The sequence below is a fragment of the Chlamydotis macqueenii genome, chromosome 3 (assembly GCF_036417535.1).
Source record: "Chlamydotis macqueenii isolate bChlMac1 chromosome 3, bChlMac1.mat, whole genome shotgun sequence".
In the NCBI taxonomy this organism is placed as follows: domain Eukaryota; kingdom Metazoa; phylum Chordata; class Aves; order Otidiformes; family Otididae; genus Chlamydotis; species Chlamydotis macqueenii.
Window position 1 is genome coordinate 6645585 of NC_141558.1, and position 144179 is coordinate 6789763.

The 144179-nt window shown below is 40.3% G+C and overlaps 2 protein-coding genes across 2 annotated transcripts; both read left to right on the forward strand.

Moving 5' to 3' along the window:
* Nucleotides 1-11897: 11897 nt before the first annotated feature.
* CD2AP (CD2 associated protein) lies at nt 11898-93706 on the forward strand. Its single transcript, XM_086745984.1, has 18 exons — nt 11898-12095; nt 34796-34956; nt 53223-53376; nt 57087-57187; nt 61492-61612; nt 64240-64424; nt 66978-67086; nt 71029-71120; nt 72853-72957; nt 75111-75147; nt 75530-75592; nt 78927-79086; nt 81039-81181; nt 87394-87509; nt 88243-88329; nt 88929-89113; nt 90276-90339; nt 91505-93706. Exons 1-18 carry the CDS (start codon nt 12092-12094, stop codon nt 91544-91546), a joined length of 1929 nt encoding a protein of 642 aa, XP_086602110.1. The 5' UTR covers nt 11898-12091; the 3' UTR covers nt 91547-93706.
* A 5509-nt stretch (nt 93707-99215) lies between these two features.
* On the forward strand, nt 99216-106985 carry ADGRF4 (adhesion G protein-coupled receptor F4). The gene is given in 8 exon segments (XM_086743473.1): nt 99216-99293; nt 100026-100062; nt 100205-100365; nt 101583-101873; nt 102626-103990; nt 104707-104748; nt 104850-104909; nt 106902-106985. Coding segments are annotated over 8 exon segments (2118 nt in total).
* Nucleotides 106986-144179: the final 37194 nt, after the last annotated feature.

Genomic DNA, 144179 nt, shown 5'->3' on the forward strand with positions numbered 1-144179 from the left:
GATGCTGGATTAGCGGCCCCAGAGAAAGAGATACTCCAGGCCAGCAGCTTGCACAAGTGGTGATAGTCCAAGCGTCTGGCTTCTGTATGGCACCTATCGCTCTGCTGCGGGAACACACGGGTGAATCGGCAGCTGTCAAATAGCGCTGCTGGAGCACTGCGGGGCCGGGCTGGTAACTCACCTGGATAATGTCATGGGAGCACAGCCAAAGCTGATACAAGTTCTTTATTTCAGTCTTTTTTTTTTTTTTTTTCCTTTTAGGAAAGGAGACATAGGTGCACTCCTTACTTCAGGTCTGCACCTCTGCCTGTCCCTTTAGGGATACCCTTCTGACAGTCTGAAGGGCTGGAGCACCTCTCCTGTGAGGACAGGCTGAGAGAATTGGGGCTGTTCAGCCTGGAGAAGAGGAGGCTCTGGGGAGACCGTATAGCGGTCTTCCAGTACCCCGAGGGGGCTACAGGAAAGGCGGGGACAGGCTTTTAGCAGAGCCTGTAGCGACAGGACAAGGGGTAATGGTTTTAAACTAAAAGAGGGTACATTTAGATTAGATATAAGCAAGAAATATTTTACAATGAAGGTGGTCAAATACTGGAATAGGTTGTCTGAGGAGGTGGTGGATGCCCCATCCCTGCAAACATTCAAATGGAGAGAAACGGGGTGAAAGAGGGGCCACGATAACCCACTGGAGACAGCAGAACTACCTATCTCCTTGTGATCTTTATGTTGGCTACTGTCACCAGTACTCAGAGTTGGTAATGCTGAGCTTGCTCTGAATCACTCCTGAATATTTGGATGTCAAAGGCAAAATGGTAACAGTGAAGTCCATGCCATTCAAAGCATTGCATCAGCCTATCAAGGTACACAGGTGCCTGTGCCCTCTGCTTCTCGTGGAACGGTAAGAACTTGATCCTTGTGCATAGAACTTCTCAAAAACAAACATATCTGCATATACATATAGCACATGCAGGCATGCACACAAACATACATTATATATATGTGTGTGTATATACATGAACTTAGGAAATAATGTAATCAAGTCATTTTTCCTGCTAGTAAAGCAAATCACATAATAATAATCCATTACATAAAATCAGCTAGCTTCATCCTGAGAACTGTTATGTCACTTTTCTTCAAACACCTGTGAGAATGCTGTTCCAGAACATCACGGTTGTCCTCGCCAGTAACATTTTCTTTCTAATTTCCAGTCTAAGCACATCTACCACCATATTGTGTCCACTGATTCTGAGCAGTGCTGCTTGTAAGCTTTAGTCATTTCCTCTCCCTCGCCCATGGATGTATTTACAGAGAGTGAATCCCTCCCTTCTCAGTCTTTGTTTTGTGAGACTAAACAACATCTTTTAGGCTGTTCACACACCAGTGTGGTTCAAATGGCCCTTTTCCGTACCTATTCCAAGCTCAATTTACTCTTCTCGAATATGGTCTTGCATTCATTTTTCATGAGTCGGTCTTCCTAGTTAAATGGTGGCATCAACATTTCCCTATATAATGGAAACACCTGTCATGTTAAATTGGAGAACCGTATGGTAGAACACTGGCACAGGTTGCCCAGAGAGGTGGTGGATGCCCCATCCCTGGAAACATTCCAGGCCAGGTTGGATGGGGCTCTGAGGAACCTGATCTGGTTGGAGATGTCCCTGCTCCTTGCAGGGAGGTTGGACCAGATGGCCTTTAAAGGTCCCTTCCAACCTTAACCATTCTATGGTTCTATGATATTGGCCATTTTTGTGGCTGCATCATGTTAGTGGGTACAGCCAACTACTATTCTGATTTTTCTTCTAAACATCTATTCTTTCAAACATTAGCTTCAAACCATTCTCACCATTAGCTTAAACACAGGACCAGCGCAGGACCCTGCACTTTGACCTACTGTCTTTCACACAAAGAGGCCTAAAAATAGAGGGAGCACAGTTGGATTAGGCCAGTATTTTATCACTTGCCTTCCACTTCAGGACTTCCTCTTTAAGCAGCTGTGTCTAGGTCTTGTCTCACTTTTGAGTACATGAAGCAATTTCCAGAAACATGAACTAAATCTAACCCTAGATTGTCCAAAATGCACTGCTGATTTTGTTTGCAAGGGAAACATTTTAACAGCAAAACGTAAAAGCAAAAAGAATACAGAGATGCTGCAAGAGGAGTATGTGTCCATCTATTGATGGCATTCGCTGTATCAAACTTTAGTCATTGACGTCTAAGCTAGTTGTGTGGTTTCCCTCTACAGCCACCAGAAAGATGCTGGCAGCTCTCCAGGTTTTGCATCACTCATATCGTAGGCACTTATTTTAGGATCTGACGAACTGTTTCCAATCAGTGCCTGCTTCTTCCTTTCCACAGATTGTCAAATGAATCCGCACCAGCAGAGCAGCTGAAGCGTGCAGTTAAAATCAGGTGAAATGAGCTTCTCTTCACTGTTTATCTTAAAAGCCAAAAGAATATTCCAGTCAGTGACTGAAATGGCTGGGTACATGAAGAACGCCATGCTGCACTCTTCTAAAAATTACAGGTGAACATTAGCACTTTTCTGAACATTATAACGAGGGTAGATTTCATGCATGAGCGTTCCTGTGTCCCTTTTGGCCACCAGCTCTAAAATAACAAAATGTTCCGGTACAACACAGGAGTAGAGCTAGTCAGCAAGAATGGAAAACTCTGAGGCTTTGGCACTTGGATTTTTCATGCGTTGAGAAGAAAACAGATCATGGAGCAGCCACCTGGGATGTCAGAGGATTGTTTAAAAGAATAAACTCTGTAAATCTGGTCATTGCTGACATGCCATGAGACAAATATGAAGACTGAAAGAAAAACATAGGAGGTTTAAAACGCGTTTTTCCAGCGGCAAGTGTTTTCTAGAATGTTCTTGCAAGAATTGCTGTAATTTCAAACTGGAACAAGAATAAGTTTGGGAATTCTGATTTCCCATGAGAGAGCTCTGATTAATAGGTGTAGAAAATGGCTGAGATGGGAAGTTGCCTATGACCAATCCTAGGTTACCATCGGTCCTTATATCAAACCAATCCTGTTTTCTAAGAGTTCACACTGAAAAAAAAATATGGTCTTTCAGGAGAGCGGTGTGTCTAAACAAATCTATTGTGTTCGCTCTTGTTTGTGACAAAAGGTCATGAAGAGAGACTGGGGAGTTCCCGAGTACAGCAGGAGCTCTGGAACAATTATGAAGTGGAATATCTAAAAAGGAAGGAATTTGATGCGAAGGGCCAAGTCATAAGGATTAATTAGATTCAAGATGGGATGCTGACTTTCAAGTAGTCTGGGCTGGAAATAACACAGATGGAGAAGTGAAAAAGAATAGAAATCATCGTGTCTGCAAACTGTTTTCTGAGTGGGTGTTTTTAGGAGAGTGCCAGCGAAAGAATTCAATTTGTGGTAGGAAAAGTATGAATTTTCCATGCCCGTATCTATGATTAATCAGCTCAAAAATCTGCTGATTAGTCGGTTCAATGTTGCTGCTTTAGAAAAACACTGAGGTTTGTGCGTATATTGGGTGATACACTTTTGACGACTCAGATACTGTGGCTGGAGTGCCTTTCCCTTTTCTGTCACACATCCCCCTGTGCTTTCCGGTGGGCAAATGAAGTCCGAACAAGGCAACAAACTATTCCGAATAATTAATTTCTTTGTGGTGTTTTTCTCTACCTGCACACAAAGAGGCGACAATTCTTTGCACCTTAATCAGGAAAAGCAGAAATAACCTCAGTTCACTGTACCACCTAAAACGGGAACTGAAAAACACTTTACTTGTCAAGACATAAACGCAGCCTTCTATTTGCCTCTCTAACTTCATTGTCTCTGAAAGCAGAATAGGAGCTGCTTTTCCTGCTGCAGGATGAGATGTTGATAACTGTTAAAGTGGAAATACAGAGGCAAAATTTCCACTTGTAGCCAGTGAGTGAAACGGAAAATGCATCTCCTGCTGTTTTTGTGGGAATATGGTCTGGTAAAACGAATAATCCCCAATACTTCCACTTCTTAGGAGGGAAAATATAAAGCAATCGGGTGCTTCTGAAGTGCTCAGCCTGTTGTTAGGCAGAGCTTGCTGTCTCTCCAGGAAACCTGAGGCTGGCAGCAGGCATCGATGCCCGGAGGGAGAGGATATACAAGCCTGCAGGAATGTAGATAAATATCTAAGTTCTTACTCTGCATGACAACAACAACAACAAAAAAATCAGTGAAAGCCTCCAAAGCTCTGCCAAGGGACCCTTCTTCACAGTCACAAGTACCTGGCTAAGACAAGAGCTAACCCTCCTAAAATGAAAATATTTTGTATTTATTAGATCCAACCACAATTCCGACTTTTTCCACAAACAAAATGGGCAGGGTTTGGTTTCTCTGGGGATGGAGAGGGAGAAATGTGTGTCTGTTCTTGACCTGGGCAATGTTTTCTCTGCAGTAATGCCTAATGGTTTCATCAGTTGTAGTTTACTTGGTAACTATCACAACCAAAAATGCAGGAAACCGTCTTTTTTTTTTTTTTTTGTAAAATTTAGTAGCTGGCTGGAAATAGTTATACACCTTACAGAAGCATCTACTGATTGTAGCAACACATCCTAGAGTTCGGTTAGTATAACTGAAGGTAAGGGTGTGTAATTGTCAGAGGAAGTAATGTTTTATTATAGAATTTTCTAAACAGTGGGTATCTGGTCCACTCTGGCTATTCCATAGATGTGCAGACCGCCCCTTGGGAATGCTATTTATAAACTCACAAGTGGCTGAACAGCACTCACAAAAAGGCTGCCACTTTCCAGAGGATTAATGACAATCTTACATTGTTTGAGAGCGAAGAGAGAAGAGGCATTGTGTTAGGCTTAAAGCATGACGGGACAGACAAGTATGTTTGCCCTCCTTTGTCTTGACCTCTCTATCGAAGGCTGGGATATTGATGAAAATATAACTGCTCATTGCATTGTCAGCTTAGAAAAGTCAATACAGGAAAATGTAAACACACACATAACTATACATAATTTTCTCCAAAAGGGTCCCAAGAGTCTCCTATAGCAGATCACTATAGAGAATATTGTGTCTTCATGTCCTCTAGCTTGCAGGGTGTGGCTTTGCAATACTTCCATTAAAAAAAAAAAAAAAAACCACAAGAAAACCACAAAAAAAACCAAAACCTCAAGGCAATCATACTCAAAAGAATTCCCTGAGTACATTTAATGTGCAGAGTTTCTGCACCTGATCAGTCTTTTTGGTGATAGACTGGTTTTATTTGGCATTTTAAAAATTACAGTCGAACATAGTTTAACTCCAACTCCAAACTGCTCTGAACGCTTAACAATTCCCTGCTTTGAAAGTTGGGTTTGGAACCTGAACTGACCGAGCAAAAACATCAGATGAGTGAGAGAGACAGAAGCAGAAGTTCAGGGTCAAAGAGTGGCACTTTCCAATCGCAGTGGCAGTGACTCAGCTGCTTTGGGCACCCCACTTAGAGCGCAGAAGGGCTGTACAGGAGCAGTGGCTGTCATTTGAAAGACCAGAGCACTTTCAGCTGACACCACGGCCTCACCTGTGGCACAGAAATGCACCCCAACATATCATGTGCACATATCACCACGGTACGGGTATTCATGATGCTGTGACAACTGCTTTAATAAAACTTACTACCTTGTGAGCAAAATTTATCTCTAGAACATTGCAATTAGGACTACATTGCTGTTACTGATGCAGCGAGGGAAAAATTGCTAAAACTGTACATTTTGTGTGAAATTGTCTCTGCAGAGAAAAGGCTATTTACCCCACTCTCCGAGCACGTGTGAGAACGGTTACAACAACAAGCAGCAGTTTTTCCGTTACTTTTATTCTGGTAAGACAAAATGGCTGAAGGCCACAGCTGTTGATTTACTCAGATGCTGAAGGAAACCATTAGCCCATTGGACCCTGAAGATGAGATTTCTTTGTGCTAGATGTTAATACGAGGAAATCCCAAGTGGTGGCTGCCAAAGGGACTTAATACAAATGCAAAATGCCCAATGTACCTAAAGGGGAAGGAAGAAGGTGGTTGCTTATTAGAGAAAAAAAAAAAAGGCCAGTGAAAAGCACAGTTTGCTTTTTTCCTACTTCTTCTTGTTTTAGGGTGATGCACTACAACAAAACTGCAGCAGTGAAAACTCTCCTGTATTTAAACCACATAGAATTTATTTGAAACTACAGGTATGGTTACATGTACGGTTATGCCATTAATGACTGCATCACCACGTGGAATGGTTTCTATCAGCATGACGGAGACGGAGCTTCTCCACAAACTCCCTGCTCTTTGCAGCTTTGTATAAATTAGTTGTAATAACCCAGTATAAAGGAATTGAATCCTCAGAAGCGATTTAAAAGAAAAAACATAATAGCTGCCATCAGGGTAACTACTCTTTCAGGCTACTGTTATAATGGCCTCATGGCAGAAACATGATTAATTGTTCCCTATACTCAGCCTGAGTTTCACATACACCCTCCTCTACCTCAAATCTTTTATTTCGAGATTCAGCAGTTACAAGTATTTTACTTCATACCTGTGTAGCAGAATTGATATTTCTAATACTTCATTCAGGACTTTAAAAGTATTTAGCACTGGACAAGCTAAATACTCAAGCACCCAACATAAGAAGGACATGGACCAGTTGGAAAGGGTCCCGAGGAGGCCATGAAGATGATCAGAGGGCTGGAGCATGTCTCCTGTGAGGACAGGCTGAGAGAGTCGGGGCTGTTCAGCCTGGAGAAGAGGAGGCCCCAGGGAGACCTTATAGTGGCCTTCCTGTACCTAAAGGGTGCTGATAGGAAAGATGGGGAAAGACTGTTCAGTAGAGCCTGTTGTGACAGGAAAAGGGGTAATGGTTTCAAAATAAAGGGAGGTAAATTCAGACTAGATCTTAGGAAAAAAAAATTTCCAATGAGGGTGGTAGAACACTGGCACAGATTGGCAGAGAGGTGGTGGATGCCCCATCCCTGGAAACGGCCAGGTTGGACGGGGTTCTGAGCAACCTGATCTGGTTGGAGATGTCCCTGCTTCTTGCTGGGGGGTTGGACTGGATGGCTTTTGAAGGTTCCTTCCAACCCAAACCATTCTGTGATTCTATGATTCTAAGCTGTCATTTCCAATAATATTTTAATCAACATTGGGTCCTATCTGAAGGAAGTTTTTTTATACAAGAAAATGAGGCCACAGAACTGAAACTTTTCCTGGCCCCCCATCTTGTGCTCAGCCCAGCAAAATGGAGTAAGGCATAGTTTTTGCCATGAAGCAAAGGAATGAGAGGAAAAATCAGGACTTCCTAGTCAAGACAAGGACTGATTATGGAGAAGAGACTGCGATTGACTGAAGAAGTTGATAATAATGGAGGAAATAGGTCAAAAGTGATTAAACTTGAAACAAAAGACAGAGGAATTTGTTTCCGCTGGCTGATGTTCCCCAACCTTTTCAACCAAGAACTTAACCAATAAACAACAAACCATTTTTGCTGGGTTGCCACAACAACTTCCAGTTAAAGATAAATAAAATTAAGATAAACTTCCAGTGTCCATACGATTTCCCTCATTTTGGTGGCTTGCTTGTTTGATGTGCAAGTGTAGATGGTTTACAAAGCCATTTTCAATTATTTTGCAGACCAGCTTCTGGGTTCTTATAGATCACCAGTGATCCACAGTCCATGGTTTGAAAAACATGGCACGAGTTCATGATTCTTTTGATAGCCTGAAAACTGGCACCCCAAATTCCTTAATATCACCAGCTGTAGTGATGCAGCAATAATCCGCAAGAAAGACTACGACTAGTTGCTCTTTACCTGGACGGAGGGAGTTGTGCTGTACTTGCAAAGGGTCCAGCCTTTCCAAGAGCCCTGCATAGTGGGTAAGATGCTGCATAACGGAGTGTCTGTAGAGGGGCAGGCAGAAAAAAAAGACAAAGTTGGTTTTGCTTCTTAAAATAATGCACAACCCCCCCCAACAGTTAAAAGAAGTAATAGGATTAAATGCCAGTGTACAAGCTTTATTTGCCCCCTCCTTGAAAATCTACATTTTGATATAGTTTTTATTTACACAACAACTGCTCTGTGTTTTTATATTTTCTCTCTCTCTTTTTTTTTTTAAGGAGTTCTGCCTCATTCTGTGGAATAAACAGATTCACTCTCTCTGGGTATGCAGTGAAGGGAAAAATACTCTGCGTGCTGAATGGATATTTTCCCACAGTTTGTATTTTTTTTTAAACAAAATATCTCTGCTGCATCTTCAAACCAGCAGAGGGAGTTTTCTCATCTAAATAATTTTTTAACTTTTGAAACACAAACCTGTCCTTTTTCTAGTAATGTTATGTTACCCAGTAGGAACTGCAACTGAAAACAAAAGGTGAAATTTTACAATCAAGACTCTTTCGCTCCTTAGTGCTAGACGCTGTATGCTTCCAGTCAATTTTTAAGGCTATTACTGTGCAAGGAGCTGCTGCTGTGAAAAATGCAATAGAGTATTAAAAGCATGAAAAATTGACTCGACTGGAATGTTTGGGAGCAAACTATTTGGTTAAAAAATGTACAATTATTGCAGTACATGTGCTACTCAAATGTGCATGAAACCATAACTTGGTAACAGCTGACAAATGATTTTTGTTTGAAAAAAAAGTCAGTTCCTTTATTTTTTTTTGCACTCTACCGAGAAGTTTTGCAAGTTCTGGGTTTCAGTTTCTTTATTTGGAAGTAATGGAGTAATTTTAAGATTATGACAGTGGCAAAAAAGTTCAAGTGAAATGTTCACTGTTGTACTACTAGGAAAAGAGTCTGTCACAGAATCGTTTGGGTTGGAAGAGACCTTTAAAGGTCATCTAGTCATTACTCCTAGCTTTTTTTTGGGAGAGACAAAAAAAACCCATCTCCAGTAGTGACAAATTGTATCATTCTTATTTTATGTTATAAATCTACATACCAGGCTCTACACAATGATCTCTCTTGTAAAATAAAATGACAGCAGTTACTGATGTTAACAGTGAATATTTTCTTGAACTGTGAACATGTCACAACTCTTCCTCTCTCAGTAGCAATAAATAAATTCAGATATTCTATTAAGCTCAATCATAAAGCATTTAAATTGCTAATCTTTCTTTTTTAAAAAGTTGAACAAATTCCAGCTCAGGAAAAAAATAATCACATCTCTTTTGGGGAACCTAACTGGATTTGAAAATACCCTGAAACAAATACGCACTTTAATCATTCCACAGAGTTGGAATATGGGTGCTCTACATTCTGTTTGAACTGAAAGAAATGATGATTGAATGAAAAGCAAGAGACAGTGTTCGCTGTCTATCTATCGGTATAACAGCAAGACTGTATTTCCAAAGGACTGCATAAATATCAATCATCGCGTAACATCCAAGTGAAAATGGCTAATTAAATGTTTTCAGCTTTTATTGAAACTGGAAAGTGAGGAAGGTGCTCACTGCAGGTGATTTAGAAGGTAATTATTAGTAAATAAGCGTATAGTACATGACAAGAAACAAAGTAGCCACATGGCTCAAGGGTTGAGCTGTACTAGCTAATCGTTAACAGCCTAGCACAGATGTATTTTCCTTAGATGTATTATAATTGCCAACTCATATTAGAACGCTAAATATGGATCCCTGTGCTGCTTTGGGTTACACATGAGGGGGTTTTTGCAAAACTCAGTGCAGCGAAGTCTCGTCAAGCTCAGCGAAGCATGAGGCAGACACAACTGTTCAGCGCCACGTAACTCACAGACCAAAGGCCCAAAAAAGGACCAGTTTCAGACAAGGGCAAACCAGCAAATTGTACAGGGCTGCAGATGATGGATTCAGCAGCATCACAGTGAGTTGTCCAGAGAGAAGAAGACTTTTGGGCTCAGCAGCCACAGGGGCTCACTCAGGCACCATCCCATTTCTGCCTCACTGGTACTGAAAAGGAGATGGAGGCCAAAGCACAGGACTGGCTGGACACTGGTGCACTGTCATCAGAGCAGATGGCCCCTGAATAAAATTCAGATTTTGTACTCAAACTGCTAAGAAGCTTTGAGCCAGTCCTGGCCACAGTTATCGAGACATCTAAAAATAAAATAGAGAGAATTTCAGAAAGCCGGCATCTTGCTAGTCCATAGTGTAAAACCTGAGAACTGGCATGTTCCAGATTGAAGATGAAGGCAAAAGTGGTTTCATGTCAGCATGAGTGTTCACTCAGGGCTGACACAAAGATAGGAACGATGCTTAAACAAAGCAGGATGAGCTTTTGCCGTAGTTCAGACCAGCTTCCTGAAAGTAGGCTATGTGGAGCTCCTTCAACTCTCTGTAAAGGCGAACACTATGAGTATTTTATTTCTCACCTCTCGTACGTGCATACTTAACCTTGTGGCAGGGCTTAAAAAGGTAAAAATGGCTACATCAGATCAAGTTTATAATTCCTCTCATCCTTTATCCTTTTTTTTTTTTTGAATGTAGCTCTTCAGAGGAAGTGGAAAAAAACTACAGAGAAGACAGATGAGGATAATTCATCCTCATGGAAGTTATTTTCAGAATTTTTGCTGGGAATGACTTTGAACTCTATGGATGATGTCTCCTTTCTGTCCCAAATCTCCTCTATTCTCCTCCAAATTTTTAAACTATTGTAAATCTGGGGTGGGGAGAGGTTGTATTTTTATAAAAACTAGATTTTCCTCTTAAGGGGAGTATCATAAGACTATGTATCAGTTAACTGCTATACCTGCTTCAAGGAAATTCTATCACTTGTACATTTCCAGGTCTGCTGTCAGAAGAAATGGAAGCATAGTTTGCCTCAAAGTACTGTGAAAGAGATAAAATATCACACTACACCATGGCATACGCTTATTTACACCCTTGACTTTACATTTTCCCTTCAGCACTCATTATCTGACTCATTTTCTGTTTATAGCCCATGAGAAAGATGCCAAGCAAAAGCTGACTCCTGGAAATACTTGACATTCTTTCTAGGCTAATTTTGTCCGAAGCTTGGCTGAAATGGCTTATTTTGAACCACTCATAAAAAGATGTCTGCAGCAGAGTATTTTAATTTCAGAGAGTCCCACTGCGCTGTATTCCCTGATTTTCATCAAAACCAGACCATGTTTGCCTGTCCTTTTGGCCTCAGGGTCACCGTTTTTTCTTTAAGCTGGTTCAGTTCTAAGCAGTTGTCTTCCCTCATTCCTGAGTTTCCCACAAAAACCTAAACAGGGCCAGCCTGATATAGCTTGGAGAACTTCCCTCCTTTATAAAGTACATCTTAAAAAAAAGAGAAAGCGCCCTACAAACTCTCCAAAAGCAACGTATGAGCCCACAAACACCCACACGAGGTGAGCAGCCCCGAAGGCCCGGGGGATGAGGGGACTCACCCGCTGTCCTCCCCCCACCCACCCCGGCCGCCTTCCTTCAGCCAGGAGGAACCCAGAACCCACCCCAAACCTCAAGTTCTCTGCCCAAAAGGGGCTCCCCGAAACCATCCCAGAGTGGGTGGTTTGGGGTCAGGGCTACAGCCAGGGGGAGGCGGGGGAAGCCCTCGGGTGCTCGGGGCAGCCCAAGGGCCGGGTTTTTGCGGCGGGGGCCGAGGAGCCGTGAGGCAGCTCCTTCCCGAGGCGGGGGGCGGGCTGCGGGCAGGGCCCACTCCGCGCGTGGGAAAGGGGCATCGCCTCCTCAGCGGAGAAACGACCGCAGGGCGGGCGGAAAACTCGGCAGAAAACCGAACCGGCGCAGGCGAAACCGTGACGCCGCGGCACCGGGCGGGAAAGGAGGCGGCCCCGGGGGGCGGTGTCAACGGCTGTGACGTCACTGCGCCTGGCAACGGCGTGGGGGCGGTGGCGCTCGGCTCTCGCGGGATTTGGCGACCCCCGCCGCGGGCGGGGCGGGGCGGGGGCGGTGCCGGCGGTGCCGGAGCTCGCCCGAGGCGAGAGGCGCGCCGGTGGGTGAGCGACGGGACGGCTCGGCGGTCGCCTTCGCACCGGGCCGCCGGCGGCTCGGTGCAGCTCCCTTTCACCTCCGTAGCGGCGCGGATGGAGCCACCGTGTCCGGCTTGAGCGAGTCGGCGGGACCCGGAGCCGCTCCGCCGAGCCCCGGGCGGGCGGGCGCAGCATGGGTGAGCGCGGCGGGGAAGGGCTGCCGCGGCGGGTGGGCGGTGGGACCGGCCCCCGCCCCCCCCTCCTCCTCCCGGGGCAGCCTCCGCCGCCCTTTGTCTGTGGGGAAGGCGCGGCCCTGGGGTCCCGGGAGGCAGCTCCCGGGGAAGGAGCGTTGCTGCTACCGGTGCCTTCGGAGAGAGCGGGGGCCGGAGGAGCTGCCTGGGCTCCGCGGGCGGGAGCCGGCGGCGGCAGGTGCCCACAGGTGCTCGGCGGGGCTGGGAGAGGCCCGGGACCGCTCCCCTCCTGCCCGGACGGTCCCGGGGGGCTGCGGCGGGGGCCCGGGGCGGGAGAAGGCGGGGGGCAGCGCTGGGGGTTCCATGATTTTCGGAGGCTTGCAGCCGTGTACCGAGCACCGTGCTGGCCGGAGGCAGCTCGGCTGGAGCGGCTGGGTGAAGAGTAAAAGTTGTCCTGATTAAATCCAGCCCTTTCGCCGTGGTTTTTTGTTTTTTGTTTTTTTTTGTTTTTTTTTTTTTTTCCACCTAGCTTCAGTTTGAGTTGCGCCTTCACCTATTTCTCCACCAAGGTGCTGGCTTCAAAAAGCAAGCGTACACTGTTCCTGTTTTCATGATCTGCCAGTTCAGGCACACACTCGATCAGTTGCACTGGGTCTGATTTTTAATTTAAGAGCATCTGTGTGGGGAAGTATGAAAGAGTGACGTGAACACCACTCATCAAATCCCTCTTTCCTTATCTAGAGTTCCTTCACTGGGTTCCAGAGTGGTCCACTGACCATTTTGGCTGTTACCTCCACTGTTTTTGCATCCCTTGCTCTGCTGTCCTGTGTCCCATCAGGACACGTACTTCTGGAGGGGTGGACTCAAGAGTGCGTGTGGCGATGACTTTCGTGTGTCGCATGAAGAGGCGGGTGTGTGCTTACGCTGCTGTGCACAAACCTGCCGCGTTGGATCGGCGCGGTTTCGGCTTTTCACGTGGAAGCATACCTGGGTTTTGTACTGCTTTGCTTCCTCCCCTTCGTGAATAAAAAGAAGGGAAGAAGCGCATGGTGTGCTGGTCAGATGTGCAGTTAGGGAAGCGATATGCGTTCCCCCTGGTTATGAAGATGTGATTTCAGTGTTTTCATCTTAAGGAAAGTTGTCTTATGTGGTCAAAGCACACTTAGAAGTGCTTTAAGTTCTGATACAAACTGAACTCTGAAGGACTCACTTCTTGATGTTTCTTCTAAGTATTCAGAATAGGTAGGAATTACTGTTTCTTTCTTTTTGGGCTGCATTGTTTTACTTGCAAGTGAGAAGTGTCTACCCAGGTTGTTGTGGTGGCCTGTGATGGTAGTTCCTAAAGCATGAAGGTTCAATATGCTGTTTAAGTGTTTTGAACTCAGACTGTGTAATACTGAGGTGTGAACTATCTGAGGATTTACATGCGGTAGGTCTGGGTTATTAGAATTATTAGTGTGCAGTTAGGAATACTGTAGAAGACTTCTAATAAAGGACTGAGTCCAGTTTACGACTCATGATTACTATATGACATTGGTTTATGTTTTTTTTTTTTTTTCCCTTACCTTTCTTTTTCTTAAGTGTGGCTTCTTTCTCTGCCTCCTCTGATTCCAGTAGTGAGCGTGTTATTACTGCTCCAGAGGTGACTGAATGGAGTGGGTGCATACACTCTCCATCGAGTATTGTTATTGCATGGGTTGTTACAACCATAACAATTTGTGTGCATGTGCAATTATAGAACTCTTTCTGCCAGAATGCTGGCAAACCTCTCTAGATGATTACAGAATGATCCCAGAGCCTTTTAAATAGATTTTTCTATGAAGGTGTTGTCCTTTATTTGGATTTTCAAGAGTTACTGTCTTGTGATCAAAAATGGGCAGGAATGTACAGTAAAACACCTCTACAAATAAGAGTGGAAAAAGAACTACCTGTAGTTTGCACTACGCTTTGCTATATTTAGTGATGACCTCACGTTTACCTTGAGAAGTCGTTATTTGATTATTTCATTAGTGATGTCACATTGGAGCTGGCTCTCGATAAGAGATTGTTAAGAGAACAGGGCAGTGTGACTCTGGAGGAACCGAAAGCAGAAGGGCAGAAATACAAAATGCCTTGGAACAGGTTAATAGGTCAATATATAGTTCTACAAAGAGCTGGAGAAATATATTAATTAAAGGGGAAAAATGAAGTATTCAGATGTTCTGGGGAGAAAAAATCCCCAACTTTTTATTTGATTCAGTTATCTGTCTGCCACCACCTTCGTTCCACTTAGAGGGAAGTAGAGTTGTGTGTGTTGTAACATCTGTCCAGTTTACCTCTATGGCTCAATAACAGATAATTTTCTTAATTATACATGGGAAATAGTTTGATTATATAACTTGCATATTAATAGGAAGGTAGAGCTGAATTTGCAGTGTCTAAAAAAGTTTTTGTATGCCTTCACAACTAAGAATGTAATATTCCAGCAACAGTTGATACATTGCCATAGTGGTACACTGAAATCTGCTGGACTTCTGCCAGTATCTTCTTAGCTGTATGCCTTTTTTTTTTTCTCCTTCCATTTCCAAAAAATTGTGCAAGCTCTGATTTGTGGTTCCCATGAGTTAGTACATTTGAATTTGCTACATTCCTTCTTTAAAATTGTTTATAACTGTGGAGTACCTGAAGAACCTTAGACATGCTGCTTCATTGCTAACAGAATCAGTACAAGTATACATAAATATATTTAGTCTACAGTAACTATTTAGTTAATTAATCAGACATTAAACTTCTGTGAACCCTTTTGCTTTCTTCACCTTCATGTTGGCAACAAGAATAATGCAGAAAGTGTTTGTGAGCAGACTGAATGCTTTTAATGTATTGTCACAGGGATAGTCACAGATTGTTTCAGTATTCACTAATTCCCAGTATTACAAGGTCTAATTAAAACAATGCTTCAAGGTTTCTTCTCTGATTTAACAAAAAAAACCAAAACAAAACAAAAAACCAACAACCTGCCTCCACCCTCCCCCGCCAGCGATCTGCTCCCAAAACCACCAAACAAACGAGTAGAATAGAAGAAGAGTCCTTTAGCTAGTAGTTTTACCAAGAAATACACAAGATGCATGTGCAGTTGAACTTTATTGACATTAAGGTACTGAAGAATAAAATGACTTAATCAGACGTGTAAGTTATTGCAACCCCTGTGTACTAGGGTACTTGATGAGCCTAATGTTGGCAGACCAACTGTACTGGTACTGGCAATGTTGAGCAAAGTGCTTTCTTATTTTCTCTATTCTAGACAATACTATAAGGGAAGAAGATGGAAAGCTGACCTCTGCAAGAGAGGTGCCTAAGCTACTGGGAAACCAAATTGCAGTAACTGGGAAGAGTTGGTGGATACTGGGTTTGGGTCGAGGTAGAGGAGAAGTCCCATTGAAAGGTGCTAGAGAGTCTGTTGGCTCAGCTCTTGCCTTTTTGTTTTTCCAAGAATGTAAGAGCTGCTGCGCTGAGAGTGTGTGGGGCAGGCAGGGAGAAAAAGGATATGGAAAGCAGGTTCTTTTTTTTTTTTTTTAATAAAACCCATGGTCTGGCAATTAGTAATTTAAGGACTTGCTCAAAGGTCTTTGCAGTTTCCCCAGACCTTTTTATAGAGAGGGATGGACCATCAGGGAATTGTACAAAGCGGGTCAGAGAGGAGTGCGGCTCTTGCCCTCTGCAACTACCTGTGACAGTGAGAGTCCCTGTTTAGCCTGAATGGGGGTGTGTGTGGGAAATACATCCTTTCAGAATGAGGTTTTTTTCCACAAAGCTGCTACGTGCTCCACCTGACTCCTTTGTATTACTGAGAAATGGTAAATGATTGTTTGGTGGCTTGAGCCGGAGAAGTCTCTCTACATCTACTTTCTTCATGTAGCAGTCGTTTCAGGCACTGGTCATCTTCACTGGCTGATTATTTTAATTTTGATAGCACTTTCATTTTGTTGTGAAGAGTTGTTCAGAACTCTGTATGTCCTGACTTAACTCCACAGAGGGGTGTAATTATATTTGGTTTCTTTTTTTTTCCTAACAGTTCTTGGTTTGTTTTTTTTTTTTTTGTTTCAGCTAGGTAGGATCTTCCCTTTGAATTCTCTTCACCTTCACTGGCCGCCTTCACTCTGTTGTCTGCCTAAGTTAGGTTTTTTCCGTCCCTTAGTGGTTTTTTGTTGCATAAACACAGGAAATGCATGGTCGGGCACGCTGTGCTGTCCGTGGCTAAGCGAGGCAGCTGCCCAATCTGTCCCGCTTTGGCTGTCATAGCTCTGCTCTTCTCTTCCATTTTGCTTCCTTGGAGATGCTGTCGCATATGACTGCTGGTCCAGTATTTCGCTAACTCAGTTTCGTAAAAATGATTTGTTAGGAAAGAGAAGCAATGAGAGTGCCTAGAGTGACTTGGCAGAAGTGGGATCGGGTGAAATTTGCTGCTCGTGTGTCTGGGGTGCAGTGATTCCTAGCAAGCAGTCCAGCCTGTCATTGCCACCTGGGCACTTAAAAAGTGTCTCTGGTCCATGAGAGGGGTTTAGCCCTTTTTCTGTTCCTTTTAAAGTGTGGATTTCTTTTTTTTTTCTTTTATTTTTTATTTTTTTTTCCTAATGGGCTTCCTTTATTTTGTAATGTAGTTAAACTGTGTTCAACTTTTTCTTCCTGGCACCCTTCCTTTCCATTATCGTTCCTTTTCTCTTCCACTCTGAATTGTGAATTTGCTAATGATCTAAAATGTGCCCCACTCCCTGCGAAGATGATGCCGGTGCCTTTGCTGTCCCTTACCTTCTCAGATGTGCAGTGATGAGAAATAGTTTTACGTAACTTTGTTGCTGTGATGGTGTGAGTGTAACCTGGCTTGTGCATCGCCCTCGACTGTCCTGTCGTACTGGTTATGAGCAGGGCTGAAGTACTGAAACTGCCTGTCCGGTCACCTCTTTCCTAGAGTGATCCCTTGCTATGTTAAATAAAAGCGTACCAAAGATTTAATTTTTACACTAGCCTTGCTTCGCGTGGGATGTTCGCCTGGATGGCCTCAGTGTGTTCCTCTCACCCTAAATTATTTGTGTTTCTTAGCGTAAACTTCAAATCATTTGAGTGATGCTGTGGCACCTGCACAGATATTTACTTTCTCTGACTAATGCCAACAAATATTTTTGGGTGGGATTATTGTAGAATTGACTTTCTTTATATAAAATCAATATGAAACGTTACTTTTTCAGAAATCTTGAAGAAAACAAAGCATTATAGATACTTTTGAACAGTGTATGTGCATTTCCTGAAAGATTTAAGACTTACCATTGCTAGAATCCGAAATCAGACTGAAGGTGAAGTCACAGTATGTGTCTGTCTGTCAAATGAGTTAAATCTTTCCAATTTTGGGGTGATGTACACTGGAGGGAATATAATATGAGGTTATTTAGAGTATTAAGTTAACTTCTCTGAAGGGAATGTATATTACCTATAACATGCTCGATGTATTAGGCAGGATTGCTTTCAGTGGAATAAATTTGAGTCTAATATTTTGAATTACTAAAAAATGAACCATTTTCCTTTAATTCCAGTAATTTGGACAGTGTTGACTTAAGATGTTACAGGAGAGGGCTGCAGTGGAGCTCTCCACTGAACTTTGGAGAAGGAAGCAGGGATTCATCTGCTTGTGTTCCTTAGTGCCTTGTGATTATAAGCTTTGAGGTTAAATTTGACGTTATTGTTTAAGAAACTCTAAATGAATTTTATAACATTTATTGCTTTAGTTAGATAAAGTATTATTTTAAATTATTTAAATGGCTTAAGCTTATGCTGTTTTCTTGTTGCCATGAACATGATACTTGACAGAAGTGGACTATGTAAATGGTTTTGGAATTAAGCAATACTAGGTGATCTTTTTTTTTTCTTTGCTTCTGCAGCAGCCCAGTCTCAGCTGCTGTGAATAGATTTTTGCGGACTGGAATTATTAATGATTTTTATTTTATTTTTAAATTAAGAAGGGAGTTTTCCTCAAGTTCCTGGAAACTTGCCTGACTTACCATTTAAAGAAGAGTCTAAGTCATCAGTTTCTACCTCTTGGATAAAATTACTAAGTGGTCAGTCTTAGTCAAATGTTTTTGACTGTATATGTAGCTTGATCTTTTTTAAGCTGGTGCTGAAATAAGGTCTCACACTTCACTCACTTCTGGCTAGTCATTTTTGTCCTCTTCCTTTGCTTGTACGAGCTGAATCTTCCGACATTTCCCTGTCTTGCTGGATTAGCTTGCAGGCAGGCAGGCAGGCTCTTAAGAAACTGAGACTATGCTCACGTTTGCAAAGAGAGTGAATGGCAGCAGGAGGAGGGTGAGGATGCTGCTTACAGTGGTGTCAGCTGCAGTGCATTTACAGCAGTCATCGAAGTTGTACCTGATAGAAATTATTGTATTCCAATATTAGCTCTTTAGTTCAATTGTGGATTTGTTGGAAACATACCAGTTTACCTTAATTCCACATAGGGTTTTTTGTGGTTTTTTTTTTTTTCTTTTTCCCCAAGCGGTGTTGTTTCTCCATTTTTCAGGAAAAATAGAAAAGCAGAACAATAAGCAAACTTCTCAGAATGATTCAAGTAATTTCCCCTCAATGCATCTTTGGGACTTGGGGGAGAAAAGTCTCCATCTTTGCTGCTTGAAGAAGTGAAACCGCTAGTTTCATGAAGTTTTCACTCTCTAGTAGACGAGAATCACATCACTTAACTCTGAACTTGTATCTTTAGTTATGAAAGGATTTGTTTTAAGGCTACTTTGCATGTAATCTCTCTTCTCCTGAAGTTATCCTGTGGGCGCAGTTTCCTGCGGTGCTTCAGCAGAGAGAACTTTAGGCTGCTGCCGAAAAGGGCCAGGGATTTGTGATGCCTCTTCCTGGCTTGCCATGGCTCTGGTGGTTGTGAGTCTGTGGTGTGAGCTGACAAGCTGGCTGGCGTGGGAGAAAGGTCGGGTTTACCATCATGTCAGCAAGCTGAATGGCCTTGCTCCGGCTGCGCAGTCACTAGCTCCTGTGCAGGAGAGTGGATGGGACTGTATTTCAGGAGCCAGGGGAGGGAGAGTATTTCTTCTTTTCCATTTTAGCCTGCAGTTTACTCTGCACTAGATCCAAGCTGAAATTTCCGAAGTTTCTTCTGAGTGTCTATGTTAATTGCTCTCCTTAAGTGTTCATGATCCAGCAAACTGATTATTTCACAGCTTTCTTGTTCCCGATCTTTAAAGGGCTTTTCTAAACTCTTTGTCATCCTCCCCCATCTATTTTAAGCCAGCCAAGTGCCCCTTTTAAACTGTGCCTCTAACTTATATTCTTTTTTTAAAATTGATTTAATAATATCTTTAAAGAGAAAATAGTTCCTAAACATCTAGAACTTGTTATTGAGGTGCTTTTTGTATTTCTGTGGATTTTGGTTGTCCTCAGTAATGTATGTATTTTGAGAAGATGACCAAGCACAGTATGTATTAAAAAAAAAAAAAAAAAATTGCCTCTATCCTTCTATATCCTGACTTTTCCGTAGTCGAGCTGGACTTTAATGTTCCCATCACTTAAATGGAGTTTGGCTTATTTAGTACTATCATAAATCAGTAAATGCAAGATAACTAGAATAACTGTCTTAAATTTAAGGTAAATTATATTGGTGTTTGCACTCACTGTAACATCTCAATGTTTCTATTGGGGAAGTTATTAACTTCTAGAACAAATTGCCAAGGGAAGTGGTAGATCTGTCATTTCGTGATATGGTCAGTCCCCTGGATGATGCCCGTATCAGTGCATTCTTTAATCTTCCCTTTTAGTAGATGTAGCGATCATGTGTCCATGGGATGATCTTTGTCAAGACACTGACCAGAGCTGAATCCAACTGGAAGCGAACCAGCTTGCTGATTTGGCAGCAGACTAAACCGGCACACCCTAGAGCAGCATAACTGTAAAACCAGCACGAGGGAAGAGGCAGCGGTATGGGAATGAGTGCGGAGAGAGCATGCAGGGTCAATCCTTTATCCTCAAGTGGTTGGATTAGGTGTAAGAAATTATATTCTCTGTGAATGACTAAAGAAACTGTTCCTGAAAAGCAGAGCCCGTGTGTCTGATTTCGTAAGTGATTAAGTGAAGAATATTCTTTTGTTCTGAGTTTGTAGTACAAGACTTCACAAATTTAGCTAGATTTGCAAGCTGCCTGGGAGTGTTGGCAGTTTCAGATGACTATGGGCTGTTTGAAACCTCAGTATCCCAGACAACACTTCTTTTTGTGTTTATCTGAGTTAGTGCTGTTCTGAAGCCAGGTAAAATGAGATGCTGTTCTGCAGTCAGGGCAGGGGAAGTGCTGAGGGGAGCAAGTCATCTGTAGACATGAGGACAAAAGCAAATATATTAATCGCATACTATCGTGGGTATGGTAGATAAGGAGACAGCAGATCTTTCAGAAAAGTACAAACAGCAGAATATAGTCCTTTTATTACGCATAAACTATTGTAAACTGTGCTGTTTTGCTCTTGAAAAATAAAATCTGGTCCTTCGTTTAGCTGATTCAGACTATGTATGGTACTGAAAATACACCTCATCCTTCAACACAGTAGAGGAGAGTTTGTCTGTGAAGCGGAATACTGTAGTTAATGTGAAAATGTTAATGCATTATTTTTTAAGGTGTAAGTATAACAAGATCTGCTTTTACTGCACGCCAGTATCCGTGTAAGGATGTGGCGCAGGGAAGCGAGGAGACTGGAAACCATCTCTGATGAAACCCTTTGCAGCTTGAGGAGAGCCTGGAGGCATTTCTTGCAGCTGTATGCGCTATAGGGCTGTATGTGAATTAACAGTGTGGTTGTTCTCAAGTAAACGCACAATTGAGAGTGCATAAAATTGTTTCCTCTAATTTTCATGTGCTTGTCGTCTTACTAGATGCTTATTTTGTGGGAAGAGAGTTTGCTCTTTCAGTCTTAATGCTGCATCATTACTGAAAGAGAATAATGAAATATTTCTATAGATTATAATGTAAATGGCTTCTGATGTGTAGGTAGTAGAAGAGAACCTGCCCTGGTAGATAACTACTAACAGGAAGCCTCTGGCTTGATGAATAGCAGATTAAAAAAGCCGTTCATGAAACGTGAGATGTGTTGGCAGTAGAATAAGACTCAGCCTGCCATCTCCATGCGGCAAGACAACCGTGCTGGTTTTCTATCAAGACAGAGTCGCTGGACCTTGCTGTACGCTGCTGTATCGTACTTTGGCAGTTCTGAGCAGTGATTGAAGTGGTAAATCCTGACCTGTGTTTTTTAAAAAGCTGATATTTTAGTCTTGATTTCTCCCTCCTCTTGATTTTTATGGTTTGGGTTTTTTTTTTTTTTTTGAGTGTAGCTGAGTCACCAGAGTTGTGCCTGGTAGTTGTGAAATATGTGAGGACAGTCAAAAGTATTTCCTTTTTAATTTCTGGAATCCAGACTACTTCAAGAGAATGTGCTGAGAACGGTGGGGGTGAGGGTTAGCTTTCTATGAACTTGCGTTCGGATGCGCTGTCTCCTGACCGTAGCGACCGGTATCCTTTGCCCCAGACAGCTTTTCATAACCTCCCGTAATGCCTCTGCTCCCTCCCCAGATTCTTCAAATACCGATCGTTCTGTGTTACTATCAATTAGCTCTGCAAGACACAGCACATGCTGTAGCTGCTTCCAAGCTGCACTTTTGGTGATTAGCCAACCATCAGGTTAAAAGAGCGGGAGTATTGGGTCAGTCCTGAAGTCTTTTCCTCAGGGAGGACTGTGATTTGGGTGCTTCAGTGCTGACTCTGCAAAAAAAAAAAACCCAAAACAAGACAAAAAAAAACCCCACCCAAAAAATATAAGTACAGCTCTTATTTTTGAGATGCTACTCTTTTGGCATTTTTCAACAAAATGGGTGTACAGAGAAAGAATTAGTGGCAGCAAAGCAGGAGAATAGGCTGATAGGGAAGCTCACGCACGCCTGGTTTCTTCAGCTGCTCAAGATTATGTTCAGGTACCTAGACAACCCTGCAGTGAAGGAGGGAGGATGGTTAACGTGCTGCAGTAGTATTGGGGGAATGGGCTAGCAGGAACCTCCTGCGGTTCCAAAACGACAATCCGTCATCTCGGAGGGAACAACCTCGCTGTCTACTGGGTGGCATGAGCAGGATGGTAGCTAGCAGGTCATGGGGAGTGGTTGTTCCCCACTACCTGGAAGGAAGCAGTCTCTCAAATACCGTGTCCAGTTTTGCACCTCTTTCCCTCCAAATGTGAGGGAGATGCCAACAAACCAGAGAGTAGAGTGTGGTTAGAAGGCTAGTGCGTATAGTGCGGAAGAAGTTGGTCCAGAGCAGCCATGCTCTCCTTGAAGGCACAGTGAAAAAATGTAAATTAATGTCTACAAGTTAGGAACACGGTAATTCCTATTGAATCCCATGGGGAAAATTACTATGAGAACTGAGTACCAGAAGAGGTGTCCAGGGTGGCTGTTCTGTCTCCATCCTTTGAAGACTTTCAGAATTTAGCTGGACAGTGCTTTAAGTGACCTGATTTGACACTGAGTTTAGCCTTGCTCTGCCCAGTTTGGGGTAAGTGACCTCAGGAGGTCCTTTCAAAGCTTGTTTTTCTGTGACTGGAAGCATTGCAAGCCATGCAAGTTTAAATCATGGTCTTAATAGGATATACTTAAATCCTTCTAAATTCAAATTACAAATGGATGTTTAAAGGACTCTGTCTCCTAACTTTTAGAACATAATTGAGCTAATGAAGCCATTTTTATCTCCTTTAAAACGATCTGATTGAGATTGTAGGGTGCCCTTGAGCTGTTGCGGTTTTGACTGGCTTTGGTAAAAATCTATTGCATAAGAATTCCTCTCTGTCCTTTGCAATCAACAGTTCATTTTTTTATATTGACTAAAATGTCCACACTAAAAAGTAAATTAACTTTACTAATGCCATAATTAGTATGGACTGTCCTGACGGCATGAAGTCCGATAGGAACACTTGCCCCTGTTTTAATGCTGAGCATATTTTGTGGTTTTCGCAAGATCCCAATCTGGGACCATTCAGACTGTTGCATCATGCCTGTTTTTAAAGATGAAGGGAACGCTTTGTGCATGCTCCGAATGATGCTTTTAAGCTTCCATAAATTTATTTCAAAGCCAGATCGTTGCCATGTTTGCAGAAATACTAATTGTCATTCTGAATTAGGTATGTGCCAAATTGTAGGCCATCACAGCATTTTTGCATTTTTTTTAGAGCTTGAGAGGAGTTTCCTTTTGGTTTAAACCCAAAAGGCTTTCAGAGACATTCTTGTTTTTGTAACTCATGAATTTGTAACCTGGAGCTATGATCACGCTATCCTTTTTGGCTAGAAGAGTCCTGAAAAAAAAAAAAAATCTACAAGAGGAGCTGCAGCTTTTGTAGCAACATGAGGTCCTGATATTGAGGAAAGGAAACTTGTATAGAATGAAAATCTGGGGTTTTTTTTTGGTTTTTCTTTTTTTTTTTTTTTTTTTTTGGGGCAGGGAGGAAGGAGGAAGATGACTTTGTAAAAAGACTTCTAGCTAAGATAAGTAACAATTTTCAGCCTTAAATGTATTTTTGTGAGCTAATTATCTAGTGGAAGTTTTAAGAGAAAAACCTATAAATACAGTGTTGACCCTGTGGTACTTTTACTACTTTAGTGCTTTGGATTTGAACTAAATCTAAATGAGGTGTGATCTTTTTGTTCTTCAGAGCTTTTTGGCATGGCTTTGTTCTAGCAGCTTTTGTAATTTGGTGTTTTCTGACTCACCTTGAATGTTTTGCCAAATAGATGTTATAAAATTAACTTAAGGAATGGAGGAAGAGATGTAAATCTATATATGGAACAGTGTCTGAGTCACGACTTAAGAAAATATGATGCGCTTTTTAAAAGTACGTTCCCCTGTGCCCTTAAAGATCCCTGGTTTTCTCTGCATGTTAAATTAATAGCAGTTTTTCACCTTTGCTTTCTGAAGACATTTGCTACCTTTCCTGCAGGTGTCACCTCTCATTTCCAGGCTGGTTTCGTGTGAGCTCTGCTCGTACTGAAGGTAACGGCAAGTAGAACAAAACATCACTTTCTGCTTAACGTAACTTTCCAGGTGAAAAGTTTTGGCCTCTTCTGTCCTTACAAGGTAGTGTCACATACCTGTAGGCGGTACAGATTTTACTCTGATACTTCCTATTTCACGTCTTCTCTTGCTATGGAGGGAGGAATCTGGCAGTTCCTGTTCATTGAAGCGAAGGGGTAAATTAAATCCACATTTTTAGTATTTTAAGTTTACAAGCGAGTTGAAGGTAAGTATTTCTGGTAATAATGGAGAAGACGTGATCAGATGCTGCTTCTGGAGTCAGTTCAATGTTCCTGCAGTGAGCAACATGTCACTAAAATGCTTTTTTTTCCCAGTGAGCTCGTAATGACAGCTTATACAATTGTAGAATTATAAGGATATATTGTGGGAGTGATTTGCTTTAGGGAAGTGAAAATTGACTAACTTAGTATTTTAAGTGTGTTTTGTTGCACACAGTGGTAAGCACTAGAATGCAGTCTAGAAAATTACGGGACCTGGAGTAGGAAGATGAGGTGTGCGTGGTTTGCATCTTTAATGCTTCAGGGCAGGCTGCTGGGCAGGATTTCTGCTATACTGTTTGATTTCCTTCACAAAGGATCTTGCTAGTTGTACCGGAGTCAGCTCGAGAAGCTGGTGTTTGAGATGGTTGCTGTTAGAATGCAATGATTTTCTCATTACTTGAAATAGTTTGGGAGGAAAAGCGTACAGTTTTTACAGTTTTCAGTTGTTCATTTTCCTTATTACTTCAGCCATTCTTACTGTGCTGTAAAATTAGACATAATATTTTATTGAAAGTGTGTGGCAAGTCATTTCTTGGAGAATGCACTATTGACTTGCCCAATATAAAATTTCCAGGTGGATCCAGGGCAGCTTCCAGATGGATCAGTTCTGTGCTGCCAGAACCAAGGCTCCTGGCTTTTGACTGTCTCCTGGGTAGACTGCTATTTTTGTTTTTATTTTCCTTTTTTATAGGCAAACTATTAATGTAGAAGGATTATTGCTATAAACAGAAAATGTGCTAGAGCAGGGTAATGCAGCGTAGAGCAAATTATAAAAGGAGTAAGGAAAAACAGCAGACACTGCAGGGTGGAAAGAAAAAAAAAAAAAAGCAGAACTACTCAAATTGCCTTATCGCTGTCTCTGGCGGTGGCGGAAGCTGGCTGGGAATTGTGCTGTCCGAGAGTTCGTGTTTGGGATGTCAGTGGCATAGCAGCGGGAAGGTATTCTTGGGAGAAGTGTTCAGTGGCTGAAATTAATTTCAATTTGGCAAACTTCTGCAGAGTTGCCTGTCAACTGTAGATGTAAAATCGGAACTGTGAGAAGCGTTAATGAAGGATCTGACAGATCGTGTATCACAAGAAGTCTGTGAAAGTCACAGGATGTCTCTGAAAGAGAATACACTGATGCCACTTACTGATACGTTCTTTTATTTGTATGGTATATCTAAACACCTAGGTAAAATCTTGTTAAAGATTTTTGTGTCTGAATCACAGAATGATTTGGATTAGAAGGAGCCTTTAAACATCATCTAGTCCAGCCTTCCTACCATGGGCAGGGACGTCTTTCACTAGACCAGATCGCTCAAAGCCCCATCCAACCTGGCCTTGAACACTTTCAGTGATGGGGCATCCACAACTTCTCTGGGCAATCAGTGGCTCACCATCCTCACTGTAAGAAATGTCTAAACTTACCCTTTTTCAGTTTAAAACCATTGCTCCTTGTCCTGTCACTACAGACATTGGTAAAAATCTCCCTGTCTTCCTTATAAGCCCCCTTTATATCCTGAAAGGATGCAATAAGGCCTCCATTATCATTAGAAAGTAAAATGCAGTGGGACCCCATACTTTAGGAAAATAACAGAACTACCTTTTATTCCAGCTTGTTCCTTCTCCTCTTCTAATTGTAATTTTTTTTTTTCCCTTGAAGCTCATAGTGTTTAATCAAAACAGGAAGCCGACGGTAGCTAGACTACTGATGCTGAAGTTTGGTCAGGTAAAGGCAGAAGAATGACATTTTCTTGATAACCAGTGCTATGGTCTTTGATTAGAAAGACTTTGATTTTTAAATTGCCTCTAAAAAATTTCTTTTACTCTGATAGAGGAAAGGGGGCTGGGGCTGGAAGACTGAGCTGCCCTGGCACAGCGCTACATGAGTGCAAGCTCACACGGGAATGGTGCTCTGTCTAACCAGCTCTTCCACTGAGGAAGTGGAAAGAGGGCTTGCTGAGATTTTGATGTGACTGCAGCGTGGTGCCTGCTTGCCACGGCTCATCTAATGCTGCATCCAACCTAATGAGCTTTCTGAGGTGTGGGGTGTGTTGGAGCCAGTATGAAGGCTGTTGCTTCAAATGGAGCAAATCCTGTTGGGATCCAAACTGAGCCCCTGCTGGGTGGCAGCGGGGTGTTCATGGTGCTCCCAGAGTTTGAGTGGACACAGCTGGGCTGGATTTCTGTAGAATCAGCTTGGGTCCAACAGGGTGTATTGGTTTGTACTGAAAGTGTCTTAATTGCTTACAGCAATGTTTGCTTGCCCAGCACCCGAGCTAATAAATTCTATGGATTTACGTTCTCTGTCTTTCAAAGAATCCACTACTGGAATAATCAGATTGCAGCAAATTGGGAGTTAATTGTGTGTACTTAAAAGAAAGTGTATGTAGAATGGCATGAAAGTCTTTGAATTCCATTGGCATTATGTTGGTTTATTATAAAGTAATGAAAGAATCCTGATGGCTCGGGACACTTTGCCGAAAACAAGACTTTAAGTCAATATTTGAATGTATGATGTCAGCGTTGTCTCAAACTACAATGTGCCTCTGCCCATCCCTTCCTTGTGGCAGCAGAAGTTTGCTTGGCAGGCACATGGGGATCAAAGCTTCAGGAGCAGGAAGCTGTACGACTGTAGAGGGGTGTTTACTTGGGACTGGAGCTGGCACGACTGGTATGGCTCACCTGGGAGTAGGCACAGGTAGAAATGGCTCTGCTATGTGTCACTGCTAGTTCTGAGGTGCCTAACCTCATTTTGAGCTACTATGAAGGTAGAACATCTTACCTGTGATGCTTCGATGCTTTCGGGAGTCCTTGTGATGCAACTGTTTTGCGTTTCCTCCACGTGGAGCATGAACGTGATGGCTCCGCGTGGCTCAGCTCGGGCCAACCTGTCTGCTGCTGTGTATAGTGTGACCTAGACTTATTGACTTGCTGAAGGCTGTGGTGAACTGTACTGTAAAATATGTGTAGGCTGCATGGCCTCCCTTAGTAAGTATACTCTTTCCTTGTTTAGTTTCTTTAACAGCTTGGAACTGTACCTCTACCGTCAGAATTAACAGGAATCTGGTAGCCGTGCATCGTTAATGCATTATGTTAGGATGTGGTTTTATGGCAGATTTCGGCTGTGTGCAAAGCAGCAAGTGGTGAGGGGCAAGATGAGTGGATCTGTAGGGGGAAACTGCTGGTGTTGGGGACCTGACGTTCGTATTGCATGTTTTGGGCGTCTTTATCATCCCAGTTCTAGTCGCATGCCATGGACTTAATGCCTGTTAAAGATTAGCATGCATTAAGAGTGTTCCGTGGGCTGCATATCTTTGACGTAGTTTCAGTGAAACTACTCCACATTGTGAACTCAAGCACACTAAATGAGGATGGTTTGGAGCTTCACCCAGAAGCGTACTCCTGATCTGAACTGTAACAATGATGTAGATGTTGATCTGAGTTGGATTTGGTGCAGCCCTGCTCCTCTGACCCTACAGTGAGCCGTCTTAGGGAGAGAAACTTGCAGAAAGCTGGCACTAAATAGTTTTCTCTCAGGCTGTTTTCTCTTTGTTTGAGAAATAAGCAGTATAAAAAAGTACTAATGTAAGTGCAGAGCAGGGGGAAGGGACCATGTGAATGCACGCAGAAGAGAGGATGGGATCACAGCATCCCTGTGTCTTGGAAGTACGTCTCTCCAGGTTTCCTACTTTCCATCACTGATTTGCTTGGCAGGCACATAGGGGATCTTGTACTGTCTTGGGCACCATGAGAAGGAAAGAATGAAATACTGTGGGTTTCTGTCTGTTCAAGGTTCAGTCCTTCGGCTGCTTCTCATGCTATTGGAGTGCGAAAGGAAGGGAAGTACCTTCTCACAAAAGACCAACAATCAGAGTGGTTTCCCTGGTAGTGGGAAATGTGAGGCACTTCCCTACTCAGTATGAGAAGACCAAACCCACATCTGCACTCCAAAATGATATTTTGATCTTTGGGGAACTGGTTATTATGGTCATTATGGGTCGCTGTGAAGGCAGGAGAGTGAACGACAGGAGTGGATGCGGAGCGCAGGAGCCTGGCTGATGCGGAGCACAGAAGGAGGACCCTGCCTGCGGAGCAGTGGAAGCTCTTGGCTGGGAGGAATTTGTCTTTGGTGGCCAAACCCTGGTGCTCACCTGATGCATGTGCCTTACCTGGAGAGCTTTGTAGGACAAAACTCATGCAGTTTCGGAAGCAGGGTTAGAATTCTAAGGGCAATGGAGAGTCCATCAGGTCTCTTTATTTGAGCATATGGTTGTCATCAGTAGTTCAGGTCAGGGTAACAGGGAATTGCGTGGTGTTGAAGTGGAAAAAACCCTTTCTTATAACCACTACTTCTGTTTAACGCTTACAGAGGTGTTTTCATTGTTCAGCATTTAAACACTTTAACTACTTTTTCAGTGTTAAGATTTGTCTTCAGTGGCCAAACGTATGCTATGGTATTACTGTTTAAACAGCTGTAACTCTTATATCTTGCAAACTGTAGCAATGTTTCTAGGGGAAAGCAATTGCAAGGAGCTTTCTCCTCCAGTCCAACACCTGATTTTGAGACAGTTATGAAGAAAAATATAATAGTTAAAAGGATAAGATTGTGTCTTCTGTCATCTCTTGTCTCTAGTGTAAGCTTGCTGTCTGCTATAAAACTAAATACCTTTGTAACTCTGTGTACATGTATTCATACATAATGACAAAAATATTAGGTTGTTTTTAAAGGAGACTAAACTTTGGGGTTTTTGTGATAGACGTACAAGTGGAAATAACAGTACTAAAGTTTGTTTCGACCGTGTAGCAACTGTCTGTTATGATAAATTGGAAAAGCAAAATCTCGGTTTCTAGCGTAACTGCAGTTCTGCTGGCAAGATGCTTCTGGAGGCCACACAACTTTCCAGGGTTCACGTTCCAATAAATGACTCTTAATCTGAACTGACCTAAAACCTGCCTGAAGGGGCCTTTATGGAGCATGGCACGCAACTCAAGCTTCTCCTGCTGCTTCATTCTGGACTCTGTCCCTCCAGCTCTGCTGCGAGTTTCTGCAAGGCTTCCTGAATAGCTTGAGAGTTAAATGCAAGGATTTCAGTTATCCCACAAATGTTTGGGGTTTTTTTTTTTTTTTCATTTTATAAGCTATTAAATGTGTTTTTCATGGGATTTCTTTTATATCTGGTTTGTGTCTTTTTCTGGCTACTACAGAAAGGTCACTGCATTCTGACAGTGTTCTAATATCCCAAACAAAGTACCAAGAATGTGAAATTGTGCTCTTTGTTGGATGACTGTCTGACACTTGGTTATTTCCATTGAAGAGACAGGCACGCTAGAGTTTCAGTATGTTTTCCACTCTTTTCCTTGATTTATTTATGTGGTGGGGTGTTTGTAGGGCTCCCAGAGGGCCTTAGTTACCTATAGTAGCTAACCTCAGAAGGAGCCTGAGTAGCCAAAAACTTCCTTTGTTTAAAGTCAGCGAAGATGCGTGTTATGCTTATTGAGAGGCTTGCCTTCTGCTTTGGCACTGGGATGTGGTTGGCAGAAGAGCCGGTTGTGTAAATTCCGGTGAAGTGGAGAGTCCACCTGTGCCAGCAGTGACTGAATGCCTTGTGCATTGCTGCGTTGGCTAACAGCTTGAGCTATTTTGTCACAGAGGCAGTGGCGTTAGATAGGACACTTTTCATCTTTGCCACGGGGATCAACATAGTTTGTAGTTGTTGATAAGGCTGACTGGCTTTGACGTGTTTGGTCTGCTTTATTGCTTCATTAGTCAGGTTGTCTTACTCGAAACCAAGAGCTGAACAGACCACTCCCGTAAAGCCTGCAGTAAGCACCTTTCTCCCAAAGGTGTCCGGTCAATATTTTTTTACTTGGCACTGTTACTGTTGGTCAGTAACTGGGTCACATCCCTCAAAAAGCACTATCTGGGAAGTTCTCTAATTATACTGGAAAGCTGTCATGGCTGCATGACAGAAAGCTGCCACCTAAGGTATATCTTTGGCTTGAATCAGTCACAGAATCATTTGAGGCTGGAAGACGCTTCTGGAAATCGAGTCCCAACTCTCCTGCTCAGATCAGGGTCAGCTACAGCAGGCTTCGTCAGCCTGTTGAGGTCCCTCTGAATAGCAGCACACCCATCTGGTCTGTCAGCCACTCCTCACAGTTTTGTAACATCTGCAGGCTTGCTAAGAGTGTATTCAGTCCCATCTTCTGGGTCATTAATGAAGACATTGAACGACTCAGCATTGAGTCCTGGGACACACCACTGGTGACTCTCCGCCAGCTGGACAGTGTGCGTCAGTGATCACAACCCTCTGAGCCTGATGTTTTGGACGGTTTTCAGTCCATTTCACTGTACACTCCTCTGGCCCCTGCTCCATCAGTTTGTGTATGAGGATGTTATGGGAGACAGTGTCCACTGCTTTCCCATCATCCAGTGAACTAGTTATTTCATTGTAGAACATGTATTTGTTTCCTTCTCTGTTTGCTTGGTTAGAAGCATGTGCCAGGTGATGTCTTATGTTTATATGACATGAGTCCGCCATGTACACTTGCAGCCCAGAAAGCCAACCACATCCTGGGCTGCATCAAAAGGAGCATGGCCAGCAGGTCAAGGGAGGTGATTCTGCTCCTCTGCTCTTCTCTGGTGAGACCCCACCTGCAGTACTGTGTCCAGCTCTGGAGCCCCCCAAAATAAGAAGGACATGGACCAGTTGGAGAGGGTCCAGAGGAGGCCACAAAGATGATCAGAGGGCTGGAGCACCTCCCCTATGAGGATGGGCTGTTCAGCCTGGAGAAGAGAAGGCTCTAGGGAGACCTTATAGCGGCCTTCCAGTGCCTAAAGGGGGCCTACAGAAAAGATGGGGGGGAAAACTCTTCAGCAGGGCCTGTTGTGATAGGACAAGGGTTATAAAATAGAGGGAGGTAGATTTACACTAGAAATAAGGAAGAAATTTTTTATGGTGAGGGTGGTAGAACCCTGGTACAGGTTGCTCAGAAAGGTGGTGGATGCCCCATCCCTGGAAACATTCAAGGGCAGGTTGGACGGGGGCTCTGAGCAACCTGATCTGGTTGGAGATGTCCCTGCTCCTTGCAGGGGAGTTGGACTAGATGGCCTTTAGAAGTCCCTTCCAATCCAAACCATTTTATGATTCTATGATTCTATATTTGAATTCATGCCAAAACAAGATTGCCAGTTATTTGTTAGAGATCTAGGAGAAAGAAGTCTCCTTTGCGCACAGTGTGGGAATTGGTTTTTGATGGCCTGTGCTGCTTGTGAAAACTCAGGAGAATAAATATTCTCTCTCTCTCTCTCTCTCTCTCTCTCTCGAGAGCTTTGGTCCTGCTGGATGATGTTCATGCTCAAGCTTGAGAAGACTATTTTTCATCCAAGGCTTGGTCATTATGGACTCTTAAGCTACAGATAATTGATTTGAGTTGGGTTTGAAATTGAGACAGCTGTGTAAAAAGCAGAGGGGAGGTAAGACTGGTATTTTTGGTAGTTTGTGTTGCTGAGGTGTTCTGCTGCACCTTCTGTCAGTCAAGACTTTCCGGTTTTTGAAGGTGTTGACCAGGTTTTATTACTGGAGTCCCACTTATTGCAGGCCGATTTTAGTATCGCATCTGTCCATGACTAAAGCTTTTAAGTGAGATCTTGAATAATTCAGAAGCATTCAGAACTACTTCAAGCATTCATAAGTATATCCATGAATTCATATGATTCCTAATTATTGTTGTAATAAGGAGTTATGATTCCTTAAAAATATTATCTGTCACCACTGAACACTGTTTTGCTTGGGTAAATATTATACTTGAAGACCTTTCAGAAGCTCCTTTAATCTGAGCTATTTTGGCAGTGGAATGGTTTCTTGTCCATCATACTGCAGTCCTCATTACCTGCACGGTTCGTCTAGTGCTACTTTCTAATGCTGAAAAGCAAAACTGCTAAGTGTTCCTCTTAAGGACCAAGTAGTAGAGAGATGTGTAGTTTCTTACATTGTTTTCATGTGGTGACATCGAAACAGCACGGGATGAAACTTTGGACATTCCCCATGACCTCTCTCACTCTTCAGGTGAGAGAACAGGGTTTAGATCTGTTTTGTGTATCCATGAGAATGAGGGTGCTATTGAGTATCGCGGACAAATACAAGAGGAAATTTAGCACCTATAAATAAAAAGGTGATATTAGTTTGCTGCTATTTACCTTTGGAAGACGGACTCATGGATGAGGACTTGGAAGTTCTCGATCCTCCTTCGGTTGTTGGCATGACTGAGTCTGTTTTACAGTCTGGAAAGGTGACCAAAATGAACATGTTGTGCATTTCAAGCACTAATATAGAAATGTTCCCCCAAGGAAATAAATAAACTTTCAAAATAATTAGTTCATGTTGACATAGTGTGGCTATGATTACCTACTGCCTCTGTGGAAACAGGAGCAGATGTTTGGCAGTCAAAGCTGTAGTCTGCAATGCTGTAAGCATTTACCATGACTGACACTGTGTTCTGATCCATTTTCCGTGTTTAACTTCATAAAACTGTCTTGCAGTGTGTATATTGAAATGTAATACCTGCTGATGTGCTTAAAACCAGAGCTGATCATGAGAGAAATATGTAACGTGGATATTTCTTACATTTTAATACCTTTGTAGGTTTGCAAAATGGTTCAGTTGAGTTGGTGGGAAGATGACATTTTTATTTCCAGGCTATAGGTGATGAATGGCAGTTGTTTTTATGATCTGTGGCTGCCAGAATTTCCTATCTCTTGGGCAATATTTCACGTCAGCCGCTCAAGAAACAACTTGGTGCAGATGGAAGACAAAACTCCTATGGTTGCTGCAGGCAGTAATGGGGAAATACGATGCTTTGAAGCAAGCTTAGAGAATACGTTTGGCAAAAATACATGTATACAGTGCAAAACGTGTGTTAGGAGTTCCAGAGTGTGTATCATGAGCAGATAGCTCTGGTGATGACTCATGTTCATAATGGAGAAAATAAATTTTGCTTTTTTTCCTTTAAGAAATAAACCCAAGTATTCATGTTTGTATTTGACCGGCTCCTTTGTTAATGGGTGTATTCAGAAAATAGTTTGCCAGACAGCTCATTCTAGCATCTCTTCTATTCATGGCACCATCGTGTAGTTCTGTTTTTTACCAAGGGTTTTCTGACTTCATCTGTAGGCAGCAGAGGAATAAAGGCTACTCTGCAACATGTGTGCAGCAGCGCTTTTGATCAAACTGATCCGCAGATCAGAATCATACATTGATTTCATGGAGCTGTGAGTTCAGTACCAGGAAATAATACTTCCTCCCATTTGAGTCTTTAATTTTTGAATTTGTCATTGGATGTTATTATACACTGATAGAATAAAGAGTAACCTGTGAAAAAACCCTTACAGCCATTTAGGATTTCTGCCTTTTAACCCTGTTGTGCTCTCATCTTTGTGAGTGTTTGTGATCTGCAGAGGAGAGGCAGGCTTTGGTGAGAACAGTTTGGTAGTGCCTGGGTACCCTGATAGATTTGAGTGAGAGGGAAGATTATTTGATTGCTGCAGGTTTGTGGAAATTTCTGGCATAAACAGAATTTCTTGATGAACAATTGAGCCTTTATTGCCAAACAAGCCTTAAGCTGTCAAGAAGCAGCTCTCATGGATCCTGTGCAACAGATGGACAAGTATCTAAATACATTGCTATGCTTCTCTGAGTAAACTTAATAATATCAAAATTAAAGTTTACTTGCTTATTCTTTTTCATACAAAACCAGATGAATCAGAAGGAGGGTGCCTCTTACATGTCTGCAATTTAAGTTGTGTGATATTGTCAATCATACACCTTCTGACTGTGTTGCATTCCTTGGATCAAACCTGCAAAATGCTGTGTGTGTGCAGTGATCACTATTTTCAGATAAAATAGCAGATGCGAGTATGTGAATTAACAAAGCGTTGTATTTACATACCATGCATGCACAACTGAACCTTTCTCCCTCCTTTGCCCCAAATAACAAACGCATGCCCTGTGCGCAGTGATTCATAACTGGTAAATCTTGGTGGAGCGTAGGGGAAAAAACCCAAACCACTGCCAGCAATCACTTCTACCACATATGCACAAAAACCTACCCACCACCACCAAAATATGACCTGGTGTCATATTCCTAAATTTATTTTAATAGGTGACTGTCCAGTTTTTTCTTCCCCCTCTCCAAAATTGTTGGGAACACTGCAATTCAGATGAGTGGTGCTGTAAGGGAAACACTTCTTAGCATTTGTCATTAGGTCTGTCTTTTTGTACATGCATGGCTTTCAAGTTGCATGCCTAAGTTGCATTCACTGTTTGTTTTTTTTTTTCTTTTTTTTTTTTTTTTTTTTTTAGTGGACTATATCGTGGAATATGACTATGATGCAGTGCATGATGATGAGTTAACGATCAGAGTTGGGGAAATCATCAGGAATGTGAAAAAACTGGAAGAAGAAGGATGGTTAGAAGGGGAGCTAAATGGCAAAAGGGGCATGTTCCCTGACAATTTTGTGAAGGTGAGTTTTCTGCATTGACTTGGTTTTACTGTGATCGTACGGATGGCTACTAGATATTATTGAAATGGTTAGAATTACACATTATTTGTATTTGTAAGAGATGATTTTTTTTTTTTAACTGGAAGACCTTTTAGACAATTTCATTTTTTTTTTTTTAGTATACTTTTGAAGGCCTCTTTGTTCTTATTCACTTTAGCATTTCATTTGGTCTGTACCCTTGCACTGTATATTCTGTCTTCTTCCTACTGCTGCAGTGCATTAACAGTTGCCTGTAGCCGTAGTGACCAGCTTTAGTGAGAAGAACCAATTAAAACCCCAAAAATGCAAGAAAAATCCCAAACCTACCCCTATAGAAGACATTAAGTCAAGAGAGAGTTGGGAAAGTGGGGTCACAGCTCAGTCAACTCGGCTGTAATGAAAAACTACGTCCTCAGGCTGTGGTTGTGTGGCTGCTTCAGCCTGGATTAAGCTGCTTTGTTTAAAGGAGTAATTCTGCCCTTCCTTGGACTCCCTGCTGCTGGGACTGCATTTCTTGTGACTGTGCAAAGAGACAGGGCATGGACCGTAACCAGCTACAAGGTAACTGTATAATCAGGCTGGCTTTCAGCTTGTTTGGTCTCCTGTCCAGGCTCTGCATTTGTCAGCAGCAAATACCTGAAGTGGGAAGGGTGTGAGGTGAGTGTTCCACTGGTCTGCAGCATTGTTGTGTCTTTGGATTAGTCATCATCTTCCTAAACGTGATCCTCTTCTGTAGGATCTCCTCGCTCAGTGCGGTGTGACTGACTTGCAGTCGATGTCCTCTTCTGTGAGATACTGCTTCTCAAACCTTTTATTTAACCTTTTGCATTTGTTCCATGTCTGTATCCTAAATTTAATAGAAGTTCTTGTTTGCACCTTCCACATTTTTCATGGCTTCTCTGCAGGCTTTCTAAATGTAATACTAAGTATGCCTCTATTTATTAGTTACTCACAATGAAGACGTCTGCAGAGAAGCTGGGTGTGCTGTTCCACGTGTAACTTCTAAAATTCAGAGCCTGCTGAGCTGCAGATATTTTCTCATCTGAACTACACAAGTGTTACGGAGATGTTATGCTTTGCTTCTTTATGCTTTCTAACATTGTTAGTAACTTCCAAGGATTCCTTAGTGTAAGTTCTGTAAAGTATAATGAGAGAGAACTTAGGTATTCGTCTCTCTTTTGAAGTGAAATTAATTCTTTGCAAAACAGAATTGTATAATGTATCCTACTGTGATATTTTCATATAATTAAACCTAGGGAGAGGTTTGTCCAAGTGCTATAAATACTTTTCTTTACACTTGCTTACGTTAAATTTGACAAAGTTTCTTTTCATCTTACTGAAAAAGCAAAATTACTGATTTTTTTATTTACTGCGAAGGGATCTAAATATCTATGTTTTAAAAATGATGGGAAAAATCCAGTTGTTCTTAGAGAGGGCCTTTTACCAAGGAGAAGTTTGTACAAATGCCTTTCGCTTGTCTAGTATTTTTGAGCTGTTTGTGGTTTAGTTCAAAATCTGTTTTGAGTTTTGAGTCCTCTATAAATAGTGATTTTTACCTTATGCGGTGTTTTGATGATTAGTGTGTTGATGATGTACTTAATTAGCACTCAAGTGCTGCATGGGAAGAAAGCATCAAAGACTGCTCTTTCTGGTTCTTGTCTCATCAAGACAGTCTTTCTACTGAACCACAAAGAAGGGTCGGATGTGGCCTGTTTCCATGTTAAATACTGAACTTGTTGGGTGTTTTCTTACCATTCTGCAGCTGTCTCTCTTATAAACTTTGTTTTAAGTTATTTCTATCCTGAAAAATCTTTATAGATGTTGACTCCAGGTATTTTTAACTGTACAACTATTCAGTATGTGTAAGGCATGGTCAGATATCCTCAATTACAGGGGAGAGTGTTTTGTAGAAGACAGAGGAATTTGGAGAAGTGGAAAGGAAGTTGTGTAGAAGAAAATGATCTCTTGGCTGTCGTGACAGCAGAGGATAACTTGCCTTCTTGGTGCAGGAGTTGACTGCAGTTATGAGGCTGATCTTGGGAACTTTTTCTTTTGAGATGGTATACATAGGCTGGAAGACTGCCGTGCAGTGATGAGATGATGGGAAAGCATTAATTGTTAGGGAAGTGAAAGTCATGATTTCTTCGTGACCGTTTTGATTGTAGTTTCTTTAAGTTAATTAACAGGTAGTGGTAGTTTGAGAGACTATTTCTGGGAAAGCTGTTGCAGAAAAATGGTTTCTTTCTGCATACCCCCGAATGTTCTCATTTGCTGCTGCAGTAGGTTGTAGCGTTTCATAGATCCTGCACTGTTGACTATGACCGGACTGCTGCAAATACCAAGGCTCAACGACTAAACTCAGCTGCTCCAGTTTGGCCTGGTGCAATGTTAACACCCATAAGGTGTGGGTGAACTGCAGGAAGGAGGTGGAAACAAGCTGAAGCCAGGTTGTACTTTGGCCATGTGAAAAAGGAAGGTCCCTTGAGAAATGGATTTATTCATTTTCTGCCTTGCCCAGTAGCTGCCATCACCAGATGGTAGTGGCTGCTGTGTCCTCTGAGCTTTCGATGGGAAGGGGTGTCTTACTGCTGCTCCAAGGAGGAACATCGCTGTGGCTTCTACAAGGGGATGTAGGGTTGAGAGTGGAGAAGTATAGCAAGTTAATTGGAAGGGGTAATTACAAGAAGGATGCTGAAGAGGGACAAATATTGCTAGCTTCTCATGACCCTCACAAAAGGGAAAGGAAGCTGAAGGTCTGAGAGATGCAGTGAGGAGGAAACAGCTGGAAGGACACTAGGCTGGGAGGACCCTCGGGTGCATGAAAATGGATCTCCCAGGTCAGGTCAGTAGAAATGTGACCAGAGAGAGCAAATCGATGTGGACAGGACCAAGAGTTGCACCAAGTTTTACAGATCTGATGCAAAATTCTGGGACTGTACTTGGCGACTTGTTCCTTCCTGAAAGGATTGTCTTATTCTCCTGTTATGAGTGTAATTTCATGCACTGAATGAGGATCTGGCCTGAGCTCGTTATATGGATAAGTTTGGTGGGTTTTTGTGATATATGTATGCCGGTTTGTTAAGAACTGAACTGAGGTCAAAATGTAACCTTTTCGTGCAGTATTTGGATGGTAAATTATAATCTGTGGTAATCTGAAAAAGATAAGCATTTGAAGCTGAATGCGCGCGTTTTATCCACTAGACTTGCCTACCCTCTCGATGTATAAAATATTTAAAAACATAATAAATATGATAGAGTAAACTTGGTGAAGATGGAAATTTTTTTTTTTCAAATGTTAGATGTTTTTACAGAAGATAAATGAGCTATTTAAAAAAAGCCTTTGATTTTCATCAGACAACTGCAGAATTGAGGAGGAGGTGCTAGTTCCAGCTATTTTGGGGTTTTTTTTTTTTTTTTTTTTTGCTCACTTTGTTAGTTTATCTCTTCTTTGTCCTGTCCAGGGGCAGGAAAAGAGCTTGTTCCCTTGGTGGCAGCTGCAAACTGTCCTTGGCTGCCAGGCAGCATGCGGCTGCTTCTTGCCTGTTTGAAGGACAAGGAAAATGTCAACTGTAGGATTACGGCTGCATGCTGTCTGGATGCACTGGATGCCCCAGATTCAGACTGTGTATCATCACTGCTAAAGCAGATCAGTCCCCTTCTGTTCCCTTCTTCTGGGCTCCACTAATACATGGGATTTACTGACGTTTTACAGCGCTCCTCATACTTTGACTCTTGCATGCTTTGACAAATGCATCTTTTCTGTTTGAAGTATGACCAAGTGCTGTCAGCTTCGTTTTGAGTTGTTAGTTGTGGAGGAAGTAGCTTTTTGATTATGTCTTCCTTTTTTTTCCCCCCTCAAGTCTTTTAAATATTGCAAAATAGTTTTATGTAGCGGGAGTGGGTTTGTTTCATGTGGTAGTAGCGATTGGGTCTTTGCTGTCAGAAGTGCTGCAGAGGAAGCTGAGGTTATGTTTTCAAATGTGTTAATTTGTTGTTCAGGCAAGTGGGTGAGCGAAGCGCTATATGACTTAGAAATACTTGTATGCGGAAGGGAATGTATGGAAGCTTCCTGTGGATACTGATGCGATGCTGATGCTTGGTACCTTATGTCACCTGCTGTTAACTTTTTGGTTGGGCTTTTTTGGCTTCTACCCAAACTTTTTGCCCGTTGATGGTGAGATCTTGAAGAAGGATTGGAGCTTGGTGGTGCCTGTTTCCAAGTGCCAGCTGGGAGCCAGGCATTTTCTGTGAGCTCGCCACTTGACGGATTAACCTGAGGTCTGAGGTGGTCTGTGCCAAAAGGTGCAGTTCTTGGTGGTGACTTCCACTTGTGCTGTTTGGCATTAAAAGAAAGAGAACAGGTAGACTCAGTTAAGGTGAACCCCATAGAGCCTCCAAAATATCCTCAGATAACTGGAGTGACAGTGTCACTGCATTGGATGGAGAGCAGGAGGTAAAGGTTGGGAGGGAAGTCGGGGTGGGATGTCCAAAGCAGTCCTGAAATCAGAGCTGGGTGGTGAAGAAGTGTGCAGTGACTCTATTGTTGATAACAAATAGATAAAAAAAAAAGGTACAAGCGATTACACTGCCCACTTGTGAAGCTAATTTCCTTGAATTCACTTTTCAGTAATAGGCCTTTTAAAATCTTTTCTGCCTGTATTGCAGTGTTTGATTTTTTTGAAGTGCATAGATTTCCAGTTTTAATAACAAAACCTGATTTGAAATTCCTGTTTGAACTGTGTGCATGTATACTTGTAGTGGGGTTGAAATATTTGAATGAGAGTCCTTGTTCCTGACATTGTTATTGCCATTTTTCTCCCTCTTCCTGTATGGGCAATTTAAAATAAACAACTTCATATAAATTCCTGAAAGGAATTAGCAGTGGAAACCTAGCAGACTTTTATTGTTTTCTTTGAGAGTGGCTTTTCCTTTCTAAAATTCATCACCATGTGAAATGTGCACACGAGCATTCATGTCCAGGACGGGTTAGTGCAGTAACGCTGTTGGATTGAATACGTGAGGTTTTTATCGGGAGATGTTAACATGTGTGGGATGTGCAAGGCTTTTGGTTTTGGCTTGGTAAACAAATTTTGTTGTTTATTTAGTTATTTATTTATGTTTAGTAGCTCTATTCACTCTCCAGCCAGCTACTGTGTTGATAAGCTGGAAGTCGTAACTTGGTGTTCATACTTCTGCTCATTTTTGAAGGTCTCTGTCCATACGTAGTAGCTGAGAAGGTTTTTAAGAACTTAAGTTGCTTGTTTGATTTCATTTATTGCTATCTTCGTTTTGTAACTAGCCGTATTGTGAGTAATACGGCTTTTCCCGGTAGTAAAACCAGTTTGATCATAAGCTCAAGGCAGTAACTCGAACGAGGGAGGAGCAACGGATAGATTAATTAGCAGCTTTCATCAGTTAAGGTAGAAAAGTTTGCCGGTCGGCTTCAGGGGCATTCCGGTGAGCGAGCTGGCCGCTTCTCCGAGCGTGTTTGGGATATGCACCGCTTCAGCCGCCCGCTCAGCGGAGGACGCGTCTGCGACAGAAGTGGTTCAGAGAAAACTGATTGCCGGCGCAGGTGTGTGCAGCTGCTCCCGCTTAGCTTAGCGCTGAGCCTGGATCCTTTTCAGGTTAACATGTGAACTTTGCTCGCTGTGACATTTTTTTCTTCCTCCTCCTAAATAAAAAAAACCTGCAACACTGGGTGTGTTTGAGCAAATATGTCCTTGGAAGCGGTAAGCTTGCTTTATTTTCTATATGTTCTTAACATCAAATATTGTAAAAGGACTTTGTGTTTCGTGATTATGAATGTGAACAGCAGCACAAATTTAAAAGTTGTGATTGCAATATGATTTTTAGATTTAATTTAATATATAATGTAAAATCTTGGCCTTATTGTTGTTTGTGTAGTATAATTACTTGGGTTTTGTTTAGCTTATCTACTCTTCAGTAGTGGATAGAGATGCCTAGGAACTGCAGACAACTGGTGCTTGCATGAAGAATTTTTTAAAAAGGGTGATTTGTTTTTAGGGGTTACTTTCTTGTTCTCAACTTCCTGGTCGATGTCTGTGTAAACAAAACAAGACCCAAACTCCTTTCCTTCCCTTAGAAGCCCCCCCAGACCAAAGCTTTAGAGCATTGCCATGGCTGACCCACCTTCTTAAGGCTGCATCTTTGCTGCCTTCCTTCCTGCGTTCTCACTGGTGGGATGCTGTAAAGCACCGAGCGCGCTGTGAAGCGATGAGTGAAGTTTTGGCTGAAAACTCCTTCAAGCGTAGCATCTTCTGTAATTCCTCTTCAAAAATAGAAAATCGACCTCGCCCAGAACTTTAAACAGGAATTGTGGAGTTGGGAGGGATCGTGGATGAGACAGTGTTGCTCTCTTTTGGGTTGTTCCTAGTTCTAACCTAGGCACAATTAAGTAGCGTAGTAACATTAATTAAAAGAAGATTAATAACGGTTAGCTTTTAAACAACCTGTATAGGATAAGCCGTGTGCATCTAGTTTGAGGTAATTAGAATTTCTTTATAGAATGGAATAAAACACCTATCTATTTGCAGATTTTTTGGAGGTTGCTCCTTTGCTAGATATTCTGTCCAAATTCTTTGCATCCAAGTAAGACTTGGAGAAAATTAGATACACTTCAATTTATCAGTCCTATTGGTCAAATGATAATTCAGTTCACACAGCTTTTTCCTTTGCTTTATTGTTTTGAGGAAACTCATTGCGGTGGGTTGTGTAAGGAGGAGAGACTGAAGAGCTCAGAGGTGTCGTTAGCTTCCCAGGGAGAGGCAGCAGCCCTGCCGGTAAGGAGGCCATGCTTGCTTTGAAGCTGACAGTTCTTGTTTTTCTGAAACAAAGATAACGTGCAAGATTGAAAGCAGTGTTAAGTAATTTTGGTTTCAGTGCTGTGAGTGTATGAGAGAAATGACGGGTGTGAGCTGGCTCTTCTGCCGAGGAGTGAAGCTGAGCGTGCAGGCTGGTGCTTTAAGACCTGTTGTCAATACAATGGTGCCATCCATCGTTCCTTCTGATTCTTCTTCTGACTTTTGGAGAAAATAGTGCCACTGGAGAGTGTGTTGTCAGTGGATGCTATGGTGTGTGTCTGGGATTTGTGAGAATGGTGATAAAGATTCCTGTGCTTGTGGGGTGAGAAACAGCTCTCCACTAACTGGCTATTTTGGCCTGAATAAACAAGGAAACAGGTTTCTTCCAACCAGAATGTCAAGATTAATGCCTTGGGTGAGCCTTGCTTGCGGTGGGGGAACTGTTCTTTTAAAAATGAGACAGTGGCACTGATATATAGGCATGTCATCATATATAAGAGTTTTTTTTATTGGGATCCCAGAGCTCATCGTGGATTATTCTTATTCCTGCGACTTCTGCGGTCGCACCACTGGATTGACTGCTTGTGTTTGTGCCAGTCGGGCCCTGACCGTGTGAGTTCCCTCCGCAGACTGACTGTATCTGGTGTGAAGAGGGGGAAAGCAAAGTCTTGAGGTTGGTTTGAGTTTGCAGTTCGGCCGAGACTTTGCACCGTAGAGCTGCTGTTGCTGACACCGCTATGGCAGCACAGCCGCTTGTGGGCACCTGCGTGCCAGGCTGTCTTTGCGTATCGTTGCGATGACCATGCTGGGATTTTATTGCCTTATCAGTGTTGGTTGGGAATGTGTGAATTATTTGATATTCCAAGACAGTGTAGGTATGTTGATTAGAAAGATAAAGCATGTGAAAGTTATATGGCTATATGAAGTATTTATCTTGGTGGACTATTGGATCTGGTGTGTCACAGACGCTTTCCTCAAAGGGTAACTATACAAGTGCAGAAAATTTGGTGAAATGATGTGACCCTTTCCCTGTTATAGATGAGCACCTACGCTTTGAAATGTTGAAAAACATCACCTGTCAAGAAGTTTCAGTTTGCATATGAAAATTGTTGTTTCACTGTAAGAGTAAAAATCTGTATCATCATGAAGTTTTCTGTGGCTGAATGTGAACGCAGGACGAAGAAAACACTGGTGTTTTCTGTATTCTGTATTCACACTGTATTCTTTTAATATTTAGTATTTTAAAATGCTGAGTTGCCGAGAGCATGGGAGAAATGAGAAGAACTCCTAAACTTTGCCTCAATGGCAGAACTGGTATGAAAGGCAACTTGAGGTACTGTTCCGAAGGACGACAGGATTAAACGTGAATAATGACTTGTGTGCATAGTACTTAATGGGCTAATTATTCTCTCTGATTTAGGCAGTGAGTTAGGCAAGCTTCTTGACTGTACGAGTGCCTCTTGCTTTTCTGAATGGTGTACCGGTTAAATCCCTGTATCGTTACTCCGCGGTGATTATGCGCTGCTGGATACTCACAGTGCTGCTCGGTTTGGGCGTGACGCACGAGCTGGTCTGGAAGGCGCAATAGGTATATAGAAGCGGTTATTCTTTCAACCACATGAAACACTCTGCTCTTTTGCCCTTCCTTATTTAATTTTTACACTTAATTTGTGTGTGATTTTTATAACTTCCTCCCCGGGCAGCAGAGAAAGGTAACCACTCTCTGCCTGGGAGCATGCGAACAGGATGTGTTGCGTCAGATGGCGTTTGCAGCCCTTCTTGAGTAAATTCCACAAAACGTTGCCTGCGTCTCGGTCAGCAGTAACTGGACATGTGCAGAAAACTCACTTTTAAGTTTAGACCTTCATTGTATGCAGAAGTCTAAAATACAACCATAAATATGTACTCTGGAATTAGCATATGTAATAATACCCAAAAGGTCAATTATCCAGGTAATGGAATGTTTCTTACATCCTGGGAGGCTCTGGGCCTGCATTCCAACACTGTATTTTTAGTACTTTCCCATGTCTAATAAATTAACCTGTGTCTACACCCAATGCAGTTAATATTAAATCTATGCTTTTGCTTTTTTTTTTTTATGAGGTTGGATGAAGTAATCTGTTTGTGAACTTGAAACTTAAACTTGTGTGAGGCTAGCTCATCTGGCCTGTTGTCTCATAACGTTTGCACTACTTATAAATTTTTTCTTTGAGTCATTGTTTGAGGGGGGAGAAGTTAGCCTTCCTCTACTGTAGTGTTTTCAGTATTAAATTTATTTTTGAATGTATATTTCCTTTCCTTGAACACTGAGTTCTAATTATGATTATGAGCTGATCTCAAAGTTAGATGTTGTAAATGTTTTCTAGACTTAAGCTTTTTGGATGCTGTTCCCTTCCTAAAAAAATCTTATTTTGGTGTATGTGTGAGAGTTCATTAGCTTTGGACTTAGTGTAATAAGCTTTCAGACTGTCAGAAACTGATGATGATCGGCAGTTGCCGTGTCACCTAGCTGCTCACAGAAGAGGAGCAGAAAGCAAGATGCGTTTTAAAATTAAAATGTTAGGTAATGTGTGAGTCTTTGTTAAAACTTAATCTTCAAACCTCTTAATCTCCCCACTGAGATTTTGAGATTTATATTTTTAGCCCTTATTCCGCAAATCTCTTAAGCATTTAGTTTTGAGTCTTGGGCAAGAGTTGTAGATGTAGATGTGGCAATGTTTTAACTTGCTGTAACCTCTGTGCGGAGGTGGCCACGAGTAAAGTGCTGGAGGTTTTACAAGGAATGGAGAGAGATGGGTGCCCTGGAAAAGGGGTGCAAGGAAGAAGAAAGCTGATTATGAGAGCAGATGCAGGAAGCCAGAATGATGGCAAGAAGGAACAAGGGATATTGTGAATTAAACATCAAAGTGGACCTGTAGTAAATGGATCACACATTTCTCTGGACTTCCAATAGAGGCACTTAACTGGGAGATGGGGAAAAAAATGTGTCTTCCTGCCTTCCCTTGTGTGGGAAGCTTGATAAAACACCACAGACCACGGGAGCTGCATGTATGTCTTGCCCTCTGCCACGTGTGTTTCTTGATTTCGTTGATCTAAAGCACTGTTTTGTGGCTGGTGGTTGACAGGACATGAACTGTTAGTCTGTAAAACAATTACAAGAAATATAATTTTCGTATCTATAAGCAAGCAAGATAGAAAATAAATGCAACTAACGTTTTAGTATGTTTTTATCTGGCTGTGAATGTGACAGCACCATAAAATATTATTTAGCGATTACTTTTAGCAGTATTTTAAGGCTAACTTTAATTTCCTTAATTAAATGTTTGTTAAACATTGTTATAAACATCTGTGCTTCCTTTCGTTAGTTGTGTTGATTTAGGATTCTTTGCCCCACTGTTGGTAGGCCTGGTGATCCGACTGTGCTTTTCTGCATCTGGGCTTTGGTCTTGGTTGAAAACAGATGGAAATAGTTGTTTGTTTTTTGTGTTTTTTTTTTTAACATCGGCAAAAGCTTCTTAACGATGCTATGACATTACATGTTTTTAGGTGTCCTGTTAATATTTGCAAAATGCAAGGCCTCAGATCAGAATCTGTTTTGATGATTGTTTGGCACAAGCTTTATAGGTGTCTAATGAAAACTAATTAATTATATATATGACAGAATATATGCAAGTGTAATAATTTTTATGTATATCTGTATTGAGATCTGAAATTCCAAGCCTAGTTCTACATTCCCTCAGTAGAGGAGAATTTTCCTTATTTAGGAAAATGCAGTTGTCTGCCTGTTCTTCACCTTCAAATATTTTTTTTTTTCCAATGCCTCAAGGTTTAGTCTGTATGTCTGAAGTGACTCAGAAATATTTTTTTTTCATGCTTCCCAGAGATCCTGCTTATTCTACATGTTACATATTGTGAGAAAGAAGTGATACCTAGCCTCATTGATACCAAGCCTTTTTTGCTGACAGGGAGACAGTCTGACTATATGAGCTATATTTAGCATAGATACTATCAGATGTAAAAATATTGATAACTTGGTAAACCTCACGCTCAATGACCTGATATGAGTGTGATTTTATAAGAGGAAACACTTGGGTTCTATCTGCAAACTGGAGAAGTGTGAGCCTGGCTTGAGTCACTTCTGTAGATAAATATATTTTATTCTTAGGGAAAACAATTAGAAATTGTGATTTGAATCTGCAGCAGGCACAAATACTAATAATTCAACTTCCTGAAAATATTTCTCCAACCATTTATGAAACTCTGCTATGCACAGAGAGTCCACAGATATCTTCTGGCACCGCTTGACAATGGGGTGAGTTTATCTACCAGGACTTTACATCCTTGCTTTTCGTGCTGTCAGGTTTTAAGCATGGGAAAACTTTGGATGTAAATAGATAACTCGATATGTAAAACTCCTATAAAAAACATTTAGAGGAATTTCCAAAGCCGCGCTCAGCCGGTAACGGCCTTTGAGCGAGTGGTGTGCTGTGTTGAGGGACTGCAGCAACAGTCACTCCCATCGCAGTACGTGCCTGTAGCTCCTGGGAATGCTGCTGGGGATGTGTCAGCTGGAAACTTTTTCCTAAACTTAATCTAGAACAGAAATGCCTTTGACTGGGGTGTACAGAAGTCAGAATATGAAGCAATTTCAATTTTGGAAGAGGCAAAGATGAGGAGTGATGCTGCCTGACTGGTGGTTCAGCCTGATCGTGGGTCAGCGCTTAAAAAATAAACCAAGTGATTTACTGTTAAACGGTGCCTGCTTCGGCCATAAATTAGGCCAAAAATAAGCAACCCATGACACATATTAAACTGCCCAGGAGGTAATTTGTCTTGCAAAAGAAAGGTTATCAAGTTTGTCCATTCTTCAGACAGTAACTACTTTCATCTTTGAAGTGATTTGTTTCTATTTTCAAGAATAACGTTTAATCCTGTTGGGGGTCAGGGGCAGTTTATGACCTCTCCCAGCTGAGCTCTTCTGTTGGGAGGTGGAACCTGTTCTGACCTCCCAAATGCTCCAGGAAAAGAACTCAGGAGCTTCTCTGCTATTTTGGTTTATAGATTGTATTGATGTGTCCCTTCAGTTCATGGCAAGTGTGGCCAGGGAATGGGGCAGGTAGGAATAGCTACAAGTTATTAATCTTTCTTTACTTTTATTAAATATTTCACCTCTGTGGGTGCCTGCATTGAGGATGAGAAAACATGTTTTCTATTCAAGAGGGAGACACTGGCAAAACAAAAGGATGTGGAATATCTTGGATTTAAGAGCGTGGAGCTGTTAAAGCTGCCCTGTGCCTGCCTGTCTGTTGCTGTAACTAAGACTGTAAATGCGAGAGGTGATGGGTGCTTAAATAATCATCTGTGTGAGGATTCTTGTGTTCCAGGAACCACAGGCTTTCATTGCACTTGAACAGATTATGACTGACAGTATCTCATCTGCATGCAGCTGTAAAGGCTTTTATGTGTATTTATATACATTCACACACATATGTAAGTGTTATTTTTCAGTGAGAGGGTTTTGCAGGCTGTGAGGGGAAGAGACAAACTTGTATAAACAAAGCTATTGCCTGGAGATATATCAGAAGTTTCCAGTTCCTCCCTCTCCCCTAAAATAAGTGACATCCTTATTTTCTGCCTAGTGAAATATGAATCATAAATATAATTTGCTGGTCCATGGGTTCTTTACCGAGATTCTAATGGGGAAGAAAAGATGAGAAAAGGGGAAGAAAAGAGGTCAGATAATCATATGTGGAGGCTCAGACATTTACCTTTGTGTATTCTTCATCTCAGCCTCTTCAGAGATTGAAACAGTTTTCTGCTGCTTGAGATCTTGCTTTAAAATGTACTCGGCGAATAACAAATGCACATTGCTTGTGTGTAAGCTGATTTTTCATAGTTTACAATGGAAATAATGATTGCTGTTGGTGTAATGACATACGTAGCAGGAGGTGGGCAGCTAAAGTCTTAATATTTATACTTGGAGAATCTAGCGAAGGCTTTAGAGTTGCTGGATGATGAACTCTGTGCCCTGTAATTCAGGAATAGACTTCATATTTGTAGCCATCTATTCCTCGTGTCCTCTCAGACTGTCTGACCTGCTTTCTCTGTCTCCACTGCTCTGCTGATTTTAGTGCTCTTCGCTTCTGGCGAGGGAAGTGGGGAGGATCCTGCTGTCCCCGCCGGAGCGAGGCGTGGGCAAGTGGCTGATGGTGGGAAGGCTGCTCGCTTAAAAAGTAGGTCAGGACCGCCTTCTTATTTGTTTATTTTAATAGGCATCAGGAGGCTATAGTTGAATTTAGATGTGTTAGATTTTTGTCTGTGTATGAAGAAGCATAATTCTTGTTTCGCATGTGTATATATACATTTTATACACATTTTCACATATCAGCCTGTAGTGATTTCGGCGAATTTTGTACATGTTGTGAAATAAGCATTTAGTGGAGATTATGAAAACTTCAAACCTTTGACTAGTGCTGTAGTTTGCAACAGAAAAAGTGGGTGGTTACTTCCCAGTTGAGTGTGTTTTATGCCAAGAGACAATCTGTATTGACCTTCTACTGCCAAGTCATAAATGCATAAAATCTGTGTTGCTAATGGAAACACTGACAAGCCTTGAACTGCCACGGACTGGTATAATAAAAATATTAAAATTTCCAGCTGCAGTTAATGTCAGATTTTCATTTCTTTTTCACTGGCTGGCAGCTGGTGGTGGCCTCATCTCAAAACCAGCTGAAGTGTTGTGGAGGTTTTTTGTTGGTATTGTCTCAGCACAGACTCTCTCTGTTAGTTTGGAGATATGAGGCTGACTTAAAAAACAACAAAAACAGAAAAATGCCTTTCTTGTTGTGAAGCCAACAAATAAGTCTTGGGCATGTTCAGGTTGGTATATCATGGTACCTGGGTCACTTTATCTTTGGTTGGGATGCAGAGATGAGACCGGTGGGCAGTGTCGTTTTCCAACCGCTGAAAGTCAGACCAGCTGTTCAGGCAGAGATGTAAAAATTGCAGACTCTTGTTAACGAGGCATTTATTAACACTTGAATTGATTAGTGTCAGTTTTCAGAGATCCAAACAGATACGTATCTTGTTTAGAAGTGACTGCCTTTGTAAAACCTTAGTATGTCCAATACATCAGAGAGGAGTCAGAGTGATGATGCTCAGGATGAAGTTGCTGGCAGTGGTGATGGGCACGTATGTCAGAGGATCCTGGTGTGTGCTTTCGAAAACAAATCTTGGAGCAGTTTCCTGCTGTTAGAGGGCTGATGTGAAATACAGGTTTGTGGTGTAGTGGACTGCATGCAGGTGTGGAGACCAGGGATTCCTGAATTGGCTTTAACTTGGTTTGGTTTTAATGTGGTTTTTTTATTGCCCTGAGGAAGGATAATTAATGCTGCAGTTCTTCTTTAACAAGAAGGGAAAAAAAACCCCACAACCAGTGCTTGCTTTACAAGGATGTTCTAAAGGGTAGTAGATTAAATATGGAAATAGCAGTTGTTGGCTTACCCATGCACTGCTTGCTAACCCTTCTGTAGTTTTATCAAAACTACGTTTATCACTAGCTGCTATAGCAGTGGACTCCTGAGTGGTTATTTTTCCTCTCCTTGTTGCAGAACACTTGCGCGTGATGCTACGGTCACAGCCTGCTTTGGTACGTGAAGTAAAATGTCACTGTCAGCTCTGATCCAGGTGTGGCTGGTACCAGTCCTTTACCTGTGTCTGCTCGTTGCAAATCTGTTCTGACTGATGTGCAGCTCTCTGCTTCTGTTGCTATCTCATAGTCATCTTGGTCTTTTTCCTACATCCTTTTCCCTTTTTATGTCTTAGATTAGTGAGGTTTCTTTTACCTGTGTTTTGAAGTGTTCAACTTCTGTGTCTTAGCTGTATTAGGAAGGTCTGGTGGCACGAGCCTCTCCCTGTCTCCAGTCATTTTTTTCTGGTTTCTGCTGATGAAATTCTTCAGTGAATCTTCAGCCTTTGAATCTGTCTGCGAGGTTCTTCATGTCACTGCTGCTCACAGAATTATTTTTAGATCTCTTGTCTTTTAGTCTATTGCCACTATATTTTCTGCTATATTTACCATTGCTAGTCTTGTATTAGACTTTGGGTATTTCTCAAGATGGTCACTCAAGCATTCCTCCTTTCATTTTTGGGTCTTTGGTCTTTTGTTGTGGTCACGGCTTTTGTCTCAAATAGTCTCCTGTTGTTTGTAACCTATCAATTACTTTACTGTCTTTGATATTACTACTGGACTTAAAAGTATATTGTCTGTTTACTACAAATTACTGATAAAGGTGATGCTTGCCTTATGGCGTGTTCTAGAGTAGATGGTCATGATTTTGACTAGGCCACTGGTGTATTTCTTCCCCATTTCTATTTTGCATCTCTACTTTTCACAAAATTATTGCAGCAGCCACTTCTGAAGTCTTGTGCGAAGTGCAAACCTGGAGAAGGAGTCTGGAGCTGACTCCTCACTGGAGATCGTTACAATTCAGAAACCAGTTAACTGGGGCACCGTTAGTTCCTGCACCAGCCGGAAGCTTTTGGAGGCTGGATAAATGGCATAGCAAAAGATTATAATTTTAAAAATCCAAGGACAGATCCACTGCAGGCAAGTTTTCAAGCGCCTGTATGTTTTTCAGTAGAGCAGAACGGCCTTGTCAGTAGGCCAGCTAGAAGGGTGTTTTGGAGGTGGCAAAATTTTCAGCTGTAACCAAATTTAATTACTTATAGTTTATCAGACTTGCAAGTAACTGGCCAAAAACCAACTATAAGACTGAGTAGAACAAAGTGTTTGAAATGTGAAATGTCTACTCAAATGGGAGGTAGACACAATGCTGTGCTATTCTGGAGTTTTGGGGTTTTTTTTTAATTTTTTTTTTTTTTTTTTTTAAACTTGGAAGAAGAGATCTAAAATCTCCAGGGCAGATGTCCCTGCAGATGAAGGAGAGTAACAGCAGGAACTGCTCACCTGTTTCCTGAAAAGCCTCTTCGTGGACTGTTGATGAATGGGAGGAAAAATTGTGCTGTCTCCAACCTTGCTTGTTCTATTTTCTCTGCTTGTTTGGGAAATAGGAGGGTGCCTTGGACTGTTGTGTGAGTTGAGGTTTGAAAGCATCAGTAGCTTTCCAGCCCTGCTGAGTTTTCCAGCTGGACAGCTGCAGTAAGTAGCATGGGTTTTAATGTTCCAGAAAGCACCAGATAGGTCGTGGTGAATATGTTTCTCATTTTTGTGACATTTCATCAATGGCATGGGTTTTCCTGTCTTGCTGTTTTAAAGCTTATGTTTGAGTTCACATGGCATTAATAAGTGTGTGTATTTACATATATATAGCCAATATTGTTTTTGAATATTATTAAATATTTTATTGCAGCTGTAGCTGAAATAACTAGTGGAGTTGTTAACCGGTGGCTACTGATGGTGGGTGCAAGAATTGTTCTGAAGTGGATCACAAAAATCTGCGAAGTACTTATGAGTGTTTGCTTTCCTCAAGAAGTTGTAATGCTGCAGTGGTGGGAAAGCTGATGGGTTCTGAGGGTCTTGCTAAGCACACAGGCATGAGTTTCTGTGGATGGTTTTTCAGAAGGTCTTTATATGATAAAGTTTTCCATCAAGTTATTGAAGGAATAAAGTTACTCTGAGACTGAAGGAAAAATTCTCTTATGAATTAGAAGCTGCTTAAATACTTATCAGTGACTTACCAGGCTAGAGGAGAGTTGGCGATGGGATCACCCAAGAGCTGGTTGTGGTACCAGCTTTGTTCAACATCTCCGCTCATCTGGAGAGGTTTTTCAACAGCGAACACTCCAATTTTGTGGGTGCTATTAAACTTGTAAGTAGTCCAATACCACGCTGAAGGAGCTGAGGAGGCAAAAATGATGGCAGATGAGCTTTGAAGGTAGATAAATGTAACGTGTATAAGTATAGGTAATCCATACCATACCTGTGTGGAACTGCCAGTTGAGAGTTGAGCGTCAGCTCGTGAGTATCTGGTAGTGCTGCTCTCAGTTTTCAGAAACCCTCAGCTCAGGGTGCAGTGACAGCCCAAAACATGATCAGGATGCCAGGTGTCATCTATTGAGACCAGAATGGGGACAGGTGGTTAGATGTTTAAGGGGATGGAGAAGCTGCCTGGTGAGGTGGGGACTGACAGGGCTGGGACTCTTCAGTTGAGAAGATAAAGCCGAGGAAGGATATGGTCAAGGTTTGCACAGCCGTGCGGGTGATGATAAACTAAACACAGTGGTGGGGAGCGTGCACTAGGACTAGTAAGGTGTCAGCTTAAAGCAGATGAGAGAGAGGAGAATCTTTACTTACCAGAGAGCAAATACCTGGTGTCTGCCCCCAAGGAAACTGGAGGCAGACAGGACCATGGGTGTCAAAAGGGATTGTTAGACAGCTTCATCTGCAGACATGAAAGGGAGAGGGAAGGGGATGTATCTCTAATGAAACCCTTATGGGTGCTCTGGGAACGTGGGAGGATCTGGGTTGCAGGCTGGCTTTCTGAAGAGTGTCTGGGATGCGCTGCTGGGAGCTGCTCTGGACTAGATGGGCCATTGATCTGTCTTAATGGGTTTCTTCTTGTGCAAAGCGATAATTTCCTGTTCTCCGCTGGAATCTCATTCAGTGAGCTGGTGCATTAGAGTAACTGCTGCATACGTGGCTTTTTCTGTCAAGAACTGATGCTTTCTTGTTTATAGGCTTCTTAGTCTTGATTAGCACATTAAGTTCCAGTGCTAACACCTTAATTTAGAAAGATAGGGAGGTGGGACCCAATTATCAGAAAATGTCTCTTACTTTCCTCCTACACCTTTCCCCTCAGTTCATCCCACTCTGTTTCTTGTATCTCACTTTCTTTTCCACTCGTGTCTTTCAGCAGTGCGATTGCATCTTGTCTATAAACAACCTTTGAGCTTTCTGAGGCAGAGATGATCACCTAATACAGGTTTTGATACTAAAAGATTTTATTTAGTGCCCTACCCTATGGGTCTGTCATTGAAGCAATATTTGTATTTTTAAAAATGTTTTCAAATATGGGCTGTGACTTAAGAGTTGTAATATAGGACTTCTGGGCTCAAAGCTACTTTTCTTAGGGTTGGAGTACATGGCTAAAACACTGTCCTTGTTCCTAAATTTTCTCAGCACGTCAGCTTATCTGTTTACTGACAGGATTGTATGGAAGGCCTTTATTAAGGCCTGCTTATTAAGGCCTTTAGTACATTTAGTTGCAGAATGTGGTGATTTTTGAGTGTAAAACATCATTATGGTAAAGTACCTGAAATGGTATTATGGTAAGTATCTGGTAATTATATGGTAATTATTATGGTAAGTATCTGAAATCTGTTAGTCTATGGAGTGCCTGTCTGAAAACACGGACTTCCTGGGTAATTTGTTGGCCTCTTAGTCTTTTAAATCTCTTGTTTCAGGAAGTTAAGAAGGATGTAGAGCCCAAGGATGATGCCGTACCACTCAGGAGGGAGAAATCGGGCAATGTAGCCAGCCTTGTGCAGCGTATGAGCAGCTATGGGCTTCCAGCAGGAGGATTTCAGCCTCATCCCCCGTCCAAAAGCTTCAAGAAGAGTATGTAATCTTTCCAATTTCTTCAATTACTTAAGCTGCTGATGTGCATTTTAAAAATAAGCATGAATTATTTAATGTCTGACTTGCTTTTAAGGTTGTATGGAAAACTAGAGACATAGGAGGAAAAACTTTGATTCTAAGCCAAATTCTGCTCCTGGATGCACGAGCAGAAAGCTTGTATGTATTTCTTAACAGCAGCAATAAGGATGAATTTTCCTAGGAACAAGATTTAGACCCCTTCCAGATTCCAGAGAGTTGCTCTATAACTTCATGTGACCTCTGCTTATTTTGTCAGATACTTGAATGAGAACTGCAGAACTGTTCACAATAATAAAAAAATCTTCCTGGGGTCATTTCTTCTAAAGAAGTTTTGCTACAAATTCAGGGCTTCGTGACACAGAAACAGTCCATATTCAGGTCTCACTTGTTTGGTAGGCTTGCTTCTAGTGTGAAATAAAGTGGAGTTGGTGGTATCTAGGAAAAAGTAGTGGTCTTCATTTCAGTGTAACTGCAGCTCCCAGGGTGGTCAGGACTGCAGACTATAGAAATCTGCAATTTCTATGTTTTAATGCCAGTATTTAAATCAAGGTGACTACAAATCTAGAGCAGAAGACTGAGCGTTCCCTGTGTCCAGAAAATTGATGTGTGATTTGTATTTAGACACCTCAGTCTTATAAGAGACATTGCTCTAAATTACTCTGACTTCTTCTCTCTTACAAGGTATTGCACACATTTATGATTTAAGCTTGCTTTTTTTAAAAGAAAGAATTCAGAACTTACTGTTTCTGGGATGTTTATGCTTTGAGTTTTTGCCCATAAAAGGAGCAGAGCCACTAGTCGTCCTTTAAAGCCCTGGAATGGGACCACCTTACAGATTTGTTGAAACATTCTTCTAGGCAACTAAGGATGGTACCTTCAAAATAACTTTTTAGTGGATCTGAACTGTATATGCATGCTGGCAACAGCATGTATGTGCCTGTTAGATGTTTGCATCAGCAGGCTTTGGAAAATCCAGCCATGAAAGATTAATGCTGTTCCTAAAACCGGGAGCTGTTCCTAAACAGGCTCTGAAAGGGAATCAACATGGTCCTTGTGGGTCCTTCCTACTCAAGATATTCTAGGATTCTGTGATTGTTTGAACATGATTTGATACCAGTTCAGGTGTTGGCTACTCATTCTGGTCTCCCTAACCCTAGAATGATCCCATGTTCGGCATGTCCCATCCTCGTGCTGGTGGCTGTGTGGCTCTGGCCACAGTAGGCTTGCAGCACTTGAACTCTGCAGTGCTCTGGCTAGTCTCATTCCTCCTGGGAGAAAATGGTGTTCAAGCACCTTTAGACACACAAATGTTTACTTGGCACAACAACAATCTCTGTGTTTCCATTTTACTTGCTGTTCCCTCTTTCCTGGAAGACTGTTTAAACAGCTCCTGCAGATCCTGTTTGCTCTGAGCCTGGGCAATCACTCACTCACTTCAAAAGGTTTCCAGTGCTTATTGTCTTTCCATTTCTGTTTTCTAACCTGGTAAAATGACGTTTACGATGTTAAAAATAAAGCTAAGCTTCTTTAATAGCACATTTTCAATATGCGGTGAGGTGAGTTATCTCTGCCTGGGAAGTCCCTTGTGCGGCTCTCGCTGAATTCAGGTATTTTATATCAGGTGGGTAGGAAGCTACAGGCAGTGTTCCTATCAGCTGCCTTTATTCAGGAAAAGGACAATACACAAGGTGTGCTAAATTCTGTCAACAAAGGGCTGAATTTGGTTTACCCTGTACAAAACAAATAAAACCTGAAGCCAGACAAGTTGTTTTGGAAACGGACAGAATTGCCTGGGGGCTGCGGCACCATGTGAAGCTGGAGTGTTGTTTTCTGAGCAGATTGGTTAGCTCCCTAGGTTAATCTAGGGATTTTGTAAAACTGGAAGGCAGTACTTCCTAAACTGGGTATCACTGGAAACAGACCTCGGGTGAGAGCGAGCTCTGGATGTGAAATGCGTCTGTGGGGTGGTTTTCTCCCCCTTGTCCCCATTTAGGTAGAATTGCAATAGGAAAAGGAATGTTGAGATCAGATTTATACCAAATGGCCATGACTTTTTAATTTGCCTTTTTTTTTTTTTTTTTTTTTTTTGTGTCGGTTAATCTCAGACAAAGGAGGAGCCTTGAAAGCACTGGAGGAGGTAGTAAAAGCCAGTGAACCGTTTATTGCAATTACTGTTAACCTAACAATCGCTCTGGGCTGATGTATGGGTTTCAGCGGAGTTAAACGAAGGGTGTATTATGTGGGCAATTACGTGTTGTTAGAAATAACCCATACTTTTTGTTTATTTGTCTCCTGCCCCTTTTAAGCTCTTTGGAGCACAGACCGTATACCAGCAGGTAGAAAAATCCTTGATTTGGTGAGCCTTCTCAGAAATTTTAGATGCTGAATATTACTCAGATGCCTGGTATATTTTGTCCTGAGGACGCTGGGTGTGGCAGTCTTCTCAACGTCTGACTTTGGACTTTCGGAGCTGCTATAATAAGCCAAGGATTGATCTTGGAGGCAGTATCTGTGTTTTGAAATGTTTTTACTCAGCTAATCTTAATTGCTGAAGCTTGAATATGGGAGGAGTGCATTGTAGAAGAGAAACTGTGGAAATTATACAGCTCCTACAAGCTTAAGCTTTACCACTTCAAGTTTTGATTCATATTTTCACTTGAACTGTGGCAAATTGTTTTTTTTTTTTTTTTTGAGGAGGATAGGGAGCCTGTGTGGATCATAGCTCAGGATGACAGTGGTCTTCAATAGCATGCTGGCTCCTCTGTTGTGGAAAAGGTCTAAAGCATGGCCTCCTGTTTGAAGGAGAAAAGCCTAAACTCTCCCAGTTCAGCAGCAGCATCGCTCCAGGATACGTACAGAGTGACTGGGCAGTCGCAGGTTCACACGGCTCTGGCTGGAGGGGTTCTTGGAAGCCACTTCAATGCTCTGCCCTCTGGGGTGTCACTTTATCTTTTTAATGCCTGCAGGGCTTAAATGATACGTGGCAAACACCTGAATACTGCGCTTTATTTTAATTTTGCCTTTGTCAAACACTGCTAATTGAAGCTTAGTTTGAATTTCTTGACTCCAAACTGGCACTGAGAAAAGGGATGTTTTTTACATTTGCAGATAAAAATGAGTTTGAATTTTGAAATATGAGCGGAGCAAATGTTAGAATTACCTCAGACCCGTAGTTAACAAGGTTTTCGTTAGAGGGCAGAAAGAGTATCGACACTTCAGTGTTGTGCAGAATAAAAGGTTTGTTATTTCTTTCAGAATTCCTTAAAGACTGAAGGCTCAAACTTGCACAATTTCTTCCAAGCAAGTGCTAACACCGTGACTGGCAGTGGTTGTCACTCTTGCAGATTTTGGTCAGGAAATAGCTTGAAGATCATTGTACTGGGGTTTTATCTGACTTGCTTGTGTCAATGTGGTTTTTATAGCATATTGGTGATCGGCAGTGCAGTGTTTGTAATTGGCACTCTGTGAAGCTTGATGGTTTTCAAGCTCTAAGATACAGCTTGCTAGGCTGAAGCGACACAAGCAACCTGGAAAACCAGAAGCAAATGTGACATAGCTTTTTAGGATGATTTATGGGTATTCAGCTCAGGTTTGATCCTCAGGAGCTGAGCGGAAGAAAAACTAGTTTTCTTTTGCAAGCCTTCTGACTTTTGACATTTCCCTTGAAACAGAGTCCAAGAAGCGGCAGTGCAAAGTGCTCTTCGAATACATCCCGCAGAACGAGGACGAGCTGGAGCTCAAGCCGGGGGATGTGATCGACATCAGTGAAGAGGTAAGCTGTTCTACAGAGCCGATCATCTCTTCACGGGGCCAAAATTCAAATCGGATTTTTGGCTGAATACTTGAATTACAAGGATGTTGGAAAAAGCGGCACAGGAAGTAGTATATTTGAAGCTAAAGCCTGGTAGTTTAGGAGTATTTTCTCTCAGGTTCTAATCCTAACCCCCTAGATGTGTAGAGGAAGTATTTGATCATCACAGCAATAACTTGAGATCTGTTTGTTATAAAGATTCCTTTTTTTTTTTGAGTCTTTTAGAGTACTTTGGCCCTGTTTGTGATCCTTTTTTAGGATGCTTGTGCTGAAACTGTTTGACCAGTTGCCTTTAAGTTAACATACTCTAACTTGATTTAATGGAAAAATGTTATTTGACCTGATTTTCCTGTTTCATGTGTTCTTGCAAACTTATTGCAGCTTTGAACCAACAGTAACAGTGTTGTTATTTCTATTGCCTTCCTTTTCCACTGAGTAAGAAATACAATTAAAGATATGTCTTGATATTCAGATTTTGGCAGTGGCCCTGTGTACGTGAGTAGGGGTTTGGGGCGGGGGCTTCTGATCTTTTCCTACCTACGTGCTTCCTTGGTATTTGTTCCGTTCAATAGCAACTTGTGTTGTGGGAAGAGTGTCTCTTGCAAGAGTGAAATCTGTCAGGGAACCTGCAGAAAAAGACAAACAATTGTGGAATTCTCAGAACTAGGTGGAAAAATGTCTGCATGGCATGCTCTGACCTTCACAAGTACCACCTCTGCCTCCCTGAGGGTCTGAGGAAGGAGAAGGCTGAACTCTTCGTCCCAGCCATGTGTCTGGTGGTGCTTTTTAAGTAGCTTTGTGAGACTGTGTTTTTCACATGCATGACCTCTTCTGAAGAGAGTGCTAACTCTCCAGGATCCCAACAGGAAGGACTTTACCATTCTCCTAGCAAGGAAAAAGTTATGCTTTTAGATGCATTTGTGCTCATGACTTCTAGATTTTTTTTTTTTTCTCTTTGAATGAACAGAGCAAGTGACTTGTAAAACCTGCTCACTTAACATCACAGTTTCATAAATACCATTGTGTGTGGGGGTGTTTTGTAAAGGAGTGCTCCTAGATAACCTCTCCAGTTTAATTTGGTACCTGGGCACAGCACTCTGAATGGTCCAACATCAGCATTTACAGGAGATAGCACGCGCAGTAAGGTGTTGTGGAAGCTGCCGTCTGGGGTCGCGCATGTCAATGTCTGGAATTACGGAAGGAGTGTTCAGTGTGATGTATCAGAGATTAGCAAGTAGCCAAACAGAATAAAAAGATCAAAGCATTTCCTCATCTGGTTTCTTAAGGAAACACTGATTTTATTTTATTCTTTTAATTTTTTTTTGCTCTGTCTCCGTATTTCTTCCTTTCCTAATGATTTGAAAATACCTATTTGTAGTACTCAGCCTTTGCTACTTCTGAGAAAAGCTGTTAATCAAATTTTTAGGCAAATGCTACCAGGTGGAAAAATATTGCAACACACTGGTTTTTTTTATGACAGTATAGAATAGACCTGACAGGTGTAGGCTAGGTCTGCTTCGCAAAACTATATTGATGGACAAGAAATGTGAAGAATTGTAGAAAATACCATTGGTTGTGAAATATGCTGGGGTAACTTGTCCTGGGTAACTTGTGTTCACTACTGGGAGGTGCTTTGCTTCCATTTATATATAAAAGGTGCTATTTATATATTAGTTATTTGCATATAACTGTTACTTCAAGGAAGGATCATTTTGTCACTTTTTAAAATGGGAAAAATAAGCTCCACAAGGGTATCAGTTCTACCAGTTACCTGAGAATAATTCAATATTTAGCCCTTGCAATTGTTTTTCTAAGTTGAGCAGTTACAACTGACGCTGCTGGTTGTGAAATGAAAGGTGGAGGCAGATGGGTTCAGAAATTAAATGGCTGATGTTGAAGAGAGCAGGCTACGAAGATCAGGAGTAGCTCTGAGGGAAGAAGGCCCTTGAATCCACAGGGTTTTTTAAGGAATGCACAAAGTGCCCATGATAACTGTATCATTGCTTTAAAACTTTTGTTTCTTCTTTATATCTTTCCCACGCTTCTGCCAGATGCAGCACTAAATAGCAGATTTATTTTTGTGTTATTGTATTTGTAGTATTTGCATGCTGTGTTGTCAAGCGTAATTGAAATTCATGTGACTCCATTACTGGAGTTTTTATTTAAAAAAAAAAAAATTACATTGGCAAAACTGCTTGTTTCAGCCTTTTTTCCACTCCTTTGTTTAGAAGACTGGAGTTTTCATCATTTTATAGAAATAAGTTGATGGAATTCATGCTCAAAAAAAGTAATGATGTGCGTACCAGAGCTGTAATTCCCTCTTGTGGAAATTGTATCATGTGGTGAGATTTTGAAACGGAAACTCAAGAGCTGTGAAATTATCATCTGTGTTGCCAGCCCCCAGAGATGCACAGATGCTCTCCTCCAAAGCGTGCAGAACTTTTTTAACCTGTTTTTAAAATGTTGATTAAGGATGCCTTTTGTGGTAATATAGTTTGTATGTAGTCAGGTTTTTTAAAGACGGCATGGTGAGGAGGCTGAGGCGAGTACGCTGAAGAAATTTTTGTGTTGTTCCAGGCTGTCTCTGAACTGGCATCGCTTTGCCTTGCAAGTCTGTAAAGTGTCATTGTTTTTTGGCAGAAGAATAAATGGATGCTCCAGTTGTTTTCTGTATCATAATCATTAAAGTCCCTTTCTAGTGGCTCTTGGCTGTAGTATGGGTGGGTTGAGGCATTTGAGTTTTTGTGTCTGTAATGTATTAGGTAAAGCACAAGGTGCTGGAGCCTGCTCAACACTTGTCAGTAGTCTACACTTCAGATTTGTTTCAAAGGACCAGACTCTGAATTTGAACTGTCCACAGCAAAGCTGTATTTGAGCACCAGGATGTCTTTAAAAACAACAATGCTCTTCTCGTTGCCTGCCTGTTTTTGTAGCTGCCAAGTTTTGCATGCTTTCTGCTTGCCTGGAGGTAGGCTAGTGTTTAAAACTGTGCCTGTGTGTCAGGCGTGGTGACCTACAAAACAAGGCTAAAAAAAGATTGTGTAAACAACTGATGGGTTTGGATCCCCCCCCCCCTTGCTTCTCTTTCTTATCTATCACCAGCTTTTTAGCTCCAAAATAGAGCAAATGATATGAAATATTTTGAAAATTTATCTTAATTATAATATTTAAACATACTCATTAGGCACATACATTCAATTTATTTAAGACATTTTGCAAATATTCATAAATTTGAAGAGCACCGTTCTGTCTCAGTCTTCTGGCATTGCTTTACACCATCACTTATGCATGCCCAGCTTTTGCTTGTTCTGCTGTGGACCATGAGGTATTCCTGATAAACGTTCCATTAAATGTTGGAATATTGTCGTGTAAATGACACACCAGGAATCCGAGTGCATAACTGAGCATTAGAGTCATTATGTTCCCTAATTCCTGAACAGGTTTGTTTAGACTGAAAAAAAAATGAGTCATTCTGTAAATAGAAAAGCCAACAAAATTTGGCATCTAACAGACTTCTGTCCTTACGACTACTGTGTGCTACCACAAGATCCTCGTGCATCTCAGCAACCGTTATCAGCCGGCCAACTCAGGCGGGAACGGTTCTGTACCCTCTGGCACATCTAGAGCTGCGTGTGTGCTGTTCAGCCGGTTGCCTCGTGCTAGAAGGAACGGATAGCTTAGTTTTCCTTTACTCTGCAATGTTCCTTAAGGATTTTTCTCTGTTCTACCCAGCATCATCTGTAGAAGTCATATCTTTGAAACTTGTCTTTTGATCAAAATTGGTGGAAGCTGCTCAATGAATATGAGGCCAGTGGAAAGAGGACTGGTGGAAACTGGACAAGGCAGAGGAAAAGACAGCTGGACAACAAGAATACATAAAAATTTCCTTAGAAAGCCAGACTAAAAGTTGCATCTTTATTCCATAAACAGTTTACTGTTTTCTTCTTCTGTTAGGTGTGTATGCCTGTATTCTGTCTTATCTTGAGAAAGCTGAGGAACATTTTGCTGCTCTTCTGGATGAATTGGCGTAGGGCTAGCCTCATCTTTCAGGATTGTTGCTGCAGTGATAGAAGTGACAGTAAATTACTTTCTTGCTCTTCTTTTTGCCTGCTGTTTCTGCATTTTTGGTAGGCTTCTTTAAAGAGAAATCATGGAGATTTGAACTTTCCCAAAGTTATTTGTAGAGTTTTATAAGTGAAGTATAGATGGAATTGATAGGAATTTCCTTTTGTTTTATTGGTAATGAGCAAAATGTTTCTCTACAGGTAGAAGAAGGCTGGTGGAGTGGAACACTAAATGGCAAGGCAGGGTTGTTTCCTTCAAACTTTGTGAAAGAATTGGAATTGACGGATGATGGAGAAACACAGGACGCTCTGGATGACACAGGTGATACTCTGTTGTAAACCCTTAGCAAAATCATTTTAGATCTCAGATAGAATATGGAGCATTATGGTTGTAGTACAACAAAAATTGTGAAGAATTCAAGCTTCTTAAGAGCGATAAGTATTCAATTTCATTCTAGAAAATACTGATGCTGAGTATGAAGATACCTATTTTACTCCCAATACACCTCTAATAAAATTGCAGTCAAGATCTTGATCTTGCACATGTATATTCTGCATTTTATCACTAGAAATTTTATCATATTCAGAGTTGAGCTTTTAAAAGTATTGGATATAAAATTATTCTTCCATTTAATAGGGTTTTTCCAGTCTTTTTCTTAGACATGAGTTCTCTAACATGGAAAACTTAAGTCTCCATTGGCATGGTTAAACACTTAAGACTTGAATTGAATCAGAATGGTACAAAGACCTTCAACTTAAAATGAATCCTGGAAAGGGAAGCCTGGTTTCTTACTATGTTTTGATTTAAGAATAAAATGTTTTTAAGGTAGTATTAACGTTTAAACATTCCTCTGTGGCTGTGACTGTAGTTCAAGCAGAAGAAGATAGTCTGTGGCTGAACAGTAGTTGAGGGCTGAGGGCTGTCAGGCAGGTGCATGCTTTACAGTTCGCTTCAACTACACTTTAGAGGCATTCTGTCTATTAAGACCTGTTTGAAGGCTGGGAACTTGTGATATGATACTGCTGGAATTGGGAATGTTCTTTGGGAACAGCATCTTGGTGTGATTTAATTGATGCTTAAAGACAACTGTGTAATATTCAAGGGAAAAGTGATTTTTTTTTTTTGATTTTTTTTTTTTTTTTTTTTCAGTAGTAAAGTGCACCCTCATTTACAAGATGTGCTGCATTGATTGTTTCTAAGAAGGGTTTGCTCAGAGATAGGAAAGAAAGGTCTGACTCAGATTTTTTTTTTTAGTAAATTGTGGAAATAATTGCAGTAGTTTAAAGCAAGAGTTGTTTGACTTGAGCAGTCCCAAATAGCTCAGTGGCTGTCTCCTTGGAGGTCAAATTCACTAGGTTTAGTGGGGTCTGGTGAGAAGAATTTACAAATGGCTATATGTTAGTCTTGATTCCTGAATGCTGAGATCAGTGGGACTGAACAGTAATTTGAAGTGACTGTATTTTCTGTCAGTAACTAACAAGTTATGATTTTCAGGCCCTCACACCCCCAGGGTTTATATTTAATGCTCAGTGCTTTCATATTCAGGATCTCGGGTATCTGCTAGTCCACTCCTCACTTCTGGGAAAAGAGCAAATGCATATTCACTGAACTACGTTTCAAACGTGCAACCTGGATTTTTCTCATCAATAAAATGTCTAGCTATTTTTTTACGTATCCAAGATGTGACTAAGTGAAGAGTAACTCGATTGAGAAACGGTGAGAAACTGAAGTCAAGAAGCTATGTAACTTTGTGGTATTATCAAAACCACTTAAATTTATAGAATCATAGAATCATAGAATAGTTAGAGTTGGAAGGGACCTTCAAAGGTCATCTGGTCCAACCCCCCTGCAAGGAGCAGGGACATCTCCAACCAGATCAGGTTGCTCAGAGCCTCATCCAGCCTGGCCTTGAATTTATGGTAAAGGGAAGAGGCTTTAATGTTTATCGCAATTCCCAGGCATGTATACACTGGAAGGAACTTAACTGAAAGGCTAAAAGATGTGGAGGCTCTTTTGAGTTTGGTTTATAAAAGCTGTCTATTTTCACATGACTGTCTCCTGGAATTCTGCACATGGAAGTAGTTTGCCCATGAATACTAGTTTTCAGCTTTTTACAGATTTGACTGTAACTTAAGAATGAAAAGGAAAAAAAAAAGTCTTAAAAGCTCCTAATACCTAAATTAAGTTCTTCTCTGAACTATAATTTTGTGAGTGGATAAATGTTGCCCATTAAAACTGAAAGGTTAAAAGAATCTGAAATACTTATGTTATCTACCAGGATTTAATCTCAAACAACCATATCTGATTTGAGTACTTAACTCATTTAAAACAGATTTTAAGTATTATCAGGTTAAGAAGCTATTTAAATAAATTTGCAAGAAACTCTTTTCAGGTGTTTTTGAATGTGTGTGTTGAGCAATGGGAAAATTTCACTTTGCTTTGAGAGGCATCACTCTACTCCTGAAACACATTGTTTTTTCCTGTGGCTGTTGGAACATGGCAGGAGTCATTATGGACTTTTATTGATTATTGCTTTCAGCAGCTATAGCTGTGCAAAGGACAAGCTTTTAAATGTTGGACTAAAAACATATCTTCAGAGAATGCATAAGCAATATTTCATAAAAATAATGGAAAACGTGACACTGACATTAACAGACTGTGGAGCCTCGGTGATAACAGAAGTGGCAAGAAATACTAGTGATCTAATTACTTAGGTGCCAGGGTATTTAATGTAGTATTGGTGTCGTTATTTCGAATGATCTTATGTTAAATACACAACTAGAACAAATGTGAGCTATTACAGCTGCAATACCATTCCTAGAAAAGCTATTTAACAAGAGCAGTGCACACAGCTGTGTTCCTTCCACTTTGTTCCCCAGAAGAGCAAATAAATAATTTCTAATATTAAAACACATTATTAAAAAAAAATTATTATTTTTTATTTTCAGAGTCTGTTTTCAGTGGTCCTACCTCACCTGTGGTCTCTCAAGGAAACGGGAGTGAACCTGGATCTGGACCAGCACAGCCAAAGAAAATCCGAGGTGTTGGGTTTGGAGATATCTTTAAAGAAGGCTCAGTGAAACTTAAGACAAGATTATCCAGTAGTGAATCTGAAGATAAAAAGCAAGATAAGGTTTGTAGTGGTTCATATTGTTATTTTTGGCTTTCCTGTAAAAATAATTTAAGACGTGGAATCTGAGGACATAATATCTTACAGATACAGAATACACTGGCTGTTTTAAAATTTGTCAATATCGTTCCATAATCAGACCATAATAATATCCTAGAGCTCTTGCCTGTAAAGCTAAGCAAACCCCTTCAAACTTCTTCATAGTAAGCTGTACTTAACGTTGATTCCAAAAGATCTATTAAAATGTCTTCATGTTTAAAACATTAAAGAGGGAAAACCAAGCTGATATAAAAGTTGTCATTTCAAAGCCGCATGCTGTAAGACACAAGTTCTTGAACACGTCTACGGTACATGATCTCTGTTCGTTCTCTTTGTAACAGACTTTGTCTATAACCTGGGACAAGACTGTTAAGTCTTCCTATACAAGTTAAACTTGGTGTTTAAAACAAGGAATATTTGGGGATTTCTTTAGTTTTTTGTTTGAGGTTTTTTCCAAGTTTTGGAGGATGTTGAGATTGCTGTTCCAAGTGTCAACCATCAGTACCAGTGTAAATGTTCTTCAGTGAATGCTGCCAAGCTTAGTGAAAAATGGCAGGAGAGTTGGACAAGATGATCATTGAAGGTCCCTTCCAACCCAGACCGTTCTATGGTTCTATGAAAGCACACCTGATTTTTCCTCAGTTCTCTCCAGGTGTTGTCCCTTGAAGTCTGTGTGAATGCTAAATGTTTGTGTGAACGCTGTTAGGCTAGGGGTTGGGACCCAGCTTTCACTTTGCTTTCTTGTCATGAGATGGATCGTTCAAAAGCATGTTTGCCTGCTTTCTACCTTGTAACTTGGAAGTATCTAAAGCCTATCTAAAGTAAGTTCACGTCTGCTCAGATATTTTGAATTGTTTAATTTGGTTTTGTTTAAACACTGAAATATGTTGGCGCTCTGTTTTGTTAGCTGGCTTGTCTGGAAAGTTGTTCTATGTTGTTTGTCAGTAAGAGGGGAAATGAAGTGAGAAAACAATTTTACGTAGTTTAGAGATAAGGAACAGTTTAATTTAGTGCTTAATATTCACGCTTGTTGTGAAAGTCATTGCGAAGGTGGATGGACTCATAGAACAGCATGAAGAGCCCTAGGGAGATAATTCTTATGAAGGCCTTGTGAAAATGGATGGCTTCTTTGTATTTGTGCTCAGCTGGCTTTGGAGTTAAATGGAGGGACGCTGGAAGGGCATTCTCAGTCTTTAAGCCGGTAAGGAAAAAAGCTGTTATCAGGAAACTCTAGATTAGAGAGAGGCTTTTTTTTTCCCCTGGGGAATTCAGAGATTGTTCAGCATGGGAAGGCTGAGCACTGATGTATCTGAAGTACTCAAGAGTGTATACACTCCTGCGGGAGATGGTGAGATAAGTTTCAGCTGGTCCCAGCATCCTGCCTGGGCTCAGGCTATTTATACCCTGTCTGCCTAAACTTCCTCTCGCGCTTCTAATTGCATCTCGTTTTGGAAAGGGGAAACATGGAGAACTATTTCCGTGTTGGACTGGTTTAATCTCATAGGTGAGTTATTTTAGTGCTCCCTTCATATAGCGTTCTGGAGCGAGTTAAATTGCATATGTACTCCAAGAACATCCCAAGTGACTGTGGCTTCCTCCATGGTATGTCAGAGGTACCGCACACCAGCCCACAGGCATCCTCTGGTTTTAAGGAAAGTAAATCCGCTTTCTTTGACAGTAGAAAGTCTGCAAAGTTTGACTGTAAATGAAAATGAGCAGAGTAACTAAAGGCAACAGGATTTTTCACATCAATAACTCTGTTAGGGCTGCTCAGGTAAGTCCTGACTGTAAGATCATATTTTATGTCTGTAGCTCATAGGGCTGTGAAGAAGTGGATGAAACTGAAGCTGTCTGAATCTTCCTGGCAGCTCAGTAGGTCTCCTGGGGAAAAAAAATAATATTGGAACAATTATTTTGGTTAGATGTTAACTCTGAAACTTGTTAATGGTTGCAATGCCTCTGTGGTTTTTTGGTTGAGAAGAAATCTTTAGTGACATTTATCTGTTCTGGTTCTGTTCTCTACAAATCACTGCGAGTGAAGGGGAGCTGGAATGGGCTTTCATGTGCTCTTACATTTGGGTAGTTAAAAACTGATTGCTTCTTCAGCTCGGGTGGTGTATTGCTACTGAATATTCCTGCTTTATTCCAGTGCAAAGTAGGCATGGTCCGCAGAGCTGTTTAATAACTGCTTCTGTTGTGCGCTGCAGGAGGCAATTTTCAGGATAATGAAACAGCAACACTTAGAACTGCTGAAATACAATTGCAACAGTGTATCTGGCAATGTCCTGAGATTCCAGTTTGAAAGCTGTCTTTAATTGGTAGACAAAATTCTAATTGCAGTGGCCATGATGAAGTAACTACAGTAAGTTAAGTACTTAATGGGAAAGCTCATGGAATATCCTGGCGATGTTTATTCGCATCATCTCAGCTAATGAAAACCTGAGTATGTTCTGTAGCCTAACCAAAAAGTAAAATTCAGTAAATTTTTGTTAACAAAGTTCTCTTTCATTCATATAGCCATCACCTAACCATCCCTCTGGAACAAAGCTAATTCATTTTCCCAGTACAACAAAATCTGAAAACTCGTCAGAAGTAGTAAAATCAGAAGCTGAAAGTAAACCAAAAGGTAAGGCCGATGGAATGTTACATCTATTACTTTGTAGTCCTCTCTAGAGAAGTAGTTGGTTGTCTGGTTTTTTTTTTTTTTTTGTGTTAAAATCTTAAACTTTTGTACATACTGAGTTTTGGTGTAGTATTCTGTATCTTTGAGGAGTTATGCAAATGCAGAAGAGCCTGAAGGAGTTTTTGCTTACATTTCTGTAGATAGCGCATCAAAAACATTTGTAGGATTGTCTCCCAGAATAAAACAAGGCTAACGTATGATGTTTTATTGCAGCAGCCCCTTTGCATTAATTTACTGCGTTGACTTGCTCGAACTGACTTCCTTTCTGTCTAGCCTTTAGTGTCCAGCTGGGATGCTGGAAGTCTATTGCTATGGAACAGTCCCCTAGCTCAGTTTCTGTCCCTAGGCTGTAGAAGTGACTTTCTAGGCTCAGGATTTACTGTGGAGTTACTACCTTTAAAAGTCCCTTCCAACCGTAATGATTCTATGATTCTGTGATAAATGTATGCAAAGTTTCTTGCATCAGAAGCTTGGTGCTTATGTTTTGTTGAAGTCCATTCCCTAGATAATCCAGTTCCATTGTGGTTCGGTTTATAATAACTTATATTTTTATTTTTTATTATCTCGGAGAATTTGTAACTTAATTTAACTACCAAATTGCATAGTTTTGCCTAGAGAGGTATTTTTAAGTCAAACCAAAACATCTTGTGGGAATGCCAACCCCATATAAAATTTTAACTTCAATTATGTGATGTGTAAACAGCTCATTTCGCCTGCTTCCAGAGCAGATGACTTTTTGACTTCCGTATTGCGATTTCAAGTATATTTTTGTTTTGTGCGGAAATACCTTATTTTGGTGTAAGTGGGCTGTTTTAGATGGAATGCGTAATTTGGAGAAATAAGAAAACTGCGACAAACAGTTGACTTTCTCCCTGTGTTTGGGAATTGTGTAATTTAGCCCAACAGTACTTGAAGTGGCAGGTTTGTTAGTCAGAGCCCCCGTTTATCTCTGCCTATAGCAGTATATAGGGCATCTGTGGCACTTTTGCCATATTCTGGCTTTGTTGAACTGGACAACTATAGACAGCAGGTCTGTGTTTACAGACAGCTGATTACTGTCAAGAAGTGTTTGATGTAATGGCTTGAGAGTGGTTAATATTTAAGGTTTTCCCATTGCAGAGCATCAAAAGTTGGCGTATGGTGTGTTCGATGGAACGCGATGCTTGCTTGCAACTTTGAAATCTTTACTAACGTCAGAATTGGGTTAGTCTTGGTGTCTTGCTTTTCAACCATTTCAGTGCTATTCCTGTGAGAGCCAGCAAGACAACGTGCAGCCCTCAGTGTTGTGTAATTTGACTTGTCTGAAACTTTGCGTAAAAATTAACCCAAGTCTGCCTAAAAAATCCGAACATTCAGTAGTGAACACTCAGAACATTCAGTATTTAGTTATTTTCATAATTTTAGGTGCTGCTCGTGCTAAAAGCATAGAAATTGGACTGATCCTGTAGCCACCTTGAGTCTCTGCTCCCCAGAGAAACGAATACGTTGGAGAGGAACTTAAATATCAGAGTGATAGATGCTGTAGGAGAACATCAGCAGATAATACCTACAGACACCATTTAAGAGCATCTTAGAACACCTTGTAACCTGTTTTTCTTCCTTAATGTTTTTATGGTTTTTATTTTAATATAGACCATATTATAGTTCATGTAGGTCATCCTTGGTTTTGAGAGAGTGAGTTTAAAATAAACTGTGTTCAATATGTTAGTAAATAAACAGAGATCTCGCAAATGTTTAGACTGGTGTGGCTTGTTTTGCGGTGTGGCTCTGCTATTTCTGGGAAGCTTGTTTTGGCCTCTGGTTCAAGTATGTAAAAATGTTTTGTTTAAAAAATAGAATAGTCACAATTTGACCCCTCTTTCCCCCCCTTTATGTTAGAATACAGCATCTGTGATTCCTGCTACTGTATGGTTAGTCCCGAGCCTTTTGGAAAAGTTTTAAATTGCCTTTTATTACAAATATTTACTGAAGTTCAGATTTACTGTTTTGTAAATACCATCTTAGATTTAAATGCTGGAAAGTTAAACTGGACTCTTTCTTCATCTTAACTGCTGGCAGAGTATGAGGCTCGCAAAATAAGATGCCGAAGTGGGAAGTTGTACGGGCTCCCAAAGTCCACAACTGAGTTTCTCGGGCTGCTGGGGTTAGCAGCCTGGCTCGCACGGGGACCTTGGCAGGGTGCAGGGCTCCCTGGCAGCTGGAGCAGCGGGAGAGGTTCCCTTTCTGGCGTGGTTTGCTGTCCGTTGTGGAACTCGGTGTCTGGGAGGAGAGGAGAAATGCTTGGAGGAGGAGGAGAGAAGAGAAGGATTGTGTAGTTCAGCTGTACTGGCCAAATCCCCAGGCAGTAAGGAAATGCATGTGTTCTTACAGAATCAGGACATACAGAAATTTATTACACTTGTGTTACACTTATTCATCACTAATGAATAAAATCCCTGAATTTGATAGATATTTGTTGTGTACCTGTTGAATTTCTTTTTCCGTCAGTGTGACTTTTTTTTTTACTTAGATTTAAACATTCATCTCTGACACAGTTCTGTATATGTTTCTGTAATTCTTCACAAGCCACAATATGATTAATCTGTAGATGAGCGTTTTTGATCACTAGATAAGGCAGTAAAATAATGCAACTTTTTATACCAAGGGTTATTCATGTGGTTACATATCTCTGTGTGTGTGTGTATATATATCTCTCTCTTAAGCTTGGTATACTTCTGCGTTTTAACAGTGGTTTAAACACTGACTAAGGTAGATTTTTATTTAAGAATAGAATTTAACTACAGATTTACCCCTTGATTAAACAAAATAACAAAAAGACTCGACTGCAACTCACTCATTCATTTTCTTACCGTCCGGCAAAAGGCAGTCCGTGAGGCTTGCAGACAGTCCTGGTGACGCTCACCTGTGTGCGTTGTCGGTGCCCAATACCTGATGGATTATGGCGGCACAGTTACATTTTTGTTTGCTTCCTCTTCCCTGATCTGTCAGACGCGGGAATCCACCCTTTTTATCTGCGAAATGATTTCAAATGTGCTGGGGTTAAAAAAAAAAGTACCCAAAATGCTTTGCAATCACGACTTCTATATTAATGTATTTTGCCTTTTCTCATGTTGTTTTTCTTCTAGCGTGGGAAAGGAAAGCAAATCCCCCTGCTTTTTTACCTGAAATCGTTATCACAATTTGAAATAGATTAGTTATTGAACTTTCCAAATGGAAAGAAAAGAATTATTCTTTCCACTTCATGCAGAAGAGGCTGCGACTGTCTGAGTTGATCATGCAGATGAGCTCTGGTTTCAGGTGCTTGGCCAAGGAATTCCTTTGCTTCAGTTACTTGATTTCACTGCAGAATTTCAGCTGCTTGGGTGTTTGAAGTTTCTATAATTGTATGTGTTAATCAAGGTTGTCACCTTGAAACAATTGCATGTATTTAAATAGGATTGCAACTTTGAAATTTAAATCAATTTTGAGAAAATATAAGTTCTCAATAAAAAGCTTGAAACCATTTTTGTCTGAAGTAGATCAAAATTGAATATATAATGCTATGGAGAGGGTTAGGTAGGCTGTTACAGTTTTAACTGACTAGGTTCCTCTCTTCTCCCTCCGAAGGCAGGGTGCCTGGATTAAGTTGCTGTTGTGGAAAAAAAATGAAACTATTGACTTCACAGAGATTTATCTGCATTGCTCTGTAAATGTATAATCTTATTTGTCTTGTGTTATGAATGACATAGTGAACATGTGTAGAGCAGTCTCAGATGGCTGCTCTAGAAGAGAAGTGTGATTGTAGTGATAATCTCTGAGCTCCTTTCAGACAGCATAAGTGAGCTGGTGTTGTGTGTTACTACCCATGGTGTGCAAACGTGTGGTAACTGTGCTGCTTTGTTTCAGCCAAGGAATATTGCAGGACAATATTTGCCTATGAAGGATCAAATGATGAACTCAGCTTTAAAGAAGGCGAGATCATTCAAATAATCAGTAAGGTAAGGTGTTCGGTCTGCTTTAACCGTTTATGTAGCTTTTTTTTTTTTTATGGGTAGGTGATGTGTGAAATGTGAAAGCAGGGGGAGAGTCTGTTGATGCAGATATTCCTGTAGACTGATTTATCTCAGCTCTTTGCTTCTGCACTCAGTGGAGATACAGATGTCCTTAAAGAGTGTTCTGGAATGGGAAGTTATCTTAAATTCCTCTAAGGCCAGTCGGATCAGCGTACACCCTGTACCAAATGCCTTTTCAGTGAGGAAACTGGAAAAGCTTTGCAAATAGCCGTTTTGCCTTCATAGCTTGTGCCTTTTCTCTGGTGATATATCAGGCTGGCCTAGGGGTGGTTGGAAAGTGTTATTGAAAGGTCATCTTGTTGCAGGGATGGTTTTAAACAAGAAATGAACCTACCCAGACTTAATTTCCTTGCAGTACTCTGCGGTCTTTTGTTAGTTTATATGCTACTATGTTAAGGAATAATGACTTCCCTAAAAGCAGTGGTAGGTTTCTTTTGTTATTTTCAGCTTTCACACAGTTGCAGAAGAAAAGTAACGCTTTTTTTCTTTAGGAGGATTTTAAGTTTACAGAAGACGTGGCCACTTTTCTAAACAGGAAAATTGATGTCAGTATTATTGACTGTAATTACGGTGGAAAATAGTAGTTACTGAAGGCACTTCTTAAAATGCTGCAGCCCTTGCCCCATCTTCACTGAATTTCTTGCCTTTCTCTTCTTTTTAAACTGATTTATCCAAAGCATACGCTGGTCCAAACTGGAATGAAGAAGAGTTATCCAGAGCAGAGCTCTTCCTCCCAAACAGTCTTCTTGAAGTCAGCATGTGTATTAATGTAACTTTCAGGTGGCTGCCTTGGTCCAGGGTTTTGATCTTGCCAAGTATTATGGTATTTTTCATTCAGCACATACAAGTTGCGTAAAGCCTATCCCCCTTGGCAGTTTCTTTTCTGTTTGTTTTGCATAAGACAGTTTTCCATGGAGTTGGCTCTGACTTTCTGCAAGTACCTCAGCACTGGCAAAGTGAAGTTTAGTACTGGATGCCTCATCCCATTCACGACTACACGCTGTTCAGAAATTGGACTCTTGAATTTGTGTGCAGGAGTGACATCTGCAGTATTTTGGATCTGAGGTGCAGAGGAAAACTGTTGTTTGTACTGCTGAAATATTCAAATAATGTCATGCTTTCTGTTATGGACAAACTAAGGCCTTCATCCAGTAACATCATGTAATGGATTTCTGTGCCACTGAATTAATGCTTTTTTTTTTTTTTCCCCCCCCTCCTTATATCCTAATGTGGATATTTTTTCCCTTCAGGAGGGATGTGATGTTGGGCTTGCTTCTTCAGTGCAGTGGACCTTATCAGTCGCATCAGAATCACTTCTATTTAGTGGAATTGCGTGTTGCTGGTCAAGGAAGTTGAGAATATTGAATATTGTGCATTGAGTCATAACTAGGTTTATGTACTTTCTTTCCATTTGCAGATCTTATCCTTATACCCTTATCTTACATATGATGTAATATCATTTCATCCTGCTTCTTAGAAAACAAACAGAAAGTGACCAAACCTGATCTAATCTGCAGCAGAGTATTCCTCTTATAAAGTGATATTTCAGACAAATAATTATTTTATGTGTGGGCAAAAGCAAAACATTGTTCCTGTAACTGTATCTGTTCTGAGGAAGAAGTAAATATTGATTGAAATTTCCTGTTGTTTATTTTAGGACACTGGTGAGCCAGGCTGGTGGAGAGGAGAACTCAATGGTAAAGAAGGAGTCTTCCCAGATAATTTTGCTGTTCAAATACAAGAGTCTGATAAAGACTTCCCTGTAAGTTCTTACATGTATAATTTAGTACCACAAAAAAGTATTGATGGAAATGCAAGGAATAAAAGACTTTACAGCACATTATGCTGCTTAAAATATTATTACGGTTGTGGCAGTTTTTAACTTTATATTCAACTAGCTATATCAAAGAAGAAGCATTTAAAGGTTAGTGTTTGTGTTTAAACTTCTCCTTAAATATAAACTGAGATGTGCTTTTCAAGCCTAATCATCCTCATTAACTATAGTGTTATAGTTATAGTTCTGATAACATGGTGTCACCTGTAGCTGATTACTGAAATAAATCCTTACTGTTTTGAAAGGAGATAAGCACTTGGTCTCTTCCATCTATAGTCCTGAAGTAACTGTAATTGCAAAATGCTGAATGACCCCTGTGGGACCGACTGGGACTTTTCCATGTTAAGACTTACCAGTAGGTTACAATGCATGAAGGGTAATCTTTGAGTGGGATCTAGAAATATTTATTTTGTGTGTTAACTTGTAAAAATCCATGTTTTCATGTGGTGCTCCTTGGTCTTGTAATTTTGGTTTGGTGGGTTTGTTTTTTTTTGTTTAGTTTTGTTCTGTTTTTTTTTTTTTTTTTTGAGATTAGTGTGGTGTTTTGGTTCTGACAAGTTTGTATAGCAAAGGTTGTCGTGTTAATTCACAAACATACGTTGCCCCCAGATGGAAAGGATTCGGCTCCAAATCCAGACATCTAAATACTGAAGCCTATATCTCAGCAGAGCAGAGTTTGAGTTTCATAGTCATTTAGTGCCATTTGGTCTGGAAGTGGAGACATTCACAGAAGATTGCTAGATGCCACATGACAGATAGTTATTAACTTAGTATTTAAGCTCCGTTACCTAGTGTACACAGAAAGTCTGGTTACTCCAAATCAGGGTTTTCTTTTCAAATTGATTCTCAACTTTGCAAGGATGGCATAACTGCTGTAACATATGATGGACTTGATTTGAGGAGTGGGTAGTATTGCTGTTTCACTGTACAGAATTGCTCCCCTGAGAGAGGGGAGCATTCTTTTACCGCAAGCAATGTTTTGTGTAGACAGAACTTGCTTTGATCCTTTATTCTGCTTTGTGTGGTGTGTCTCAGTATAGGGATTCACCTTGCACTGAGCAGCTTTGAAGTTCAAGGCATTGGATGGCTGATTATTGTAATCAGCTGTTTGATATCGACTTCATAAAAACGCAGATCAGAATCATATAATGGCAAGTTGATGGTGAACTTTCAGTGTAATTGTTTTTGATACAGGCAGCAGTGTTGCGTAGCTGATAAAGTGTTTTTTTTTTTTTTTTTTCTTGAGAAAGAAAGAAAATAGTCGTTCTTAAGTTCACTAGCTTTTTGTGTTGTCTGAAACTAGAGAATGAAATTTAATATGGGTTTTCATCCTTGCTTAATTACATCTCACTTGTCAGAATAAAATCTTTCTGCATTAAGGAGAGCATATTCAATAGCTGTAGGGGCACAGAAGTGAAATCCATCCATAGCAACTGTTTCAAAAATACCCACTAAAAGGTATTTTTGGAAAGGCTGAGCCTGTACAGTTTCAGCAGTGTCTGTAGAAAAAGGACAAGTGGTTTTGTTGGCTTTTGTGATCCTTGGGGATGAGATGACTTGAGATGTCTGTCCTGAGAGATGCCAGTGCTCCTCCAACAGGAGGGAAATTCAAATTCACTTTTACCAGTCTAAGGAAAGTGATGACTGACTGAGTTTTAAAATCTAGTCATTTTCAAAAATTTACCTGATTAGTCGTTTAAACTTAGATTGAGGTTTGCATATTGAAATGAAAATGGGTGTGATGAGAGCAATTCTTTGGAATACAAAAGAAGTAATTCTTAATTTTTAGTTCTTTGTACCTCTACTGCTTATGCGTGTTGCTGAAGCACTGATCTGATTTGAAGAAACCTGCATTTTGTTCCTGTTTTTGCAACTGGTTGTCTGGGAGATAGCAGAGGAATTACTCCAGTTCTGTGTTTCCTGTCTGATTTGATTGCCTCCTTTGTGAAATACTTCGAAATCAGCTAGTAAACAAACTAGACATTACAGTATACAAACCAAAACACAAATAAGTTTGTCTTTGGTAGAGAATATCTGTTTATTTGGCTCTTTTTTTTTTCTTTTTCCCCTGCATTTTGCAGAAGCCAAAGAAACCTCCGCCTCCAGTTAAAAGCCCAGGTACGTAGTATATGTATGGTGGTACATGTCTGAGGAAATACTAAATTTCAGAAGCAGTGCATGACTTGAAAAGAAAATTCAGAAGTAGCTTTATATTTCCTAGAAATACAGCCAGCCATAGTCACAGTTTGAAGTTACTTTTTATGCTTTTATTTTGCTGCTGCTATATATATATATTTCAAAATTATGATGGAGCCTACTTTGGAAACATATTTAATACAGACCAACCCTTTTCTGGGCTCAAATGAGTGTTTATAAATAGTATTACACTCCTTGCAAAGGAGAAAATATAAACACGAGTTGGTGTATGTTGTATTTTTAGTTAGTGACTAAGATAATTAAAGCTCTTTGAGAAATGTCTGTGATTTGTTTTTACATTCAGCTCCAAAGCTTGAGTTGCCAACTGGAGAGAAGAAATTTCTTTCTTTGAGACCTGAAGAAAAAGGTGAGACTAGCTTTCTTCCGAAAGACAATCGGTCAAGACCGATTGTCTTGATAGCATCTACCGAAGCTGTCATGTCTGTGATATTATGGAAATATCGTTAGAGTGGCTGGAAGAACTACATTGCTATGAAACGTCTATTTCTTGTTATTACATTACATTCTGAAAAATATTATTATGCAGTGTAATTAACATAGTTACTACTGAAGTCGTTTAAGTGTAGTTCTGTGATAATAACTGCAGTTTGGAATAGCAATAGTAAGTTGTTAGAAATGAAAACATCTGCTGCTGCTTCCGAATGTTTTGGCCAAAATCAGTCTCTGATGGAAAATATTTCTGAAAGAAATACACAGAACAGTTGCAACACTCCTTAGACAGGTGTTACAGTCACAATGCTTAAAAATTAAGATTTCTTGTCCTGTTAATTCTTGCTATATTCCACATTTCCAGTTCCACAGACTTTGGAGATGTTTACCACTTTATTCTTAAAAAATGTAAAGGCTACTTTTTTTTTTTTTTTTTCTCCCAAGAAGAAAAGCTACTATTATTATCCAAACACATTTCTAAAAGGCTTCATTTCGTATTGAAAAACTTGCCAAGTCAAACTGTTTAACTGTTTAGGTTGTGTTTCAAAGTCAGAAGCTTAAACAAACATACTGGTTGCGTCTTAAAGAAGAAATTCTGATGTTCCTGCAGCTTAACCATGTTACAAAAACATACTCTGTTCTGTGAGTAGTGAACTCTGGCTGACCATGGCTAAACAGCATTTCAACAAGTCAGCCTGCTCAATGGGTTTCTTGGCTTCCTTAGGCAATTTTTATAATGCACATTTTAAACAAATCATGTTCTCAAGTGTTTCTTATGAAGAATACTTGTTAAATCAGCTACTTTTTCCTCTTTGTATGAAAAAACAAATTATTTTTATCAGTTGGAACAATATCTTCAGGTGTGAATTGAGATCAACTATGTGATTCTAAAAAATGTGATCGCTTGGGTCTTCATAAGTTTAAGTTTATTTAAACTGGAGTAAGTTTAATTTTAGACTGGTTCTTTTTGTACTATGGTGTTAAGCTTTGCAGAGTTGAGTGCAACTATTCATGGAGGAATATAGGAAAAAAAAATATTGAGTGACACCACCCAAAAAGCTCAGAAACATGAAAGCTTCTGAAAAATTAAGTAAGGTAGAGAACCATCCTTAACTGTGGTACAGGAAGTGATGGAGGAAAAGTTTATCTTGTATTCAGCTGAAGGTCTGTTGGTAAAAGTTACTTATTTAGATAGCAGTAGAGTTTTACTAAGGCAAATGCCCATTTATCAGTGCGATTTTACTTGTGGAAAAATAATGATGTTGATGCTTATGATTAAATTAATTAAGTATGAAATTGTATTGTAATTAGTTTTCAGAAAAAAATAACAAGTGAGCAGCTCTAATCACAAGCTATGAGACCGTAATTTTTTTTGCCTATTGGAAGACTAACAAATCTGCCTTTAATGGCGATCAAAAATTGATCAAAAATGAAAAGCAGTACTCCTGTAAGTATTTTTGTATTTATAGTGAAGGACACTTAGTGGTACCATGTAGAAATTTTTGTCCAATTAGTATTTTTACTAATTACTAAACTGCTTATTTTTAGCCAACCCTTTTTCATTGCGGAGCAAAAGCCAAAAACGAGGCATGCCATTTTGTCCAGCAGAATTGCCCAATTTCTGTGCTGATGGTGAACCTTGACCTTTGGTATTAGCTTTTTCTGCATAGCTGTGGATGGTTTTTTATATTCAGATTTTGAGTGGGAGTCATTGAAGGGAAAACTGACAGATGATAATTCAGGAATACGATTTGATGACAGCATGTTTGCTGCCCTGCTTATGAACTCACTTATTCTTGAAAACAGCCGGCGTAATTCTCAACTTATGTTCAGCATAGCTAAAATAAAGCTAATTGATCTTCAGTAATACTGACTGCTGTTGGACATTTAAATCCTGCATATAGGATCAGTAAGCAGAAGCAGCTGGTCATGTTAACAGGCTGTCAGCACCACCGTGTGGCAAAAACCTTCCAGTACTTTCAGTATTTTACTTCTTTTTTTTTTTTAAAACTCAAAACTGAGAGAGACTGGAAGGGGATGCCAGCCGGTTCAGGTTTTTTGTCTGTATCTCCTCCTAACGTTCAAGTGTCCCAAAGCAGGAAGACAGTTCTGCCCTGGATAATGCTTTTTTTTTGCTGAAGTATCCCAATGATCTGTTTATTTTCAAGTATCTCTGCAAAAGAAAATCGGCGTTTTCCCATTTTTATAGTTGGAGGGCTGACACGCAACAGCTGTGGGACTTGTCCAGAGGAAGTCAGTCATAGACCTGGCACTTAAGGCACTTAGCTGGGATGGAGCTGAACCAAATTTCCAACCCTGCCCCTAAATCCATAGCGTATGTAAACAGTTTACGTTAGACCAATTCTTGGTTAAAAGCAGAGTTGTAGGAGGAGAGGATGGGGGGAACCAAAGCTGAGGACCAGCCTCTCCATCCCAATTTTCTGATTTACTGCCCTAGCCGTAAAGGACTGTAACCTAACACTAATCTTTTAAATGCTCAGTGCTTTATGCATGTCTGACTGAGCTGTAGCAGAATTCTACAAGGAAAAGTAGAAGGTTTGCTCTGGATATCTCACAGGCTGTGATTAGGGAACATGAGCTGAAGACTATTAAACTAACATTTGTGAAGCAGCTTGGATTTTTCAATGCAGCCTATGTTACATGTCTGCTCCTCTGGACAGTATTCAATTAGATCACTGAACAATACATTTAAATTTTTTATTTGATTATCCATACTTCATTTGTATCTTGAATTTGTGGGAAGATAGACTTTATCTAAAATAAAAAGAATATTTACCGAAATAATTGAATTTTTCCCTCCCTTTTTCTGTGGCTAAATTATACTGTTTGTATGTACGGAAGAAGTCTAACTACAACAAAATAAAAAGACGTACCCTAGCTTTTATAGAGGAGATAAGGTGAATTCATAGAAAAGGGAGAGCGGGAGCAGTACAGAGAGATTCCTTGTTCTTAGCTGTTATTTGCTGTGCAATAATGCAAATCCATAATTTCTTACTACTGTTTCATCGTGGTAGAAAGACATTTTGCTTTCTTTAACGCAGTGATTTTTAAGTTCAGGTAAGTAGTTTCTGTGTTTTGATAAGGTATCACTTAAGACACTTGCATATCTATTTTTCACTTTGATCTTCGAAGGAAGTGTTTCTCACAGCAGTTGCTTTCTAATTGAGTAGCATTGTAAGAATTCTAGTCAACATGAGTTTGTAAAATGTTACGGTGACTTATTTTCTCAGATGAAAAGGGAGCTTTGGATCAGAAGCCCTTGAAGCCACAGGCTCCTCAAGTACCACCCAAGAAGCCTATTCCTCCGAGCAAGACTAACAGCTTACTGAGAGCAGGTCTTCTGCACCCAAAACGTCCAGATAAACCTATTTTGCCATCATCTGTATCCAAGTCAGTATAATTTAAATAATATACACCAAGTCTATTTGATTTGATTTGTTGTTCTAGCTTTCTTCATGGATGAGGTGAGAAGAAATGTATGTTTTAAGGGTGGAAAGCATGCAAGGATAATTTTTGCCCTATACATACCAGTGTCTTGTTTCTCCAGGTTTTTATCCATGTGAACTTATAACTTTCCTAATTTTTTAAGAAATTGAATCTATCTCAGAGTAAATATTACAGGATAACTAACCATGGGGCAGATGAAGCCACAAGTTTGTGGGCTGCTTTGCTTTAAGCCTGCACCATATGGAGAAGTTGTAGCTGCAGTAGCAGTATGGTGTAAAAGATTTTTTTATTTTTTTTTTCTTTTAGATCCACTTTTTTCCTCTCCTCATGAGTATGAAACAATTATTTATAGTGAGGGTTTTTTGCACTAATTTTGCATTGATACAAACTGATACAATCCCCCCAACGCCGGTTTTCTTTTTCTGCCTCCCGTCAAAAATGTTTGCTAGGTCCTTACCCAAAAACTGTAAGTAAATGCTGAGGGGTAGCTGTCCCTTTAGAATGTTTAGTTGAGTTGAAACAACCATGAGAAAGTAAGGTCATGATGAATGTGAATTGTATAAATAAAGGAGCAGACAGTGAAAGGAGGCCTGCAAGAAAGCTGGAGAGGGACTTTTGACAAGGGTGTGTAGTAATAGGACAAGGGGTAATGGCTTTAAACTCAAAGACGGTAGATTTAGATTAGATGTAAAGGAGAAATTATTTACTGTGAGAGTGATGAGGCACAGAAGAGATTGCCCGGAGAAGTTGTGGATGCCCCATCCCTGGAAGTATTCAAGGCCAGGTTGCATGGGGCTTTGAGCGACCAGGTCTAGTGGAAGGTGTCCCTGCCCAGGGCAGGGAGGTTGGATTGGATGATCTTTAAGGTCCTTTCCAACCCAAACCATTCTATGATTCCATACATGGTTTTATTTTTTTATTTATTTTTTTTTTTTCCACCCTGCACAGCCCTGTGAACACTGGATGCCTGACTGAAGCGTTAGACAATTGCCACTTGTGTCTAGGTTTTCAGTATGCCAAGTAAAGGTTTTTGGACTTTTTTTTTTTGAGTAGATCATGTTCCCCTCCCCCGTTTTAGAAAATAACTACGGATATAGAGGGAGAGAGGGATACACATGTACAGTTAAATATGTTTAAATGTCTCAAAGTTTAACATTACTCTAGGAAGATAAGGCTACTATGTCTTTTTCTACTGTGATAAAACTTCCAAATAAAGGGTGAGAGAGGTGAGTTAATGACAGACACATTGAAGCTGACAAGTGATCCATTTTTATACTTTGGTTTTACCATATGGCATAAATGATGACAAGAATTGTGAAGGAAAATGTCACCTGTTCTTTGTTTGTTTTGGGTTTGGTTGTTCATTTATTTTGATAGGGCAGTTTTTTCCCTGGATGATGTGACCAGACATGCAAAGAATGCATGGTAGAATAAAAGCTGTGTATACAAGGTACTTTATTCTATTCACGGAAAGAAATAGGTTGTTATTTGCAGCTTTTTTCTTTACAGGAGGTTTTGATGTCAATGAATCTCAGTATGTTTCTGACTATTTCAAGAAATATTACTGAAGGTGCTGTTTAGTTCTCTTGTCTTCTGTTACAGTAAAGTGTAATATTTTAGATTTAAGTGCCAAAACGTGCCTTGTAGTAAAAGATTTGGGTGATTTTTTTTCCAAGGGGTTGTACACGTTTGACAACTCTGCAAGAGCTGGAAGAGAAGAAATTGCTTTTCTAGGAGTAGAATTCCTTTCTGAAAGACTTGATTTTAAGCAAGGCTCTAGAAGATGATAAAATCTACTGAAATTTTTTTGTTCACTTCTACTTCTTGGTATGTTTCAGTTTCAGTTCTATTTAATCTCTTGGTATGTCTTGTAATTTTTTTTTTTCTTACTACAGATCTAACGGAGAAGTTGTTTCTCTCCGACCGAAATCTGAAGTTGAGCCAGTAGCAAAACCAAAGTTAGACTCTGAACCATTACCACTTAGACCAAAATCAGTAGAGGTGGATTCACTTGTGGTAAAGAGCCCTAAAGAATCAGGTAAGAAACGAATAAAACGTTCTTTTGGGTCTTTCTGCTTGGATTGCAGTATTTTACAGGGTTAAAATAAGCTTTTTAAGTAATTTCCTCAAAATGCCACAGAGTGCAATTATGCCTGTTCAGTAGAAGGTCTGGATTTTTTAGAACTGCTGTAGGCAGCTGAAGGTAAGAGTCAGCAAGTGATGAACGGAGGTCAGTAGGCTATTTGGCGGTAGTTGATGAGCTTTGTGTTATAGATGATAAGAAGGGAGGAACGTAGGTAATGATTTGTTCTTCTAATTTGAAAGCATATTTTTTTGCTCTTGCTTTTATCTTGTGCTTTTATGAAATTGTTTTCCTTGCTGACTGGTTCTGTTTGTTCTGCTCCTGCATTTCAGATAACTTTTGTTTTTCTAGCTAACTTGCGTATTTTTAGTAATACCATTACCTTAAATTTGGGCCAGCATGATATATTTCACATTTGAATTTCATGCTTATGGCTTTGCTTAATGCACCTTGAGCCAAACCTGTCATCTCTTTAAATCTAAATTTGTGCAGTGAAAACCTTGATACTGGTTAAAGCAACATGAACTGATGAATAGCTCAGAGAGCCTGATCGATAGTTACCTTTTGTCCTTTACTGATGGCACGAACCAGTCTTCTGTGTGCCTCTTAGGCAGAGATCATCTACTGTGAACATACTTTTTTTAAACTTTAAATTGTTTTTATTGTATGACTAACCACTGCAGAAAAAGCTTTAATGAATTGCACCTGCAGCGTCCGGCTTGCATATCTCAAATACAACCTTTCATCTCAGAAAAGGTTTTATTAATAATACTTTTTGAAATAGTATAACTTGATTTTTTTTTTTTTTTTAGGCCAATTATGGTCTTCAGGTTTTAGAATAGTTGGTCCTAAAGTGTAATAAATTCATCTGGGAGATATAAGTAATGCATTAAAAAACTGAAGCAGTTTATGAATAGAAAAGAGTACTCCTGATTTTTCCATTAAGCATTTTAAAATATGCTTCTAAGCTTAAATGCTCTGTAAGAGGAAAGATTAGATCATGTGAGTTTTTAATATAGAAGTTGTATTTTTCTGAGCCACAAAAAGCTGGATTTCAGCAGATATTAAAATATCCTGGAAATATTACAAATACTATTATTGTTATCCGAACACATTTATAAGTTTGCTTTCTTTAATTCCCCGTGTAATCTATGCATATGCTGTGATATGCCTTGTTGTAAAGGTTTTTAAGTTGGCAGTTTAGCTGTTGCCTCTATTTAAAGCTAAGTTTGAGTGAGAGTACGGAATAAAAACTTTCAGGCCAAAGTAAGCTGAGAGGTGAAAGAGCGATGCCAAACTAGCCTTAAAATTGTGAGCTTGCCCTGTTACTCAGATGTTTATCTTCTGGATTGTGCTAAATGCACTACTGTATAGTGCAGTATCATTTATCCCCAGGAAAAAAATTACTCCCCGTGAAAACTGATGGAATGTCTTTTTTAATTTAGGTGCAATTATCTTGACATCTTTATTAACCGGAGTGACAGCATAGTAGCTGTGATATTAAGTATTCATATATATAAAAATTCTGATTTTATACAGATTTAGAAAAAAAAAAATCTATGAATTCTGATTTGCTAACATAAGATTTTACAGGCTCCTGGAGAAATTGAAGATTAATACCTAGATGGGGCAGGGGACAGGGGTACAGAACAAACAAGTGGGTGAGGTCTGTTTGGGGGTCCTTGTTGGGTGCCGAGCAGCCAGAAGAGGCTCAGGCAGTCCGTGTGGGGCCGCAGTACCAACGGTGTCGAGGAGCTGCTCTTTAAGCAAAGCTTCAAAAATACTCTGTTATGTGAAGCTGCCCTTGTTTCAAACTACCTGCCTAAGTCACTTGTAGTTTTAATACTCCTACCAAAAAAGACAGGCCAAATTCCTGCCGCTAAAATAAAATACATCTTATAATTTGTCTCTGACTGCATTGCGCTGCTAAAGACATTACACTCCATGCAGCAGCTAAGGCTTTATAAAGCTCCAAAGATGTTGGTTCCTTATATAAAGTTTAAGATTGTTTAAATAGATACTAAAACATGAGGAAAAAATGTGTGACTGGGGTTGGCAACTGCATTACTGGAGTCTCTGCCCCGGCGCAGGCCAAGATTGAGATCCTAAAGTGAACAAATTTTTAGGAAACTAATTTCTTTCAGTATGAATTTTTTTTTTTTTTTTTTTTTTTTTTTTTGCAACTTAGTTTGACCATGAAGTGTAGTCTGGGTTGAGCCACTTTCAATTTAACCTAAGGAGAAGCTGTAAATATTCTGTATCTATAGGAAAAAACAACCCAACCCAATACCAAAATTAGGGCCCCAGCCATCAGATGAGGACAAATACTCAAAAACGTTCAGAAACATGGATCATGTGGAACCTTTATTTGAAAAATTGCGTAAATGTTTCTCTGTTCAATTAGAATTAAAGTACTGTGAAAGACTAAAGCTTTAATAGTAGCATGCTGAATATGTAAAGCAATTCTGTTTCTTCTACAAATGTTTCTTTTTCCTGCTTTGTAAAATAATTTTTTTTTTTTTTTTTTTGTTCAGAATCTTTTTCTAGACATTCCTCTCCTTGACTTTTCTTTCCAGATTTTGTTTCCTATCCTGTTTGCCATGTTTCCCTTCTTACGTGTCAGGAAATTACCCTACCCTTCTCCATTTTGGTAAGATAACAATCTATAAGGAAAACCAAATGCTTTATGCCATACACATAGCCTCTTCTTAACATCATAAGCGTAATTTTCAGTTGCAGTTATTGATAATAAAACTTTTGGGTTTCAATTTAAATTTGAAAATGCTTTTTTTTGTTTGTTTGTTTGCATGCCTGTCTTCTGTAGCTGTTAAACAAGAAATTACTTTAAGGATACTTTTCAATTAGGAATTTGTGGAAGTAAAAAAAAAGAAAAGAAAAAAAGATGATAACTTCACAGTCCAGCTATTGAGAAGCCAGACCTGGTGTTGGTAGTGAAATGTGTTCAATATCTGTGGGACTTCTGGTGTATTTAGGTTGATTGGCTTTATCTTTTTTTAGCACAAATTAGCCAAAGACTTCATAGTTGCATATTTATTATTATGAGTCTTGTATCATAGTATTTGTGAAAGTCACGTATTAGATGCATGCTTAATTGTAGCAAATACTTCACTATTTCTCGACTGCAAATTTAGATATTCTAAAGCTTATATCTGTCCCCAAAATTTTTGGGGTGCAATCTCGGCAAGATGAGTAACAGGAAAAAGGGCTGCCATCTTCCCTTACTCTGCGGATTAATGGGAGGTCTTGTCTTCTAAAATGTTGCATCCGTTTCACTTCTGTCATGGATTTTTAGCTAGCTATGTGGGATGTTGAAACTGTAATTTTTCCGGACACCCTTTCAGCTTTGCTTCTTTTTGTGAAGGCTTTCTAAGACAAACTGGTATGAATACACTTGAAGCATTCACAGATCTTAACAAAACCTCTCACCTAATTGTATCTGTTAAAGCTCCTAACAGTTCTGCGTGTATGGATCCATGTTAAGCTTGCAGAAGAGACTTTTCTAATAGTCTGTTCTAAGTAACTGTTTAAGCTTAGCTCATCTTTCTAGAAAGAAAGGTGCTCTCGCTCAGCCTTAAAATCATTTTTTGACTCAAATTATCCCCCGATGTATGGTATTGCTCTTTTGGCACTATGATGGGATTTCCTTTAACTCACAGGCTGTCTTTAAGAAAGTTAATTGATTAATCACTCTATTGATTGAAATGGGTGTAAATTGTGAACTTGCAGTGGGTTTCATCAGTATCTCTGTTGCTTTCAGTGAGGCCAAGCTTTCTCCTAAAGTAATTAACAATGCTGTTTGAAAAGAAAAACAACCAATCAACTCTCCCAAACCTACAACAAAAACCACCACCAAACCCACAAACCCTAATTCCCACAGCCTGTGTTTTAATTTCTTCCCTAAACCAAAGCAACAAAATAGAAAGGCAAGAAAGAAAATGCAAGTACAGTCAGAATTCCCTCTGACTGTAGTGTGCTGGTAATATTTTAATGCTGAGCAATTGTCTCAGCTGTAGCAGTTTCCTTTAGAAGCTCTTAGAAATAGAAAAAAAAAATTCTGGCTTTAGTGTCATCCTACTATTTACATTTAAATCATATACAATTCGAGACTGTAGCAATCTTCATCTTCAAGCCTGGTCAAATACAGTGATTTTTTTTAGGAAGTACATGTTATTCTTAATAAGTTCTTAATATTTTTAATGTGCCTGATGTTTACTTTATTCCTGGAGACAGGGCTGGCATTATAATCATAACAGCGACTCAATTTACAACTCTTATTTAAATTTACTGCCAAATGATTTGTCATTTCTGCAGAGTGACAAAAGGAGGATTGTTTAAAGGCAAAAATTGCTGAGATGTTGGAAGAAGAATATATTTTTTTTTTCCTGCCTTCTTGTTTCCTTTTTAATAATGCCTGACTAACATAAATCCTGATTTACATGGTGGCATGAGTTAGTGCTCTGGGATTACTGATGACTGAGTAAAGAACATGAAGATATACTCCTTGGTCTCTGTTGCTTGACTTTCTAATAAGTTAAATGCTTTATTGGCACAGACTACAACATAAATACCTTCAGAGTTATTTTTCTCCCTCACCCTCTTTCCCGTCAGCCGCTTGCCATTCATCACTCTTCTGTTCCTTCCTACTTTGTTTTTCTTCCCCACTTTTTAAATTGTAAATATGATTACATGTTTACAAAACACTGTCATACGTTCTCTTTAATAACATAAAAAAGCAGCAAACCTGATTGGTAACAGGTAGTGTTATGAGAGCTTGCACTTCAACAAGGCAACAGGTGATGAGGTGTAGAGGATGAAGTTGGTAAGTTCAGGGATGTCTGGAAGATGTGAATATTTTAAGGACTTCAAGGATAGTAACACAGAGTAGAAAACATTAAGATCAGTTAAAACATTCAGTGGAAAACTTAGTTCCTATAGGTATAAATTAGTTTTGACTAAGCACAAGTAAAACTTGGAGGAATCAGATGACTTTAAGTCATCCAAACACTGAAGTGGCATGAATGATCTTGGCCCAGTGTTCTTAGGGCTTTTTTCTTATCTGACCTCTTGCTGTAGGTTCAAAGTGAATGAGAAAATAGGGAAAGGAAGTGTCATAACTTCTGTTTGATACGTCATAATGTCATGTAAAAAAGAAGGGGTTGCCAAAAAAAAATAAAATCGCAACAAACCCCTCCCTCCCTCCCCCAAAAAAACCAACCTCCAACATTCAATGTTACTTTTAGTGCCCATAGTAAATGCTGTGTGGCATGTTAGTTAAACATTTAAAGTCTCTGGAATACGTTTAGTGAATTTGTGTTGTAAAATCCTATATAATATCCATGATCTTATGTCAGTGCTTAAATTGAAGACCTATCTCATTGCACATCTGTTGGCACGTAAGTATTATTGTTATTCTTGTGGAGAAATGGTTAAGAAGTCCGGTTGTTAGCAAGGTGAACTATTTATGTTATTAGATTAGATATGTTCTGTTCTTCTTAATAGTATTTGTTTTTTTCCTAAGATTTGCTTCTTCCCATAGAATGTAAAGAATTTCTACTGATCTAAGAGGGAGTTTACCTAGAGCTATGAGCATAAAGAAACTAATCAGCAGAGAGATTTCTGTGATTTAATAAAGTATGAGAATAGAGTTTTGAAATGTTTTATTACAGACTTAAAGTTGTGTATTTTCTTTAGAGAAAGTACTGCCTATGAAAAAACTATCCTACACAGAAATATTTTGAGTTAATGTCTTAGTTAACTTACTTTCACAAACCTCTGGACATGTACTTTACTATGTTGATTTTATTTTTGTCTTAGTCACTAAACTTAGATTTTCATGCTATTCCTGAAAATTTAATGACAAGAACATATACTCTTTTAAATAGTTGAGTATGGCACCTCTCAGAAAAAAACCAGTCATAAATATATTTTTTTTCAGATACTTGTTAGCTCTGTTTTGTGATTTCCCAGACATGCCCAAGTCATGTAATTGTTCGTATGGCTCGTGTTGTATATGCTGAAAATCTTTGAAACAGTAAGAATTGTGATAAATGTTATTTTATTTTTCTCTTAAGGAAAAAAAGTGATAAAAAAGAATGCAGCAAAACCTTCTGGTCTTGACGGTTGTCTGTGTTTTTGTCTCTTTCTAGATCTGTTAAGCTTTGATGATGTAATAGCTACCTCAGATAATCTCTCTCACCCTACTGCAAACCGACCCAAGATGCCTGGCAGGAGGCTGCCTTCCCGTTTCAATAGCAGTAGTCCTGTGAGTATGTTTGGGTGCGTTTTCTTAGCAGTGAACTAAGAACTAACATCTCAGGAATCAGGGTTGAGCTGGGAAACAGTCTTGTGAATCATTTACCTGAGAGTAAAATGGAAAATGCCACAGGAGCTCAGTTCCTCTAGACTGTGTACAGGAGAGAGGTGCACGTAAGAGGAACAATGCGACTGCATTGCAGCTGAAGGAGTCTTTCTGTTCTGTGGGGTATTACTGCAGTAAGTACTCAGCTCTTAATAGGTGGTGTGCATACACACAACTCTGAAAGTCTCTTTAGTGCCTTACAAGCCTAACAATATGTGGTCTTTGCCCACAACAGATTTGTAATTTAGTGTTGCTGTAATGTGGGACTCATGATCTCGTCTGCTAAGACCTGAGATTGTCAGACCACAAGAATCAGGTGATGCAGAGTCCTTGAAATCAGTTTATATCATTGGATGTTGTATAGTTTAGTCATGCCAGTTACCCTCTACAGTTACTGCCTTTTAAATTTTGTGTTTTACGAAAGCACCTATAGGCTCCCAAAAGCATGAAGGACTTGAGTACTGCAGAGATGCTTGAAAATCCTGCCCAAGACTCCTATGTTTGATTTAAATTCAGATGAATAAGTATTGCAGAGAAAGAACGTTCTAACTGGCAAGGAAAGAAAACCATGGTGGTCTAGTAATTTAAATTTGGGAGTTCTATCTTTTTTTCTATTGTTTTATGAATGGTTTACCAGGCAAGTCAAGATGTGAGTCCAGAAAAAAATTTGAAGGTGCAGAAAGAAGAAGAAAGTGCCAAACCAAAGCCAGTTGAAACAAAGAAGGTAAGATACCAAGGAGCTACAGAAGTACCAGACAGCTAGATGTTCTGTTCATCTTGCTCATATTTCCAGTTTAGATTGATGCAGCCACCACAATGTGGTGAGCTATGTCATTTAGTATAAAGTTCATACTAAAGTTTTTAGTATAAAATTTGCTTATACATTTGTATAAAGTTCATCGGTTTTAAGGAGAACAATTATATTGGGTAGTGTGAAACTATGGTACCATTTCCAAAATAAGCTTCATGTCTTCTCAGCCTTTAGTCTCCTGACAGACAGAAAGGCTGAGCAGATCAGAAAGGTACACAAAAAATTGTTTATAATGAACCAATGGGCTCAATTAAATAACTTTTTCAGTGTAGAGAACTGCAGTGTGAGCACGTTTCTAGTGACTGCAGGAACCTCCGGGAAATGCTTAATAAAGAGCTGTATAAAATAACAGCATCTCATATACTACAGTAGTTTGTTTGAACTGGATGTTGTTTTTTACCTTTTGGGTAGAAAATCAAGGAAATTTGTAGCTCCCATAAAAGTACAACCTGTATGCTGTAAGTGGTCAGTATGGTTTAATTTCTTAGCGTTCTGCTGATGTATTTTTTCAGCCATCTGCATTCAGTCCACCAATTCCATCTTCCTCTCAGAGACCAAGTTCTGTTATACTCAACTTTTTTCCTGGAGATGTCCAACTTAAAGGAGAAACAGATGATGAAAAAATTTCTGTGGAAGAGCTCAGGACTCAGATAAATGATTTGGTGGGTTTAGTAGACACACTGAAGAAAGAACACAGGTAAATATCTTCCTTCTCAATCTTCAAAGGGATATATAAACATTTTCCAAATATCTTTAATGCCAAACTTCTTTAAAAAAAAATAAATCACACTCCAGAAAACAAGCAAACAAAAAAAAACCAAAACAAAAAAAAAAACCCAAACCAACCTATACAGATTTGATATCAGAGTATTTTTGTAATTTGTACACCCTTTTTCCTTCCTACTTTGCACTTGTGCATTCATTGCAACCTTTTGAAAATATTTCTTAAACGGTTGGTACTTTCGCTGTAAGGAAAAGTAGATAACTTTTTGTGGTATTTAACATAAGTACATGTGCTGGCCTTATGTAACGCTGTGCACAAGTAATTGCGCTGTGGACATGACTGGTAGTAGGGAAAGGTTGTCACTGAGCTTTTCAAATTGGTGATCATGGTAGCCCTGTCATTTTGTGTGCCTGTGGGTTGTGTTTGGAGAGAGAGAGAGAAGAAAATGTAATTGGTGTTTGAGTAAACATAGTAAAGACCAATATGCCAGAAATCTGCCTTTTCTGTTTTTAATTTTACAGCACAGACATTCATTTTGATACTGTTTAAATGATGACTAGTGCTAACCAAACTGGCTTTTAGAGTGACCTCTTGAGAGGCTAGAAAGCATTAGGATCAGTTGGTCTACAGAGCAAACTAGTGAATTATGAGTTCTGGAGATAATGAACTAGTTCTTCAGTGACTTGATGATAATTCTTAGCACTTTCTTGCCTGAACATAGTTGTGAAATAAAACTTGTTTTAAGAACTTTCTATTCTAAAGAATTTGTGTTCTCTTTGTAGAAGTTGCCAGGTTATTTTAGTTTGAATTGAACTCTCCAAGCAAAATAACAGTACAAATATCCAAGTAGCCTACTTAAAATTGTGATTATAAGTTAGGGATAGGTTCATAGTGATAAGTAAGAAATGTTGAGAGTTGGTGGAAGCTTATGGGCCATCAGATTTGAGTAGCAGTTCACTAGTGGGCATGTACTTATAAATAAAACTTACATATGAGTTGTAGCATTAGACAGTTATGTGAATTCCTCTTGTAAAATTTAAACAAGGACTGTGCTTCCTGTTCTCAGTAGTGTGAATTTCCCCCTTCCCCCCACACCCGCTTTAACTTGTATTTCTGGTATCTTAACTACTATCAGGAGAGAACTGGAAAAACTAAAGAAGGATTTGGAAGAAGAGAAGCTGTTGCGAAGTAATCTGGAGGTAATGTTAGCAATTTGAGGTGGGGGAGGGGGAAGTTTAGAAGGATGTAGGCAGTGTTCTGGAATTTGATGCCACAGGAAAATCTTAACGAACCCGCTCAACATTTTTTTATATTGCTATGTTACTGTGTGGTTGAATTAATGCCTCACGAGACAGCTGGGTGTGTATAGGAGATTCACTGTATATAGGAGTTCAGCTTTCTTTATCTGGAAAAATACTTTGAACAATATGTATGGGTGCTGGGATGTGAGTTCAGTCTCACTAGATTCTGCTTTTTGCTAGAAATATGTCCAACTGGACGTGTTCCAAGAGAGAAGATTGATACTTTGCTTTTGTAAGACTTAAAGGACAAATTTACTTCATGTAGTCAAAAGAAAAACAGGGCAAAAGTAAACTTTCCTAAATTTTTAATGAACTATTTAAATATTAAGTGGATAATTTGCCAAAAGAACAGAATGCATCTGCAAAATTTCCTTATGAATGAATGCCACTCATCACGATTTATTGATGAAGAAGGCTACCTGCATTACAATATGATGCCATTAAGTAGTTAATAGGATGAGCTTATTCTAGAAAGTTATTCCAGTCTGGTACAAAAGGGCATTTTATTTGTGAAATAGTACTCCTTATAGACTACAGAGTGACTTTGGAATATTGATAACTTCTGGCGAGACGTGTTTTTAATACATCTCTAAAGCAATCAATGAAGTTGCATTAAGTAAGCACTAGGGATGAAGAGGAGGTAACTTCCATGTATCCTCTAAATCTATTTGAAGAAATACAAATTAATCATGGCATAGTATTTTTCATGAAGACTGCTCTAGGAAGTTAATCTGAGGTAACGACGCAGCATTACGTGGGGACATGTCAAGTGATTCCACAACCCAGCTTTGACTGCTTTACGCAGAGTGAGTTTATCCAGTTAGATGTACCAGAACTATAGGCAAATTTTTAATTATTTTAAATTCTTGTTTGCTTAGCACTGTAGTAATTGTAGTATCTGTAAAATCAGCTGTAAATATTGAGCTCTCACATGCTTGTGTTACGATTTTATTTACTTAAGTGTCTCTGAAATATAAAGGTTATCATTTTGGTGAAAGCTTGTTGAAGACTTTAAGTTATTGCTACTTCAGTACTGACTCTTTTCAAAATGTCCATTTTCCAGCTTGAAATAGAAAAATTGAAGAAAGCAGTGATGCCTACATGAGACAGCTATGGACTCAGTGTTTTTAATTCACCAGGAATTCAAGGCTGAACACAAGGAGAACTGACTCTTATTTCATAATAATGGATGCTGGTGTTCTGCAGTCTTAAAGAAAAAAATATAGTAAAAAAGAAAAAAAAAAAAGGAATATAGTCTTTTATTCAGAGAGATAAGAAAACAAAAAAGAATAATGGTGTAATTTTTTTGCCAATATAAAAGAGGCCTTATTTCTTACTGTGCTGGAATTGCAGACCTTATTTTTTGGTTTGCTTGAAAATACTACTGAATCTGTATAGAAAGGAGAGGGAGTTCTTAATAGATTTTTATTGAATACCTGTAGCTTAATTTTTAAAGAGATCTATACTATAAATAGGGTGATCTATCTTTACAACTAATCTGTAAAATAGTCTATTGGGAGGGATGAAATAACTGTATTGTAATTGTAGTCACTACTTTTCCCCTGCACACACAAGGGAATATATGATATTTGTATAATTTTGGCAGTCTTACCCAGGGTTATGCTGTTGTGCCTGTCTGCAGTGAGAATATTAACAATATCCTGTTTATAAGTTGAGTAATGAGATAGGAATTTGTTAATGCAATGAAGCAGGTGAAACTCCTATGCATTGTAGTAAGAACGGATGATCTAATCTGAGTAGTTTAGCAGAACATTTTGTCACTTGCACTATTGGGTTAAAAAGGGATTTAGGACTGAATCATGAACTTCTGACAAAATTAACTTTTGAAACCGCAAAATGCAAGAAATACAGAAACAAAGCTAGAATCCAGTCTTAACTCAGCCTGTTGTGCCTAAAATATTACGGGATTAAGCATGAAAAAGTAAACCTTAAGTCACAACATCTGTGCTTCTGTGTATCTAAACTGAAGTCATCAGTCTTTCTAGTGGTTAAGTATGCATCTTCATCTGTTTTTACGATAGTCAAGTTTTGTTTATAGTATGTCTCCAAATAAATCCCTTTGGAACTTTGATACTCTCAAAAGGTCTCAATATTTATATATTTATGCCAGAAACTTTCTCAGTATATTGTATACCTCTAAATTTAAGAACACCTTTGTATTTTAATGAGTGATTGGAACAATTGCTTTGACAGCATTGTGCTGATATCCGAGATGGCGTCTTTCATGACTGGAAAACAGTCCAAATCTCGTGGATCGCCAGTATCTTCAACTCCTGAGCTCAACACAGTGCACCTGAATGATGGACGAATAATATGCAAAGTGACGGGAGACAATGATATTTATTGCTGTGTGTGTTTGATTGAAAAATTTAAAAACTTGCAGCTTTATTCATGGGAATAGTCATAAATACAGTAATTATTTAGTATGTTACTTGGGCAAGTGACATGGAAGTGTTACTTCTTGAGTATACTTTTTCCACAGTCGGTGCATCATAAAATACAAATGTTAAAAAGTCAATTGGAGGATGTTTTTCAGTTGCTGATTTAAATTGTTCCTAAAATTTGATTAATACACTATGCAGGTAAGGTAATATTTGTTAGTTACATTGCTAATTACTGACTCAATATTAATGCTTTTAACTTTTAATTGCCTAGATGCATCACAAATTACTTCAGACAGATCTTTATATTGAGTAATAATGTGCCGCAGTAATGTTTATCAGATGCTAAACTTGGAATTTGTACCTTTAAGTCAGAGGATGAAAAGCAAAAATTGAGCCTAACGGAATAGCCAATTCAGTTATACAAGCTCTTCACTGTGATTAGAGCATGAAACAAATTTCAGAATGGATTGCTCCACAGAAATTGTGTCTGCATGTAGGGTTGTAGCAGATGAACAAAACAAGACAATCAGTTACGACCACAAATAAAAGGTGTTTGTTGTTTAATGGCCTTTGTTCGCTATAGCAATAAATGATCCAAGTGCAATGACTTGATTTAATAAAACTCTTCTTTAAAAGCCGCTGCTATGAGTATTTTAGCCATAAGGAAGTTGCCCTGGTGTATATCTGTCGTGTCTTCAGCTGGTGTTACGTACTGGCGTGGAGGGGGAGAGGGTAATGGTTTTGAAGACATTCCACAGTACAAGTTCCTAAAAGCAGTATGCTTCACTGACTTGTTTACCGGTGCTGTAAAATGATGCATGCTATCCAAACTCAGCAAATAAAATAAATTTAAAAACCTGTTGAAATGTCTGCTCAGTTCTGTTCAGGAACATTTTGTAAGCCATTACATTCTTTGCAGCAAGACTATGGGGGGGATGGGGTGGAAGGAAAGTGCATTTTTGTATAGCCCCCCTTGAGGCTTTCAGACTATAATTTGCTCACGGGGATGCTCTGGTTCCTGACTGTTGGGGTAACTTAGGGTCCAGATGGTTGGGAAACTTAAGAGTTTTTCTTTGCAAGTGTGACTGGGAGTTTTAACTTCTCAGTATCTCTAAATTATTTTTTTTTTAAATTTTCTGTTGGTCCCTGTTGAACTGACCTTAACGTACATCTTCCGAGCCATTTTTTAGATCCCTGTTGCCACTGAAATGTGGATGACTGCATGTTTGAATCACTTCTTAAATATATGGTGAAAAAGTAAAGACAGAGAGTATGATGTGCTTAAAAGGGATATGGATGAGAGAAAAGGCAAACCAAGAAGAGAACAACAGAAGGGCGTTTTTAAACAGCAAGATTTTTATTTAGTCTTCATAACATTCTCTGTAAAGCTGTTGTTTGCACAGAAGGTACAGTTTTTGGAAAACAACCCCACAGGTTTACTTATTTTATTTTTTAAACTTATTTAAACAATCACCATGAAGGTAACATTTTTCGTTAATGTTGCTTTAGGGGAATCAAGTTTGTGATGAGAGGCTGTAATACATTGCAAGATTTTACTTTGAGTTGTATAGCAAAGTATCTGTTGAACCTTTAAATAAATACCTTGTATACATTAAAGTCGTAAATCAGCAGAAGTCGTTAACTCTTTCCAGAGGAAGTGGTGAAAACAGGTTTCCACAGCTGCCTTACTTCTGGCTGCTGTTAGAGTTCTCTGAGATGTTGCTGTTTGCTTTCTCAGAGCAGTGTCAAAGCAGCTGCGCGTGTGCTTTGGGTAATCGGATTTAGCAAGAGCCAAAAAGACCAACCACTCCCTTTTGGGCGCCTAGGCTCATGTCTCCCAGCTTGAGGAATGCAAACAGCCCTGATGGACTTGTAAAGCGTAAGGCTGGTGCTGCTGGGCTCAGGGATTGGAGTACTCTCCTTGCTTGTTGGAAGTCATAGTTTGAATATCTTCTTAAGCCTCAGGAAGCACAGATCACACCTCTTTCTTCTGGGAGAAACGTGCATGTGTTGAAGTATGCCAGCCTTTGTGTCCTTCAGAGGACTGTTGCTTAGGTTGAGGAGGTGTTTGAGAATCAAGGGGTATTCAGTGTTGCCATCACAGCAGAGGTTCAGGTGTGTGTGTAGAAGCACAACTCCAGGGAAGACTTTCAAGGGAAAAAGTCTTTTTTTGTCCATACCTTGACACGATCTGGTCTTTCGCCCTTTTCTTCTAACTTAAAGGGTTGGTAAGGTGCCACCTTTTAATTCATCTCTACTCAGTACTGTATCAAGAGCAAGCCATTTAACCTCAGGTAGGTTGTGTTGGCTGTGTCCAGTTGTGCTTAGCTCTCAACCCTTACCACAAAGAAAATATTATTACTTGCACATTGAGCCTTCTAGCTGCACAAGGTATTTTCAGTAGTGTCATCTTTGATTTATGGAGGATAATGCATTAACTTGATTGGATTTTGATGATTTTTTTTTTTTTTTGGTCTTTAGAAGATCTATTAAATACAGAAGAGCAGAAGACGCCTTCTCCACCTGGAGGAAGGGTACAAACCACACGGGCGTGATTCATCTGTGTGGACTCCTGGCAAAGCTGGCAATCTGGCAGTTTTGTGGGTGTGTTTGTAACTTGATTTGTCATTCTGCAGTGCAATACCTTTATTGTCATCTGCAGGTTCCTCACACTGTTAATCCGGTTGGACGAGAAAAGAAGCCGGCTGGTGCCCAAGGTTATTTCTTCATGGAAAACTCCTAAATGAATCGGAGCACCCAAGCAACGCTGGGTAGGATCATAAGAGTGAGACTGAGGCAGGATGGAAGCAGATGAATGGTTAGGCGCTCGCCTGTGATATCTTGAGGATCTCTGCCTGTGTTAATTTTGCTTACAATAGAACCCAGACTTCTGAAAACAGTGAGTACTATCACAAAATAATATTTTTCCAGAACTGATTGAAAATTATCAGTGATTCCTGAAACTGATTCATTCATAAGCTAAAATGCACCTAACTGCTTAGGCTGTATTTGCTTTGCACTTATTTCCTCTGTTTTATATTCTCCTTACATTTGTGGAAGTAATGAATATCTTAATTATCCTCTCATCTTTTTGCTTTGTAGTTTTGTAATTGGTCTCTAATCACAGTGTTGTTACTTTTAAGAAAATCTCAGATTTTCTGATAGCTGAAGTTACTGCAAAGGTCAGTCTCCTCTGAGAACCTGCTTACTTAAATTCACACTTTCCAAGTGTGATCCTTTTAAAAATGGAACTAATACCATTCTGTGTAAGAGCTTTAATTTTTATTCTCGGGTGACCATGTTGAAGACTTTTGAGGCTTCTGCTGCAACCTTTATGACTTAACAAGTAGCAGTGGCAAATGATCAGGTTGTGGTGGTTTATGAACTGGTTGGGGTTTAAGCTAGCTGTGTTGCCATTCTTCATGTAGCCATAGTTCATCTTCTGAGGTAGTGGAGAGGGGAAAGCTGTAACCCCAAGGTGATGGAGAACCCTTTGGCCAGAGGCCTTGGCTCCACCGGCCTGGGGGTGTAGTTCCTACAGTTGTCACTGCTTGGGCTGAGCCCTCTGGTAGCTGTGACCATGTGGAGCCAAGCTGCCTTGCGATGCCAGAAATTAGAAGCAAGAAACTGCTTGGGGTGGAGGAAAAAGGGATAGCTTTGTAGGGTTTTATGAAACACTTTGATTTTTAAACCAACAGAAGTTGCAGAATGAGGGCTTTGAATGTAAGGCTATGATACATTAACCAACATATGGATTGCTTTTTAAATACATGAAAGCTAGAACAGGCTGTCCGAGGAAGTGGTGGAGTCACCATCCCTGGAGGTGTTCAAAGAACGTGTAGATGTGGCACCTCAGGACATGGTTTAGTAGGCATGGTCGTGTTAGGTTGACGGTTGGACTTGATGATTTTGGAGGTCTCTTCACACCTTAAAGATTCTATGATCAGTTTACCTTTTTTTTACTGTTTTAAGAGGTTCTTTCCTCTCTTGTAACCACTATTCAGCCACTCACTCCTCACTTTCCCTCTTGTTGAAATGAGCTGGAGAAGGAGGATCAACATCTGGTGACAATCTTCTGAGCTGGGTGGGAGATACCTAAGGGTGTGGAAGTCTCCTGTTACTAGAAAGTCCCTTCCATGTGAGAGTGTTTTGACTACTCAGCTGCTCGTGTGCCTTTGTCCTAACGGAGACAAATCTCTGGAAAAGAGGAGTAATGTGTTTACAGCTTCTCTAAAAGGGAGAAATTAATGGCAGTAGATAATTTATGATTAGATAAATAGAATTGCAGAATGGTTTGGGTTGGAAGGGACCTTCAAAGGCCATCCAGTCCAACCCCCCTGCAAGAAGCAGGGACATCTCCAACCAGATCATGTTGCTCAGAGCCCCGTCCAACCTGGCCTGGAATGTTTCCAGGGATGGGCCATCCACCACCTCTCTGGGCAACCTGTTCTGGTGTCCCACCACCCTCATTGTAAAAATGTTTTTCCTAATATCTAATCTGAATCTACCTCCTTCTTTTTTAAAACCCTTCTCCTATCACAACAGGCCCTACTGAAGAGTTTCTCCCCGTTTTTCCTGTAGGCCCCCTTTAGGTACTATATATAATACTCTGAAGTACCGTAATTGGATGTTTTAGAGGGAAAGGAATTGCTGTATATGCTTTCATATGGCCTGATGTCAGTATATCCATGTTTTTTTCTCTAAAGTGACAGTGATTGCTGTTGTATTACTTGTTTTGCTCTGAGTTTCTATTGCTGCATGGTGGTTATCTTGGCGTGTTCTTGCAGTGGTGAGACGGGGTTGTTTCTGTGATGAGTCAAGCAATGCAACTGAGGGAGATTAGTGTTTCGCTGGTTATGTGGGCCGGTGTCTTGGGGAGCCTTAGATACCTGGAGCTGCCCCAGATTTCTGCCTCACTTAAAGGTAACAGCCCTAGGTGGAGTTACATCAGTGATTAAATACAAAATTAATATGAATTAATTAATGGTGAAACATGAGCTCAAGGATTCCCAGCTCTGAAATGGAATTAGGGCTTCGAGCATACAGTGAACATTTAATGGCTGCAGAAATTGGAAAAGAATTCAATACAGTCCTTTGCCTCAGACTTGTAGGTGTTTCCCAGCCACCTTCCATTCTTCAGCAATGCTGATCTGAGTCTTTTGGTTTGCTTCTCTTTATCCATTTTATTTCCTTAGAAGAGCTAATGGTTACTAGCTTTAAACCCAGAAAATGCTTTTACTAATATAACTTGAGTTCAAGAGGCTGGCACAAGGCTCTCCTTTAGAGCTGACTTAGGAATTCAGTGCATTGCTTTAGCTCTTCCTTTTTGTAATTAAGTAATAAACCTGTGGATCTCAAATACAGTAAGATGAACACGTTTCACAGATGAAGGGGGCCTCCAGCTGTGTGTCTGGCCCTTTGATGCCATTAGATGAACTTGGAGTTGCCTGGGTAGGAAAAACACATCTCTGCTCCGTCAGTGCGGGACACTTTCTGTTTCAGCATCCTCTGTGCTGATCAGTACCTATCAGAGAAATTTGAGCGTCTTCTATTAAAGGATGGTGATTTGACAAGCCTTCTCGTATGTGCTGCTTCTGAAATCCAACCATGGTCCTGCTTTGTCACCTTGCATTTTGTGCAAGGTGCATTTAGTGTTTTAGCTCACTGATTTTATTTTTTTTTTTAGTACATGGCTTAATCTACTTATGCATCCAGTGACTGAAGATCAGCGCCTCAATTCTATTGAATCCACAGCAGCTGTTGCTTTTTCTTGGACATGTATGACATCTGATAGATTTGATGTTCCACATTAATTTTTTTTTTTCCTCATTCCCTTTACTGGATTATTTTCCTCCAGCAAATACACCTGTAACAAGTTGCATCCCAGGATATGAAGCTTTTACCAAGGACCATAGGAGCTTCTCTGATTTTGATATCTGAGCACTGGGGGCCCAAGTTTCCTACCTCCCCTGGCAATTCTCATCAGGAACTGCCCAAGGAGAGTAGCAGCATGGAACCCACTGGAGATGAGGCCGTCTTAAATCACTTCAAAAGAGACCCCCAGGCTGAACTGCTTTAATAAGCTGTCCACCTTGTAGTTTACAATAAATTGTTAATGCAATAACTTCCAGTGTTGAACAAATTTTATTTTTCACTTTTTAAGAAAAGATTCACAAATCATTCTCATTAAAAAAGTTAATAAATGAAAAATACCTGAAAATAACCTTGCAAGCCTATTAAGGAAAGTCTTTGGGATGGGTGTAGCTGCTCTCTTGCTAGCAACTGGACTAGGTTCACAGGCGAGAACAGAGATGTCTGAAGTTCTTTAACGTACCTTTCTTCCAGGAGGGAAGCAGTAAATGTGAGGCGATGGATGTGAGGGTTGCCCACTGCCTGCTCCTTTGGGCTGTGCACTTCTTCCTGGCCGTGCCGGGCGCCGCTCTCAGGGTAAGTTTCCCCAGATCAGGTCACTTAAAGCCCTGTTCCACCTGACCTTGAACACTTGGGGCATCCACAACCTCTCTGGGCAACTTGTTCCAGTGCCTCACCACGCTCATTGTAAAACGTGTCTTCCTTACGTTCAATCTGAACGCAGACCATTTGACCAAGCAGTGAAAGCCAGGTCTGATCAGCCATTCTGATTGCATCTGGCTGTAGGACATGCAGTCCCAGCAAATGGTCCTGCCTGCAGAAGCCCAGCATGCCTTCTTGGGGATTGCATCCCAATCAGGAGAGGAACGAAGTGGATAATTCTGTACAGTGTAATTCTGTGCAGCTACAGCTCTGTTTTACAGCAAAAGTCACGTAGATCAGTCTCATCAACAAGTCACATATTCTCTCATCAGCATGAGAAATACTGGAGACTTAAGCCTGATCCAGGCGTTTTGACTGAGGAATAACTGCTGGAGGCACGTGTGAGCTTGTCCACTAGCTCAGTGTGTCACTTCAGCAGAAGGGTGCAACCAAAAGCTTAATTTAAAGAGACAAACTGTTAGTGGAGAGTTCTCAATTGATCTGTACAAGCGAGAAGCCATCGGCTCTGCGTTCTGGACCTTGAAAAGACTTCTGGAGCTCAAAAGGACTATTTTGCTCTTGAAATCACCTTTCCAGTTTGTGCCAAGAGTCATCTTTTACTTTTTATAACATTCAATCTACATTCCACTTTTCCTTATTTTTCAGGTTCTCAGTAAGGAACCAAGGGCTGGTAATCAGCAAGGTACAGTGAATAGCTACGTGTCTTTTTAATTCTTTGGGAAGTGTTATCAGTTATCAATACTTTACACCCCTGATACTCATCTCACGGGCTGTGGCATGTTGTCTTACACCTTACAACAATATCTGTTTGACTGCTTTTCCAGATGGGTGTGTAAATCTCATTCCATGCAAAGATAATGGAGCTATTTGTATTCAGTCTTGTTCTCCCTCCTTCCATGGGGAGACAAGATTTGTCTGCGAAGACAGAAAGTGGCAAATGTTCACAGACGCCTGTGCAAGCCTGGATATTCAGTCCCTTTTTCAGGTGAAGTAACTGTTATGCATCTATTTTGGCATATGCTCATAATTTCTTGCAAAGACACTCCTTTCCTTCGTATTTTTTAAATCTTGAGCAAAGGGGAACAAAATGTGATCCTAAAGCACAGAGTATGTTGGTAACAGGCTTTGAGTTCACCTTACATCACGTGATGGGAAATAAATTTGGGAAATTCCTGTGTGGAAACATAATTCAGAAATGAAACTGCCTTGTTGTCCTGGTTTCAGCTGGGATGGGGCTAATTTTCTTCTCAGTAGTTGCTGTGTTTTGGATTTAGTATGGGCTTTGGTATGTGAATATTGTTGATAAGCACACTGATGTTACGAGTTGCCACTAAAGAGACCAAGGACACTTTCCAGCTTCCCAGGTTTCGCTAACATGCAGATGCAGGAAGCTGGGAGGAGCATAGCCAATATAGTTGATCCAAACTGGCTAAAGAGAGTATTCTGTGAAATAAATGTCATGCTCCGAATATAGGTGGGGATGAGCTGGTGAGCTATCTTGCTGTTTGAAATCGTTCTGGGATTGTTTTCAAAGGGTTTTTTTGTTCCATAATTGCTTCTCAGAATGGGCTTTATTGGTCATTGAGTCATCAGGTGGTGAGAAATTGTGCATAATTTGTTTTAAAAATCATCATCATTGTTATTTCTATTGTTATTCCTATTATTAGAATCATCATTATTTTAATATACATTATTATATTTTCCTTTGCTATCATAGTAAACTTCTTTATCTCAACCCACAAGTTTTCTTTTCTTCCCAATTCTGTCTTCTGGGGAGGAGGAGGGTGAGTGAGCAGCTGTGTGGTATTCAATTGCTGGCTGGGGTTAAACCACAACACTTGTTCACTGGGCTAATATTCTTCACGTGGATCTAAACCAAAACAATTATACACTAGGGTGAACCTGAGAAAAAAAGCAACCTGTAATAATCAGATGTTTCATGGTAAATTCTCCCTAAATTACAAATAAAGAACCTTATTCAAGTCACTACAAGAATAAGGCACTGTGTGTGGTTCTGGCCCCTTCCTTCATGTGTGCTGTACAAGCAGGACACTCTTCTCAGATGAGTTTTGGTCCTGGGCTTCAGGCCATTTGGCATGTTCATTGCACACCCCAGCACTGCACCTCTTGCCTCTCTTTGTAGCTGTAGCTTAATTTTCAGTCCATTCATGGATTTACACAAATGTATTTTCCTCCCTCAAGAGGATTTCTGAATATGAACTCCTTCCAAACTCTGAAGGACATGTTAGTGTTGCTGGAGGACACCTTCCTTTTGTAGGAGAAGGAAAGCCAGTGAATGGGAAACCTGGAGATGGAGCAAAATATTTTGGGCCTGATGACAATGAGAACAGTAACTGCCAAGCTGATTTTTCATGCATCATCCCAGAGATCCTGTCTTCGCCAGCCATTCCAGGAAACATTGCTGATATTGTGGAACTGCTAAAGAGGATTTCCCTGCTGTTATCAGAGAATGTAAATAGAGGAAAAATGCAGGTATTTACTTTTCTGGGCTTCAAGAGGTGTTTCTGAGCTTGCCAGAGTATCCATACAGTGCGTTGTCCTTATAATTATTATCCAGTGAAGTGGTGGCTGCAAGTCACAAGGAGATCACCTGGAAAGAGTTTCCAGAGAGGGACACTTTTTGCTGTCGGAGAAGGTGTTTGACCTTTTTATGTATGGTGAAAATACTCTGTGGAGTTCACTTTCTTTAAAAGCAGAAGTTTTTGGGAACTGCTGTTGTAAACATGAGAGAGCAGTACAAGGAAGAATTAGTTTTTAAAGTATGACACTACAGGGAAGACAGCCTTGGAGATGTTGACCTGCAGCTGGGTTGTCTCATGTTGCACAATGGAAACTGAAATCTTTTCCTGATGAACTCAGGAATCAAAGAGGTGGGGAAAGAAATAGAGGGAGGGTGGTGTAAGCACACCTGCATAGCGGGTCAGCGTCTGGAATTGAACTTAGGTGTCCTGATTTTTGCTTTATACTTGTTTCTCCAAGCACTTTTTGAGCTATGATATGAAAAGGATAGGACAATTCTGGTAGTGACCATGTCAATGAGAGGTTTGGGTTTGGCTGAGATGGATCGTGAGAATCTGTTCATTGTCAAAGAGGAATATTCCCTTTATAGAAATCGCTTTTGAATTAAATGAGCCTTTCTGGAGGCTCTGCCAGTGTAATAATAGTTGGTTTCTTTTAACAAAAAAGAAAACAACTTTTTTTTTTTTTTTTCTTATTTCTTTCAGAGTTACAGCAGGATAGCAAACCATATTCTGAACAGTTCCATCATTTCCAACTGGGCTTTTGTAAGGGACAGAAATGCTGGTTCGATATTACTGGACTCGGTGAATTTATTTGCTGGGAAACTTCTTCTAAAGAACGGGTCAGAAAGTATACAGGAACACTTCATCTCTACAAAAGGCTACAGCATACATAAAAATACTTCAGGGAAGAGCTTTGATTTTTCTATGGAGTTCAAAAACACAGGCAGGATCACTGGGCACGTGGTCATTCCAGAAGAAGAGCTTTTGAAATTACCCAAGACTTCCAAAGCCATCAGCATTGCATTCCCAACGCTTGGAGCCATTATAGAAACCAGCCGGCTGGACCCTGGTTTTGTCAATGGAATGGTGTTGTCAGTGTCTCTGCCAGAAGAGCTCCGTCATGTTTTGCTCACCTTCGAAAAGGTGAATAAACTGGAGAATGTTGAGGCTCAGTGTGTTGGGTGGCATTCTACTGAAAGGAGATGGGATAACAGAGCGTGCAAGATGAAATCAGACAACATCAGCAGCGTTGTTTGCATCTGCAGGCATCACCGTCGGACATTCAAATCCTTCTCCATTTTGATGTCCCCCACCATGCTGCGAATTGCAGTGCTGGATTACATTACATGTGTAGGGTTAGGCCTTTCCATTTTCAGCCTGGTTCTCTGCCTTATCATCGAGGCTGTTGTCTGGCATCACGTTACAAAAACAGAAATAACCTACATGCGCCATTTCTGTTTGGTCAACATTGCCGCATCACTTCTCATTGCTGACATTTTGTTCATCTTGGCAGCTGTTGTGCACAATACAGCCCGAAACTACCGGTTGTGTGTAGCAGCCACTTTTTTCCTTCACTTTTTCTACCTTGCCTTGTTTTTTTGGATGTTTACCCTGGGCCTCTTGATTCTCTATGGATTATTATTTGTTTTTTTCAAGATGACAAGATCTGTATTCATAGCTACAGCATTCTCTATTGGATATGGATGTCCCTTGGTCGTATCTATCCTCACTGTTGCTATTACTGAACCGAAAAATGAGTATTTACGGAGCGGAGCCTGCTGGCTCAATTGGTATGAGTCGAAAGCCCTTTTGGCCTTTGTTGTACCCGCTCTGAGCATCATTGTTGTGAATGTGGTGGTGGTGGTGGTGGTTGTGGTGAAGACTGGGAGATCCTCCGTCGGAGAAGGCTGCAAGTCACAAGATGTGAGCAACATGATCCGAATTAGCAAAAACGTGGCTCTTCTGACACCTCTTCTGGGTCTCACCTGGGGGTTTGGATTAGCAACGATGGTCAACAGTCGCTCTCTGGCGTTCCACATTACCTTTGCGCTACTGAATGCCTTCCAGGTAAACTCTGCACGACTGGGAACGGTGTGTGCGCAGACTTCAAGCCTGGAAGAAGGTAGCAGATCAAAGAGGGGCTGGCAGCATGCGTTGTGCATGGAAAAACAGGATTTAAGCTTTTCTTTCAGCCTAACTATTTTACGTAGCACGTGCACTAGGCATGCTGCATTGGCGTAGTAGATGTAGATGGGTAATGGAACGAAACAGTTGGTGTAAAGCGTGATGAAGAATTAAGAGGACTCATTTATGTTAAACATAAAATACACTGGTTAACGTCCAGTAATTGCAAACATGTCTCATTGGTTATTGAATACACAGAAGATTCTCACTTGCCATTGAAGATGATTTTGTTTAACTGACCAGTATAAATGTCCAACGTTACCTGGTGTACATTTGTATACCCAGTCTGGCTTAGCTCTTCTTGGCTAATACTGCTGCTGAGTGGGCTGAGAAAGTCCTGGTATGTAACCCATCAGTCCAGTTCGTACTGAGAATTAGCATGGGTTATGTATCCATTCTTGACGTGCCCGGGGAGCCCATGTGAACTGGGTGGATAAAGTCAATTTTGTACATTGCTGGTATCTGAGTCATAGATTATGATATCTAGCACGCTGACAAAACCACTATTTTATCTGTCCTGAAGGAAATGACATCTAGAAGCATTTAACAAACATTGTGTGGTTATGCTGGTTTGGTTAAATTTTTTTGCAATTTTTTAGGGATTCTTCATCCTGTTGTTTGGGACCCTTCTGGACAGAAAGGTACTTGGCTCACTTCAGCACTTATTCTGGTTTATATGAACTTTTTTTACACTTTGAGAAACTGTTCCCTTTCATTTTTTTTTTTTTTTTTAAATCTACAGACGAGAGAAGCCTTAAGAATGAACTGCCTTTCATAAAAGCGGAAGTGTAGTCTAGCAAAGGTAAAGATTTATTTTTTTCCTTAATTGTTTAATTTAAAATTTATACCAACTTGCACACCTTATTTGTACATGGAGAGAATGGAACTAGGCACTAAAGCCTACCTAGTTTAACATTTTTCTACAGCAAGTGCTTGCTGAAGGAAATAGAGGTACCTCAAAAGTATGTTGAGATAATTGAGCTTCTAAATATTAGAAGTGGCAATCTGTAGACTTTTATGTACTGTACATAACCTACTGCTGATATTACAGAATTAAAAATTATATTTTTTGGTCCCTTCCAACCCAAACCATTCTGTATTTTAGCCTAATCTCTTCACCTGTAGATACCAAAGCCCTTTAGATATAGAGAATGCTTATGACTCTTTTTCCCATCTGTAAAATAGATCTTCTGTAAGGTTACTGAGTAAGCAAGGAACAGAATTGGGAGTCCAAAACCCCAATGTAAGGACCTGTTTGCCACCTTCACAAAAATATGGATCTATATGACAGCAGGGCTGCTTTAAGACGTCAGGATTTTTCTGCTTCCAGCTGAACATCCGCGCAGGATGAAAACCACCCAGAGCCCAGCCAGTATGTTTGGTGCTAATCAATCTTGTGTACTCATAAAAGCTTGAGTTTTTTTAAATATCAGGTCAATTAATTAAATGGAAATGTTTAAGCTGTAAGGAAATGACTGTGTTTCAGCAACTTTCTAGGAAAACGTTGGCAGGATTGATGTGTTGACATCACTGAGTTAGTGTTTCCTACCTCTCCTGGAAAACTTTTCTCTACTGTTTGTTAGATTTCTTTCAGTACCAAGACTTTCATGGTTTCGCACTGTTTATTAACGAGAATCCCCTTTAGCTGCCTCACAAAAGTCATCTGCACTGCTCCTGCTGTCCACCCAAAGAAACTGCGTCAGTTCAGTTTGCACTTTGAAAAAATAAAGTTATTTCCTTGCTTTTATCCAGTCTATTTATTAATCAGTCCTGATTGAAAGCTGCAGGCTCTCTTTTCGTGACGGTGTGTCCAAATGTACTTGGTTTATGAGGAAAAAAATAGAGGAGTTAAGGAAACTATTCCTCCTTTCTGCTACTGGCACTGGCTTGTGTGCTTTGGGTCATTTGGTGCAAGAGACTCTGGGTGTTTGTGCAACTCCTGATTCCTCTGCATCCTTCCTCTCCGGTTTGGTCTTCAGTTTTAACCAGCTTTGCTGTTAGGTGCTAATGTTTTAAGTGCAATTGCAGTGCAAAAGGTTTTCCTCTCTTTAAAAAAAAAAAAAAAAAAAACCGAAAAAACCCAAACCCACATAAAAAACCAAAATAACAAAACATAACCCAAACCAAAACAACAACAACAAAAAAACCAACAAACAAAAAGACCAACCTGAAAACCTCTGCTAAAATTAACATTTCCTACCTAACAGAGGAAAGAGACAAGGGAAGTTTGAATTTTTTTTCCGTATTTAATAAATGGAGATGACAATTCCTGCTTTTACCTACCCAGGATCGAAATAGCAGTGAAGATGTGAAGCCTTTTCAGACTTTAGGTCATGATAGAAATTTCAAAAGTTAAAATTCTCTGGAGTCGCAACCAACATAATATTCTGGAAACAACAGGTGGAAATATCACTAATCCCGTGACTCAGCAGCGTTTATTAAAGTTATTAAGTGATGTCACTGGGCAAAACTTGATGTGGAAACCATGTCTGCATGTGCCTAAGAACTTGGGTCGATGTTGTCACTCACCTGGGTGGAAGAGACCACGTGTAGGTGTTTGCCATTGCGTAACAGAGGGGAAAATGTTAGTCATGCAGTTTTGTAAACTTGGGTGTAGGTGTGGAGTTTGACTTGAGAGCTGGAAAAGTTTGTCACAGGGGTTGTTAAAAAAAACAGAAAACTTGTTTCAGAGAGGTTCAGAATGGGACTGTATATCTGAGGGTTTAATGGTGAATATGTAAAACATCTAGAAGTGTTACGCAGACTCTTGCTTCAGGTGTCCTGGTTTCTCCAGACTCAGCGCCTTTCTTCTGCGTCAGATTTTAAGATCACCATCGGCTGTGGTGTTTCTCACAGGCCTGAGGCACCTCCTGTCTGAAATGGAACCTCCACCTGCGTGGATGATATCTCTAATAAGTCTATAATTTCTTTTCTCCTAGTCCTAGCAGTGGACAGTTGTCTTCAGTGGATCTGACCAGTGAGAGGAGAAGGAGCACTTCTTACACAGAAAACCTGGTTTGAGATGAGCTGAAGTGGCTGACCAGCTCGGAGCCTGGACAGCGCTGTCTTGGAGCACGACCACGGGAAGCATCGTGAAAACCAGGAGAGAAAAGGCCCTGAACCTGCTGTCAGGAGCAGGAAACTCTCAGTGTTGCTGCAGCTGTTGGAGGAAACACACTGATACGTGACGGTTGTTTCTTACCTTTGTGAAGACTGCTGTGAGGAGAATTTGTCCTCATTTGCCATTTCAGTGCATTGATTTTTTTCTCTTTTCACGTCAGTGCAATAAGGAACTGTACAGCATGTGGGACTGTTCTAAAATTTTTTATGTAATGTGCAGATGTTGAGCATTACCTAGCTGGTTCTGACTGCCTTTGATCAAAAGTGATTCTATTAGGTGTCACTGTATTCATAATTTCCCTCTGTTCTCCCAGACCAATGGACATCATAACTCTATTTCTGCATTACAGCTGTTCTTTGCATCTCAATATTTGTTCTCTCCATCTCAGTACTTCTGTGTCAGAGAAGTTGTACAAAACCCTTTTTTGGTCTGTCAGGACAGAATTTTCGTTCTTCATCCAGTCCTGCAAGATGATGACAGAGATAAACAAGAAAGAGCACTCTGCAAATAATTAGTTTCCCTCTTTAGATGTGGGAAAGCAAGCTTTGAATATCCTTTAGAGTCGAATCATGTGGATGGAGACCTCCCATGTCCCTTGCAATGTGCTAACCAAGGAGACTGTTCGTCCATGTGAGATGGTGTATCTGGTTTCATTAGAAAATCAGCCCTTGGTTTGAAAAACCCTTTCTAATGAAAGCTTTGATATAAACATTATTGTCTCTTGTCAGGACAAATCCATGCTTTCAAATGGAAATAAATTTGAAATTTTGTTGTTGTTTCTAATAAGTAGTCCTTATTCTCCTCTACCAAAAGCAGTAGATAAATGTCCTCTAAAATTAGCTGCTGCTACCCAAGTCAGAAATCACTCATCCCCCTGTGGCTTCACATACATTTGAAATATAGATTTAATCAAAATAATAGTGTTTTATGTCATCAGCCCCCCTTTACTGAAGAAGAGAAAAATACTCTGGCAGATGAACTGAGGGATGTGGGGCATGTGATACGTACGATGGAAAAACCTACAGCCAGATGTCTTGGGGGGAGAAGCTGGGGCTCTGGAGGGGGTGATCTGGAGGGCAGAGCTCTGCCCTGGGCCATGAGACAGTTCTTGTCCCCAGGGCTGGGTCGCTTCCTCGTGTCTTCCTCTCCTGCTTGCTTTGCTCATAGGCTCATTGCAGGAGACTGTCCCTGCTCCTTTCATACAGCATGTTTGCATATTGGAGAGCTTTGATCGAATAGAGAAAATTGGGCTGATGTTCTCATGTAACATAGATTTAAAAAGACCATTGCCCCAATGTCTGCTTCTTAGTGTCAAGCAGCATCTTCTGTGCTTCAGTTTCTCCCTCTCCTTGAAGCAATTGGAGAGCTTTTTCTTTCCTTCCCTTCCCCCCTGGCCTTAAGTTACTGGTATCTTGGAGTTGTCTCCATTAAACCTTTTTTAGCATCAGTAGCATCTCCTCCAAGGCCTTTTTCAATGTAGTATCAGAGCTACGCGCCTCATGCTTGAGGGATTTATGTCATTGTGTTATTGTACACCTGATTTGTGAATCGGATGCTGTATTTTAAAGAATAGCTCAAAGGCTGGTGTGGGATGCGCAGTGTCAGGTGAAGATGTTCGTCAGTGCTCAACGTGTGTCCTCTGCAGCCATGAACCCTTGTACAGGTGCTTCTGTCACCTCTGAAGGATGGGGACCATGTACAGTTTACAGTGTGGAGAAAAAACTGCTTTGCCCCCTGAGTTTTCTCAGGGGCAACGTATTTAAAAATACGTCAGTTTCCCACCACTCTTCTGCTTGGGATGGCATTTAACTCAGCTGGTATTCTTTTCATTTTTTTTGTTTTACTGTTAGCAGTCAAACTTTATTAATGAAATGCTGTGATTTTTTTTTTTTTTTTTAATAACACCTGAAAAATGTAAGAGAGCTGGCTTCAACCTAGCACCTTACCCTTCTCGCATGTGCATGTGAAACCACAGTCCATTAGAGCTGGGGGTTTGTGGGCGGTCTCAGATGATGCTTCCTGGATTATACACACCCTCTCCAAATTTCCAGCGAATTCAGCAGGAGTCTTGTCCAGGTGACAGCACTTCAAAAGGAATGGGTTACATCTGCAGTTTGAGAAAAAAGTATCTAAGCTGTTTGTCAAAGGGGGTTCCAAGTACGGTGCTTATTTTCAGAAGCTGGCACACAGCAGTGTTTTATCCCGTGTTTCATGATCATTTACCTGTTTAAAAATTACTGGGGTCTTACAGAGAACCAGTTAATGGTACAGGACTGGGATGGGCACTGAATCTTTATTTTTAGTACCCCAAAGTTAAACTGACCATGAACATTTAATGAATAAATGCTTTTGAGAAGTGAAAGCTGTAGCTGTCCTTTACGGGTTGTAAACTGGTGTTTCCTTAAATGCTGCGGGCTGATGAGGGGGCAGAAAATCGCTGCAGTTGGAATTCTACCAGTTTCCCAAATTACCGAAGTAGCAACAGCTTAATGTCAGTGTTGAACGGGTCAGACTTCTTGATGTGCAGGAGCTTGGTTTGGAGCAGTTCCACCCTGCCTGCTGCAGTGGTCAGACTGGAAAATCTCAAGTGCTTTTCTTCACAAGGTGTCACAGTTAATCACAGAATCCTAGAATGGTTTGCGTTGGAAGGGACCTTAAAGATCATCCAGTTCCACCCCCCCTGCCATTGGACCAGGTCACTCAAAGCCCCGTCCAGCCTGGCCTTGAATGTTTCCAGGGATGGGACATCCACAGCTTCTCTGGGCGACCTGTGCCAGTGTTCCACCACCCTCACAGTAAAGAATTTCTTCCTTTTACCCTCTTCCAATTTAAAGCCATTACCCCTTGTTCTATTACTACATCAGAAGTCCTTCTCCGGCTTTCCTGTAGGCCCCCTTTGGGTACTGGAAGGCCGCTATAAGGTCTCCCCGGAGCCTCCTCTTCTCCAGGCTGAACAGCCCCAACTCTTTCAGCCTGTCCTCACAGGAGAGCTGCTCCAGCTCCATTATTTTTCCCATAGACTTATAGCTTGGGTTTTATGGCTAGGCACAGAGACATGCTAGAGCTCCTTGGCCAGGCAAGTAAAATTGAATTCTCTTGTGTCAAGTTTGACACCAAAACAAGTTCTTGACCAGAACATTAATTTGCCTCAAACACTGCAAGTTTTACATTGCCTTTCCAGAGCCAGGCAATTTGCTGTCTAGAACAGGCATCTCCTTCGAGGTTGGTGAATCAAAAGAGAGGAAGATGCCAAACCAACGGAATCTTGGCAGGCTGTGAACAAGGCTGCTGGGCTGCCACATAAAATGTGCTTGCTTGCACCATGAGGCTCAGCACTGTGAGCTCCAGGCATGCTTTCATCCTGCTGCTCCAAAAACCAGTGGGTGCTTGAACTGTGGTCCTTCACAAAGACACTCAGTGGCTCTGCGTGTGCCTCGCTGGTTTGCTTCGCTGAGAAGTGTCGTGATGCCCTGTGCTCACTCTGCTTGCTTTTAGGTGTTAAGGGTACGCGTTGTTAGACAAGCAGGGTTTGTAGGGTAAAGTCTCTCCCGAATCTATATCTCATTTCAGGGTATGGGAGGAAAGCACAGTTCTGGACGTGCAGAACTTTTTCGCCTCTTTCACCTAAAATTTCTGGTGGGTGTGCTTCCAGGAGGGAGCCCCTTGGGAGCACTCCCTCCTTCTCTGGCTCCAGTTTCAGTATTTTTTCTTTAGGCTAACAGGATTATGTGAATGCATTTTCAGCACATCCATGAATGCAATCGGGTCAAAATTATAACCAACAGCATTCCACCTCCCTGACCCCATTTGTATCCTGTAGGCAGGGTGATGCTGATGACTTAGTTTACGATTTCTAACATATTCTGCACTGTAACTAGATTTTTTTTTTTTTTTAATTTTCATTATCCCAAGGGGGGATGCAATCAATATCAAATGCCATTGGAGTTGTATATCATTTTAACTTTTCTGTTGTCTTTTGATGTAATTAAATCTTTCCATGGTTTTTCTCTGAACACTGTAGTTCAAGGTGTTTTTCTTGAACGGCTTCCGTCTGGAAGTAACAAAGAAACCTTTCTAACAGCGTGAATTTTGTAAACTTGTTTACATGCAACCTATGTTTCAGGTCCAATTTGGTTGGACGCTGTGTTCCTTCAGGCCCTCAGTTTCTCATTGTGTCTGAAACCCAGCCTGACTTTACTAACGCCTTGAGGCTAGGCCAAGCTTTGGGAAACGCTGCCTGCCTCTTCTGATTTTACAAAAACAGTTCGTCTGTCACTAATTACTGCAGCCACGTGCTAAGGTCGTTCTTTTTCACAACTGGAAAAAGTCATCTTGGGTCAATTTATTTACTGAACTGCAGCCAGTAAATGGAATTGCACTTCTATTTGCTCAGCAGTGCTAAACTTGAGAAGCTCAATGCTCTCCTGCTTGCTTAAGCATCAGTGTTTAATCATAGCTCTTCAACCCACATGAAAGATGTACGTGTATCCTTTGGGTACTTTGGTTTCAGATTGAGACTGGTAATAAATCATCTATCTGGGCTGTTTGAAGATTAAGTGTTGAACAGCAGATTGATTAGAAAGATCATCCTGACCCTTGAGGAGTGCAGGTCAAGTTTTGTAATTTACTTCTTTTTCATGCTGCGGTGTCTGGTCAGGGAACAGGCAGACTGTTACAATTACTGGGATATTGGTTGATCGAACTGTATTTAGCTGGAATTTATCCAGATACCTTTCCTTAAGAAAGCTAAGTTAGAAGTGGAACAAAGTATTCTGAGAAGCAGTGCTTTTTCCTTTATCTGTTGTTGCTACATCAGGCTTCCAGTAAACATTAATTACTGGGATCGGTATGATGGTGTGAAAGCTGTTCTTCAGCCTGTGAAAGGGTCCCTTCTGGTCTTAACACTATCCCAGGCCTTTCTTTCCATTGCAGCACTGTTCCCAGTAGCCAAATGTGATTTTCTAGTATTGTAGGTGGCCATCCCTAGGCAGAGCTCTCTGATTTCAATGGGTCTTTGATGGCAGTTGTAAGGAAAAGGAAGGTAGGGTAATTTCATCAGTATACTTTTTAATAAACCCTGCTATTCATTAGTAGTGTCTTTGGCCCCCCTTGGAAGAGTGTTCTTCTTTCAGAAGTACTCCATTGACGTCAGTGCTTAATCCTGACTGCTTGTGGCATGAGAGAGCAGGACTGGACTTGGGGTACCACTCGTCTGCTTAAATCACATTGGATCCCTCACTGCTGTGTGTCTCTCTGAGCAATCACTATTTCCACAGTAAAGGACTCTTTTTTTTTTTTTTTTCCTGGATAACAACAGTTACTCATGGAATCTTTGTTTCTGTCGTGGTGTAGCTGAAAATCTCCCACATTGCGGAGACGGTTGGCTTGGGAGCTCTGGGGCAGCCTGGATTTCTTGCTTAGCTTCTGCGTTATTACAGAACGTTGTCTCTGCTCGTTGCAGAATGCAGGGCAGTAGAATGGAGGATTTTGACCTTTTGATCAGTAAGCTGTAAAGCTACTGGAGTATAATGTGTGGCAGGATCTGCCAAAAGATTTATTGAAGACAAGACTTGAAGGCTGACTTTGAAGACTGCTGATTAGTAGTAAGATTCCCGCTGACTTTAAAACAAACTGCCAAGCCATAAGTTTCTTGAAAATATCTGCTTTTGGAAAAAGCTTCACTGATACGTTTTTTTTTAAGCTTTTATTTTTGAGGCCCGAAGAAACTGTTGAGGTTAACCAGAGCCTTCTCCTCTCAGATGTGATCAAACCACCTTTCAACTTTGTTTTGAGCAAGCTAGATAGATTGACCTGTCTTTTTCCTTTCAGAAGAGGAGTTGTAGTATTGAATTTGTATTGATTTCCATTTTTGCTAGCAGACAGAAGAATTAATTTAGTACAGAAATGCATCCTCCACGTTACAAGCTGTTTTAAACTAATAGGAATTTGGTGGTTCTTCCTGTAATGAATATGTGTAAAAACCTGCAAGAAAAAGAGTCAAGACAAAATTTTTGGTTACCAGGACTTAAGCTGCAAATACAGGAATGAAATTAGTAAAAATTAGTGGTTGACATCTGAAACAGATACAAGACAACTCAATCACAATGCTGGCAAAGAAAAAAGTCAAAAAACCTACAGATGTGTAGCTAACTCACGGGAGGTTTTGCGCTTCAGCCGCCAGCCCTTAAAATCTCATGTAGGACCTGCTGTGGTAGCCAGACTGTAGCTAGACACAGGTTTTTGGCCATTAGGCTACTTCAGGAGAGTATGTGCTGTTGTGCGACTCCACATTGGGTTGTGCAGCCCCATGTTGTGTTGTGTGGCTCCTCTTGGTTTGTTCAGCTCTAATACAGACCAGACCCATTTCACGGTGAGACCTATATAGGTTGAGATGGTGCAAAGAAGTGGGAGCATGTGGTGAGGCAGAGGTGGGAAGTCCATTAGCTGGTACTACTGTGGAGACCTTTGCATGGAGGAGCTTTGGTCCAAGGCATTTGGGATGTCAGGGTGTTCGGTGTGTGGTGATGGGACATAGCAGATGCCTGAAATTGAAAGCAAATGGTGATGCAGAAGGTGATGAGATGTCCAGAGATTGCTCTCCCAGGTAACCTGGAGCTTTGCAGTTGTTCAGCAGCAGAAGGCAACCTCTATGTAGGACACTTTACTATGGAGTGTTTACGAAGAATAATCATGCAAAATGGGGTGCTCCTGATGAATACATGGCTCTTTTTTTTTTTTTTTTTCTAAAAGAATACTTCCTTTTTTGCTGGTCATACTCTTGAACTACTTGGATTATAGAGCTGTATACATAGCTGGCATGTGTTCCTGAGCATTTGCGTTACTACAAGGTTCTTAAAAATAAATATGCTCTATGGGAATGGAAGTTTAGAGCCAGAGGGGAGAAAGGAGATGGACTGATTGAGAAACACTGGCATCACTTCCAGCTCTTCTATAAATACTAGTTTGCAGAGAGGTGAAAAACGTTAAGAAAAGCTATGTTAGCCAAATGAACATGACTTTCAGCTGAAATAGGCCTAAAAGATAATTGATCTGGTGATGGAGTTGTTGTCTCTGCAGAAATTAGCTGAACTGCTGTCAGTCAATCATCCTGATTTCTCCCAGTCTATAAATTCTCTTGGGGAACCTCAAGAAGTGAGGGGGATGTAAGCCTGAATCCTCCTTTTCTAAAATCAGTGTGAAGAATTGTATCCAAGAATAGCTGAAAGGGTGGCATCCTCTGTGGAGGAGACATGTGGGGAGTGTGTAATTCAGCACTGGAGGTACTGGACACGGGCAGCAGCCCTGGAGCAGAAATGGTCACCAGTAGAGCTGCTGAAAACTCAGTGTCTGCTCTTTGGAGATAAAAAAAAATAAGTTTGCCATGGATACTGGTTTGCAAGCCCAGTCCTGCTGTGTAGCTCCCTGTTCAGGATGCAGTTGTTTGGAAAGAAGGCAAAATGTTTTACTGATTGTGTGGCCAGACGTACGGGGCTGGGTGTAATCAGAACTGGGACAATCTGCAGCTCATATTAAACCCATTCAGAATCTTTATGCTTTAATTAATCTGATTGTTCCTATAGCAAGACATTAATACTTTCAAATGTGGATCTACCTAAATGTTCTTTACAGGGACTTACATATGATTGTATTTTTTGACTCTGTTAAAAAAAATCCATGCACACTGGATTATTTTCATGCAGTGAAAATTGTCGATAACTTGATTGTCATAGAAGTTGACCAGTCCAGTCGTTTATGTGGATGATTACTTACGGCATTAGGACTGTAACCTTGGATTTTATTTCTTGAAGGTCTCCGCTCTGGGAGCTGTATTCTCTGACCTTGATTAACTTCTTGCTTGGTAAAATGGGGTAACACAAACCTGACCTACACACAAAATATGAATATTGAAAATATGACCTGTTCCTTTGTGCTGTGATTGCACAGTGCTCAACATGCTGGAGTCCTGGAACATGACTCAAGGTCCTACATGATGCCTCATTATAAGTTGGTGGTAATAATAATAATAATAATAATAATAATAATAATAATAATAATAATGCTAGTGACACCAAAGGCTTCCTCTTTAATAATTTTCATTATGCATGTACTTATGATGTTTACGAGCCCCTTCCAACTTGGGATATTCTATGATTCTATGAAATTACACTCTGAAACGTGTTCATGGCAGGTGAGAGAAATACTTGCAAATATGTACCTGCTGAACAAAAGTCATTGCCCTGTGCAGTTCTAAGTAGAAGTGATGTGATTTGGTAGATAATCTTCCACTGCAGACAGAAAAGCAGGTGAATAACAGTCACTTAACAAAATTCTTAATTGGTACTTTTGTTGATACATGGGGAGAAGGATATCCTACAGACATTATGTCTGGAGTCATGTATTTTTATGAGAGAAACTCTATTAAAAATTGTATTATTTTCAACTGGTGAACTCTGGGCTTAAACTCTAGTTAGCTTGATATGATCTGACGTAACTAAATCATTGTTTCCAGAAAATAAAAACAAGTTATCTGGCTCAGAGATAGATCTTATTACAACCTAAATAAAAGCAAATAGTATGAAAGAAATTCTTACGTTATTTCTCCAGGGTAAACCCATGATTTCCACAATGCTTTATTGCTGTTTTCAGAATAAAATTATTTTATTGATGCAGTAAAGATAAACCATAAAAACAAGAAAAATAGAAAACAAATGTAATGGGCTTTGCTCAATTCTCTTGTACAACAGTGCAATCATTCTAATAAGTAAATAAAATACGAATCTTTGAAGGAGCAACTGGGGCACTTGTTGAAAATTTTCTTTGCCCTCATGTAAAGAAGTTTGAAACTTTAGTTGTCTTGTTCTTCTATTGAGATCTTCTTAGCATTCATTCAACCCAGCTTCTGTACAAGTTGAGAATGAAGAAGGATTCAGTGCAACGAGATGTGGATTTGGAAAATAACAACTGAGACAAGTTCCATCTGAATTTCAATTTTCTTCTGGTCTTTTCCTGGGCTATTCAGTGAACCTCAAGCCTTTCTTGCAGAATTATGGTTAGTGTAATAATTTTGCATTGTTGTGGTTGTGTTTCTTCTCTGTTGAAAGGTAACTGGAAGACCAATTCTACTGTTTTTGAGGAAGCTTCTTCCCATGAAGTATCCTGAGCAGGGTCACTCAGTCTGCACGCTGATGTTCACGTCTAAGCCAATGTCTTAGGGCTGTTTGCTGAGCAACTCTGCTGTTAACAGACTCACTGAGTGCTGCTTTAAGTTTTTTTCCCACAAAGAGCAACCCTAAACAGGAAATTCTAGCTGCCATCTCTCGTTGCATACCTCTGTAGCATCTTTTGGATGACATGTTTTATTTTATTTTCTCAAGCAGCAAACTTCTCAGTGCATTAACTTTAAATTTTTACTAAGATGCTGTAAAGATAGGAAGTGATAGATTTATTTGTGGATTAAAAATATTTCTTTGTCTTTATCACCAGACTTACTTAAAGGTGTGTGCACATATGTGCATTTATCAAAATACATTGTATAGCCTTTCTGTGTGCTGGAAAAAAAAAAAAGTGTCTCCATGCAATAACAGTAGAGGCTGTGTATGTGATAAATTTTTTGTTTGTTGACATCTCGATAGGGATTTGGATATGTGGAGCTATTAAAAATAAACCATTGAACCAATGAAGTGAAATATCTCTGATAGGATTAGAATTTACCAATTTGTGGCCAGCAGCAAAGATGTGGTATCTGTTAGAGCATGCCTGGCTGGAGCCACAGGGTAACGCGATTGTTTGTTGCCTGCACTCACCTAAGAGAAAGACGAGAAAAAAAAGTAAATTAATTTCATTGCTCCAATTCTTTTATCATCAAAGATACAGTCAGTGGCTTATTGAAGAGGCTAAGGTGAAGGCAAAACTTTTTTCCCTAAAGATTGAATGAAGGATTTTAAAAATTGAAACCATGTGGAAGAATGAAAATACGGAAACAATATGGAAACAAAAAAATCAAACATTTTGCTTACAAAATTCCTAACTTTTGGTTTAACAAACTGAGTATTTCAGCAGTTTGCTCTTTTATTAAGAACAAAAAAAGTCATGTCCTGGGAGGAGCAGAGGGATCCTCCACTCTCCCTGAAATAGTCCACCAAAATAACTGAAAGCAACTTCATTATGAGAAAAAGTTAGTGAAAACAATTCTTGTGTGTCCCTTGACAGCGCTGCATTTGAGATGAAAATGTGACTTTGAATCCTCATTCAACATTTCCTGTGTCTGTAGTGTGAACCCATTAATGGCTTTTCTTACCCTTTTGCTTGCTACTTTTGCCACTGCGGGAACTTTCTGATATACTCTCAGACGGGCTGTGTTTTTAGTTTTTCTCAGTACTCAGCTTGTTTACGCATGTGTGCTCGATCCAGCACTAACAACCAGCTCTGAAACATCTGTTCCTGCTGGGCTGGGAGCTGAGCACCTTGGAAATGACCCGTCTGACCCTCCATCACACTGAGAGCACCTTGCGAACGCCGTGTAAAGCCAGAGACAGCCAAGGGCAGGGCGAGCATCCCTATGGTAAGGGGACAGCACCCAATTAAAAGTTTGGGTTGCTTGCATGACCTTGATAAAAGTGGTTTTTAAAAGTCAAAGTCATCTTGCTCAGCACATTCACACTTTCTTTTTCCTGGCCAGACAGTCACTGAAGGTGCAAATATAATGGAATCTGTCATTTTAATGTCATAGATTTTCCCCGTCTTTTCTTGGTGTTAGCACATACCCATAGGGAATTTGCAGTGTGAGCTCTGAGCTCTGCACCCCATGACGCACCTCATTTACCAACCAGAATCATCTATGCAGAGGAAACTCAAAAGGTAATTTTTCTAAACCACAAAAATACATTTTGAAGGAATAACACACACAAAGACACGGACTTACCCTCTTTATTGACCAGATTCAAAGCCAAAATGGCAGTTTTTTCATCCCTGGGACCAAGGCATAGCCATAACTCTTCTTTCCAGATATTAACAGTTCAGGAGAGATATTAGAGATCAACAATCTCAGATCTTATCCAGGTTATTCACGTCAGTCATATAACTACCTACCTCTGTAAGCAAAATATAGGGAATATGTATTCTCCCCGGTAAAACAATTCCCCATCTCACCCAAGCCCGACTCTTCACAGGGAGAGTGTAGTGGAAAGCATGCATGAGATTATTAAATAGAGCACATTTTCAATAATTTATTATCTTTTTCTTGTCTGTCGGTACACAGGGTCATAATCCACGCTCACTGCTAAGCATCTCCTACGCTACCGGAATATACCAGGAACAGCACTAACAAGCTCAATCCCCACACTCAGGATTTGCAGAGATGTAATCTTCAGCTCTTCTTGCCTTTACCACTGGGCAAAAAAAACTTCCCTTGGTGAGCCAAAAGGTGCAAGCTGTCAAGGTTAAGTCATCTTAAAATGGTGCATTTACTTCACAATATTTATCAAAGAACTCACAATGTACAAAAAGGCAACAAAGCCACCAGAGCTGGGGAGTTTGCAGGGTTGACAGACTTGACATCTTAAAATTGAATCACAGATATTATATAAATATCAGTATAGGTGATAGTTTTTAATTTTGTATATAGCATGGTGTTGGACTAGATGACCTTTGAAGGTCCCTTCCAACCCTAACCATTCTATGATTCTGTGATTCTAAATTCAGCCATGTTTTACTGGGAACTTTCAAAAAATTCCGGTACCTGCAATTGACTTTGCATTTTCTGTAAATTTTGACCTAACTGTTTAGGGCAAGGCTGACGAAGTGAAGACCCCAAACCACATCTAGCTCAGGGCAAAAATTCACCTGGCCTCCAACCTGCACTTTGCCATCCTCTTCCCCGGGACTCTCACATATGGGTTATTGCCTTTTCCCATAGGGAAATCTGGAGGAGACAGAGAAATTCACAAATGGAGGAGTTTGCAGCTGAGTACTTTCCTCGGCATTTTTGGCAGGGGCCCTTCTGGCCCTTCCTCAGCTGTATTGTGCAGCATTATAGGAGCAAAATGCAATTGTTCTGGAAAAATACATCTGCTGGTACTACGTGTGTGGGCCAGATGATGGACAGGGAGAAGGAAGAGGAAGTCAGTCAGTCCTGGGTCACCTGCACAAGAAGCTATATGGTTGGTATATATGGATTTGTTAATTTTTGGTGTGGGTGTTGTCTAGTATGAGTCATAAGCCTTCTTTCTGTATCCTGACTGATGATTAAAATTTAAAAAAATGACAGAACAAAGAGTTTGTATAAAACTGGAAATCTATTCCGAATTTCCACCTTTTGTTGAAAAGATGTGGTTGGCTTTTTTTTCAGTTTGTGAACATTTTTATAAACACTCTGTGTGAAAACAGTAGGTCTGCAATCTCCCTGTGAAAGCATTCATTTTCAGATTTACTTAACACCAAAACTCAGCTTTCATACACACCTGGGTTCTGCTGAGCTCCTCAGTGATGTTGGTTGGGCTGCTCCCAATAAATGCCTGGATGCAATTTGGTAAATTTAACAGGACAATTTTACCACAGGTTGTAACAGATGTCATCTTTAGTTCTGCTTCCTGCATTATGGGCAATTATGAGCAGATGTTTTAGAAAGCCAGTTACTCCTCTCTCGCTCTATTTTTGTTCCTTGGCACCTGTATTTGTTCCAGGCCCTTCCCACATGGAGTAATTGATAGAAATTAGGTACCTGTCTGAAGGTTTAACTCAAATTTAGTCAAAATGTGTCTAAACTAAAAAACCACATTCTTTTAAATTCATCCAGAACCTTCCTTCCCTCCACGCTTGACACATTCTTCTCTTTTTCTTAGTGTCAATATATGATTTTGCTGACTTGCCTCTGGCACTAAATATACTCTGAGAAAATCACATTGTCTTAATTATTTTCCTAGATTTCTGTGCTTTTGGGGATTTCATGAAATCCTCTGTCACTGGGGCTGTCTGTTGTGGTATAAGATGTAATCGTGTATTAGGGAAAAAAAATGTTTAAAGAAATTCCTCAGGGAAAATAATGGAAACATCTTTTTTTCTTAGCAAGTTAATGCATGATTTCACTTTTGCCTGTGTAAAATGGCTGCATCAGCTAAATGTTTTATGCTGTTGGTATTGCACAGCCATGTCACTTGTACTAAGATGTCTTAGAAATTGTTTATTTATTTTCATTAGAAATATGAGGTAATGTGACTTTTCCTATTATTGTCTGATTTCTCTTTAAGGGAAAATGTCAGTATGTGTTGATTAAAATAACATCCTTGAGGCAAATTCTGACTGTGAACTTTTCTCAGAAAAATCACCCATACGTACCGATCATCTTGAACTTTAGCATAAATTTGGCATGCGCTAATTTTAATGGCAAATTGTTAATTAAACAATCCTTAATTGTATTTAGCAAAACCGTTAAAAGCCAATCACGAAGACAGGGACAAGTATCTCTTTCTGTAGTATTCTCTGTGATGACTTGGGAACAGTAATCTTGGAAATTCCAAAAATCTCAAGGGGATTGAATAGGAAGGAAGCACCTTGTAATTAAACACATGGTATAATAGATATAGAAAATTATCACTTTAAATAATTTTAAATTTAATTTGGGGTGTAAGGAGAAAACATTTCTGTGCAATGTCTGTGAGCCTTTAATCAAATAGTATGGTTGTGTGAGAACAAGGAAGAAAAACTTAGCTACATATTTCTGTTCCAGAGAGTTTAAATTAGTTTCTGTGTTTACAATCTGAAGTAAGAAACAAGCCTTATAGTGTGCTAATAAGTAATTTAGAAACAATTAATATTGCACATCTCAAGCTCATGTAGTTGACATACTATAGGTTTTAGCCAGAAGACCTTTCCAAGCTCAAACAGACCCCCATTTTACTGGTACTTTAGAGGACCGTAATGCAGTCATGGATCAAAATAAAATTATTGTAAGAAATCTTCACGCTTGTGCAACGTGAAGGCTGATGGAGATGTTTCCAGGGATGCATTAGAGGCTACAGCTTTCGGCATTGGTGTGTAACTGCCAGGCGGTGAGTTAAATGGTCTGCTCTGGTAGGGATGGTTTAACGGCTGAACTGTATTTATTTGTGACAGCGCAAAAGTAAATCCATTTTATTTTCATGGCATAGAAGGACTTGGGACCTTATCAAAGCATAGACAAGAATAGTTAAGTGAAGTACCTATAAATATTCATTGTTGCATGGATGCCTGCCTCCTAGATAATAAGTTTATGAAGCAGAAATTGCATTTTTGTGACAAGAGCAAAACATTCCCATATTTTGAATGGTTTTAATTCCTTGCAAGTTTGTTCCCAAGTCCACTCTGTAACAGTATCTTATTTATGAACCTCAGTGTTCTTGGGAGAAGCCCTCTCCATGAGATATCTCTGTGTTCTTCCATGCTGAGTTGAGATTGAACCTCCCTCTGGAGGCACCTGTGTGTCATTTCTGTTGATGGAGAGAACGACGTTGGGCTGGACGCCTAACTTCTGGAGCACTAAGCTTAAGGGAAATGGATCCCACAGACTCGCCTTTCACATGCTTGTGTGTACTACGGCACATGCTGGTACACAGAGAGGGTGACAGAGGTCACTCCCCATGAGCTGTGTTTGATTGCTTTTGCACAAGGCTGGGCAACACAACTCTCCAGGGTATTTCGTTGGCTGCCCAAAATTGGCAGCTCAGGCTGAGGACCAAAGGGATGCACAGAGGAAGTTATAATCTTCTTTACAATGCAATGGCCATTTCTTCTGTTTTCTAAAATATGGCAGCTAAGTTTCCCAAGAGCTAAAAAGCATTAAAGCTCCCACTGAATTCAAGATATGGAAGACCCTGCCTCTCCCTGAGGACCTTTGAATATCTCTTTCCCTTCCCTTGCAGCAGTATGGCATGAACACACAGTCCTGCTTTGCATTTTGTGTGGGACGTGCATGCTGCTTAGCTTTCTCCTTGGCTGCATTGCTTTGCATCCCTCCTCCCAACCACAAAGTTGCGTTCATATTCTCCATCTCCACTTCTCAGGGGTGAAGGAAAATACTTTGCCTCCTGGATGCGTCACTTGAACCTGTATTTGTACCTCTCTTTCCAAAGATACCTTCCATGATAACTCTGTGCTTTACTTTTGCTATAAGCATTTGGAAAAAAAAAAGTCTTGCTAGATAGAAATGGAAAACCTTTTTGTTCTTGTTGCTAAATGAAATTGCCAACATGCCATTCCATTTAGTTGGATCTGCATTTCCCATTTTTGGTGAATTTGATATAATGGGGGAATTGACTTACAGTTTCTTTCTTTTTCACTCCAAACATGAATGTCAAAACTGTTTTTCCTAGAGAAGAGCTCAGCGACCTTGGAAATATCCATTGCACCAGCTCCTACCAACATATTTGTGTGCAGATGTGCAGTGTATATCTCGTTCATGTTGATGCCCTTGAAATCTAAGCAGTTCAGCAGTGGCCAGTTAGCACGTGATTCCCTGTCACGATATGCCTCAGTCTAAAATCTCTTTACATCAATAGGAAGATGTTAGCCATTTACCAGTCCTCTTGGGGTTGCTCTCAAAGTTTGAAACTCCGGTTATTGTTCCAGTAATTATCTGGTTTTTCCTTCTATGCCTTTCAGAGAGCATTATATTGAAAGAGTGTATTTACAATTACAAAGAAGTTATTTGTTAAAGCATTTTCTGCTTCTTGGATAGACTTTATTTTCAAGTTCATCTTATAAGGTCCAGCCCTCTGACTGGGAGCTCCCAGTACCCCAGCAGAGATCATAAGATTCGTGTGTCACCACTTAGAGAGAGAGACTGTGAACAGCAAGGGATTTAAAATAAATAAATAGACCTTTTCTGAACCCTTGGAATGGTTATGGTGGAGGCTTATCCACCATTATGGGTTTGCATGTTTTCAAATCTTTTATTCCTTTAGGAAGAAAATGTTTTTAGAGGATAACACTTCAGGTTACACATTTTTACTGGAACTTTACTCAGTTGCTACGTGGGACATTAAGCTCTCATAGTGTGAAGATCGTAAAATGAATCCACCAAGCGTAGAGGGCTCCCCCGTTTATGCAGAAGTTTTCTCCATCCCTCTGGTAGCATGATTTAAACTGCAGTGAGAACCTCATAAAAGAAGGGCTTAGAAAAGAGAAAACTGACTCTGTCCTTGTAGACTTTTACAAGATTGAACTGGGCTTAGCTGCATACCATATCTGTGTGTGATGGTCACATCTTCACCTCTCCATGCTGTGGTCTCTAGTGCTCTACCTCCTCCTTGGTCTATGTCTCTTAGTCAATATAATCTGGGTATCTTAAATAGTTACAATGCCTCATTTGATTTTATTCACTCTGTAATTCTTATTCTGCTCATGTTATAATCTCCCAATTAATCTACTTTGGGGTGAGAGCTTCAATGATCTTCTTAAAAATGTATATTTTATACTAAAATAATTTAAAAACACATTGAACTTTCTTATGCTAAATATATGCTTAGTATCGTAGATATATGATAACATCAGAAAGTAAATTTTCCGCTTCTATGCATGTTGAAGTAATTAAATCCCCACGATGAGCCATAGTTTGATTTATATAAAAGCTTTTTGGATTTAATGATAGCTCACAGTTTGACAATAACAGCATTATCTTTGCAATACTTGGTATGGTATGAACAAGAATTAGTCATCCTAGGATGACTAAGGATTCATTAGGTAATCCTTTTGTTTGTGGAGAAAAGATACAATTGATATTATGGCTGTTTCAAGAATTAGGCAACTTTTTTTTGTTGTTGTTATCAGGACATATCTTCTATAGGAGCAGATGTACATTTTTTTCCTATTAAGTTAATGATCAAAAAGACCTTAAAATCCACTTTGTGCTTACTCAGACCACTTAGACTGCTTTTTTTTTTTGTTGGTTTTTTTTAGACTGCACAAGTTCTTGGTGCTGCTTCCCTTAGTAAGAAGTGGAAAAGTAACTATTCTGTAAGAAATGCACGATGACTATTCAAAGAATGAGATTTTATTTGTGGGAATTGATTCCTTTGACTACCTTTAACGGCTTGTGCAATATTGCTTTGGGGTGACACAAAGATGCCTCTCTGGATTATTTGAGGATGTTATTTTAATTGCTATCTTGAAAAAGAAAAAAATACATTAAAAAAGGAAAACAGAAAAAAGTCAAATATCTTATAGGCTTTAGTATTTAAAAGGATGAAGTGCTCATTTTTACTAATACTATACCATCTCCATTCTGCAAGATTTATTCTTTCAAATTCTTTCTTGTGCATACTGTTTCTGGAATTCTGTGACAGTCTTACAATTTCACCGCCTTAGTATTTTGTAGCTAGATGTGCTGAGCAGTCATTTTTTTCAGTAGCTTCTCAATGTGAATAAAAAACACTACTTATCTTCTACAGTGCCACGTTACAATCCTTTGTATTCAGTCATCTAGCATTAAGCATATCACATAAACCCCATAGACTGGAAATTAAAATCTCAATATTTTCTCAGAACCTGATGGACTTCTCCAGTTGTAGTTCTTTACATCCATCTGTAACTGTAACAGAGGCAGAAATCATCCTTACTCCAAAGGCAAATATACTGCTGTCGTAGTTCAGTCCCGATCAGGACCAGACTACGCAGTCTGTCTCTCACTCCCCCCACCCTCCGAGAGAATAGAGGGAGATGACATAAGGAAAAACAGCTCAAGGTTTGAGATAAGGACGGGGAGATAATCCTTAAAGTTACCGTCACGGGCAAAACAGACTCGACTTGGGGAAAACTATTCATTTATTTCTAAAACTAGCAGGAGAATGAGACAGGGAACAAGATAACCCCCATCCACCCCTCCCTCTTCCTAGGCTTAACATTAGCTCTACTACCTTCCCCCCTCCAAGCAGCACAGGGGGGAAAAAGGGAATGGGGGTCACAGTCGGTTCATCACGCATTGTTTTACACCGCTGAGTCATCGTCGGGGGAAGAACTCCTCACATTCCTCCCCTGCTCCAGCGTGGGGTCCCTCCCACGGGCCACAGTCCTCTGTGAAACTGCTCCGGCGTGGGTCATCTCTTCCACGGGGTGCAGTCCCTCCAGAATGGCTGCCCCAGTGGGCCCTCCACAGGCCACAGCCTCCTTCAGGCCTCCACCTACTCCAGCATGGGGTCTTCCACAGGCTGCAGGTGGATCTCTGCTCCTCTGTGGACCTCCATGGGCTGCAGGTGGATCTCTGCTCCTCCGTGGACCTCCATGGGCTGCAGGGGGACAACCTGCTCCACCATGGTTGTCGCCACAGGCTGCAGGGGAATCTTGTCCAGGAGCCGCATTACTCCTCCCCCTCCTTCTTCACTGACCTTGGTGTCTGCAGCCGTTCCTCACAACAGGCTGTCAAACGTTTCTCAGGATCCTTTTTACATCTTATTCACATCTCATCTCCTCTCCACTTCTTGCAGCCAGGCTGGGCCGAGTCGGGCCCAGTTGGTCGCCTGGCGGGAAGCCAGAGGGTGAGACCTGCAAGGCCCACAAGGCTCGCGCTTCCAGCTCTCTGCCCCCACTCAGCTGCTTCACATCTTCTCTTCTTTTTTTTTTTTTTTTTTCCTGTTTTCCCCTTCTTAAATACGTTATTGCAGAGGCGTTATCACAGGACATTCTGCTACCAATTGGCTCAGCTTTGGCCAGCAGCGGGTCCACCCTAGGCCTGGCTGAGTCCACTGAACAAAGGGGAGCGACTTCTAGCAGTTTCCTACAGAAGCTACCGCCTTAGCCCCCCCCCCCTCACTAACAAAACCAGAACAAAAGTATAAACCAATAACACTTGCAAAAAGTTGAGTTGCAAGAGGCAACAAATCTGAGTGGTGGAATGTTCTGGTTTTGTTAGTGAGGGGGGGCCTAAGGTGGCAGTTTCTGTAGGAAAGAAGGTAAGGTTCTGGATACCTGTTTAAAATATAAAGTGTGACTTGCCCATCTCTACTTGAAGTTTGTGAAAATACCATGAAAGATTTGATGTTAAACCTGCATCTATTACAAACATATCCAAATGTACTAAATAGAACATTTCCTTTGCACTATTTTCCACAAAATAATAATTAATTTGTTCAAGCAATAGTCTTCTGCTGTGTCTATCTCTTGTTTTTAAGTACGCCTTTTGTTTTTAATTAGTCCACCAGAAATGAAGCAGTGACAAAAGCTCAACAAGGTAATGTTTCACATCTCCAAGCACTAATTCTGTTGGTTTGCTACCTTCTGGGTTACTTGAGAAACTTACCATTTTTCTTTGCTGCCACTTCTTGTTTCATTGAAGGAAACACTGTTTAGGGGTGGATTTTTGGTAGTGTCAAAGTCTTAATTTGATGGTAGAGTCTGGTTACCACTGAGCTGCATGTAGAGACTTTCTGCTACCAATCTTGCTCTTACACAGCTGTATAGTCCGTGTTGGCGGGGCATGATGAGCAACAGTCTCCAAAACACTCCATGTCTACTTGTTTTTCTTTGGAAGTAAATGGAGCATAGCAAACAGGCTTCAACCTGACGCTGGTGGGACTGCGGAGATGAGGAGACCGTGGTCCGAGGACTAAAATGTGTGATATGCACAGGGAAGCAACAGTGCCTGGGAAAGGAGTGGGAAGAGAAAAAAAAAAAAACAAACAGGCAAGTGATAAACAAAATTGAGCAGGGGGCTGAAGACGGGAACCGCACATGGAGGTGAGAAGGGAGGATGTCCCTACCCAAAAGCATTAAAGGGGATGCTGGAGATTGTTGAACCATAGAAGATGCAGTTTAAATGAATGACAACTTATTTTCAGAAGCTCTTCCACTTTCTGTTTTCCTTTGAGCCTCTTTCATCTTCTGATTCATTTTACTGAAAGACTTTTCTCACCTGCTTTTTACTGTTTTGAATACCTTTCTTGTTTTGTTTTTTTTTTTCCCACCTGCTGCTGCTGTTTGTGCCCATTCTTCTTTTCTTTTCGTTTTCCTCTCTTTTGCATTCACTCTTTCTATCCTCTTCAGGAGATTCTGCTTAACAGGCCAGGGATTATGGTTTATCTTGTTTGCTGCGCCCAAAGAGTACCCCAAAAAAGACTTCAAAATATAATTTAAGCATATAGTTGCCATTGGACAGCTTAGCTGGTGGCCTCAGCTGGGTCATGCTTTCATTGAACTGGCTGATCCGATGGTTACAGTTCCTTGATCACTGCACCTTGTTGGAGGTCATACAGGCTACACAGACAAAATCCTTTCGTTGCAGTGAGTAAACCAGCAACTCCAGTGAAGACTCGTGTGAAATATTGGGAATCAGGTGTGTAATAGACAGTCTTCTTTCTCTGTGGTTGTAAAAAATTTTGCTTTTATATGAATCCTTTTGTCAGGATGCTGCTCCGGGTACCTTTTTCTTGGTAGTAATGCTAAGTTTGGATCAATGGTCCTAACTAAAGAGTGTTAGCTCAGTATTGCCTGAGCTGTTCCAATAAAATAATAAATATGGGGCGTTCTTGAGTTAGTTTTAAACATTATTTATTTTCCTCTCCTTTAAATGGAGAGAAATAGAGAAGCTGAAGCTTGTCTAATATACTCGAAAATTTAAAAAAATCATTTGTTCCTTTTTCATTTTCATTTGCAACAAAGATAGCAAGCATCTATGTGGGGAAGTGATGGATCTGGAGTAACTTGTGGTTTTCCCCTTGCTCAAATTGCCACCAATGTGTTCAATAATTAGAGTTAGGCAGAGTTAGGTGTTTGGACTCCATTTTTAATATCTAGGGAAATGAAATATAGCAAGAAGTTGCTACACTTTCCAGCAATGAAAAGACAAAAATGTTACTGAAATTACTGGAGGGTCTTTGGTTTCAAGTTTAGAAGAATTTTTTTCCGTCAAAGGACACATCTAAACAGGCTATTTTATTTTAATTTTTTGCGAAGCAGAAAGTCCAAATGAAGTGTGAACTATTAAGGCAGTCAAGATTCAAATAGGCAGTTCCTTGTTTCAAATGCAGCAAGAATTGCCTTTGGGTCTAATGTCATTAGCGTACCACACCACAAGGTTAATCTCTGTCAATAAATGTGTTCGATTTCTTTCTTGAAGTAGGGAAATGTACGATGCAAGTAGATTCAGATCAATCAAATACTGTTTCATACTCTTTTGAACTTAGCTGTTTAATGCATTTCAGTATCAAAACCAGTTACCTGGTTTTTGATAGGTAAGGTCATCTTCCATGTTCATTACATCAATACGTTCTTGGCACATGGGCTGTTTTCATAAATGGATGTACTTACATTGTATAGACTCAAGACTCCTCAACAAAAGGAGTACAGAATTGGAGAAGTTCTCTAGTCCATCCGTCTTCCCCTGACATGGGGAAGCACATGGCCAGCTCATGTTGAGCTTCTCATCCACCAGCACTCCTAAGTTCTTCTCCTCAGGGCTGCTCTCGATCCATTCTCCGCCCAGCCTGTATTTGTGCCTGGGATTGCCATGACCCATGTGCAGGACCTTACACTTGGCCTGGTTGAACTTCATGAGTTTTGCAGGGCCCCACCTCTCCAGCCTGTCAAGGTCCCTCTGGATGGCATCCCTTCCCTTTAGCGTGTCAACTGCATCACACATGCCTCTTAACCTTAAGAGATGTCAAAAGATAAATGTCACACACAAGAAGTTATGAATGTTTCAGTTGCCTGATGAGTCACTAGACAAATGTTGATGCCCTCATTAGGATCAATGGCACAGGTTATGGTTCTATTTCCCTTCTTTCCTCAGGGTTATGGTTCTGCATTTCTTTTATCTGTGTTCTCACTGCTTTTTCAAAATATTAAAAGAGATATAATTAGAGATTTCTGTTTCGAAGGGAATTAATAAGTTCAAAAGTTATTGGGCAAATCTTCAGCAGTGTAATTATGTAGTCGTCATGTCCTTAAGAAACCAAGAAGCAAGTCAATTGCTTAATTTTCACTCAACTTTCAGAATGAATGCACATTTTCAGGGATAAAGAAATGAAAAATGAGTATTTAGGATGTGATTAACTTCAGACATTTCATTTTCAAATTTTTAAGAAAACATTTTTCCATTTTTGTTTATTTAACCTATTTCCTCTGATGAATGTGTTGTTTTCTGTTTATTTTTCTCATTCTTAAAGACAAAAGGCATATGGATATTTAAATTCTAATGTTTAATAGTTCATCAACTAATGTTAGGTGAGTTGAATCTTAGGCTGCATGTGTAATTATCCTCATACGTCATAGAATTAAGGCAAGAAGTCTGCTCACCTGTATATGATGGGCTGTTGCACTTTATTTGTCTGTCTCTTTCATCTGTGTCTTTCGTGTTCTCCTCCTGGGAGGCTGGAGACCACAGGCCAGAAAAACAGAAGATCCCAAGGTGTCCTCATTGCCTGACATAGGACTTTTTTGAGGTGAGACATTTCCAGATGGCCTGAGTGAACTGTCAGCTAGTGGCCTAGTTTGAGCTTCTCTTCAGCAAGTTCTGCAGACCCAGAGGACAGAATTAGTGGCCTGATTGATCACAGAGATTTTGTATGCCTTAGTAAAAGAAAACGTTCCTACAGGCATGCATGCTAAAGGAGACATTGCTTATGTTTGCAGTGGAGATTGGTACAAGTTTTTTAGGAGGCAAGTGTATAGAACAAGTTAGAATTAGGACTAATTTTAGACCTAGTTCTCCAGCCCTAGAAAACCTCACATTTTTAGAGAGCAATGCACCTGGCTACTCTCAGCTATGCATTTTATAGCAAGGTGAAACAGCCTCTGGCAATAACAAGACCCAAACTGTTTCTCTGCAGTAACTGATATGAGCTTAATGCAGATGGATCCCACCCCACGGTATCTCAAAGTGACTGATAAATTTTTGGACAACACATCTGAGAAATGTAGCTCTAGGTGCAAGGAAGAAAGGAACTGGGAATTCTGATTTCTTCATTCCTTTCAAAAGAGTGAAGAAGGTTATCTGTAACAGGATGAGGAAAAAGATAGTCAGAAAACAAAAGAGGGGCCTTGAGGAATTCTCCATAGCTAGATATGGTGGAACATGTGGCCCTGAAGGTCCAGTTGCTAGTGGAGATGACCGCTTGGCACACGGTATGAGAAACTCATATACCCATACAAGGATTTCTTTTCAGATAGAAAATACTTTATTTCTCTTGACGATTACAGGCTAAGAAGAATATTTTTTTTTTCTTGAAGGGGTAGAAGAAAAGGGAAATATTTTACCTTCGTACCTGACTCAAGCTGTCTCTCCAAAAGGAATGGCACTGGAAGTAGCTACCTACAGCATTGAGAGGGAGAAAGCCAAAACATGCTGGAGTTTTCATGCTTTGAGTTGCTTTGTAACTTCTCAAGAACTTGCAGATAACTAATTAATAACTTCAAAATAGGAACATTTATTAGTAAGAAAGGCTAGAAAAGGCTGTCTCTTGACAAATAATAGTGGTAATTTGGATACAAATGGCCAAATCTTGAAGAAAAACTTTTGCACCAAGAAGCTTACAGCCGAAATACAATGGACAAGTGCAGACAAGTACATAAATAAGTGTGACCTTGCCTTAGAGGCCAAAAGATCAATTTCTTATTTTTGTTCACTTGGTTTGGACTGTTGCTTGAGCCATGCTACTGATTATCCACTTGAACACTCAACTGAGAATTGTCCAGCTCAGGGGCAACTTGAGTATCCAAAATGAAGAAAGGATTTCAGTGCTACTGTTGCTATTTCAAACTGAAATCTGCGGATGAAAAGGAGCTGTGAGGTTTTGGTGCAGTAAGGATGCAATACTCCTTCCAAACATTTCTTCTGATTGCTTTTCCTTGTGTATGTGGTTTGTTTTTCCTGATTAGGACTGCTGTTAACTAAAATGTACTCTTTTCCCATTTTTCAGTTCGTTTAGCCATTCAGATCTTATCTTCCTCAAAAAAATGATGACAGTACCTCTAGATGCTACCTGTCACCTCCTTCCTTCCTCTAATTTAACTTTATAACTCTTTATTTAGAAGAGGCTCTTTCTCACTTCACTTTTTCAAGATAAGACTTCATGGGAAGTTTTGAGATCAGCGGTTTTCTGCTTTCTGGAGACAGGACATTTCTAGAGGTGTCTTAGATTTCTAACTGCACAATGAAAGAACTGCATACACTTATGAGCTTCTTGCCATGGCTTCTCAAGCAATAAAAATCCCCCTCCTGCTGAACTGCTGTGCATTGTTTTAAAGTGCTATAGCTCCTCCATCCCATGAATCTCTAAGTTCTCAAGAACTTTCATTTTGATATCAGTGGACTGTTATATTTTCATCACTATCATTTGCTGTGCAAGGTGTCTTTCTCAGTGGGTCAGTCACTGTGGAGAAGATCTCAATGTCAAGAGCCCTAGGGCTCATCCAGTGTCATGCCAACAGGGAAGGCCTGAGCATATGCACAATTGCTCCTCTTGGCAAATCCTGTCCCAGCATTAATATTTAAAATATAATCCAAAATGGTGCTAGTAGATTTAGTGTAGTCAATGGCTCAGTTAACGCGTTTTGGCAGCTAGAAGACGAGGCCCCAAGAGCTGATGGCACTCACGACCACTGACCTCTTCTGTGCCTTAAGCTTTGCACTGGTGTTATATTAATTTGTTCTGTCACATGTCATGATGTATGACTTGGAGATTCGCACAGCCTTGCCCTCTAATGAGTCCTGGCATCTAATTCTTAATGAGAGAATGCGAGTGCCATGGGAGTAATTTGGGTGGACACGTTCTGATTGATGAGGCTCTTGCACTAAAATTTCCCTCTTTCAAGCCATTGTGTGGAGCCATGCTGAAATTGCATAAGCAAAGCAGAGAGTTACTTAAGTTTTATCTCAGCTGATCCGTGTGACGTTAAGCATCAAGCCATGATTTTTTTTTAATGAACATGTGAATGAACATGCTTGAATATTTAAGACAACCTGCAGTTGGCATGTGACCGTGTTTCTTTGGACTGATGTTCTACCTGCTGCATCAAGAGTACTGCACAGTGCTGCAAATGATGCAGGTAACGTGATGCTTTATTGTGCTTCACGTTGTTTGTCGAAAAGGCACATTACAGGGCTGTGGTGTACCGGTAACTGAAGTACTGCCATTCTGATTTTTTTTTTTCTTTTGTATTAAATCAATAATTTGTTAAAAGGCTGCTTTAGACATAGAAAACACCCTGTGAATGAGTTGGAAGACTAAAGGAATTTTTTCCCCTGTGCTTTTTAATTTTTTTTTTCTTCTGTACTATTTTTTTTTCCCTAAAAGAACCCCAATCAAATATTCATTTTTATGTTCTTGTAAGCATGTTCACTATCGGCTTTTGTTTCTCTATTTATGACTGTCTAGACATGAAAGGTACATGCCACCTGGATTCATCCAAGCTTGCAAATACCAGCAGCTTCTAGGTTCTCTTCAGCCACTGGAACAACCCGATTCCCCATTTTCCAAACTATAGCTTTTTTTTTTTCTTTTCCCCCAACGTTCCTGAAAAAATGTTCCACAACTTGAATCTTTTAAATCTTACATCTTCTCTAAGCCCCACATATCTGGACTAGTTCATCAAACAGCTCACAGTTTTTACATTGGTACCACATCCTGAGCCTGGCCTGGTAAGTAAAAATCTTGTTACGGACCTTATACACACATACAATAATTGATTGCCAGTCCAATTAAAATAAGGCAAAAGCCGCTACTAGTCCAATTAAAATGACACCCATGCATCAATAATTAAAATTGTCTAATTGAAATAAAAGGTGGGGAATTACTACTGTAATTAATAGCAATATCCTGGCTACACTGTCCTCTTACTGTCCCTCTTCTCCAAGCCACTTTCCCATCCTTGTTGTTGCCTGTGATTTCCTGTGCACGTTGGCCAAGGGCTGTCATGGCAAGATGTCAGTGCCCCAATTTGCCAGTGTTGCCGTTGATAGCAACAGTTCCTTCTCCTGATACTCTTCAGTTTTGCGGTTTGCTTGGGGATATTTTTATACTGTTGTTTGTTAGGGAGCTTCTTTCCCAGTGATCTATGATCCTATACTATGCTAGGATTTTCACTCACACGTGGTTCTTTGCTGGACTTGCGCCATATGCGATATGACTAAACCTTACTAAATGTGAACCAGTCCAAGGTTTAAAGCTACTGAACAAGGACTGTGGTTAAAAAAAATACTTTGCTACTCAAGCAAACAAAGCAAGTCAATACCAGTTAAGATGAGGGCTGAGAGGAGGACTTGAGGTCAGTGGTCTGTTACTAGCAATGACAACATCATATCACCAGCACCACCTGCAATAAACAGAGGAATAAACTGAATTTTCTTCCCCTGATGCCTTTCACGACTTGTTTGCCATGATTTCTGCAACTAGGGAAAGCAAACTCTTTCCTGGAGATAAGTTACATGCTCCAAAAGGACTTCAGTTTATACTTTACACCTACTGGTGTTTGGCTCCATAGCAAATATAAAAATCTTCCTTAAAAAATGATGTTATAGGTCAGAAGTATCAATGAGAGCCCTGGAAGCCCAGTTCTTTGGTTACTGCTTTGAAAGAGAACCATGCTCCTATTGTCTCCTAGTGCCAAAGGCTCTCAGTGATGTTCTAAATTACACTCAACTTTCCCTTTTCCTCCTTTTCACCCATTCTTTGCACTTTCTGAGTCCTGACCCTCTTGTGCTGCTCTCTTTAACCTGCACTAGGTGCTGCTGTTTACCACTGTTCTCCATGTTGATGTTAAAAGAGTGGAGGTGAGGAGAGGAGGGACACCATGTCGCATCAATTTTTGGGACTTATCACCTACAAAGAAGCCACTTACCTTGGTCTCCTTCTCTTGAGGCTTGTAGGGTAGCAGCGCAGGAATGGTTTTGGAGAGGCTGGAGCTTCGCATCTCAAAAGTTTACCTGATGTCTACAACTGTTTTGGCACACACTGACAATTTGGAAGATGGAAAACCCTACCTAGAGTGAATTTTCTATTTGAAAAACTGTGTGCCTTTCATCTTTCTCTGCCCTGATTCTTCACCCTGTAAATAAAACATGGCTTTAACGATGAGCATGTTCTGCAAAGCATCTTCAAGTCAATTGAGCATAAAGCACTGTGTTCCTCTTAATTCTATAGTGAACTGTCCTGAAGCCACTTGCCACACAAGTTTTTTGATGGTGTAGCCTGCATTTTGGGTCAGTTAGAAAGTTACTTTCTGGAGTTTCGTGTGTTTACGAGCTGAAGGATCTGTTTATGTGCCAGGGAAGACTGCAGCCTAGGCAAACGAACTGGGGCCAGTCTGTAACCGAAAACTGGGCTACTGCCAATCCCTCATTTGGAAAGGAGAAAACTTACTGCTTTTCTTTTTTATGTAACTATCAGAGAGTGATGTCCAGCCTTACTGTAAGACTCTACCCTGGCTCAGAAGAATTTCTGTATTTCTGGAAATCATTTACTTGCTCTTATCTTCTTTTACCATTGTAGGATACAATCCTTTTTTCTCTTTTCCTTGTAGAACACAATCCTTTCACATCTCGACAAGCATAGAAAGACACCAATTAAATTAGTGATGATCTTTTAAAAAATGAAGCAAAAAAAGTGTCATAGTCTATACTGACCTTTGGTATTAAAATGTCATGTGAAGTTGTTATTTATTAAAATCTTCTGGTGACTTCTGTAGCCTCTTCATTCCTAGCCCCTGGCAGAAAGGTGACAGGGTTAGTCTCTAGTTACAGAGCAACTAAAAATGCTTCCTGCAATATTTTTTCCATATCCAGGATTGGATTAATTTCACTATGTTACACAAAAAAAAAAGTACTTCTTGACCAGGCAGCTAATGAAAGAATATTCAGAGTCTGTACAGACTCAGAAATCTGCCTTGGTGAGGAAAAATCTGGGATTGATTCCTGCGTTTCATGTATGTAAACTCCTTTTGCAGGATTTAAATTTTACTTTACTGCAGTGGGGATTAAAAGTCAGGTCTTCAGTTAATGTGAAAATTCACTGAGTTCAGGGTAGTGATGATGATTTACACACATGTCTTCTTACTATCCCTCCCAGTTTTGTAAGTGACTGGTGGTGCTGGTGAACATGAGTGAAATACAATGCTAAAAGATGCTTTTATTAACTCTGTGAAAGAGCCTTTTAGGACTACAGATTTTTTTTTTTTTTCTCTCTTACCAGAAAGTAAGAATCACTTGATGGGAAAAAACATGTAAACCTTCAAGTTTAAAAGCATTCCCCGTTTTGTGGCATGGGCTATAAACAGGATTACAGCTGTGCTGGCAGCAGGGATCCAGCAGCATGTGACATGTGGTTTGACAGAATTTGGCTGGGTCTGGCTTATGCCCCTGGGGTCTCTCTTCGAGGTGCCACTGCTGCTTTGGAAAGCTGATAGGCACGGACGCAGGGGCAGGATGCTGCGGACAGTGATTTTCGTGGGATAAAGTGGATAATCGACAGCAGCACCGCTGGGAAGAGTGAGAGGGAGGAACAGCACGGCATCCAGAGGCTGGGAGCCCCAGTCGGGAAGCGGGGGAAGGAGAGAGATTGCCCATTTACTGAGGAATGGTGTGATTTTCCCTTCTCCCTCTTGAATTCTAAAACTTGAAACGCCAAGAGAACTGTGGATTTATGCTTTTACAGATCGCTCTGGTCCGGACTTTGAAATAAAAGCAGCTGTGGAGCTCTAGGGGGGATGCTCTATACGGAGTTCACGAATAAGGTACGTCTGGTTTCTCCTCCTGTTCTTGTAAGAAGCTGAAACTATTGATATGTACCTGCAAAAATGCAGGTACAAGATTGCATACATATGTGCACCTCTAGGTGCTTATACTATATTTCACTGTATTCTCAATTTAGGTCCATTTTCATGTTAGAGTCACTAATACTTATTTTCATGTAGCATCCTCTTGATTGCCATTCTACTTTTCTTCTTCTTCCTGTGGAATAAAATGTGTCGTCATAAGAATAAAGATTTTAGGGTGTATCCTTCTGAAAAATATCTGAGAATGTCAGAAAAATTTTCTGAAAGTTTTTATATTTAATGTTTGCACAATGTCCTTTATTTCTTTCTCTCCTCTGTCCATTCTGATGGTATGAGGGTCTCTAGGCATGTGCGACATAATCAGGGATAATTTCATAATGTGATATTCTTGGGTAGTGTAATGACATTTTCATAAATATTGTCCTTTTTGGACTGCTATTTCCTTTATTCTTTTTGGAGGTCTGTACAAATCTGGCATTACCTTTACTACAGAATGAATTGGGAAACGAACCTATCATTTGTGTCTTTGGGCAATGTCAGGAGCCTAAAATGTTGATTGATTTGATTTGATAATGATTATCTGATTGGTACTGATTTGATAGTGATTATTGGTTGATGTCAAGGTAAGACATTAAAATGAATGTCCCAAAACACTTCCTTACAACAAGAGAGAAAGTCTTTGCAGAAACTGTGCATGTCCCTTCCTCATAGCTCTGCTTGTTCACAGAGAGAAGGCAATTGCCTGGCGTTGTAAAACTGTCAGTCAGCACAGTGTTGTGATAGCAATTTACAACAAAGAAAAAACAGCTTTTCGTATTTAGCAGAACTCTAAACCGCATTTAATTGCAAATTAGCACTGAAGTACTCATCTGAGAGTCAGGCATCAGCAAATCCTAGTGTCTGTGTGCAGTTGGAGAGTATTTCTTTACTGAGCTGGATGTACCCTCTCTGTGTACCTGACTGCACTGAAGTTTGTGGGGCTGAACTACGGCTTCAGAAGAAAATGGGTAGCAAAAGGACAATTTTAATGTCAGTCTCAGCCTGACTAACAGGAGGAGAGAGATCCAGCAGAGAGAGTGAGGGAAAGGGAGTTGGCATTTCCAAGTTACATTCCCAGCCTCTGACTTGCTATACGACTGCACGTAAATCACTAAGACGCTCTAATTAAATTTATGAGCTGGAAAATAGTTATGCACGTATTTACTCCAGGCCTTATTGTTTTAAATGAGAAAGGAGCAGATGAGATTTCATCTGCTGGTCTACCAGGAAGCCACTTGTTTCTCCTTGGGATAGGATCAGGCTTCCGTGTGTTTCCAGGACACTTGTTCAACGGACAAACGAGCAGTGAGGTTGAAGCGGAGGAATAGGATTTCCTCTGCTGTAGGAAACCTCCATCTAAAAGCATTCCAGGACCCTAAACCAAAATTGTAGCTGCTTCTGAGTTGGCATTGCTTTTCTGCTTGCGTTCTTCTTTGCTGGTCTTTTTTTCATAGCTTTTCCTTTTCGCTTGTTCTCCTGTGACACTACTGTTAGGGTACTGTTTTCTGGGTTAAAATTGTACTTGCTGGGTTACCTAGCCCTGTTTTTGTCCTCTCTGAACCATGTCTTGGCTGTGATTACTTTTTCTTTTCTTCTAGACAGTCTCTGTTGATCATGTAGCTCCCATATTTGAGTGGCACTTCCTTTTTTCACAAGTCAACCTCAGGAAAGCAGGAGTGTGAAACCTGCTTTATTGCTTGCTGTTCTGTAGGTACCACAGAAATATTCAATAAAACCTTTGCAGCCTCTTCAGATCCTGTGAAATGGCTGCTCTGTTTTCTTTTGGTTTGTTTTGGCTCAGGTTTATAGAGACACTCAAATGCCCTCTGCAAGATTAGGAGAGGGGTAGAGCCAGATATTTGGCATGTGTAAGTCAGTGTCACTCCACTGCAGCAGGTTCACACAGCTGAAGATCTGGTCACCACTCCCAGGAAAACTATTGTAGGAAAATAGAGCCCCGTCTGCCCCAGACAAGAGCAGGGGTGTGTGCCCTGAAATTAATCTGCAGGGTGAGCTCAAACACAGATCTAAGGAAATTCTGGTGTGCCAGAGGGCTTCCTGGGGATACAGTGGGAATACAGATCTTTTCCTCTGAATATGCTGTCTATCAAAGTTGAGGAACTTTGTAATGGGGGCTTGAATCTGGAGATCAATATTTGAATCTAAGCAGGCCTCCTGGTAGAATGTGTTCCTCTTGGGCAAGCGGTGAACGAATTTTGGGTGCTGCCTTCCTGAGTCCCTTGGCGAGGACACTGGAAATGTCCTCTCCGGTGAGTACCGGCTCGGGTGCAAGGTGCTGCGCGGCATGTTGTGGTGGTGTTGGTGCGTACAATGCTTGCAGTGAGGGAGATTTTATGAACCAAAGCCTAAGCAGAAAGAAAATTGTATTGTTGCTTATCAAACATTTACTGGCACTTCTTTTTAATTTTTGTTCCCAAATCAAGTTTCTCGCAGTGTTTCTTAAACACCCTCTATTCTCCAGATGAAATAACGCTAGAGCTTGAATTCAGATTCTTCTGAATTTTTCTTATTGCTTTCCTCTCACCTTCCTGCACTTAGGTCTCTTGCAATTCATTTATATTTTGTGGTGTAATATCATGGTGACTTTAAATTTTTTTTTGAGTCCCTAAAAAAACACTGTTGATGTTCAGTTCTTGCCAAAGCAATGACACTAGTCAACATACAAGTGCACTTCTCCACTTGTGTGTTACCTGTTCACGGCATTTGAATCATCCTTCCTTGTGCATAACCCTGCTCATAAGCCATTTTACATTAACAGGTCTTTTATCAAGCCTGAATTGAGCTGATCTACACTAATTACACTCCTAAAATAGTGAAATGAATCCCTAATATTGTTCCTCCCCAGAAGGATCAGATATTAAGGATTTTGGGAGAAAATGAGTGTCTCTGATCTAATTATGTGAGTTGTTTAAGAAGTCAGTGATGTCAAGAATTTTAATTAATCTCAGGAAAATAATACCTAGGGAGGCTGTGAAATTTCCACTGTTAAGAATAGGCTGGACAATCACCTGTAACAACATAATGAGAATTTATTCTGCCTTGAAATCAGGTAAGGAGTATGTGTGCACTTGACATCCTCTCCAGCCTGTTTTTCAGTCATAAGGATTGTAATGATCATATGTCACAATTTCATTTCTCAGTGTCTGCCTTCTAGAGGGTATAAATTTAGCCCCAGGTGGCTTTCTTGGAAATGTCATCCAATCTTCCAGAATCATCACTGAGCATGGTGGTTCTGGCCTCTTGGAAACTACATGCAAGGAGTTTTATTAGCAGCCAGAGTGAATAGTTAAGAGATTTGTCTTCCTAATCAGAGGTGACTGTTGTGAAGGCTGCTTGCTCAAATATACTGCTGCTTTCAAAAGAATGAGATTTTCCACAATTTGCATGCCTCAGCACCTTCAGATTCCGCTCCTGGAAGCAAACATGTATTGACCTACTGTTGGAGATATTAGCAGGCATTACACCACAGACAGCATTATTTTTGTTGTTTTGTTGAGCTGTAGGAAAAAAATCCACAAATAAATTCTAAAATTCATATGACTTCAGGCTTGTGGATGTTGTTATGTGCCCTTTGGATATTGAGGACTAACTGTATAAATGCAGCACTTTGAGAACAAAATGCTTTTGATTTTTCACATAAAAAATTGAAAACATAACAGGCTGCTGAGATTAATCTGAAATTTCTGTTTAATCTCCTTATTGTAAACAATCAGTTGTCTTCCAAAGATGCTATCCTGAGAAATAAAAAAAAGGAAAAAATATACATCACTCACAGCTTCTGAGTATGACATCACCTGCAAAATCATAGTCTGTTGTTACTGTAGCTAATAAGTTCATTCTTACTTCATAAAAGCATTGCGTGCCTTTATGTCTCTTACCTTGTGGTTTACAATAATTTCCCAAAACAGCAGAACACATTATTCTCGCTTGTATTGCTGACTTGAGAGCTATTACACCACCCTGCATTAGTCCATTGGCCCACCTCTGCCATAGATACAAATTCACTCTGTTTTCCTTCTGGGGGAAGAGGTTTAGCAACTTGCTGAAAATTGCCCATCAAGTAGAAGAAGTGATGAGACTTTGTGGGACCCAGGGGATTGCTCTGCGCTTGGTCCTCCAGACCTTTCTGCTCCCTTGGGAGGGTAGCGGATTGTAAAAGTCTCCTTCAGAAGATGAGAAAACAGGCGGAGTAGGATGGAAGAGGAGGACAGTGGCAAAGTCGTGGTGTGTGATGAAATGTAAATGGACAAAGGCACAACCTGAACAGACTGCATCATTGGTTTGCAGCTGCTGACCTAGCAGTTACCATGAAGCTCCTGTCTTCTCCACATGGTCTTGTAGCGGCAGATGTGACCTTAAGGTCACACGCTGGAGTTTGCTTGGGGCATGGAAAATCTTGTGCTGTGTCTGCAGTGTGACAGCCACCAAGAGGTCTACAAAACCCAGAAACCAAATTTCAGTGCCCGATAAATGAGAAGTAATGGTCAGGCTGCTGTCATGCACCTCATGTGAAATGTCCTGCTTTTGGCAGCTCCAGGTGAAAATTACCCATATTTGTCCAAACCCTAGGAAAAACATCAGGAGGTCAGTGCTTTGCACGAACAGCTGAGATTTTTCTCACCCCTCCTTCAGTGCTCTCACTATAGGAGGGAGGGAGCAGGAAGGTTGCTGCTATTCTGCAGTCTGCTTCTTACCTTCAAGAGGGAGAGATGGCACGTCCTTGCCTTCCTCAGGGTAAGGAGAGCCTGGCCAAGCTGCAAAGAACATGATGAAACACCCCAGCAGAAGATGAGGAGAGAGCTGGGAGCAAAACTGATGTAGGGCTGGCAAAACTGCATTGATTAAAAGAAACAAAAAGCCACAAATTACTTTTTTTTTTTCCTTTTTCAGTCTCAGAAGTTTTGAGGTTTGATATTGCCATTTTATAGCATCTGAGTCAGGATTTTGGATCTCCCGAGGTTGGCTATAGTGGAACAGTTCCATTTTAAAGAATATATTATTTAAAACTGAAATTGTTTGTATTAATTAAATATGAATATTTGCAGCAGAGGAATAAGCATGAGTCCATTTCTAATCGGAAGCAGCAGATTGTTTTCTTTTGTTATGGTTTTAAATCTGTTTTCACAGGCACGGGGGGCCTTTCAGCACAAGATGTGCTGGAAAGATGGTCTGTAGATGAGCTAGATGGCAGGCTGTGGTGTAATGCTCTCTGTTCTCGTGCTTTGGTCTTTGGAGACCTACTGCAAAGTGCAATCCTTTGGTCTTCTGAGGGAGCAAGAAGCAGCCAGTCCTTGATAACTGGTTTATGTTCCAGTGCTTGTCGATGTGTTCCTACCACACTAGGTGGAGCACTCATGTCTTGTAAAACATCTTTTGAGAGCTTAGTTTTTAATCTATGCTTATTAATCAGAATCAAGAACTCAATTAAAAAAAGACTTGTCTTCTAATTTTTTTTTTTGTTATTTTCATATATTTGCCTTTTTTTTTAGCACTGGTATTTGGAAAAATGAAGGTCCTCAGCTGGACCTCAGCAGCAACTGTTTTGCTCTACAGATCCAGTGCTGCAGGTCTACACTGCTTACTAATGTAAAAGAAGCTGTAGACACCCACATAACCACTTGTGAATTTATTATTGTCCAATTTTTTAATAATTATTGCATTGTTTCAAAACTCAGTAATAAGTCTTGCTGCGTGTTTTTAAGACGGAAAGGAAACAGAAGCCTGTAATCAGGGCTTTAATTGAAAATTTAGGGTCCACCTCCCAACAGAGTGTTTAGTCTGAGATGAGGGACCACATAAAACTGAGCGTAGTTATCCTCTTACTCATGCCCTTTCAGTGTTGCCCTTTGATGTCGCGTTATGTTGGTTGGGCAGATCTTCTGCCATAGGTAGGCATGAAGTATTTTCCTAATATCAACATCCAAAAAGTTGATGCTCCAAAGGCTCTCTCATTCTCTCTTATAGGAAAAGTATGAGACTTTCCAATTTTACTGATTTCTGTTATGATTAGCAGAAAAGCAGCAGTTGTGATGAAGCAGTGCTCATCTGAAATGTAGGAAATGTTACTTTAAACTTTTAACTTAGTGAATTCAAAGTGATGATTGCTCTTCAACAGGTGTGAGAGAATCTATCCTAGAATAACCAGCAGCCTGGTGATTAAACAAGTCTACTAAGGACGAAAGACAGATTCCCAGTCTATAGGCTGAGTCTTCAGACTTTAGCCCTAAGCTGAGATTAAATCAAGATCTTGTTCCTTAAGGAAAACTCTTCTACTACATTAGGAGGTCAAAAAAAAAAAAGAATGGTGCTCTGCGGTTGTTTTGAGATAACTTTTCTGGTCACTATCATTTACATTCCTAAATACAGCAGCCAGTTGAACTGTTGGGAAATAATTGGCTGAGGATGTGTATCACAGAAATGGATTTTGACAGTCATCAAACTGAAGAAAAACGAGTACTGAGAAGTAGGTATTTAAAGGGTGAAGCAGTGTTTGTCACCGGGTGTGCTGGACTCTTGGGCTGTGTTATCAGCGTAGCAGTCGGGATGCACGTAGAAGGGCAAGGCAATGCCCACTGGGGAGCTTTGCCTGTGCCTTCCGCAGCCCGAGGTTATGAGATGAACTCCGCAAAATACATGGGGGAAGTTTAGAATAAAAACACTTGACAGTATGAACTGGGATCCAGCAGACATTGAGAGCTGACTAACTTTGCAATGGAGACTGAGAAATGGATGTCATTGGATAAATTTATAAAAAGATCACTCCCTTTTTTCCTCTTAAAAAGATAATAATACCCTCTGGCACTAATGTATCCTTTTAGCTATTGTCTTTTACTGTTTCAGATAAAATTATTCATAGTTTTATTGTTTTTAACATATCATGAGAGGGCAGAAAATTATTTTCTTAACACAATTGATAACGTTATCACTTTAGCTGTGTTAATTCTTTTAAAATGAGCTCTACTAATCCTTTATATGAGGTGACACTGAGTCCACAGACGTCTTGTGTTTCACTCTACCATTTATCTCTTGGTAAGTTTGTCTGCTTCTACAAATAACTGCACCACTTACATGTGGTCCACGACTTTGAATATAATATTTCATTCCTTGTGCTCTCTCATCACACACATCAAAGCACTGCTGCTGCAGTAACTTTCACAGAGGAATCTCTTTGCTGCATCCGACTGCAGCTTGCTTTCTGCGATTCCTTTGACACATGCTACATACCGCTCTTTCTCATGCTAAGTAACTTTACTGTCTGGGCTACAACACGTTTGATTTGTTCAGATTTTTTTTTTTGGAAGATGTTTGGTATTAATATTTCTTTCAGTTGCCTGCAAAGTTAGGAAAATACTTTTCCCACTTCATACCAGCTTGACTGTTCTACATAAACTGAATGCATCCATTTTTAGCAGGCTGACATAAGTGTAATGATATTTTTCTTACTAATTTAGATTAAAAACTTCAGATTTCACCAATATCTGCCAATATTCATCTAAGTCACATGGAAGAAGGCATAATTTGAATCTGGGTTAGTACACCTCCCCTGTTTGTAGCTTCCCAACATGTTTTAGGAGTTCACAGGAACTTGCAAGCAATGAAGATTGAGACAAGCATGGATCACTGAAGTTTATATTAAAATAACATTTTATAGTCCTTGTCCCTGACTCATTGACTTTTAGGGGCTGTGGATCAGAACCTTTATGACTTTTATCAGGCATTTAATACTGTGGTATATTAAAAAGCACATATATAAACAAAACCAACAGAGCTAGCAGTTCAAATCTCAGTTCCTGAATCAATTAATCTGGGAAAATGCACATCCCCGTCATTTACTAGACTTTACCTAATAGTTTAAAAGTTATCCCTCTCCTTATTTTTTTACCCAGCATTTAGGCACTGGATGCTATCAGGATTATGGCTTTTCTTGACTTGGAATTATGAAAGGAATAATTATTCTGTCTTGTTAATTACATCCCCCTTTTGTCTTTTGCACACCTAAAGTGAGATTTAATTCTTGAAAAGAGCTTTGTTTGAGGGGCACAATTAATTCCTGCCTGATCAGGATGATGAAAATCTTTCAAAGCCATTATCTGGTATTAAAATCCTGTATTATATGTCAATGATAACACTTCTTATGTAAATCAAGCAAAATTGATTTTC

Coding starts and splice junctions, on each gene's coding strand:
- CD2AP (XM_086745984.1), top strand. Junction 72,958..75,110: donor AGTCTGATAAAGACTTCCCT/GTAAGTTCTTAC, acceptor TGCATTTTGCAG/AAGCCAAAGAAACCTCCGCC. Junction 75,148..75,529: donor GCCTCCAGTTAAAAGCCCAG/GTACGTAGTATA, acceptor TTTTACATTCAG/CTCCAAAGCTTGAGTTGCCA.